The 124,883-nt window shown below is 43.3% G+C and overlaps 12 protein-coding genes, 1 long non-coding RNA gene, 1 other non-coding gene and 1 pseudogene across 21 annotated transcripts; 4 read left to right on the forward strand and 11 right to left on the reverse strand.

The window, feature by feature from the left end:
- Positions 1 to 13,997: 13,997 nt before the first annotated feature.
- Positions 13,998 to 15,466, reverse strand: LOC120020396 (hyaluronidase-1-like). The gene is made up of 2 exons (XM_038964021.1): positions 15,227 to 15,466; positions 13,998 to 14,989 (listed from the first exon to the last, which is right to left on the reverse strand). The coding sequence occupies exons 1-2, from the start codon at positions 15,228 to 15,230 to the stop codon at positions 13,998 to 14,000; spliced, it is 996 nt and encodes a 331-aa protein (XP_038819949.1). The 5' UTR covers positions 15,231 to 15,466.
- Positions 15,467 to 17,137: 1,671 nt separating this feature from the next.
- On the reverse strand, positions 17,138 to 21,339 carry LOC120058998 (hyaluronidase-2-like). 2 transcript variants are annotated; one of them, XM_039007766.1, is made up of 4 exons: positions 21,032 to 21,339; positions 19,514 to 20,496; positions 18,508 to 18,597; positions 17,138 to 18,244 (listed from the first exon to the last, which is right to left on the reverse strand). In XM_039007766.1, the coding sequence occupies exons 2-4, from the start codon at positions 20,450 to 20,452 to the stop codon at positions 17,846 to 17,848; spliced, it is 1,428 nt and encodes a 475-aa protein (XP_038863694.1). In that variant the 5' UTR covers positions 20,453 to 20,496; positions 21,032 to 21,339; the 3' UTR covers positions 17,138 to 17,845. The 2 variants fall into 2 exon arrangements, with proteins under 2 accessions (XP_038863694.1, XP_038863687.1); XM_039007759.1 differs by having other exon boundaries at positions 21,037 to 21,338.
- A 1,886-nt stretch (positions 21,340 to 23,225) lies between these two features.
- On the reverse strand, positions 23,226 to 23,301 carry trnat-ugu. The gene has a single exon. It is a non-coding gene; the product is annotated as a tRNA-Thr (tRNA).
- Positions 23,302 to 25,146: 1,845 nt separating this feature from the next.
- Positions 25,147 to 26,890, reverse strand: LOC120024451 (tumor suppressor candidate 2-like). The gene is made up of 4 exons (XM_038968694.1): positions 26,729 to 26,890; positions 26,062 to 26,302; positions 25,769 to 25,889; positions 25,147 to 25,657 (listed from the first exon to the last, which is right to left on the reverse strand). Exons 2-4 carry the CDS (start codon positions 26,211 to 26,213, stop codon positions 25,592 to 25,594), a joined length of 339 nt encoding a protein of 112 aa, XP_038824622.1. The 5' UTR covers positions 26,214 to 26,302; positions 26,729 to 26,890; the 3' UTR covers positions 25,147 to 25,591.
- Positions 26,891 to 29,865: 2,975 nt separating this feature from the next.
- LOC120059016 (ras association domain-containing protein 1-like) lies at positions 29,866 to 39,102 on the reverse strand. Of its 2 annotated transcripts, XM_039007778.1 has the most exons (7): positions 38,797 to 39,102; positions 37,777 to 38,155; positions 36,275 to 36,387; positions 31,963 to 32,070; positions 31,485 to 31,776; positions 31,232 to 31,347; positions 29,866 to 31,128 (listed from the first exon to the last, which is right to left on the reverse strand). In XM_039007778.1, exons 2-7 carry the CDS (start codon positions 38,096 to 38,098, stop codon positions 30,949 to 30,951), a joined length of 1,131 nt encoding a protein of 376 aa, XP_038863706.1. In that variant the 5' UTR covers positions 38,099 to 38,155; positions 38,797 to 39,102; the 3' UTR covers positions 29,866 to 30,948. The 2 variants fall into 2 exon arrangements, with proteins under 2 accessions (XP_038863706.1, XP_038863715.1); XM_039007787.1 differs by lacking the exons at positions 36,275 to 36,387; positions 37,777 to 38,155; positions 38,797 to 39,102 and adding an exon at positions 34,926 to 35,439 and having other exon boundaries at positions 29,870 to 31,128.
- Positions 39,103 to 52,234: 13,132 nt separating this feature from the next.
- Positions 52,235 to 61,996, reverse strand: nprl2 (NPR2 like, GATOR1 complex subunit). Of its 2 annotated transcripts, XM_039007796.1 has the most exons (11): positions 61,481 to 61,996; positions 57,463 to 57,554; positions 56,985 to 57,153; positions 55,202 to 55,310; positions 54,980 to 55,116; positions 54,115 to 54,212; positions 53,872 to 53,908; positions 53,673 to 53,766; positions 53,466 to 53,583; positions 53,124 to 53,266; positions 52,235 to 52,967 (listed from the first exon to the last, which is right to left on the reverse strand). In XM_039007796.1, exons 1-11 carry the CDS (start codon positions 61,553 to 61,555, stop codon positions 52,900 to 52,902), a joined length of 1,140 nt encoding a protein of 379 aa, XP_038863724.1. In that variant the 5' UTR covers positions 61,556 to 61,996; the 3' UTR covers positions 52,235 to 52,899. The 2 variants fall into 2 exon arrangements, with proteins under 2 accessions (XP_038863724.1, XP_038863731.1); XM_039007803.1 differs by lacking the exons at positions 53,872 to 53,908; positions 54,115 to 54,212.
- A 332-nt stretch (positions 61,997 to 62,328) lies between these two features.
- On the forward strand, positions 62,329 to 66,093 carry hemk1 (HemK methyltransferase family member 1). The gene is made up of 11 exons (XM_039007816.1): positions 62,329 to 62,565; positions 62,739 to 62,912; positions 63,043 to 63,134; positions 63,276 to 63,369; positions 63,597 to 63,734; positions 63,842 to 63,906; positions 64,004 to 64,053; positions 64,174 to 64,279; positions 64,373 to 64,468; positions 64,873 to 64,983; positions 65,099 to 66,093. The coding sequence occupies exons 1-11, from the start codon at positions 62,485 to 62,487 to the stop codon at positions 65,154 to 65,156; spliced, it is 1,065 nt and encodes a 354-aa protein (XP_038863744.1). The 5' UTR covers positions 62,329 to 62,484; the 3' UTR covers positions 65,157 to 66,093.
- LOC120059050 (cytokine-inducible SH2-containing protein-like) lies at positions 65,748 to 68,673 on the reverse strand. The gene is made up of 3 exons (XM_039007830.1): positions 68,181 to 68,673; positions 66,879 to 67,039; positions 65,748 to 66,690 (listed from the first exon to the last, which is right to left on the reverse strand). Exons 1-3 carry the CDS (start codon positions 68,198 to 68,200, stop codon positions 66,194 to 66,196), a joined length of 678 nt encoding a protein of 225 aa, XP_038863758.1. The 5' UTR covers positions 68,201 to 68,673; the 3' UTR covers positions 65,748 to 66,193.
- Positions 68,674 to 68,815: 142 nt separating this feature from the next.
- LOC120059092 lies at positions 68,816 to 84,552 on the forward strand. The gene is made up of 3 exons (XR_005478105.1): positions 68,816 to 69,265; positions 80,862 to 81,026; positions 84,165 to 84,552. It is a non-coding gene; the product is annotated as an uncharacterized LOC120059092 (long non-coding RNA).
- Positions 72,336 to 81,109, reverse strand: LOC120059077 (annotated as a pseudogene).
- LOC120059071 (WD repeat-containing protein 82-like) lies at positions 83,836 to 89,656 on the reverse strand. Its single transcript, XM_039007861.1, has 9 exons — positions 89,277 to 89,656; positions 88,729 to 88,826; positions 88,250 to 88,316; positions 88,002 to 88,101; positions 85,013 to 85,129; positions 84,739 to 84,894; positions 84,505 to 84,574; positions 84,152 to 84,294; positions 83,836 to 84,075 (listed from the first exon to the last, which is right to left on the reverse strand). The coding sequence occupies exons 1-9, from the start codon at positions 89,435 to 89,437 to the stop codon at positions 84,046 to 84,048; spliced, it is 942 nt and encodes a 313-aa protein (XP_038863789.1). The 5' UTR covers positions 89,438 to 89,656; the 3' UTR covers positions 83,836 to 84,045.
- Positions 89,657 to 89,731: 75 nt separating this feature from the next.
- Positions 89,732 to 94,902, forward strand: glyctk (glycerate kinase). Of its 2 annotated transcripts, none has more exons than XM_039007849.1 (5): positions 89,732 to 89,884; positions 91,496 to 91,874; positions 91,965 to 92,116; positions 92,270 to 92,445; positions 92,572 to 94,902. In XM_039007849.1, exons 2-5 carry the CDS (start codon positions 91,519 to 91,521, stop codon positions 93,466 to 93,468), a joined length of 1,581 nt encoding a protein of 526 aa, XP_038863777.1. In that variant the 5' UTR covers positions 89,732 to 89,884; positions 91,496 to 91,518; the 3' UTR covers positions 93,469 to 94,902. The 2 variants fall into 2 exon arrangements, with proteins under 2 accessions (XP_038863777.1, XP_038863769.1); XM_039007841.1 differs by lacking the exon at positions 89,732 to 89,884 and adding an exon at positions 91,108 to 91,244.
- A 3,854-nt stretch (positions 94,903 to 98,756) lies between these two features.
- Positions 98,757 to 100,865, reverse strand: LOC120059084 (T-cell leukemia translocation-altered gene protein homolog). Its single transcript, XM_039007881.1, has 3 exons — positions 100,326 to 100,865; positions 100,126 to 100,180; positions 98,757 to 99,976 (listed from the first exon to the last, which is right to left on the reverse strand). Exons 1-3 carry the CDS (start codon positions 100,534 to 100,536, stop codon positions 99,934 to 99,936), a joined length of 309 nt encoding a protein of 102 aa, XP_038863809.1. The 5' UTR covers positions 100,537 to 100,865; the 3' UTR covers positions 98,757 to 99,933.
- Positions 100,866 to 101,118: 253 nt separating this feature from the next.
- On the forward strand, positions 101,119 to 106,779 carry LOC120059108 (vacuolar fusion protein MON1 homolog B-like). 2 transcript variants are annotated; one of them, XM_039007920.1, is made up of 6 exons: positions 101,119 to 101,223; positions 102,520 to 102,623; positions 102,785 to 103,411; positions 103,551 to 104,343; positions 105,232 to 105,379; positions 105,750 to 106,779. In XM_039007920.1, the coding sequence occupies exons 2-6, from the start codon at positions 102,536 to 102,538 to the stop codon at positions 105,969 to 105,971; spliced, it is 1,878 nt and encodes a 625-aa protein (XP_038863848.1). In that variant the 5' UTR covers positions 101,119 to 101,223; positions 102,520 to 102,535; the 3' UTR covers positions 105,972 to 106,779. The 2 variants fall into 2 exon arrangements, with proteins under 2 accessions (XP_038863848.1, XP_038863851.1); XM_039007923.1 differs by having other exon boundaries at positions 103,551 to 104,260; positions 105,750 to 105,868.
- Positions 106,780 to 107,154: 375 nt separating this feature from the next.
- LOC120059095 (bromodomain and PHD finger-containing protein 3-like) lies at positions 107,155 to 115,240 on the reverse strand. 3 transcript variants are annotated; one of them, XM_039007901.1, is made up of 12 exons: positions 113,917 to 115,240; positions 113,532 to 113,688; positions 113,293 to 113,424; positions 112,971 to 113,099; positions 112,539 to 112,851; positions 112,058 to 112,342; positions 111,338 to 111,898; positions 111,091 to 111,160; positions 110,905 to 110,981; positions 110,600 to 110,697; positions 109,916 to 110,070; positions 107,155 to 109,770 (listed from the first exon to the last, which is right to left on the reverse strand). In XM_039007901.1, exons 1-12 carry the CDS (start codon positions 115,176 to 115,178, stop codon positions 109,575 to 109,577), a joined length of 3,435 nt encoding a protein of 1,144 aa, XP_038863829.1. In that variant the 5' UTR covers positions 115,179 to 115,240; the 3' UTR covers positions 107,155 to 109,574. The 3 variants fall into 3 exon arrangements, 1 of the variants encoding a protein (XP_038863829.1); XR_005478107.1 differs by lacking the exon at positions 111,091 to 111,160 and having other exon boundaries at positions 109,655 to 109,770; XR_005478106.1 differs by lacking the exon at positions 111,091 to 111,160 and having other exon boundaries at positions 109,655 to 109,770; positions 110,600 to 110,730.
- Between the last annotated feature and the right edge of the window lie 9,643 nt (positions 115,241 to 124,883).

Raw genomic sequence — 124,883 nt, forward strand, 5'->3', positions numbered from 1 at the left:
CTTTCTCTGTATCTCTCTCTCAGAGGATAAAAGATAGAATAACATTGGAAATGAATGGTGATAGAACCGTGTGAGTCCGGAGAGCAGAGGGTTGAAAGGAGGTGAACAACTAATAATGAGGAGAGCAGAGCAAAAGAAAGTGGAGCATCAAGGCGATAGAGAAGGGGAGGATAAAAAAGTGGAGCATCGAGGCGAGAGAGAAGGGGAGGATAAAAAAGTGGAGCATCGAGGCGAGAGAGAGGGGGAGGATAAAAAAGTGGAGCATCGAGGCGAGAGAGAAGGGGAGGATAAAAAAAAGTGGAGCATCGAGGCGAGAGAGAAGGGGAGGATAAAAAAGTGGAGCATCGAGGCGAGAGAGAAGGGGAGGATAAAAAAAAGTGGAGCATCGAGGCGAGAGAGAAGGGGAGGATAAAGAAAGTGGAGCATCGAGGTGAGAGAGAAGGGGAGGATAAAGAAAGTGGAGCATCGAGGCGAGAGAGAAGGGGAGGATAAAGAAAGTGGAGCATCGAGGCGAGAGAGAAGGGGAGGATAAAGAGATGTTGAGAGAGATTTTGCGGGGTGATAGAGTTAGGGAGTTTCAAAATGAGAGGGGAAAAAGGAGAAGGGAGGTGCAGAAAAAGAGGGGAAAGAGCGGGTTGAAGGGTTAGGTGCGAAGTTGGGAGTATATGTGACAGTATTAAAGCCACAGGAGCAGCAGAGGAAAGCTGTTAGCGGGAGCGCACCGTCTCTTAATCGATTGTGAACAGTGCTACAGAGCAGAACCAATCGCAAGGGCTCCCAGAGACTTCTCTGGGTTAGAGTACTTACACGCTGTCTGCTGCCCGATCAGAGAAAGTAGAGAAGGAGAAGAGAGTGAAAGAAACAGAGGCAGAAAAAACTAAGAGATGAAGAGAAAGTGAGAGAGGAAGAGAGAGGGAGAGGAGAGAAAGAGGGAGTTGGAGAAGATTCAGGTTCAGCTATTCTATTTGAGTGACCTTGACTTGAGATAGCTGGTTTGGCTTCTTAGCTCAGACTGTGTGTGTGTGTGTGTGTGTGCGTGCATTCAGTCTGTTTGTGTTTTGTTTTTGTTTAGTCGGCATTAGATTAGTCCAACTCAGAGATGATGACCTCTAAGAAAGATCACGTCACACTGTCTAAAACAGAAATGGTCTACGTCCTTAAGAAAGTTCATGAGACTGAGTTTTAAACAAAAAAATAATAAGTTAAAGGAACGATCTAAAACCTATTGAGGCTATAATTGGTTTGACAACCAATATGCTACTCATGACAAGCGGCCTGGCTAGCAGCCAGACAGACAGCTATCCAACACACAGCTGCAGAGCAGCGCCATCAAAACAAAAGCCCAATCTCATCCTGACACATATCATTTGCATTCCTCCGTCTGTCTCTTCTCTCTTTCATGCTCCTTTCTGCACTGAATAAAAATATAAATGCAACATGTAACGTGTTGGTTTCATGAGCTGAAATAAAAGATCGCCGAAATTGTCCATACGCACAAAAAACGTATTTCTCTCAAATTTTGTGCACAAATTTGTTTAGTGAGCGCTTCCCAGTAACGCAGTAAGATCTTTGAAATTGTTGCATGATACATTTATATTTTTGTTCAGTGTAGTTGAACCCAATATGGAGGTGGTTGTTCCTGACCGTGTAAAGTTGTGCTGCCTGCGACACTGGGGGGAGAAATCCCATTAGTCTTGCTTGACTGGGTTCACCTGTTAGAACCGTCGCAGAGTAATTAAGAGCGGGAAAGAAATTATGGAGTGCCAGATTAAGACATCAGGCTCTTGGTTGATATAAGGAGAGAAAGCAAAGATTGAGAGAGAGAGAGAGAGATCTCCACAGGGGGATAGAAGAGGGGCTGAATATACCCCACTGGCAATGTGATATTGTCATCATTTTAGACAGGGTGTAGATTTCATCAAGTAATACCATGTATTGGTATACTGTCACACACACTTAAATGAACATGATAGTGAATGTAGAAAGCAATAGATCCACAGTAAGCCTACTGTACCATAATAAACTGACTCAGACAATGAGATGACACAGGATAAACCCTGCCTCTTTGTTTTAGTGTGCAGGGTGTTTTGCATGGAATGCCACGCTATGCTGATCCTTCCACAAGGATCTGAAGTGCCATAAAAAAGGGTCTAATCACAGCTTCAAGTGTGAGTGCGGTTCTGGTCAAGGGCATGCGGTCAATAAGCAGAACTGCCCCTTTAAACAGCAGTCGGTTGTCTAGGAAACAGGTGCAGAAATCAGGGATTTGGAAGATGGCTGAGTAGAGCAGCCTGGGAGGCAGCATTAAGCAGGGTTAGTGCTATCCGGGGTGCTCGGGACATCCCTACCCGAAACTCTAGCCTTAACCTCTACCTTAATCATCTTACATGTCAACTTTAATGGGTGACGTTAGAGTTCCCGGATAGCAAGGACCCATTTAACAGCAGCCTCTTGGAACAACAGCAAGGAGACATAATGTCACAGTCACACACAGGAGCCACAACATAACACTCTCTAGCAGAAACACTGCAGCAGTCATAACCAAATTAGACCGTTTTAGAGATGTTTATGGTCCACATGAGGATACTTCAGTGAATCAACTGAGTACCTGAATTTCAAATGTTCAGTGGTATCTTTTGTTTTCAAGTTGTTGTGTAATATTGCATACTAGTGTGTTTAAAAATGTTTGATCTTTAAACATACATTGAAAGTCAAATCTCCACTGGAATTATGAGGATAACAGCTAAAACATATTTCTAGCACTTGATCAGGTACACTACCATTCAGAAGTTTGGGGTCACTTAGAAATGTCCTTGTTTTTGAAAGAAAAGCAAATGTTTTGTCCATTAAAATAACATGAAATTGATCAGAAATACAGTGTAGACACTGTTACTGTTGTAAATGACTATTGTAGCTGGAAACGGCTGATTTTTAATGGAATATCTACATAGATATACAGAGGCCCAATCACTCCCGTGTTCCAATGGCATGTTGTGTTAGCTAATCCAAGTTTATCATTTGAAAAGGCTAATTGATCATTAGAAAACCCTTTTGCAATTATGTTAGCACAGCTGAAAACTGTTGTGCTAATTAAAGAAGCAATAAAACTGGCCTTCTTTAGACTAGTTGAGTATCTGGAGTATCAGCATTTGTGGGTTCGATTACAGGCTCAATTTGGCCAGAAACAAAGGACTTTCTTCTGAAACTCGTCAGTCTATTCTTGTTCTGAGAAATTAAAGCTATTCCATGTGAGAAATTGCCAAGAAACTGAAGTTCACGTACAGCGCTGTGTTCTACTCCCTTCACAGAACAGCGCAAACTGGCCTTAACCAGAATAGAAAGAGGAGTGGGAGGCCCCGGTGCACAACTGAGCAAGAAGACAAGTACATTAGGACAAGTACAAGTCCTCAACTGGCAGCTTCATTAAATAGTACCCACAAAACACCAGTCTCAACATCAACAGTGAAGAGGCGACTCCAGGATTCTGGCCTTCGAGGCAGAGTTGCAAAGAAAAAGACATCTCAGACTGGCCAATAAAAAGAAAAGATTAAGATGGGCAAAAGAACACAGACACTGGACAGAAGAACTCTGCCAGCATCCCGGAATTGCCTCTTCACTGTTGATGTTGAGACTGGTGTTTTGCAGGTACTATTTAATGAAGCTGCCAGTTGAGGACTTGTGAGGTGTCTGTTTCTCAAACTAGACACTATAATGTACTTGTCCTCTTGCTCAGTTGTGCACCGGGGCCTCCCACTCCTCTTTTCATTCTGGTTAAGGCCAGTTTGCGCTGTTCTGTGAAGGGAGTAGTACACAGCGTTGTACGAGATCTTCAGTTTCTTGGCAATTTCTCTCATGGAATAGCCTTAATTTCTCAGAACAAGAATAGACTGACGAGTTTCAGAAGAAAGTCCTTTGTTTCTGGCTATTTTGAGCCTGTAATCAAACCCACAAATGTTGACGCTCCAGGTACTCAACTAGTCTAAAGAAGCCCAGGTTTATTGCTTCGTTAATAAGCACAATAGTTTTCAGCTGTGCTAACATAATTGCAAAAGGTTTTTTTAATAATCAGTTAGCCTTTTAAAATGATAAACTTGGATTAGGTAACACAACGTGCCATTGGCACACAGGAGTGATGGTTGCTGTTATTGGGCCTCTGTATGCCTATGTAGATAGTCATTTACAACATAACAATGTCTACCCTGTATTTCTGATCAACTTGATGTTATTTATGTTGTTTCTAAAACAAGGACATTTCTAAGTGACCACAAACTTTTGAACGGTAGTGTATGTACTTCACAACATATAGTAATGGTAACATATGGGTGATGCTTATTTATTGTTTGCGTCTTATGGGAAAACGTCAGTTTTTGCAGTGTGTTTTGCAGTGTGGGGGGGGGGGGGTCGATGCCAGCTGCCCAGCATAGGGCAACCAGTCATCAGCCTCTATATTCTGTCTCTGTTCTCATTCAGTTAAGCATGTACTCGATTAAACTAACGCTTAGAAGAAGAGGAAGAATAGCCGACTGCGACCTGAAACCCCATAGGACAGCGCTGTCCGGAGTAGGGTAGTGTTTGGCCAGGGGGCTTTCCTTGGCTCATTGAGCTCTAGCGACTCCTTGTGGCAGGGCACGGCGAAGAGCCAACGTTGTAATTCAGTGAGATAATGGGTCAATTGGGTGAGAACATACATGATCTTGGTAGCTAAGCAGGGTCAGGGCTGGTTGGTACTTTGATGGGAGACTTCCTGGAATACCAGGTGCTGTAATCTGTAAAAAAGAGGAAGATTACTTAATTGTTCATTTTCTTAGAAGTGCATAGAGGTTTTTGGAAGTGCTTTCATCGGTCTATGGTTGCAAATTTCTGTTAACTTTCCTAAAATTCCCAGATTTTCCAGAAATCCTGGTTAAAAGATTCCGGATTCAAGAGGTAAAAAGCAGGAAGACCTGATTCCTACCAGGATTTCTGGAAAACCAGGGTTTTTGGGAAAGTTACCGACATTTTGCCACCCTGGATCGGTCACACAGGAATCCTTTCCTGGAGGCCTTTTATTTTGGCTGGCATCCATTCTGACCTTTCAACATGCTAACAAAGACAACATTTCAAAGTATTTGCTGCATTATCCACAATAAAAAAGAGACTCAATAACTATATATGAGCTCTAAATGTCTGAACTCTTAATATAAAAATTTTAGCAGGCGCTTTTATCCAGAGAGACAGAGTAGTTTGTGGATATATTTTCCATAATTTATTTCCATACTGGTCCCCCATGGGAACTGACCCCACAAAGCTTACATTGCAAATGCCATACCCTACCAACTGAGCCACACAAATGTGTAAGATCTCCATACGATAACATGTTGAAGTATTGTAGGGTTTATTGATATATGAAAGATGAAGCGGTGAATACATCACACAGCCATGACAAGCAAACAAAATGGCTGAGAAAATGCAAGTAGGGACCTCGCTCAGGCAGCACGACTGAGAGAGACTATCCACATGCAGTAAAATATCAGCGCCCAGTTTCACCTGTTGAGTTACATTAACTACTACTGCCCCCTAGTGTGTAAATGGGAGTGGACTGAGATGTATACCTGCATGGATGGTGTACCTCAAGGAAGAATATGGACAGAGAATCCCCCATCCTCCACTTCCCTCCTCTATCCTCTCCCTCCTCCCCATCCTCCTCTAACCCTCCTCTATTCTCTCCACCCTCCATCCCTACTCCCCATCCTCCTCTAACCCTCTATTCTCTCCATCCTCCATCCTCCTCCATTCTCTCCATCCTCCATCCCTACTCCATCCTCCATCCCTCTTCCCCATCCTCCTCTAACCCTCCTCTATTCTCTCCACCCTCCATCCCTACTCCCCATCCTCCTCTAACCCTCTATTCTCTCCATCCTCCATCCCTACTCCCCATCCTCCTCCAACCCTCCTCTATTCTCTCCATCCTCCATCCTCCCCATCCTCCATCCCTACTTTGTCCTCCTCCAACCCTCTATTCTCTCCATCCTCTCCCAACCCTCCTCTATTCTCTCCATCCTCCATCCCTCCCCATCCTCCTCTATTCTCTCCATCCTCCATCCCTACTCCCCATCCTCCCCCAACCCTCCCCTATTCTCTCCATCCTCCATCCCTACTCCCCACCCTCCTCTATTCTCTCCATCCTCCCCATCCTCCATCCCTACTTCGTCCTCCTCCAACCCTCTATTCTCTCCATCCTCCTCCAACCCTCCTCTATTCTCTCCATCCTCCATCCCTCCCCATCCTCCTCTATTCTCTCCATTCTCCATCCCTCCTCCTCTATACCCTCCATCTTCCCCCAGCCTGATGCTGTGTGTGGAGAGACGCAGATACACTGGGACAGATTAGATCCTTGTAACTTTACTGTGTGGTGTGGACGGCCTGCCGTAGCGCTGGTGTTGCTGAACTGTGAAGGGGAGATAGCCCGCGGGCATGACTCCGACGGGGACCTTTCAAATCCAATCGCATCGCCGTGGTCCCCGTCCCAGCTCTGCCTCGCTATCAGAGCAGATAACGTTCTCTAGTAAAGGTTACAAAATGTAACCGTGACATTTCTGTTGAGGCCGAACAACAGGCATTCCTGGGATTCCTGTACAAAGGCTGAATTTATATAAGGATGTGTATTCATGTCTATAGTGTGTGTGTGGGAGGGGAGAGGTGGTGTGTGTGTTTAATTAAAGTGAATTTAATGGTACATTTTATACGATGCAAAATGTATGTGTCAATGGTTAATGTACTCCATTACAGTCATAATTGCTATACAAGGCGTGTGGGGAATAGTCCATGAAACGTCTTAAGAGCTGTCCTCTGCTATTACTGAGAAAAGTTTATTCTATGTTCTAAAAATGAATTTCTCTCTAAGAGTCATGTTTAGTGGGGCTTTAAGTTAATTAAAAGCACAAGGCAAGCTACATCTCCAAGAATGAAATAAAAAATATGATAAGAAGATACACAATGACTGAATTGTGGCTTTTTAAAAATATGGGTATAGAAATATGCAAATGACATTCTAATCTCTCTCTCTCTTCCTCTTGTTGTCTCTCTGTCACTGGTAGGAGCTGGATCAGCTTGTGGATTGAGATCAATGAGTTCTTTAAAAGACATAGCATACGTATTATAGGAGAGAGTATGGATGTTACAGAACTGTTTGTTTGCTGTCTGTTGTAAACTTTGGTCCAATTTTTCTTAGACTAGGTTCTCAGGTCCCCACGGCCCAGGAAAGGCCACTAAGTGTCAGGATGTAGTTCATTGGAAATCAGCTCCAAGCACGGTATGTGCTAAGGCCCTCCAACACACGGGATCGCTATTGCTCTATCTGCTGCTAATGCAACATTTGTCAGGTTGATATTAATGTTCAGAGACTGTTTGAAAAAGGAACACAAAACACTTGGCAATGGCAGCCATCGTGGTTGGAAAGCGAGGTAGCTGCAGTGATCCCTTCCCTTTGGCAATGGCAGCCATCTTACAGTCGTTTACTTATGATTGTGTGCATACAATTGTATGAGATGAGTGGTATTTTAAGGTGTCACTAGAGACTGATGATAAGATATTTTCTTCCTATTTTGTAGCAAATTACAAGTCGTTATTCTTATTCTCCACTGGTTCCCATCTACAATCCAATCAGCATTTCCCCACGGTGAGGTGACCAGCATGTCAGTCTTCTCCTTCATTGTGCCACTACCAAGAGCCTCCTCTCATAACAAAAGCATCTCTCTTCGGAGATCCACTTCATTACCCAGACTAATATGGAGAAAACATTTTATTCAAATGAGCATAGATCAAAATTCAGCAAAATGAAAATGCTGAAATGGATTATCTGCTTACAAAAATAAATCACATTTAAATTAATTACATAATAAATGACTTATCTGAAAAGTGCAAGTTTCCCTCATTGGCTGAAGGTCCATGGGGTTAACCTTGGTGTGTGTTTGTGTGTGGTGGTATTCACTGAGCTCTAATCGGGTCTGGCGGGGTGGAGGGGTTGAGAACAGAGCTGCTCATCGGTGGAGAAGTCACATGTGACAGTCTGTCAGGTCACCTCTCATCAGGACACATACTGCAGAGACAGCAAATCTTCAACTCACACGCACCCACATACACAGGTAGGCGCACAAACCCATGTGCACACACCTGCACGCGCAGAGATACACACTCCTCTCATGTCATACCCCTGAGAGAGAGTTTATACAAGGTTATTCATTTATCTTCCATGAATAAAGAAAGTGAATATCTTGAAACAGTCTGCATTCAGGCATTGCGTTGATATGACATGCACAACAGCCAGATAGAGTATGTCTGCCACTCAGAGGGAGAAATGGCCATTCAGTGAAGTGAGTGCAATCAGAGCCCCATCTCAGAGAAATAGGACATTGTGACCTCTATCACCACGCCTCCCCTCCCCCCCCCTATGTCCTGATGTCATTTTCTTACATTTGATGGATATATTATTATTGAAGTGTCAGAGAACATTTTGTGTGACAGTCTCCACAAACACCTCAGCCTCCATCAAGCATCTATTGTGTCCGTGTACTTAGGAACAGGAGAGCTCATGAGTTTTATTTTGTGAAACGGTCACAAATAGTGCATTGGCCTACTGTGCTACTGTGTAAATATACAGTACCAGTCAAAAGTTTGGACACATCTACTCATTCAAGGGTTTTGCTTTATTTTTACTCTTTTCTACATTGTATAATAATAGTGAAGACATAAAAACTATGAAATAACACATGGAATCATGTAGTAACCAAAAAAGTATTATTACATGTAGGTGTAATGGTGTGGGGGTACTTTGCTGGTGACACTGTCAGTGATTTATTTAGAATTCAAGGCACACTTTACCAGCATGGCTACTACAGCATTCTGCAGCGATATGCCATCCCATCTGGTTTGTGCTTAGTGGGACTATCATTTGTTTTTCAACACGACAATGACCCAACACACCTCCAGGCTGTGTAAGGGCTATTTGACCAATAAGGAGAGTGATGGAGTGCTGCATCAGATGACCTGGCCTCTACAATCACCCATCCTCAACCCAACTGAGATAGTTTGGGATGAGTTGGACCGCAGAGTGAAGGAAAAGCAGCCAACAAGTGCTCAGCATAGGTGGGAACTCCTTCAAGACTGTTGGGAAAGCAGTCCAGGTGAAGCTGGTTGAGAGAATGCCAAGGCAAATGTTATCAAGGCAAAGGGTGGCTACTTTGAATAATCTCAAATATAAAATATATTTTGATTTTTAATTCTTATGGCTGCAATCCCGGTAACGGGATGATATGACAACAGCCAGTGAAAGTGCAGGGCGCCAAATTCAAAACAGAAATCTCATAATTAAAATTATGTATAAGACATACATGTGTCTTATACCATTTTAAAGGTAATCTTGTTAATCCCACAAGTGTCCGAATTCAAATATGCTTTTCAGCGAAAGCACTACAAACGATTATGTTAGGTCACACCAAACCACAATAAACACAGCCATTTTTAAGATAGCAGTCACAAAAAGCAGAAATATAGCTAAAATTAATCACTAACCTTTGATCTTCATCAGATGACACTCATAGGACTTCATGTTACACAATACATGCATGTTTTGTTTGATAAAGTTCATATTTATATAAAGAAATCTGAGTTTACATTGGCGCGTTACATTCACTAGTTCCAAAAACATCCAGTGATAGTGCATAGCCACATCGTTTCAACAGAAATACTCATCATAAATGTAGATGATAATACAAGTTATACACATGGAATTATAGATATACCTCTCCTTAATGCAACCGCTGTCAGATTTCAAAAAAACTTTACGGAAAAAGCAAACCATGCAATAATCTGAGACGGAGCTCAGAACAAGAGTCAAATTAGCCGCCATGTTGGAGTCAACAGAAACCAGAAATGACATGATAAAAGTTTCCTTACCTTTGATGATCTTCATTAGAAATGCATTCCCAGGATTCCCAGGTCCACAATAAATGCTTGATTTGTTCGATAATGTCCGTTATTTATGTCCAATTAGCTACTTTGGTTAGCGCGTTTGGTAAACAATTCCAAAGTCACAAAGCGCGTTCACTAAAACGTGACGAAATGTCCAAAAGTTCCGTAACAGTCAGTAGAAACATGGCAAACGGTGTATTGAATCAATCTTTAGAATGTTGTTAACATACATCTTGAATAACGTTCCAACCGGAGAATTACATTGACTTCAAATGAGCGATGGAACGGGGCTGCCTCTCACGTGAACGAGCGTGGTGAATGCATGGTCACCTCATGGCAGTGGTTACTCATTCCTGTCTCCTTCGGCCCCCCTTCACAGTAGAGTCATCAGACAAAGTTCTATTGACTGTTGACGTCTAGTGGAAGCCGTAGGAAGTGAAAACTCATCCATATCTCGCTGTAATTTCAATGGGAGCTTGGTTGAAAATCTACCAGCCTCAGAAAAAATCCAAACAGGAAGTGGAACTTCTCAGGTTTTTGCCTGCCATATGAGTTCTGTTATACTTACAGACATAATTCAAACAGTTTTAGAAACTTCAGAGTGTTTTCTATCCAATACTAATAATAATATGCATATATTAGCAACTATGACTGAGGAGCAGGCCGTTTACTCTGGGCACCTCTGTGCACCTTTCATCCAAGCTACTCAATACAACCCCTGCAGCCATAAGAAGTTAACACTTTTTTGGTTACTACATGATTCCATATGTGTTATTTCCTAGTTTTGATGTCTTCACTATTATTCTACAATGTAGAAAAAAATCTAGAAAAACCCTGAAATGAGTAGGTGTCAACTTTTGACTGGTACTGTAATTTTGGACATTAGTCAAAGATATTCGGAGCCAGTGTGGTCACAGTTGGTATATAACAACATCAAACAGGTTCTGATTTCATTGTACTGTGTACCATGTGTATCCTGTGCATATGACAAATAAACTTGACTTGATTCCCAGTCCCCTCCCACAGTGAAAAATCAATGAACAAAAACAGACTTGCTCACACAAGGGACAACACATCTTTACAGAGATACAGAAGAACATCAGACCTCTATGAAGCCTGATCAGTCTTGACTCTTTTGAAGGACACGGACAGAGAGTGTGACGAACCACTTATTATACCAAGAGCCACCGAGACAATCTCTAGACCGAGCGGCAGGGGAGGGGAGGGGGAGGCGTGACCAGAGGGGTGACAGAGCGAGACACCAAAATGAACAAATGTGGAGATTAGAGGATAGAGAGATGGAGAGCGAGGGCCCGGCTCACTGGAACTGACAGACGGGGGTTAGTTAGTGGGAGAGAGGGCCAATTGTTTGGAGAGTTGTGTTTCTAGCAGGAGCCAGATAACGCTCAGTGGCCTCTCATTATAGCTGATCTACCTGAAGGCTACAGGTCAGCTCTATTCAGTATTGGAGTATGGGATAAGGAGAAAATATAACAGCTACAAGTTGCATTCAAATTGTTATTATGACTGTTGTAACATTACGTTGTTCTCATCTTTTTCCTTATCATTGCGTAATTACACAATGTAATGTGTAATTAAAGTCAGTGCAGGCCAAAACCACAGTTTTAATGATTCTAAAAGGTTCCTATATATTCCTAGTTTCCATATATGGGAATAATAGTGTGTGGAAACAGCAGCCTTTGGATATCTTTCTCATTTCCCCCCAATCCAGTCTGCTGTGATAAAGAGGGAAGTGGGAAAGAGCAAGCCCATCCTCCAGGGAGAAAGCCAAATTACAGCCAACCACACCATATTGAAACAGCAGCTATCAGAAGAGACGGGGTCTTACATGCTGCGTGAAAATCAATCAAGGGCATCAGGGTCGCCACATGTTCCTAAGAAGACACTGAGACTGTCTGTCAGTGTCTGTTAGTTCAATACAGTGGATAAGCACTCATATTTAGAGCTCTTCGAAACTGAGGCATGAAATTATCCATACATTTTTGTGGGCCAATTATCTTTTGCAAAGAGCCACTTAATCCACTCTGAGCTGTGGTGACCAGTAGTAGCTACATATAAAGCCTTGGGTAAGCTCTTGTTTCAGTTTAATTATTACATACCACCACCTGGTGGTCACAGACCTGCAGTAGGAAACCCAGAGAATCCTGTCAGAGCTCAGCATGCTACTCCTCTGCTAACAGCTCACACACGAGTATACAAATAACAATGTTCTTTCTAAATGAGAGTGTGGGTACAAGGCATCCATAATAGGTCCACTGTGGTGTGAGGTTGGGATATCACATGCAGCTGTGCTGAAATGGTTTAAGCCCACTTCCTATTGTGATTTTAGTACAGATATGCCAGTGAAATCATTTATTGAATGTAAAATTCAAAAACATTTCAGTTGAAGTATCTGGTAGACAATATATTCACCCATACAGTATCAATCATGAGTACATTGCATCACATTTCTAATGAGTCACGTATACGCCCACAGGGTTCTGGTAAATTGCTGAGTACATTTGTGGTGCTCAAGAATCACTTTGCCATTAGCTAACAGCTGAAACTGTCAAGCACCACTCCAGTTGGTGTGGATCTCCTTAGCTCTAATAGCTTTAAAAACTTAAAGTCCCGAAATGAAGCATTATTTTAAAGCTAGAATCCTTAGTTGCTACATCCATTTTTGGACTTATGAATGATATATACCCATTGATTCTTGAAGAATATAACTTGTAAATGCATCATGAGCTTAGCTCAACTCGCATACCCCATCAGAACCCAAAATATAATCTTGTCTTACTCTAATGTTGGTAAACAATGTAAACACTGTATAGCATCAAAACATGGTTAAAACTATCATTTTGATTTTATGGATGGTCAGTCCTTGCATCCATAGCTCTGTCTATAAATTTGAGAGTGATTACACTTCTAGAAGGCCCATCCCTCAGCTTTTTACCGAAACAGAGGCGGAATGACCCCTTTGTTATTGTTTCAACAACGGATTCAAGCTTAACCACTGATTTTCTGTGACGTGTTTGAAACCAATAGCAATAATCCCAGGTCATAAACTGTAATTTAACGAGATTACATTTCTACTTTTGTAAAATGTCTGGAAACTATTTTCTAAACAGACATGTGCTTAAATGTCAATGTCAACTATGGTTTATTCCTGGCTTTCTCAATGATCTACAAATAAACTGTTCATAATATCATATCACTTCATCCCTCACTAGTAAACTCATCCAACTGGTAACATGTAACCCACCTATCTGGAGTGGTCAGAGGCAGATTGGTGTTGAGCAGGGGGAGTCTGAATGAGGGTCACGAATGCAACAACGCTGGTTATAATTGTTATACTGCTATACCTTATTGGCTCAGGACTGGGTATAATGTGTCGCATAAGAGTGAGTACAGTAACCAGAGTGGGCTAACGTAATGTAATGTAGCGTAATGTAACCGATGCTCCTTTAAACACAAGGGGATTGTCTCGATCAGAACTACAGGGGCTTGGAGCAGCGTTTACCTCCCCAGCCAGGATAGCATTGGCACTGGAAGTGGGTCTGTATGTACACAGCCTCACGTGGCTTCAGTTGGCCCAGCACCCTGTAGCGTTGCCCCCCCTCTGGCCTCTTCTCAGGCACCACAGTCCAGGCGCTGGGGTCCAGGTGGAGGTAGGCACGGGAGCCTTTGTCTCTCCTCTGGCATCGGCCCCGAGAGGAGCACACCATCCTGCTACACAGAGTAGCTGCTGTGGTCACATTCACCAAGTAACGGCCCAGGGTTTCATCCAGGTAGTCTTTGATTGCCTCACAATTCGCCTGGAAAACAGGAAATCACAAATAATCATTATTTGTGTATGTTTGCATATGCAGGGAATGGACCAAATTCTAAGTTGTAATGTACCTTAGATTTGGAGTAGGCATTGTCTCCCCACAGTACGATCCCTGCAGATCCTAAAGCAGCACTCTCTCCAATTGTGTGGACCAGGACCTCCTAACAAAGTAGCAATCAGGGGTCAGTATGTATCACGTACCATAACAGTCTTAGACTCATACTATTGCACTGATAGACAATAGGGATTGGTAGTACAGCACAGCATACTGAACCAGGGGGGCACCTGCCTGAGAGAGGAACTCCAGAGAGTAAGTGTAGACAATGCGGGCGTACGGAAACACAGGGGGGGCCATGGGGGTCACCTGCGCGCCCACCCTCATGGCTTCCATGACACGGTGGTGTGTGTAGAGGAGGATGTCGTTGCCAAGACCACGCATCCCAAGATCCAGGTAGATATCTGGGTAGAGGGCAGAGGAGACGTTCCACAGCCAGAACAGATCATCATTCCTCTTCAACTCTATCTGAGGACACTCCCCTGTGTAGTTATATGTTGTGTTTTTGTAGTAGTTATAGCAGGAGGGGAAGCCATAAAAGCCCCACATCCCCTTGGGCCTCTCCTGCTCCCCCAACCTTAGGGTGCCCTCCATGAACGCCCGTGCTGCATCCTCAAACTCCTTGCGGGCCACCACCTCCACCTGAGCAGGGCTCCAGTCTGGGTGCTTGGCCCTCACTAGGGCCCTGGACCCCTCCCAATAAACCTTCATGCCTTCCCAGTTGCGCTCCCACAGTGGCCTCCAGCTCTCCCAGTCCACCACAGCCAGCCCTTGGAAGTCTCTGTCAGGCATGTAGGTCCGGAGGTCCTCAGAGGTAGCCCTCAGGTGCTCCAGCAGGCTGGCATTCTGTGGCACCCCGCCGTTAACTGCCTCTCCTTGGTTGTATCTTGGGTACAGACCCAGTTTAGTATTGTAGAAGATGGTGATGTTGTCACCCATGAAGCTCTGGTTCTGATTGCTCACTATGTTGAACACTCCCAGGTCCAGATCCACCCCATAGCGGCTCTTACACTGGGCTGTAGGGGCATTCCACACAGTGAGGAAGGGCAGCTGGGACAGTGTGGGGAGTGCTCCTGCTTCATGCTCACTGCTAAGAACAATACTGGCCACATTCACACAAAGAATCAGCGCCCCAGGGAAAATGCACTTTATACCTGCAGAGATAAAACACAACTTTTATACCATATTTTGCCAAATTGAAATAAAAGCAGTGTGCATGAGTGACACTGTCAGTACATACTGATTCAAGTTCTCCAGTCTACTTTTTTATTGTGAGGAAGTAAGTCACATGACTTTGAGTGTGCTAAGGGAATCTAATGAATTTGCACTGCATAAACATTACTTAGCTAAGTCAAAATCACACAATAACAGCTCCTTATTAGTCTACTTACCCATATCATCGGTTTCGTGGGGAAATAGTTGGTTTACAAGTCAACTGACTATAGAGAAAAGTGATCGCTATCGCATGATCTGCTGATAACCAACTTCTCTTTTCAAGTAAGAAAGAGGAAGGAAAACGGTCTGGAGAAAAAAGTAGGTGCGCTGGATTAGATCGTCCACTATGCCTGGGGTTCGGACATTGTTCTTTTTATTGCACAAAGTGCAAATTCAGATCACCATTTGCGCCACGCGAACTAAATGCAGTGCATCTTGAAAAACCAGAGGAGATTTTCCAAGCACCAATCAAAAGAGGACGAGGCAGAACGTTTTCTCATACAGTCGACATTCGTTAAAGATACATGAACAAATGTATTTCGCTCTGAATCACCTTTGTGAATCGAACTGCGAGTTTGAAATATCAAGCCAATGTATGCTTAGTTTACTGTAGCCCAGTGGTTTTCAACATGTGGTCCGCGCGGGTGCTGCAGGTGGTTTGCGAAATTCTTTATTCATTTTTTTTATATATTTTTTCTTCCAGAAATAATAACAGTTGGGAGTATTAATGGTATAAGCAATTTTACATTACTTTTCACGATGCAAATGGTTTATAATTATTATTATTATAAACAATTATAATTATTATAGGCCTTTATATGCTACATTTACTGCTAAAATTGACAACATTTGACCGCCAAAATATTTTATGTTTAGAAATTTCTGCGACTCCACCAATGGTGGTCCTCAAGAGCTTTTTACAATGATTTGGTGGTCCCCGGAACAGGACAAGTTGGGAACCACTATAGCCCATTCATCTCGTGAAAATAGTGGATTATATAAATGATTAGAAAGTATTGCTCTCAGAATGTACCTACAGAATGCACTGTCTTTAATAATTTTGTATTTTTATTTAACCTTTATTTAACTAGGCAAGTCAGTTAAGAACAAATTCTTATTTACAATGATGGCCTACCCTGGCCAAACCCAGACAACACTGGGCCAATTGTGCACCGCCCTATGTGACTCCAAATCACAGCCGGATGTGATGCAGCCTGGATTCGAACCAGTACCTTAGACCGCTGCACCACTCGGGATAATTAATTAATTCATTAGATAATTAAAATAAACAGGCTCTGTGCATTAACATTTTAACAGGCCTGGCTATCTGCAATGTGTCTAAACACACAGGCCTATAAAACTTTAGGATCTCTTGCTAAAGACTTCAAAGGAACCAAAATAATTTTGGCTTGAGGAAACCTATAATTATGGTAGAGGGCTGTTAAATCAAATATGGTGTTGTGGCCTAGGCTACAGTAAGGCAATGCTTCAGACAAAGTTTTATTTGACCCCAAAATCGGGAGGGTAGCCTATTACCCACCAATTTTGATGTAAAAACCCCAAAACTGTTTTTTAAAAGATATATAGATCTGTGGAGAATTGCCCTCAGAATTCTATGAACATGCAGTGTCTTTCCATATTGTTAGGTCATGTGTCAGCTTCCTGGAAACATGTATTGCTTAAAAGAGCATTTGGCTGGCAGCACCAAACAATTATAGGGGGGAAGGGGTTGTGCTTTAAATAACATGTTGTGCCAGACAAATCCAATCTCAAAAGTAGCCTGTATTTAAGGTCTAGGCCAGGGGTATCCAACTCTTACTCTACAAGGTCCGGAGCCTGCTGGTTTTCTGTTCTGCATGATAATTAATTGCACACACCTGGTGTCCCAGGTCTAAATCAGTCCCTGATTAGAGAGTAACAATGAAAAAAATGCAGTGGAACTGGCATCGAGGTCCAGAGTTGAGTTTGAAGGGTCTAGGCCTATAGCCCATATGTGTACATTGTGATTTTTGGATCCACCAGAAACAAAGCAGAGAGGCACTGATAGACCAGTGACCAGCAAGAGTGATGCATCTGCAAGATTTGTATTGGATGTTACAGCTTTGATTTATTTTGAGAGATTGAAACACAGTACACAGTAAAATAGATGCACAATTCTGGAGAGAAAATAGTAGTCTTGTTTTTGTCATAAAATTTGTCATAAAATAACAAAAACTTTTTCTTGTGTGAAAATACATTCATATAAATATGAACTTTTACCTAAAGATAACAATGTAAAAGGTCAGGCACTAAGTACTATTTTGTGCTATTAAAAAAATCAAGTGCATCTGTCCCATTTTGGCACACACACAACACAAACCTGTACATACATCATAAGCTGAAAACTACCACACAAAAACAAAACTGGGATCATGAGAAAATTACAACTTAAAAGGGGAGGGGTTGTAGAAAGGAAAGGGGGTTGTGGGAAGAAGAGGCATGAGAGAGATATATATTGTTGGGGGGGAAACTGAGAAAGAGCGAGAGCAATGTAAACAAAGTTATTTCCAGCGAGCCCTCCAATGTATCAAGAAAATCAAAACACACAAACAACCATAACTCTACGTACGTGTTCCACAGTGTTCCACCATCTAATCATAGATTCACCAACCTTACAGCAACCTGGGCCACAGTGAATACATTTGTATTTGTCCCAGTGTATGTATGTGGAAGTGTGTAGATAATGTCATGTGTATACCAATACACATTAAATCATTTTAAATGTAGCTGTATGAACTATGTATGTATGCAATCAGTCAGAGCAGGAGTGTGAGGAGTAGCAGGAGCAGACAGTGAACCCATGTCCCCATGACTAAAGGTGCGATACCTCTTTGTTGTAGGGGGTCTCTCTGGCCACAACCCTCTCCCTGGTAGCCACTATAGCACTGGCACTGAAACTCTCTCTGAAAGCCCATTATCTCCTCTTCCCCAAGCTGACCTAGAGTTTGAACCTTGAATTTGCCATTTTCCAGGCTGACTATGCTGTGGGTGAGGGGGCTGAGGTGCAGGTAGGCGTCAGTGTCAGGGTGTCTGCGCAGGCAGCGTCCTTGGGAACCGCACAGCCTCTGGCTGCACAGCTCTGCTGCCGTGGAGACATTGAGCAGGTACCGGCCCAGCGGACCCTGTAGGTACTCATTCAGACTGAAGCAACTGGTCTGGAGAGAGAAAGACACACAGAGTTGAAAGATTGATGTTGTTCCTGCGTCTCCACAATTTAAATGAAGCTTTCAGTCCACTACAACCATTTCACATCATAATAACAAAAGGGATAGGAAGAGGGGCTGCTACAAAAACAAAACTCATAATCAGCTGATCATCAAGTGTGTGACATGATTGACTATGATATTGTGACAAGCAGTGAGGTCCTGTGATTTGGTCATTCAGTGATTCATAGCGATGTCATTGTGTGGACACTTGCCTTGCTGCCTGCATAAACATGGTCTCCCCAGAGGATGATGCCTGCGGCCCCAAGAGCCACACTCTCCCCGATGGTGGAGACCAGGTCCGTCTGCAGAGAGATGAAATCATTACAAATCTTGACAATAGGAGTACAGATTTATCACAAAAGCACACCGTGCAGTCAGCCCAAATCAGCCAGTGGAAATTGAACCACAATTAACCACATGCACTTAGTATTGTTGAGCGTGAGAGGGGGCGAGAGGCCACTGGACCCTATAGACTTTGTGTATGACCACCTCTTATCTGCTCATGCCCCCTAAGGAAATGCACTATGGAGTGTTAGCGAGTAACGTGTCCAACACCCATCCTGCTCGCACACATACAAAAGAGTGGTAGTATTGGAGTGTCTGCTGATAGCGCAGGAAAGGGTTGCAGCCACAGATAAGGACAGAGAAATCTGTCTGTGAATCAGGGTCAATCAAACCAGCACACACAGACACACCACACAAAAGAGCAGAAATCACACCCATTGATGAAATAGATTTTAAAGAGGGAGTATTCAGGGGAAAAAAGTACGGTTTCAAACTAAAACTCATTGAATCCTCAAAACATGAACTGAATCGGAATCATCATTCAAGTCCCGATGAAGATTCTATTAGGGTAGGTTTATAGGCTGTAGATATTGGTTAACAGAAATTATTCTTCCAACTCCTTGACTACTTTCTCACTGAATTGAGCTGGAATACGATATGCAGGATGGATTTCCTGTCCAATGGTAAACAGTCTGATCAAAAGGTCTAGGTAGGTGGCCTGGGGTGGCCTATCTGTCTAAGCCACTGCCTCTGGAGGACATGTATGATGTTCTGCAGCCAGCATGGATTTGAATCTGTTCCAGTGCTCTTTCAGCAACCTCTCTCTCATACCTTTCACCTCCATCTGTCTCAATCCAATAAACATACAAAGGTCTAGGTAGGATAAGTGCTCCTGGTTAGTACTATGTGACTGTCAGTGAAACGGCCCCTCACCTCTGTCAGCAGGTCCAATACGTTGGCGTAGGTGGGCCGGGCATACACAAAGACAGGACGTGCCAGCCCGTCTCCTCCTGATGCCAGACGCATCCCCTCCTTCACACGGTTCCGGACAAACTGGCGCCCAGAGGGCGAAGAGCGTAGCACTGTGCTCATGTAGACGGAAGGGAAGAGGGCTGTACTCTCAGTCCACAGCCATTTGAGCATTTCATTCCGGGCCACCTCCACGTCAGGACAGCGGCCTGTGTAGTTCTCCAGAGTGTTCCTGTAGTCGTGGTTGTAGCAGTCTGGGAACAGGTAGAACCCCCACAGCTGGTTGGGCCGCAGGCTCTTGGCCAGCCTCAGGGTCTCCAGCATGAACTTCCGGGTCGACATCTCAAACTCCTGCTGGGCCACCTTAGCCACACGCTCTGCGGGCCAAGCTAGGTTCTTCTCGGCCACCAGCTGGCGTGACCGTCTGCGGTACACATCCTTGAAGTCCCAGTTGCGGATCCACAGTGGTCTCCATTCCTCCCAGTCAATAACTGCCAGTCCCTTAGCCCCTGGTTCACGTATGTAATACTGAATGCCCTCCGGCATCTTCTCCAGATGCTGAGTGAGACTGGCAACCTGCGGGAGCCCACCGTTCATGGCTGTACCATCAGGCTCATCATAGTAGGGGTACAACCCTAAGCGGTCCTTGTAAAATATGGTGAGGTTCTGGCGGACAAAGCCCTCGTTGGGCGACGCCACAATCTGGAACTGCTCCAGCTGAAAATGGATACTGTGCCGCGGGCCGCAGTCCTCCGTCGGGGCATTCCAGGCCAGGACCAGAGGCTTTTGGGGATACAGTGGCCATCTTGTGGGCTTCAGTTCCTCAGCACAGAAGCAGCAGTCCCATAGAAGAGTCACCAAAAACAATACTTTCCAATCAGGCAGTACAGTCCAGTACAACATGACTTTTGTGGGGAATGAATATCTTTTCACTCTGCTCTCCTGTCCTGTAAAGATAAATTACATTAGCTTATTTTAAATGTAAATTGAAGTGAACATCACAAATTATATTTGGATTTCTAATCAATAGATTCATATTTGCTACCAACTGTAATTACTTGGGTACCTCCATGACCATAAAAGTTTAAATAGAGGGCTCACTTTATCCACAGGTTCAAGACATACACTAGGTTTATGAATAGAGGATAATATGGCGTGAACAGTTCAGCTGGTTTAATTCATTGTATTCAGCGTGAAAGCCTCTATGAATAATGCATTAAGATCAAGCAGCCTACTGTAAATGACAAGCCTAGAAACAATACCACTTTTCATGAAGATGATGAATTTAATATTTAGTGAAAGTTATAGGTTGCTGAAAGTAATCCGTTTGGTGGGAAACAGTATTTAGCAGCAGTGGACTTGAAAAAGCAGTAGACGCTGGTCTCGGGAAACACACCCTTACATTTTTGCTGTGGGTGTACAACACCCACCTTTACCCATGAGGAAGTTTTAATTAGTGGAAAAGAAAATAGAAAAACATACTTTACCGAACGAGGAAGCATTCCCAAATGTTGGAGTCCTGCTATACTCCAAGCCACGTTTGTCTTTCCTCAAGATAAGTTGGAGAAAAGTGAATGAAACAAACTTTAAGTGATCCCTGCAATAATAGGTAAAAGCACTGGAACTTCATTTATGTCACTGGCGTGAATTTTTACTGTACAACTTGAACCGACAGTGAGTGTACCTTAACTTCTTCTGTTGTCAGTTCAGTTGCACGAAACGCCTACCCTAGACTAGCCGGAGACTGGACCACTTCAGGATGTTCCATTCAGCATGAAAAGGGGGGAGTGGCGAACTAAACCGTACAATTATGATATTTGTATTGCAGGCGTGTCAAGTGGTTCTTAATATATTGTATGACCCCAAAATAATTGGGCTAACCTAGGTTTAATATCTTATATTTATATTTCTTTCCAGTTTTTAATTGAAAATAGTTCCTTTAATTTGTCAGTTGAACACTTCAGAATGAGTCAGTCCAAAACGTTTCCAATTTGGTCATTGAAAACAGATGCAATACATAACCAAAAGTATGTGGACACCTGCTTGTCGAACATCTCATTCCAAAATCATGTGCATTAATATGGAGTTGGTCCCCCCTTTGCTTCTATAACAGCCTCCACTCTTCTGGGAAGGGTTTCCACTAGATGTTGGAACAATGCTGCGGGGACTTGCTTCCATTCAGCCACAAGAGCATTAGAGAGGTCTGGCTCGCAGTCTGCGTTACAGTTCATCCCAAAGGTGTTTGATGGGGTTGATGTCAGGGCTTTGTGCAGGCCAGTCAAGTTGTTCCACACCGATCTTGACAAACTATTTCTGTATGGACTTCGTTTGTTTTATGTGCACGGGGCATCATCATGCTGAAACAGGAAAGGGCCTTCCTCAAACAGTTGCCACAAAGTTGGAAGCACAGAATCGTCTAGAATGTCATTTTATGCTGTAGCATTAAGATTTTCCTTCACTGGAACTTAAAGAGCCTGAACCATGAAAAACACACCCAGACCATTATTCCTCCTCCACCAAACTTTACAGTTGGCACTATGCATTGGGGCAGGTAGCATTGTCCTGGCATCCACCAAACCCAGATTCGTCCTTCAGACTGCCGGATTTGTGAAGCGTGATTTATCACTCCAGAGAATGTGTTTCCACTGCTCCAGCGTCCAATGGCGGCGAGCTTTACACCACTCCAGCCGACACTTGGCATTGCGCATGGTGATCCTAGGCTTGTGTGCGGCTGCTCGGCCATGGAAACCCATTTCATGAAGCTCCCAACTAACAGTTCGTGTGCAAACGTTGCTTCGAGGCAATTTGGAACTCAGTGGTGAGTGTTACAACCAAAGACAGACGATTTTTACGCGTTACGCACTTCAGCATCCCCGTTCTGTGGGCTATGACTTCGCAACTGAGCTGTTGTTGCTTCTACCCGTTTCCACGTCACAATAACAGCACTTACAGTTGACCCGGGCAGCTCAAGCAGGGCAGAAATTTGATGAACTGACCTGTTGGAAGGGTGTCATCCTATGACAGTGCCACGTTGAAAGTCACTGAGCCATTTTACTGCCAATATTTACCTATGAAGATTGCATGGCTGTGTGCTCGATTTTACACACCTGTCAGCAACGGGTGTTGCTGAAATAGCCAAATCAACTAATTTGAAGGGATGTCCACATCATTTTGTATATATAGTGTATATTGTTGCATTATCTAGATTTAATAGCTGTTGACAGCATAGAACAGGGGTCCCAATTACATTCAGCCATGGGCCGGTTTTCCCTTGAAAGGATTGTCGGGGGGGTTGAACATAGTTATAAATAACTTGTACTGCAAATGAACCACAAGAATCCCAAACAGATTATTTGACAAAACAGAATAACTTCAAACCTTGTTTACATTGGGATACGATCACATATGCCTCTCTTTTTATGCGTGGGAATACTTGGTAACAGATGTCCTAAATTAAAACCACTTTGAGCTGATTTCCTCGTGATTTTACAGTATTTTATATCCAACAACAAAAATCACCTGCGGCCCGCCTATTGAGGAAGCCTGGCATAGACCCTCCCAACATACTGAGAATGCCATGCCTATAGTTTGAGTTCTCAGTTTAATACATTTTAGTCATTTAACAGACTCTCTTATCCAGAGCGACTTACAGTAGTGAGTGCATTCATTTTTGTACTGGTCCCCCGTGGGAATCGAACCCACAACCCTGGCATTACAAAAGCCACACTCTACCAACTGAGCCACACAGGACCATTTGAGTTCATAAACATAGTTTTTGCCAAACAGTTAAATGACAAGCATACAATTGCAACCAATGTGTTATACATGTTCATTACATATTCATAAACTATCTATACACTTATAATTGACAGTTTAAACCCCTTAATAAATAATTGTAAGTAGGCTACACCATAATATAAAGTGTTACAGAATAACCTATAGTTAATGTAAGCAAGCATGGTATATCTCTAGGACTAGTAGCATTTAAACTCTGTCTGGACACAGACATCTGGCATGCAGATGTTCCGCTTGAGGCAGATGCGATGGCCATTGGCAGTGGCTCAAATGAACCAACCAAGTACCACATGCTGTCATGTTGCCAAGATCATGGAAAGATTTAGAGCAGGCTGGGGTTGAAAGCTTTTAAATGAATAGTTAGAAGCAAAGTCCAACAAAACATATGCCTAAAGGGTGCATGTGACGTGGAGGATCTGAGAGCACATGATAGACAAAACCCCCTGGAAGTGAGGTGAAGCCTCATCCTGTGAGGGTCACTCAGTTGATGCTGTTCCGCTGTTTGTTCTCCAAGCTCTGCTGACTCACCTGCTAGTATGCGTGTGAATGAGACAAAGAGAGAGTGAGGGAAGAGAAGGGATGGGCAGTTTCCCTCCATCCTGCGCGCTTCCCTTTGACCCTTGACTCCTGGACATTACATCATCAGCCTTCAGGCACCTCCAGGAAGTGATAACAATGTGGGGAACTGGAAACACACTGTCACCTTCATCATACACAAGCACTTTAAAAATCAGAGGGACCATTGGACTGTATAATAGCCTGGAACTCACACAGGTTACATTTGAAACTTTGTAGATCATGTGAGAAATTGCTTTATAAAATTATTTTTTATCTCAGATGTATGAAAATCAATTTTTACACCAACAACCCATGAATTCACATACTTTACATAAACTGCCTACGGCATTTGAAAGTATGCCAGGTTGAGGTCTCCCTTGGGAAAGTGGTCTTCTGAACTCCATGGGACTTTCTAATTAAATAAAATGTAATTATGTAACTGAAATGTACATATTTACACCCTCACACACCTTTTTCCATCAAGCCATGTAAATTGCTTACAGTATGCTATTTGGATGTATTACTCATCTTGCTAAATCCATCAGTATGGCTAAAACACGCTTTAGGAATTTCTGATCATAACTAAGCCTCACCCATTCAAGAGTAACCCATCTCAGAGGAAGTTGCTCTGCAGAACATCAAAGGAAGGAATGAAGGAGGAATTACATCAGAGTCTGACCCCTGGCCCTGAAACACACCCAACCACATTCCATACAATTACAGGGGCCAGAGATGGCCGTTATGCCCATAGCAAGCCGTATGCTACAAGAGAGCAAACAACACTGAAACTGACAATATATCATGATCATGAACCATTAGATACTGTACAAATTGATTATCATTAGAATATTTTCCCCCAAACCTTCAATATGTCTATAAAGTACTTGACCTTATCATAAACAACTAGACATATGTCATAATCATCTTAAATTATCCAAAGTCAATTGGCATAAAAGATGACTTACCCAAAAATGTTACAGAATCAAACCTATGATGAGACCCACCTGTACAAGAGTACTGCCACCTGGTGCCTAAACTGAAATACAGCAGAGAGAGAAATAAAAAATTCACCAACGACAGCTTCCCAGGATTCTGATAACTAGAAAGAGAAGGACTAGTAAATTGAGACAATCAGTCTTTAAATCACAGAATACAAAACCATCGATATTGTGACCACATTGTTATGGAACAAAACTCAGAATGTGAACCATATGTGGACTTGATAAAAACAGGGGTTGCCTCAGTCTTTTAGCCTGGTAAACCATTTATTCAAGTATTTCCAACTCAGACAGATTTTTTTTTAAATTTACATTAAAAGTTCACAAGTGCAGGTCTTGGCTCCAATCACAGGGGCAGACATAGATATGATAATATTGAAAATGGTCAACATGTACTGTGGGAATTCATAAACCTTCCCTTATCTTGAGCTATCTTTCTCTCCCACACACACATACTTCTCTACATGTCACAAAAGGCAGTACTTTTACTCTATCCTCTATCTTTCACCAAAACATCTATCCACCTCCCCTTTCTCTCCGCAACATAGCTTCGGTGGTCTGTCAACAGCTGTAGTCAGACATCTCATCCATCTTCTCAGAGGAACACCAGCGTTCAAGATGGAGCAGTTGTAGTGTGGGGCAGCCTTTGACTGACAGGTATCTTTTCCACATTAGACCAGCCCAATGTGATTCACACCTCACAGAGGATGACAGGAAAATCTACATGGATCCGGGGGTGGTTCAACTTCACAATTCCCTGCAAACAGAAAACAATACCCACAATAGTAATTATAAACAAGAACAATGGGTAACTGGAAAACTTTCCAAAATACAGTCTGGGACTCAAGTGTTCATCCAATCAGCGTACCTGAGGTATGAGGTTCTTCTGAATCCTCTTCAGCTTGGACCTCTTCCGGCCATTTTTTGTCACCACAGTCTCTTCATAGAACTCATGAGCCAGGTCCCCATCCTCATCATAGTAAAGAGAGCTATCAACACACACACACACACACACACACACACACACACACACACACACACACACACACACACACACACACACACACACACACACACACACACACACACATAGGTATTGGAAAGCATTTCACTAAGGATCACATATCATATAGGCTACATATTGCATTTAGCAGACATTACCTCCTCCTTGTGAAAATAAATGGGGTTGCTTTTCTGGTCCCTTTGAGGCGGGTCAAAGACTGGTCTTCTTGCCCCTCACTGCCTGAATCACCTCCAGCTCCTGAACCAACAAATGGCCAAGCACCTTTCACCTTGGATCCACTGCCTCCCATCTTCAGTGATGGGACATTATGCCCTGTGAAACCCCCTAGGCAACGAGTATATGAGCTGTTCAGACAGTCAGTTGTCTCCTGGTTTGGATCTGAAAACAAGAACAGTTATGCCATAGGCACTGCTGTTAAAACACACAAGCTGTTGCGTTAGCTAGCCTGATGTTACCACATAGGCCAACCAATAGTTAGCTAGCAAGTTAAATAGCTAGGTTAGCTTGCTAACTAGTTGGCATTCAGTCAACTTAACATTAGCTAGTTAAAGTAGTTAGCGAACGACGTTGGCCAGCTTGGGCAAGATGGCTAGCTAACGTAACACTGTTCAAATTACAGCTGATAGCAAACTAAGTTATCTTAATATAGTAAATGAATTAAGATTTTAAATTGCATCAACCAAAGCTAGATAACTATCTCAACAGTTCCCTGGCTGTTTGCTACGCTAGCCTAGTAACTTAACAATTAGCAAGGTAAGCTGACGTTAGCTCTAGCTAACGGTGTACTATGGCGACAGCACTTACAGTAACATATTCATTATTTTAGCTGTGACTTCTATTCGTCCTTGGAGTAGGGTAGTGTTGATCAAATACACTTGTTGTTAAATAGCTAAAATGGCTGGCTGGCTAGCTAGTACAGATCTCAAAACAATCACACTGACGTGACGTATGGTCTAAACGAACGAAAGAACCGCACAGTTGGTCAGCTGAGCTTGCGCATGAGTGACATAAACAATGTACCTCTAGCCAGTACAGAGAGGATGTAGATAGATGTTTGCACAGCATCCTTTACTAAATCTGTACACCATCACAAGGAAATAATAGTAACATTCTCTGTGTCAAAGTTTGCAGTCCAAACACTTAAGACACACCCTATTCCCTCAGCTTTCAAATAAAGTGGACACGTTTGATGACGTTTCATGGCGTATGACGAGTATACACTTGCAGGGCAAGGGAGGCAGGAATGGTGTTGCATCTTTTTTGGCATTGTATTCATGTAAGAAAACTGTGGCAAGACATCAGTAGATTTATAATTGAACACATTTATGAAGATCTTACAATATTGTGTAGAGATGTACTGCTTGGATTCTTTACCTACGATAGAAATAAGCTGAAACATTTTTATGTAATTAATTTCATTATTCTTTTGGCCAAATTTTGACAAATGTAAATTTACAAACAAAAAAAACACATATTCTAACCTTACAAAAATAAATTGAACTGTATTTTAAGACAATTAAATACTCTACTAACAATAAAGCTGTTAGAATAATGAGTGTATGTATGCCCCTTAAGGTCCTTGTATAATGTGATATTGTACCCCCTAGCCCTATTGTCCATTGTATATTATTTATATATACTTGTGTTCCCACATGTACTTCCTGTATTGATTTGTTGTTAATAAAATAAAAAAATTAAAAGGTGGCAGGAATGATTTTTTTAATGGCTTATTTTTTAATCAATTATGATTGCATGTCTACTTATATTAAATATATAATTATTAATATACGCCTACTGTATGATAGCTAACTAACTAACGTTAACCTGCCTAGCTGGAACTTCTGACGAAGGAAAATGTTTTTTTCTACAATTTTCAAAATATAACCAAAGAAAAACATATTTACTTTTAACGAGAAGTGTTTGTGCCGTCTTGTGCATTAGTAGCACAATTTCAAACTTATTTGCATTCGTTTTTACTTACACTTGTATGTTGACTTCTACATTGATGTTGTTTATACACTGCTCAAAAAAATAAAGGGAACACTAAAATAACACATCCTAGATCTGAATGAATGAACTATTCTTATTAAATACTTTTTTCTTTACATAGTTGAATGTGCTGACAACAAAATCACACAAAAATTATCAATGGAAATCAAATGTATCAACCCATGGAGGTCTGGATTTGGAGTCACACTCAAAATTAAAGTGGAAAACCACACTACAGGCTGATCCAACTTTGATGTAATGTCCTTAAAACAAGTCAAAATGAGGCTCAGTAGTGTGTGTGACCTCCACGTGCCTGTATGATCTCCCTACAACGCCTGGGCATGCTCCTGATGAGGTGGCGGATGGTCTCCTGAGGGATCTCCTCCCAGACCTGGACTAAAGCATCCGCCAACTCCTGGACAGTCTGTGGTGCAACGTGGCGTTGGTGGATGGAGCGAGACATGATGTCCCAGATGTGCTCAATTGGATTCAGGTCTGGGGAACCGGCGGGCCAGTCCATAGCATCAATGCCTTCCTCTTGCAGGAACTGCTGACACACTCCAGCCACATGAGGTCTAGCATTGTCTTGCATTAGGAGGAACCCAGGGCCAACCGCACCAGCATATGGTCTCACAAGGGGTCTGAGGATCTCATCTCGGTACCTAATGGCAGTCAGGCTACCTCTGGCGAGCCCATGGAGGGCTGTGCGGCCCCCCAAAGAAATGCCACCCCACACCATGACTGACCCACCGCCAAACCGGTCATGCTGGAGGATGTTGCAGGCAGCAGAACGTTCTCCACGGCGTCTCCAGACTCTGTCACGTCTGTCACATGTGCTCAGTGTGAACCTGCTTTCATCTGTGAAGAGCACAGGGCGCCAGTGGCGAATTTGCCAATCTTGGTGTTCTCTGGCAAATGCCAAACGTCCTGCACGGTGTTGGGCTGTAAGCACAACCCCCACCTGTGGACGTTGGGCCCTCATACCACCCTCATGGAGTCTGTTTCTGACCGTTTGAGCAGACACATGAACATTTGTGGCCTGCTGGAGGTCATTTTGCAGGGCTCTGGCAGTGCTCCTCCTTGCACAAAGGCGGAGGTAGCGGTCCTGCTGCTGGGTTGTTGCCCTCCTACGGCCTCCTCCACGTCTCCTGATGTACTGGCCTGTCTCCTGGTAGCGCCTCCATGCTCTGGACACTACGCTGACAGACACAGCAAACCTTCTTGCCACAGCTCGCATTGATGTGCCATCCTGGATGAGCTGCACTACCTGAGCCACTTGTGTGGGTTGTAGACTCCGTCTCATGCTACCATTAGAGTGAAAGCACCGCCAGCATTCAAAAGTGACCAAAACATCAGCCAGGAAGCATAGGAACTGAGAAGTGGTCTGTGGTCACCACCTGCAGAACCACTCCTTTATTGGGGGTGTCTTGCTAATTGCCTATAATTTCCACCTGTTGTCTATTCCATTTGCACAACAGCATGTGAAATTTATTGTCAATCAGTGTTGCTTCCTAAGTGGACAGTTTGATTTCACAGAAGTGTGATTGACTTGGAGTTACATTGTGTTTAAGTGTTCCCTTTATTTTTTTGAGCAGTGTAAGTTTTCGCTGACTTTTTTTTAGCGGATGTACAATCGTCGCAAATTGAATTATGGGGAGTTTCAGGCCCCGGAGTGAACATAATTATACACTCGCAAAACCGACTGAAAACGAGGCCTGAGGGCCTTACGTTGCAAACTTCCCTTGCTTGGCTAATCATTTGGACCACCCCCCAAGATGGCGACGGGGTATCCCCCAAGGGCATAAGGTGAGGGTAAGTGGACGAGAGTGTGTCTTAAGTATTTGGACCGCATTCCAAGTACTCGCAACTAGCCATAACTGCCAAGTGAGGATAGCATTATTTAGCTAACGAATATCATCCCAATGGCATACCCCCATCACCAAGAGACACCACACCTTTGTGAAGGATATCTTATTTAATGTGAACAGTGCTAATTTATTATTGTTTTGTAAAAAATATATTGACACTGGACATGTAAAAAAAAAAAAAAAAAAGTGAATAATTGACAGTCAAGGTATTATTTCAAGCGATATAGACATGTACTGATAATATGAATCCAATTCTCAACTCTATTATTCTGTTGTTTTAGCAGAGGTTTAAAATCTCATAAAGAACATGAAAAGATATACAAACAAACATTCCATAAAAAGCATCAACTTCCAGTTCAAGGTGTTTCAAGGATGAGATAACCCCTATCAATTAAATCAACCTGGGGATTGTCCTCTCAATTGACATTCACAGTGCACCCAACACATGGGGCACTCCCACTCAGTTTCATAAAGGGACAGCAAAAAGAGTAACATCCATCACAGTACGGATGTGCAAGAGGTATGTGGCAGACATTGGGGTCAAATGGAAACCTGGGGTACCTACCTGGCCCATAATGTCCATTGCTTGTTATTCTCACTAACATTTGGGTCTGGAGATACTGAGGCAGACAGTACCTGAATATGTTCGACATTTGTCTTAGCTAGTAGGTTGGCTACCCTCTTATTGCTTGGCATTAAAGGAGATAAACAGAGCTTTTTGATATGGCTTACCCCACTCAGGTGTCTCAAAATTATCTTTGATCGTTACCCAAAAGCTATAAATGATATAATCTATGGACCCTACTGCCAGCAAGAATAACGTGATAAACGCTACGAAGCAGGTAGCTCACCCAGGATAGTGAAATGGCGCCCCCATAATGAGAGGCAGTACTGGACAAAGCCAGTCTCATCAGCCACAGTTTCATATACTGTTTCTCAACTCTCATTATCAACAGACTCTCTCCAGGTGTACGGCACTTCTGATATCTCTCACACTCACACGCTCTTGCTCTCATGCGCCCTCTCGCTCTCATTCGCTCTTTCACTCTCCTCCTTTGAGGGAGGTGTTCACTTGTGTTCTCTGGGATCTTTGGATGCAGTGATGACTGGTCATCTTGTGATGGTTGTCAGTCAGAGGTGCAGGTTGTCCCGTAGGCGACATGTTTCTCAGCCAGGGGTGGAACCACTAGCGGAGGAACCACCAGGGATGGAAGCAGCAGCTTGGGCCTCCTGCATTCTGGTGCGGGCCAGAGCGTAGCGCTGCAAAATCTGCTTGACATGCTCCTCCTCCTCACGCTGTAACATGCGGACAAAGTTCTTGAGCTCTGGCATAGAGAAGGCATCCCACTGGACAGAGAGAGGAGGGAGACAGAGCATTAGTGTATGCTGCACAATGTGAAATGGCCATGTTGGTTTGAGAATGAATACCCAATGCATGCTCAATACTCACATTGACCTCTCCAGTCTCATTCTCTTTCAATACCAAACTGAGGGCTTTCTCATTGGGTCCAGCACACAGACGCAGTTCGAGTGGACGCTCGTCATCAGACAGCTTACGCAGGAACACTGAGAGAAATACAGGAGGACAATAGAATTAATCAACTGTATGGCACCTCGTAGTATTTATCTACTGTATGTGATGTCAATGCAGAACAAAGAACAGTCATGTGCTGCCACAAAACCGGTCACAGAGGTAGGCTTACCTTGGTCATGACGCTCGGTGCGCTCAAACAGGGCAAACTTTCCAGGGTTGTCCACCACAGTGAACTTCTTTAGCAAGGCTTCGATGACCTCACGAGCGCATGTCCGGGAGCTGATGTGTAGGTGTTTGGATGTATCCTTGGGCAGGTAGAAAGAGGTGCAACGTTTTACTCCCCCATTCTTCTTGCCCGCACCATCCTGTGTTGCAGTACCTTTTCTTGGTGGGGGAACTGACACAGGTCGTACCAGCTTGAACTGGACCTTTATGAAGCCAGTGAAGGAGCCATCTTTGTTCTGTTGAAGAGAATGAAGAAATGTTGGCATAAAATGTAACATTAACACACATTATCAACATGTTATTGCATAGTAGACATTACATTGTTGGGGTAATTCTGCAGTATTGTAACTGAGCAATTCCTGAATTACTAGATTTATTACAATGTTACTACAATGGTATAAGAGCAACTTGTTAGTACTCACCAGGTTCATAAAGAGGTTGCTGTTGATTTGAGCGTTGTACTCCTTCACTTTCTGCTGGATCTCTGTGCCTGACAGCTCCTGCTGCTTCCCACATTTGACCTGCTCATCCTGACCAGAGATAGAAAAGGGAGTCAATATTTCAATAAGCTATTTATTGGCTACACTTTAATTGTCAAAGCAGCCGTAAAAGACCTCTTTCCATTTTGCTTACTCTCTCATCTTCCTAAAGACGAAAGACAAAAAAGGGTTATCTTGGGAGTCTTTTGTGTTCTACCACTATGTGTCAGCAGGGAGCCAAGTTTAAATGTGTTGCATGTAAAATTATGCCTGTAAGAGATGTGTTATGTGGGCCTAATGGGGGAAAACTAACACCCCACAACATTTCATATTGAAAAAAAACAAAAATAGATTAGAGGGACAGTTAAGGAGGTACGACATATCGACCAATTCAACTAAACATTTAGTTAAGAAAGCTAATTGAGCTAATGAAAATCAGTCTAATGAAAATTCCTAGAGGTAGACTAGCTGGGTTTTTTCCCGCAGTTGCTGAGAGGAAGGAAGCACTAGACTGGTGTAAGTCAAAATGGTATTGAATGAGAAACAGCATTACTGCTTTTTCAGGACTTGTTGCTGCTGTATAATGAAGAGTTGGTAAATGTGCTAAATAGCAACCTATGCTTCACAGTGCTAACTTCATGTAAGCTCCACTCCTTCCTTCACAAATGACCACCGGTTGCATCAGATTCCAAACTTCCTGTCAAGTGTCAACGTAGCCATAGCTTACAATAAGGAAGTAGTGGAGCACAATGATGTCAGTGCTGACCAATCCTAGTTCCTGAACTCCTATCTCTGAAGAGGGAGGCGCCATGGGGGAACGTGCAGCTGTTTGTAATGTCTGCAACGGCTTTGAGCTGCATTCTTTAATGCTGTGTTCATGTAAAAAATATCCCCCGCCCGCCCGCTTGAGATGTCTGGTATGGACACACAGTATCCACCACATCTATGCACTTCCGGTGTCTAATGGTCTGTTCTTGCTTCCTGTGTGAGAATGTTATTCAGGACATATGATGCACAAAACTTAGGCGCATCAATTAGTGCAGTATTTCCCAACCCTAGTCCTCAGGTACCCCCAACAGTACACATTTTTATTGTAACTCTGGACAAGCACACCTGATTCAACTTGTCAACTAATCATCAAGCCCTCAATGAGCTGAGTGAGGTGTGTTTGTCAAGGGCTACAACAAAACTCTGTATTGTTGGAGGCACTTGGGGACCAGGGTTGGGAAACACTGAATTAGCGGACCAACAGTAACTGTTTTTCGTGGAGGGGGGAGGGATAATCCATAGATCAATAGCCATTAATCCCCATGGCTCGTGCTACCATCAGCACCCAACATGAGTTCTCCTCTGGGGCAAAATCACAAGAAAAATAACTAATTCAGTAGGAAAATCCCAGTGACAAATAACTCTTTAGGAAAGGTGCCATTCAAAACTAGACTGCTCTTATATTGTTTATCCCACTAATAATGTTCCTAATTAGGAGAGTTAGCTGATGTTTACACATTGGAGAAATGAATGGCCACAGCTGCCCAGAATTCATGGAGCACAAAACTACATAAAGCAATGTCAAGCTGTGAAAAACAGATCAATAAAACAGATCAATAACCTACATCCTAATGCAGATTGAAAGGCTGCTGAGTTAATGTCCTGCAGTTAATTATTAAATAGGCAATCACAAAATGAGAGCCAGCCCATTCTACTAAGGAGTCACTAATGTTCACGGTGACGTTATCACTTTGTACTGTACTCTGTATAATAACATTCAAGATGATGTGGAAATATTAGTTAATCAAACATGATCTTATTTTGCCATTACTCATTCAAACCCTGCGGAAATATGTGTGCAGGCTTGTATGCAGACTTGTGTGCAAGCTTTGTAAGTGTAATGTTTGTTCAGATGTGAGAGTAGAACACTGAACAGTAGGCTACATGACTAGTGTGTCTGTGTTCCGAAACTTAACTAAAGGTACAGTATCATGTGTGCGTCACTAAACATGAATTTGTGAGTGGTTCTCAGCATCAGGGTGTAAGAGTCATCATTGTAATATATATGTTATTTTGTATTGTCACATACGGATATGTGCAGTGAAATTATTTTACTTTTTCTCCCAAATTTCGTGATATCCAAATTGGTACGTCGAGAGCTATGTGTCCTCCGAAACATGACCCCGCCAAGCCAAACTGCTTGCTTAACCCGGAAGCCAGCAGCACCAATGTGTCGGAGGAAACACCGTACAGCTGGCGACCGAAGTCAGCGCCCGGCCCGCCACAAGGAGTTGCTAGAGCGCGATGGTACAAGGACATCCCGGCCGGCCAAACCCTCCCCTGACCCGGACGACGCTGGGCCAATTGTCCGCCGGCTCATGGGTCTCCTGGTCGCGGCCGGCTGTGACACAGCCTGGGATTGAACACGGGTCTGTAGTGAAATGTTTTACACGTGTTTTATATGAGAGATACAGCAGATCCCAATGAATATTTTTTTTTTTAAAGGAGCCATGGTAGAGTTACTCGGGCTACTACAGCAATCACTTCATAACGCTATTAGTGAATAAGCATAAACTATAATGCAAATATAAAGAAAGTTACAGTTACAGAGTGGGCTCCTGAGTGGGGCAGCGGTCTAAGGCACTGCATCTCAGTGCTAGAGGCGTCACTACAGACCATGGTTCAATTCCAGGCTCTCACAACCGGCCGTGATTGGGAGTCCCATAGGGCGGCACACAATTGGCCCAGTGTCGTCCAGGTTTAGGTTTGGCCGGGGTAGCCCGTCATTGTAAAAAATAACTTTCCTAGTTAAATAAAGGTGAAATAAAAAATCAAATTAAACTGAACATTTCTGAAAAGAAACAGCTTGGTAGGCAATTAACATAGTCCTGTCTGCTTGATAAAGTTATCATTCTTACCTTCTCTTTCTTGGATTTGCAAATGAATGATGTGCGAGCAGTAAAGTACTGCTCGAACTCAGAATCCGAGTCCCCACTGCAGTATCCGCTACTGGTGGAGCTGCCCCACGTCTTCCCGAAGGATGGGCTCTTATCCGAACCACTGACCGCGTCTTTCATTATCAAAATGTTGCAATGTAACGTTAGACTCTGGAACGATATTGCGATTAGAATTCGCTACAATTTCTCAAGTTGTATCTAATTCGGCTTTGATTGGAGCGCTAATAGGCGTAGTTTCCCGTTTAATAAGACAATTTATATCTTAAAATGTATCCCGCTGTAATAAACATGTAGTAACTACAGAAACTTTAATTAGCAGATAGGGTGTAGCGTAATCAGACTGCTAGTATAGTTAGTATCTCCCTGAAAACTTCAACAACGTTCAAAAGCACGTTTTTGTCGGTTTCCTGTTCAATCTGGCCACGTTTCGGTTTCTCAAGACTAGCTGAGAACAGGATGCGGGACCGGTCCCCGCCTTTCCATCTCTCTCCCCCGGACCGCGGAGGCCCCACCCAGGCAGTTGAGATTAGAAAATACACAAAACCAGCGCAAAAGGCCATGATTGGGCGCTGAGGGAAAATTAGAACTCCCATGACATCATACCCCTCCCTTTTCCTGTCTGCCAATAATAAATGCGACGTGAGAAGATAACTCATGTGAGAGGATTCAGATGATAGCAGAGCATAGGGGATTCACATAACATGACAAATGCATGACATATGTAGGCATAGGGTTCTACAGAGAACAGCACCACTTTAGAGAAAAATAAATAGATAAGACTAGCTCCCGAGTGGCGCAGCGATCTAAGGCACTGCATCTCAGTGCTAGAGGCATCACTACAGACCCTGGTTCGATTCCAGGCTGTATCACAACCGGCCGTGATTGGGAGTCCCATAGGGCTGCGCAAAATTGGCCCAGTGTCGTCCGGGTTTGGCCGGGGTAGGCCGTCATTGTAAATAATAATTTGTTCTTAACTGACTTGCCTAGTTAAATAAAAAATACAAATAAAATACATATAAATGATTGATGCCCATAGATAGGGTACTGTAGCCAAAGGGAATTGTGAGAGAGAGGACCTGAACTGAAAGGACCTGACACAGGGGGATCATGGAATAGAAAGAAAAATGAATAGAAAGAAAAGACTAGGGTGATTGATTACAGAGAGGGTGCAGACAACATGTCAGCACAAAGAGTATGGCCTGAATAGTGGATAGGTGGTGGTCATGACACACGACATGGCCGGTGAATGAGAGGTTGAGTAGAGAAAACAAATGAAATGACACGCATGCATCAGATCATGAGGTTCTTACCACATTTGTATCAGTCTCTACAGCACATGTTTGTTCAACTGTGGAGCCACGATCCAAACTGCAATCTAATTGGATGAGAGGTCGACATCGATAGTGACATGTGAATCCGCAATCTGTGAGAAAAGATAAGTGATTAATTAAAAACAGGATTTGATCAGATCATGGGTTGTTATCAAAGTTGTGCCTTCTCCACAGATGTAAGGAAATGTCAGCTCTGAAAATAAGTGGTGAGCACTGGCACAAATTTCCATTTGCTCAATTTAGGACATCCATTCCCTCCAGTTTTGGGACATTTTGAGATTCTAATTTATCTGCTGTCCTCCACTGGCCACATGCAGTCATTACACGTTTGACAGAACTAGTCATAGACTAAAAAATATTACTTCAATTTGGTCACTAACTAATCCCCATACACTTCAGACACAGGCTATACTTCTCAATTCTCTCTCCCCACATGTAATGGCCACACATAACAATACAAATGCCGGTTTCAGCCATAGGAAAGGAAGTTCATAGTGTAAACTTTGAAGATTATACATGTACCTACACAGACACACAAAAAACACTAGATCCATCTTAACGCCAACAGCTGACTGAATTTGGGAGTTTTCCAAGTACTCCAGAGCTAAAACAGGGTCTGGGATTTCCAGGCGAGCGGTTTGGTTCTCAGCTGGTTCGTTGCTGCTGGGAACGGTAATGTCCCTCTTTGCAGAAACTCCTCATTAAAGCCTATTCCCTCTTCACTTGTGTGTATAAGGTAGTAGTTGTGGAATTGTTAGGTTAGATTACTTGTTGGTTATTACTGCATTGTCGGAACTAGAAGCACAAGCATTTCGCTACACTCGCATTAACATCTGCTAACCATGTGTATGTGACAAATAAAATTTGATTTGATTTGATTTATTCAGGCCTAATGAATACTGAGTCCTGTGAATAGAGCCCATCTTACAAAAAGCCCATTTAGTCCATCTGAGAAACAATGACTTAAAGCTATATGGCCTGGCATATACATAAACAAACACACATACAGTATATCCTATGCACACACAAACAGGCTATATCATACTGTAGGACCCTAGTTTACACGGGCGGAAATCAACTCTGCCTCTTGACCATGCTTTCTATGTCTACGGGCTAGAAGGTCGAGGGTTCGCGCCACACTCCTTGCCCGTTTCATTATATTGGTGTCAGAAGTGGGATTACCTTGAAACACATTCTCATAGGCTAGCCATAGTTAAACCCTATAACACTCACGCTGAGGGGAGGACCGCTCATAATAATGTCTGGAATGGAGTTAATTAAATGGTATCAACCACCATTTCATTCACTCCATGGAAACCATGTTTGATACCATTCCATTAATTCCGTTCCAGCCATTACTATGAGCACGTCCTCCCCAATTAAGGTGCCACCGGTTGCCTGTGACATACATGTATGCAGACATACAATCCTAATCATTATCATGCAAGTCAATCCTGTGCAGCAGCAGAAGGCAGACTCACTGGCACAGCGCAGGCTCTGTTTGTACAGTCCCCAGATGAAGTCTCCACACAGGTCACACCAGGTGGGCTGGGCATGGCTGCAGGGCTGGAAGTCATGTCCCTCTCCCCTCTCATCTGTGAGCCGTGGGTCCAGGCTATCCCCCAGCAGTCGGATGATGCCCACCCGGCTAAGCAGCTCAGGGACCTTCCCTGGGCTGATCCGCAGGGCATTGGCCCGCTCCAGGCGAGGTGGTGAGCGAGGTACCTCGCAGCTGGTCAGCTCTATCCGGTCATTGTCATGCAGCCTCAACTCACGGAGCTCAATGAACTCACCCCAAGACATTCTGTTAGTCACAGCTTCAGTTCCTTCTTCACTCAGAGGCAATCATCACACCTGTGACTAAAAACAATAATACACAATCCAGCATCACCAATCATGAAGCACCAACTCAAGGACAGGACATTGGCCTACAGTAGTACATTGTTGCTAGCCTTCAATTGTGGGGAGAACTTCCCATACAGCTATGCATCCCTTACTATAGAAACCATGGCTTGAACTAAATAAAATAGCCTATTCTATAGCCTACTGAGTATGAATGAAGTCATTGTTTCTCGACGTAAAATGATCTGTGTTTGTACTTTAATATAATTTGCTATTTGCTGCATCAATAAAGTGGACTAATCGTCAATTTAAAAAAAATAGCGTTTAAGGCTATTTTATAATTGTCCTGTTTTTTATTGTTTTAATAACGGAGCACGTTGCCGTCTATTGTTAAATACCAAGATAACTAGTTAAATGAATTTGCATACCATCAAATGTCAGATTATATAATCAAATAAATCGCCAACATTCTGCTTCAGACATGTCGTGAATAATAATTGTAAATTAGGCCTACATGCAGCCGTTTAGCATCACAGATGAAGATGTATGAGGGAGGAGGGGGTAGCCTAGAAACACGAGAAGCAAGGAACCGACTCGAGCCCATTTCACATAATTCATAAAACGTGCTATAGACATGTTTTGAAAGTTTAACAATTTACCAAATCCGGGATCCACCCCGCAGCGGCCGATGCCTCGTCCCTGACGTTCTTCTATCGTACAAAGTTTCCATATAAGTTATTACGAATAACGGAGCAGAGGTGGGCAGTTTCGCGTCTGGTCTGGAAACAATGTATTATCGGCTACTTAACGGAAATACCCCAATTCCCAAAAAATCGAGATTATCAGCAGCGCGTTTACTTTATAACGACCCCATCACCCTATTCCGACACCCCAACATGTAACGCAATAACAAGACAAGAAAATGAGAGAAAGACGAGAAAGTGAAGAGCAGACTACTGTTCTTGACATCCGGAATGTTTTCACATAGGGGGTGCTTCTGAGTCTTGAACAGTAGAGCGGGCGCGGAAGATGTGTGTGTGTAAATCCCCCAGCCCTCCATCGCCATTGAACACTGTGTATCTGTATGCTATTTCGTTTAACAGTGACATTCAAATAAAAACTACTATAATAATAATTTACTAATCATCCATTGACAGTATATGTTATACTGTCAGTTAACTTGTGAACTTCACAGGCACACCCTTTTTACAGTTCAAGGCGTGCAGAGTCTAAACAATGAAGTGGGTAAAGTTACTTTGAAATACTACCCTGTGAAATGGATACCGTGCAGTTACCTGAACAATAGGCAGATTCTGATCCCAGGATGACTGACCATGATGATGAGTCAAAACATGAGGCCACAAACTTTGGAGTTTCTTGTAAAACATTTTTCTATTTCACATCTATAACAGAAGCATGGGCTTATTTAATTGTTAGAGTTGTCAAAAAATGTGCTAAACAACTTGTAAGATGACAAGCTAATGAGGAGCCCATTATTACAATTTAATTAGCAAGTCTTGAGTTCTGCTCCTTCCCAGGTTCAACCTGTGAGTTCCACTCAGTGTCAGGTCTGAGATCAGAGATATCAACTCTGCTTGATAATTTATTTTAAAAAATAATTGTGTGCCGCCCTATGGGACTCCCAATCACGGCCGGTTGTGAAACAGCCTCGATTCGAACCAGGGTGTCTGTAGTGACTCCGCAAGCACTGAGATGCAGTGCATTAGATCGTTGTGCCACTTGGGAGCCGTCAACGTTTGCATTAATACAATCTAGAAGTTGGAATTGAATTGAGAGACAAACCTCAAAAGGTTAACATTAACAGTCCAAAACCATAACAATTGCATTCAAATCCCATCCCAAATTGCATATAGGTGAATATCTTTCCATTGACTTGTCACCACGTAAGACCTCTCTTCTCTCTCCCATCATTCAGTCCAATATGTTGCTGATGTCCACCTTTCTCTCTCCAGGAGTTATGGTCAAGTCCTTCTGGAGCTTCTCTGTGGCATTAGTCATCAGTTGGCAGGCCGCCTTGTTTGGCCTAGTGCTTCACCTGGCATTCCCTACAAACACAGAGCAGCAACACTTAGAACACGGGTGTCAAACTTATGGCCCGCAATCTGGCCCGCAGGTGGTCTGAGTAAAACAAAAAACAACTCAATATACTTTTAAATGACTAAAACCAAATCAAAACTGTGTAGAAATGTAATGGACTTACATTTCTACAGTCTTGAACGTTGTCCAGCTCGTTAACAATAACCTAAATTAAAGCTAGACAGTCGGAGTATAAAAAAAAACGCTGGATAGAGGGTCTATCTTTTGCTAATTTTGACGGCAAGGAAATACAACCAATTTTCAGTGTGGCCCTCCAGACCTTGTTGAAGATGAGTTTGACACCCCTGACATATAATCTCATTCAGCTGCTGTGGGCTACACAGTAGAACCTCTTGAACACATGGGATGTAATGTTTTTTTCATGGTCTTTTGAGTACAATCTCTTGTAATACATCAACACATTCTTTGCAAGTCTAGTAACAGATTTAGAGAAAAGTAGCAGCACCATTCGTTTGATATTTATTTAAGTAGAAACATTTCCCTGTAGTGCTACAGTGTGAACAGTCTTACCTCTGGCAGTACCATTCTCCCTGGCAACGGAGCATCTATTGGAAGCCTCCTCCCCACACGCTCCACACATAGGCTTCTCAGGGATCAAACTTTCCATCACATCCAGGTTATAGGTCTGGGCCAACCTAGCAGAGATGATTCATATGCAAGCAGAGAATAGATTGTAACAGATATGCACAATGGCAGGTCTTGAATCCCCTCCAAGGTTTCATTCTCCCTTATGGATTTTGGTCTCATTCCATCCCTTTATTAATGTTACCAGACTCAGTATTACCTGAGTGCTTGTTGTCTCAGGTCCTTCTCAGAGGAGTTGAATGTCTCCTTCACTTCATAATGGCCTTCCACTTTGCAATGGCCTTCCACCCATATTGTCCCGCATAATTTTGTTCCATATCTCTAGGATCAACAAGTAAGAGTAAGATATTTAATTGTAAGACAAATAAAGTAAAATAACATTTTATTGGTCACATACACATGGTTAGCAGATGTTATTGCGAGTGTAGCGAAATTCTTCTAGATCAGACGGTGCAGCAGTATCTAACAATTTCACAACAAAACCTAATACACACAATCTAGTAAAGGAATGGGATGAGAATATTTCTTGTTAACAAACTATAGTTTTGGCAAGTCGGTTTGGACATCTACTTTGTGCATGACACAAGTAATTTTTCCAACAATTGTTTACAGAAAGATTATTTCACTTATAATTCACTGTATCACAATTCCAGTGGGTCAGAAGTTTACATACACTAAGTTGACTGTGCCTTTAAACAGCTTAGAAAATTATGCCATGGCTTTAGAAGCTTCTGATAGGCTAATTGACATCATTGGAGTCAATTGGAGGTGTTCCTGTGGATGTATTTCAAGGCCTAACATCAAACTCAGTGTATCTTTGCTTGACATCATGGGAAAACAAAGGAAATCAGCCAAGACCTCAGAAAAGAAATTGTAGACCTCCATTTACCCATCATCCATATGCATTAGGGTGTCCACCCGTCAGTAAACAAGGGATATTGGTAAAATGAGATATTGGTAAAATTTTACTTTCCTAAAACAATAATTGCCCACCTCATAGTGCTGAGCGATTCATCGAAATGTCAGTCATTTTTAGTTTTTTTAACTAAACAGACAATCTGTTAAATTATTTGAATTCCATTTAGTTGCTTTTTCTTTCTGTGAGCTCAATGTGCACATTGCACAGTTTCTCTTGAGATAAATCAGATCCAAGCCTGAACTGTGTGATGATGTAGGGAGTTGTAGTTTCCAACAGGCCAATAGTCTACATAGTTTACAGCATAAAATGTGGTAATTAACTACAATGACCATAATCCAATGTGCATCTATTTGTCCGGTCTCTGTTTCTTTTAGGCCTGCTACAGAAGAGACAGAAGAATGTGTGATCATGAGTTGATATGGAGAGAAGCTGTTGCTTCGCAAGGTATCTGTCACGTTCACTGTCTTCAAACTCCCTATCATAGATGAGCCAAGGCACAGCATGCATGTAATTCCACATTTATTTTAATCGTAGTGAAACCTGAAAAGAGTTGTTGCCAGAGATTTGAATGTTCATTTCTCTACCATAAGCCCCCTCCAACGTCATTTTAGAGAATACACTGCTGCTACTCGCTGTTTATTATCTATGCATAATCACTTCACCCCAACCTACATGTGCAAATTACCTCGACTAACTTGTATCCCGCACATTGACTCGGTACCGGTACCCCCTGTATATAGCCTCGTTATTGTTATTTTATTGTGTTACTTTTTATTATTTTTTACTTTAGTTTATTTGGTAAATATTTTCTTAACTCTTTCTTCAACTGCGCTGTTGGTTAAGGGCTTGTAAGTAAGCATTTCACGGTAAGATCTACACCTGTTGCATGTGACAAATAAAGTTTGATTGGATTCTCATCGTATTTGCAGGTCCGATAAAAAATATCCTCTTATAAACATTTAATGCAATTCTATGTCATTTTACATATTAGCTGAATATTTTTCATACCACACTAATTACAGAAATTACAGGACAGAGAGATCTTGGTGTGTCTTGGTTTTAACGAATCTGTCCCTGTTTGCAAATAATAAAATCTGAGACGTCATTAGGAATCTGAGCACGGTACTTACAAAAGTTAGCCCTACCTTTCTACCCCAGACATAGTAGGCCTACTAAGCTTTAACTGCTGGCTACTCTTCTTCCGTGGCTTAACCCAACGAGAGGTGTTTCCCTAAAAGATGTATGGGTGTAAACATATTTTATTGTACATAAGTGAATAGCTTAATCAATTGATAGTGACAGAATTAGATTACTTCCCAAGCGAAGTACATTTTTTGTCTCCTCGGCTATAGGAAGGTTGTAGCTCAACCTTTGAATGTCAAAGAAACGAAACAATGATATCCCCATATGCATCAGAGTCATGTCTTTCCCGGGTATTTTACAGCTTGTTTCTAGCATAAAGCATTGGGGACCAAAGCTTTGTTATAGATCACTTTATATAATCGGATCCGTTTTATTTTCCTCAATCTTAAGCTAACAAGGGGTAGGCCTGTGCTTTTTTCCATTGTCTTTAATAAAGGTAGGCCTATAGTATACCCTCTCGTACCCCTTCAATTCGAGTCTTGGTTTTAACTTAACAGCCCTTCACTGACATGAGGTAGGCTATTTAAAGTGCATAGTGGGTGGAGGAATTGACTGACATATCTATGGATATAGCAGCCTATAACCTAATTTCATCTGTCAAACAGGTAGGTCTACCTTTTAAAATGAAGACGGTTTAAATTAATTATGACTAATCAAATTTGCCCACTTTCAGCACCATGAGCTGAATTTAACTACATTTTGCAGTAGCTTGATCGTAGTTGAACTAAATTCAAATGTAGGTAGCGTTTTCTGAACTTCAGAACTTTTTTTGCTATGAAGCGGTATAGCTAACAATTGGAACTACACACTACTTTTCCTTTCTTTTTAGCATCACCCCTTTCTAATTCTAACTTGAAACAGTTTTTGTGTTTAATATGCTAACTTACACATTCTGTTAAAATCTTTAAAAAGAGTGATTAGTCCTTGCAATTTGTAGTGTATTACATTTCAGATTTAGATATGATGATTTATCACAAAGTAGTTTGAATGTAGTGAACTACTTTAGTGTAACTTAACTTCTTCCAGTCTGAAGTAATTGGTAGCTTGGTAAACTATATGTTCAGAGTAGCTTTCCCAACACTGGAACTATCAGGTTTCAGGTATGAACCAGATGCAGACAGTGTCGAAGAAACAAAAGTTTATTTCTAGAACAGGGGCAGGCAAACGGAAACAGGAGACAAAGGGCTGTGAGACATGGGTTTAACTCTAGACACATGAAAGGTGGGATGTATACAGAGGGTACGGGGCAACAGAAGACAAACAGCAGAGGGGCTAATGACCTTGGAGATGGGAAATGGGCCGATTAACCGGGGAAAGATTTTGCAGGATTCCACCCGGAGGGACAGATCCCAGGTGGACAGCCATACCTTCTGCCCGAGACGATACTGGGGAGCCGGAGTCCGGTGGCGATCCGCTTGTCGTCAATACCTGGAGGTGGTCTCGAGGAGGGCCGACTGGACTCTCCTTCAAGTACGACGACAGCGGTGGAGAAACATCTGGCCCGAAGGTATGCTGACTTCTTCTTCTTGCTTAGGGAAAAGCGGGGGCTGATACCCCAGGGAACACTCAAAGTGTGATAGGCCTGTGGCAGAGCAGGGAAGGGTGTTGTGGGCATATTCAACCCACACAAGCTGCTGGCTCCAGGTGGTGGGGTTGGCGGAGACCAGGCAGCGCAGAGTAGTTTCTAGGTCCTGGTTGGCTCGCTCCAACTAGCCGTTGGACTAGGGGTGGAACCCGGAGGACAGACTGGCCGACGACCCAATGAGGGTGGAGAACGCCTTCCAGAACTGGGATGAGAACTGAAGACCCCGGTCAGAGACCATGTCTACTGGCAGTCCATGGATCCGGAAGACGTGCTGCACCATGAGCTGGGCCGTCTCTTTGGCAGAGGGTAGCTTGAGAAGAGAAATGAAGTGGGGGCTTTGGAAAACCGATCCACGACGGTCAGGATTGCGGTGTTGCCATCAGACGGGGGAGACCCGTGACGAAGTCCAGGGAGATGTGAAACCAGGGACAATGAGGGACAGGCAGAGGTTGGAGGAGACCAGATGGAGCTTGCCGAGGAGTCTTGTTCTGTGCACAGACCGTGCAAGCGGCGACGAATGCGGAGACGTCAGGAACCATGGTAGGCCACCAAAAGCGGTGTCGCACAAAAGCCAGGGTCCGGCGGGAACCCTGGTGGCAGAAAAGCCTGGAGGAGTGGGCCCACTCCAGGACCAAGGAGTGGACCACGTAAGGAACGAACATCCAAACATCCGGTTACCTGGGTTTCCCCTGGGGTTCGGCTGGGAATGCTGTGCCTCACGAACATGCTTCCCTAGATTTTGACTGGTTGCCCCACAGCAACATGGCATGAAAAGGTCTTTTAGTGGACAGGTGGAGACGAAATGACTAGTAGTCCCGCAATACAGGCAGCTCTTAGTGTGAAGCCTGTATAACCGTTCAGCTGGAGACAGCCTAGCTCTGCCTAGTTGCATGGGCTCGGGAAGAGGTGAACCGGCAGTCTTCGGATGCTCTCAGGGGAACTCGGGTAGCCTCGGGTTCTCTCGGCAACGGAGCCATCGGGGAACTTCCGGGATACCTCGGGGGCAAGGGGGAATTCTTGGACGGGCGAGTAAAATCGAATCTCCACTCCTTCATTTGTGCCGTAGTCGTTCATTGATCCAAATGGTCAAGGGGATGAGCTAGTCGAGATCCGATGATAGTTCCCGGGCTACAAGCTCGTCCTTTACTTCCTCCGATACTCCATGTAGGAACATGACGAACAGCGCTTCTGGGTTCCAAGCACTGTCAGCTGCCAATGTGCGGAAATCCACCGCGTAGTCTGCCACACTACGGGAGTCTTGACGTAGCCCGGAGCAGCTTGCGAGCAGCCTCTCTCCCGGACAACGGAGAATCAAACACCTTCCGAACCTCCTCCACGAACTCCTCCATACTGAGGCAGACGGCGGATTTTTGCTACCACACTGCAGTGGCCCAGGCGAGTGCCCTCCCAGACATCAGCGTTATGATGGACTGGTCTGGTCTGAGTCTGTTGGGTCAGTCATGGCCAGTTCGTACTATCAGGTTTCAGGTATGACCCAGATGCAGACAGTGTCGAAGAAACAAAAGTGTATTTCTAGTACAGGGGCAGGCAAACGACAGGTCAAAGGCAGGCAGAGGTCAGTAACCCAGAGAGGGTGCAAAAGGTCCAGAAAGGCAGGCAGTTTCAGGGCAGGCAGGAGTCAATAATCCAGTGAGGTGGGGCAAGGTATAGAACGGCAAGCAGGCTCAGGGTCGGCAGAACGGTCAAAACCGAGAAGGACTAGAAAACAGGAGCAAGGACATACAGGAGCAGGGGAACAAACGCTGGTAGGTTTCTTGAAACAAAACAAACTGGCAACAGACAAACAGAGAACACAGGTATAAATACACAGGGGAATATGGGTGACACCTGGAGGGGGGTGGAGACAAGCACAAAAACAGTTGCTGTCACACCCTGATCTGTTTCACCTATCTATCTACTAACCCCAACCTTAACCCGTATCCTAACCCTACACTTAACCTTTACCCTAACCCTAAACTTAAGCTTTACCCTAGCCCTGACCTTAACCCTTACTCTAACCCTAACCTTAGCAAGCAGTTGCTTATCAACAGATAGTTTGTTTAAAGTATGACCATCTGTCATATGACCGACCATATGGACTTTCCGGACTATCAAATAAAGTCTGACCAATAATGCTTATTTAAGCAATAAGGCATGAGGGGGTGTGGTATATGGCCAATATACCCGTGCTAAGGGATGTTCTTATGCACGACGCAACATGGAGTGCCTGGATACAGCCCTTAGTCATGGTATATTGGACATATACCACAAACCCCCGAGGTGCCATTTTGCTATTATAAACTGGTTAACAAATGTAATTAGAGCAGTAAAAATGAATGTTTTGTCATACTCATGGTATACCACGGCTGTCAGCCAATCAGCATTCAAATTATATTTTAATGGTGTCACCATTCATTTTATTTCCATTAATTTTGGAGTATTCAGTACGAAAAAAACATAATGCAATGTTAAATTAAACCTAAACGGTGCTGTTCTGAACGACCAGTTTAAAAACGGGGAGGGGCCACACCTACCACATGGAGTAAACGTAGGCTATCTCAAAGTCTGTTCAAGAACGTTGAAGAAAGTGTTTGGGGAAACGTGTCGTTCAGTACAAGCCGTTATGCAACGTAGCAAACGTTCAATCAAACTGAACGCACCCCAGAACTGACTTTCTCACAGTCGTTCTACAAACAAATTGCCAGATGTGGTTACTTTCTGAGCTGTTAAAGTAGACCAACAGTTTAAAGTAATACAGAAATTATTGGTATTTCAGTTGTGGTTGGGATATATTGACCAAATTATCAGTAAAGTTTAGGATTTCACAGCTATTTCTTTAACAAAAAATATCTCATGGGGGGCATTCCTCCAGACCCCCCCCCCCCCCCCCTAGAAGGGTGATGACCCCGGAAACCCTTTGACCCTGACCCCCCCAATATGTAACACAAAGTTACGCCCTTGAGCTTTTGGTCCCGTGGATACCACGCTGTGAACAGTTTGAAGCAAACCTGTGCACATGCGAAGATACAGTGTGTGACTGTGTGAGTCTCCCTTTAATTTGGCCAAAGAAAATGGCTCAACAGAATGAAACAAAACACTTGCGAGCTGGTTTAAACCTTCACAAATGTTTTCAACAGGATATATTGCAGCAATTACCAAGAAAGGCTAGTACCTACCATACCCAACAAATTACAGCAATAGGCTAATTATATTTATTTTACAACAAGCCTACTAATAACCTATCTTAAACTAAATACGGAGCACACAATTAAAAAGACAGATCAAACTTAATTTAGCAAACAGAAATGTCTCAACAGAATAAAACAAAACATGTTATGCATATTTAAAACTTGTTTAGATTAATAAATAGGCCTACAATAATAACAATGATATACAGCAGTGGTCACCAACCGGTCAATCGCCAAGGCATTCCTAGTTGATTACCAAACATTTCTGTAAAAAAAACAATGACAAGGCTTTCGTTCGTATTTTTTATTTTTTTTGTCTCACGCTGTTTGTGTTAGGTGCACCCGACGTGTTCCCATTGTGAACCATTTCATATCTCTGAAGGTACAAACTCTGCCTTCCCGGGGGGGAGCAGATCAAGTGCGCTATAGGCCTACTACTGGCCAATCGGATGGTTCAGATGAACATGTCTGCAGTAGCGTAGCAGGCGTAAAAGAAAGCTATAGCAAAGTTGATACTGAGATTTCTAAACGTTTAAAACCATGACTAGAGAGAGACTGTCAACGAATTGAGCAAAGAGCTGCTGTTTATATGACTGAGTTCATGTTTAAGTTTTTACTCAGCACTGTCAACACTTTGTATTCAACACTTTTATAAGCCATAAAATGCACATTCTCCCTACTTCCACTCGCACTACAACCAGCACTGCAGCTGCAATGAATGAGTCGAAAAGTGTATCGATAGGCTTGCGTTGTTATTATTAGTAGCTTGGGTCTTTTTTAATATCGAGGAATGTTTAACTTTCTCTGGTCATAGGAGTAACAACATGAATTTGTGCATGAGGCAGAAATAATGTGGTGCGATTTGAGTTTTGCCATTAGCTGGAAGACTGTGTTTTTGGTCCGTGTCAGCAGAGGAAAGGGAGAGTGGCGGGACGTTGACTGACCATCAGATGCAGGCTCCATCAGCACAGTAATATAAAAAAAAGTGATTATTATTATTATGCTCACTCAGCTGTGCCTCACAAGTAATATAACAACTGATCTATTACCAGTGTGATCATATAGCCTACTTCAAATGTTGAAATATCATTTTAATAAAATGGTTAGAGAAGTACAAAAATGCATTGGCAGGGCAATTCAAGCAAAGCCAATATGCGGTGATAATGTTTTGGGCCTATAGCCTACTGCATAGGTTAATGTTGCATAGGCTTACGTTTTTTAAGTAATGTTGAAAAAAAATCTGAACTGTAGATCTCGGCTTGCAATTTGACTCAGAAAGTGATGTTGACTCAAAAAAGGTTGGTGACCACTGATATACGGTAATAATAATGATTAATACAAATTATTATAAATACAAATGTTTTTATTTTCAAAATTGCATCCTACCTGAATACCGAGTTGCACAGTAGCCTGCATTTGGTCGTACCAACTTTCTTCTCATCTTTGTTCACTACAATATTAAAAGTTGTCCATACAGAGGACATTCCCCTGGTAGGCTTTTCACTGTAGGCATACTCTCTAACTTTCCTTTAACTTTCTCTCCTCTCTCGCGCTCTCTCTCCTCAACAGCAGACGCATGCTGATACTAAATATTAGATACTACTGCACTGTTGGAGCTAAGAACACAAGCATTTAGCAACATCCTCAATAACATCTGCTAAATATGTGTATGTGACCAATAAAATGTGATTTGATGCACATAAGGCAGCGCGCAAGGAGTGAGAGAATGGTGCAGAAGTGTGAAATCGGGATGTATAATATGCAGCCCCCCCAGCTACAACTTCACTTCATCGACTTTACATTTATTTTATAGGCAAAAGCCGGCTAACGGAAACCTGTGTGTGTGTGTGTGTGTGTGTGTGTGTGTGTGTGTGTGTGTGTGTGTGTGTGTGTGTGTGTGTGTGTGTGTGTGTGTGTGTGTGTGTGTGTGTGTGTGTGTGTGTGTGTGTGTGTGTGTGTGTGTGTGTGTGTGTTTTCCTCACCTGTTCCGAGATTAGGTCTTTCTTTGGAGGGGCAGGGTCTGTGACAGTGAGGTGACTGAGGAAGCGCTGGAGCTCCACCAGGTTGGGCAGCTGGTCTATTAACACCTCTGTCAGGAGACCACAGCTACACACAAAATAAGTTTCAGTTTGAGTTAGACTTTTATTGTCTGCATTGTGGTCTGTCTGATAGACCACCTATGCTATCCTGCACAGTTCTCAGAGCTCATAATTCTATCCTCACGTATGTTCGGGAAGGAGAGACAATCATGGAAATAATAGTAAGAGAAAACACCAGTCAAAACAAAGCCTGGATACCTCATCTGTCTTCTAATCGGAGGGGAGATAAGAACAGATTTTGAAGGACAATGATCTGAACAGACATTCTTCCTGAGCTATAGATTTGAAAGTTAGGGTTCAGAGGCCACTCTTGTCAGAAGCGCCAGTACTGGCTGAGGCTACTGTACCTTTAAGCCCTAGTTCTTGTTGAAGTCATATTTCCTTTGGCAGTCTTCCTTCAGCACCAGGTTGTACAGAGCAATCCAGACCTGGCCGTCCAATTTAGTCACCTTCAGACAGAACCTTCTGCCATTTTCCATTAATGTACTTCTCTATCTCTCCTGTAGAAGGAGACAAAGGACAGGTAGTGATATGTGGGTCTACCACACTGTAACAACTAGGCCAAGGTTCCCCAACTGGTGGCCCGCAGGCAAAATAGTTTTATATCCCCCCCACACACCTCAAGTAAAAAAACGTATTTCTTTAGATTTTTCATTGTTGGACATAAAAGACTGTAAAAAAAACAGGAAATCAGCTCCAAGTCATTTTAATTTTGGAAATCTGTTCCCAAGTATTCCCACGCATGTTTTGTCAAATATGATATCTGTTTGGGCTTCTTGTGGTCAATTTGCAGTCTACAAATTATTTGTAATCATGTTCTGGCCCCCTGACCATGCGCTAGTTGATGATCCCATTACAATATTCACGCACCTTGACTTCTTTGCACATTTTGTTGTGTTACAGCCTGAATTTGAAATGGATTATATTGAGGGGGGTTTTGTCACTGGCCTACACACAACACCCCATTATGTCAAAGTGGAAATATGTTTTTAAACATTTTTACAAATTAATACAAAATTAAAAGCTGAAATGTCTTGAGTCAACAAGTATTCAACCCCTTTGTTATGGCTAGCCTAAATAAGTTCAGGAGTAAACATTTGCTTAAGTCACATGTACTGAATAATAGTGTTTAACATGATTTTTGAATGACTACCTCATCTCTGTACCCCACACATACAATTATCTGTAAGGTCCCTCAGTCGAGCAGTGAACAGATTCAACCACAAAGACCAGGGAGGTTTTCCAATGCCTCGCAAAAAAGGGCACCTATTGATAGACGGGTCAAATGAAAAAAGCAGACGTTGAATATTCCTTTGAGCATGGTGAAGTTATTAATTACACTTTGGATGGTGTATCAATGAACGCAGTCACTACAAAGATACAGGCGTCCTTCCTAACTCCGGAGAAGAGGGAAACCACTCAGGGATTTCACCATTAGGCCAATGGTGACTTTGAAACAGTTACAAAGTTTAATGGCTGTGATAGGAGAAAACTGAGGATGCATCAACAACATTGTAGTTACTCAACAATAGTAAACTAATTGACAGAGGGAAAAGAGGGAAGCCTGTACAGAATAAACATATTCCAAAACATGCATCCTGTTTGCAACAAGGCACTAAAGTAAAACTGCAAAAAATGTGCCAAAGAAATTAACTTTATGTCTTGAATACAAAGTGTTATGTTTGGGGCAAATCCATCACAACACATTACTGAGTATCCACTTCATATTTTCAAGCATGGTGGTGGCTGCATCATGTTATGAGTATACTCTTTTTTTAGGATAAAAAGAAACAGAATAGAGCTAAGCACAGGCAAAATCTTAGAGGAATACCTGGTTCAGTCTGCTTTCCAACAGACACTGGGAGACAAATTCACCTTTCCGCAGAAAAATAACACAAGGCCAAATATACACTGGAGTTGCTTACCAAGACGACATTGAATGTTCCTGAGTGGCTTAGTTACAGTTTTGACTTAAATTGGCTTGAAAACCTATGGCAAGACTTGAAAATGGCTGTCTAGCAATGATCAACAACCAACTTGACAGAGCTTGAAGAATTTTTTTAAGCATGTGCAAATATTCTACAATCCAGGTGTGCAAAGCTCATAGAGACTTACCCAGAAAGACACAGCTGTAATCACTGCCAAAGGTGATTCTAACATTATTGAGATCAGGGGTGTGAATACTTCTGTAAATGAGACAGTATTTCTGCATTTAATTTTCAATAAGTTAGCTAACATTTCCAAAAACATTATGGGGTTGAGCATCATAATGTGAGTGAAAACATGTTTTTGGAAATGTTAGCAAATTTATTGAAAAAACTGTGTAGATGGGTGAGAAACAAAATCAATTCAATCCATTTTGAATTCAGGCTGTAATACAAGGTGGAATAAGTCAAGGGGTATAAATACTTTCTGAAGGCACTGTAGGTGAAGTGAGTGAGATAAACAGTTAGACAATGGGTCATTCAAATCAACAAAGCATCTTTATTATTGCAAGGAGTTGGTATTAATATCATTTTTTGGTACATTAATAAGCACATTTTACATTTGAGTCATTTAGCAGACACTCTTATCCAGAGCGACTTACAGGAGCAATTAGGGTTAAGTGCCTTGCTCAAGGGAACATCAACAGATTTTTAACCTAGTCGGCACAAGAGTTTGAACTACCGAATGTTCTCTGAACTGGCACAACGCTCTAAACCGCTAGGCTACCTGCCACATTCCTAATTTTTGTGTTCTTTTTAAATTATTCCATTCATTGTTCTGAATGAAACTATTCCACAATGATTGATTCAAAGTCTGGATGGAAAAACCTGAGGATGATAACAGGTGACATACTAGTAGTATAAAAATTCCTACATGTCTCAGCCTTTGAATGCACAGATCATTTCCAGAACATTTCGGATGAAGTCCACAGACAACAACAATGATAGAAAAGTCAGTTTAAGGCATCTTTGGCCGAGGTTGATCCACATTGTGTCTCCTGGACAGCAGGCAGTTGTGTGGGTCAGATGAGAGACGAGCAGGAGGCCTCTGTTTCAGTACAATCGGACCTCGTGTCTGTCTTTGTTAGAGAGATGGCTTTCTCTATCAAAGTGAGTGTGGTTGCTGATTAAGCCAGGGTATCACTTCCAGCACACAATTATGTTGGGGTCATTCTCCAAGCGCTCGTCCAGCTCTTTGTAGCTCATTCCTGCAAATACAGGGAAAGGCACTGCCATGAGAGATTACAGAGTATAGAATGATTTCTCAAAATACTTATCCAGCCCTCTGTAATTATTAATCTTCCTAAACACATTTGTCATCACTATAAAACCAGTAATGTGTCATCATAAACGCCTTAACCTACCCGTCTTGCAGCAGATTTCGTCGTAACTATGGCAACCAGTGTAAAGGCGTGGTGGGCGGCTCCTCTCGTCTCGTGTCACCTTAACAGGATACTTCTGCAGACGGCGAATGAGAGCCTTCATCAGTCCATACTGGATCAGCCTCCTGTTGAGCATCACATGATATCAACAACACTATTCTCTACACTTCTCCGAGTAGATGAAGATTAGCTATCTAGCTAAATCTGGTGCAATGGCATGTTGTACATGGTCCCTGACAAATAAACAAATAAATAGATATGGACATTGAGGTCTATGTCAACCACATAAACATCATGAGTCAACATGGATGATTGGTAACTCACCTCTCATCTACCCTCTGCAGCTGCTGTGAGTAGCGGGAGCAAAGATCGCGAACTGTGGTGCCTGGAGTCAGACCGCAGTACAGCTGGAACACATCCCTTAAACAGGCTCTCTTCTGTCCTGAAGCACACAGACAGCAGAACTTATCATACACTGACTGTAACAAATTCTAACTCGTTCTGACTACAACTTTCCAAACTGGCTGTTACCTTTCTTGGTGACATAGTTGAGACACTCCTCCTGAATGGACCTGTCATCTATCAGGCTCTGGACTGTAGGGGTTGTGCAGTACACATTGGAGTACTGGAGAGACAACATACAGTGTGTAAGCAGGACTGTACACACACACAGCACATTTCAGATGAAGACATTATGTAAAGAAGGTATTGTTACTGAGGGTTTCATTACCTGAAATATTGAAACCAAGGTTACAACACCATAATACCTGTGAAAAAGAATGTTCTCTTAGAATCTATTCCATGGTTTCATAGGGAAATGTTGCATGTTTCTGTTGCATCATAAAGAATGTTCTCTTAGTATCTATTCCATGGTTTCAAAGGGAAATGTTTCATCATAAAGGAAGTTCTCTTAGAATCTATTCCAATGGGTTTATTATCTGTTGCATCATATTACCAGTTTTAAAGCACTCACAGTAAATTCTGTACGGCGATCCGGACTAGATTAAGTTCAACATCCGCTTCTGCAGATATCTTCTGGATATGCCTGAACCCATCAATGTAGGCCAGGATCTACAACAGAATTCAACACATTTCTAACATAATTTTCATCAGGGCTTTAATCTGAGACAGGTGCATGATGACATTGCACAGTACTCTAGGTCTTCCTTTCCTGTGGCGGTCCTCATGAGAGCCAGTTTCATCCTAGAGCTTGATGGTTTTTGGGACTGCACTTAAAGAAACTTGACTGACATTCATGTCTTACAGTAATGATGGACTGTAGTATCTCTTTGCTTATGTGAGCTGTTCTTGCCATAATATGGACCCCTTTTATCTGTATACCACCCCTACCTTGTCACAACACAACTGATTGGCTCAAATGCATTAAAAAGGAAAGAAATTCCACAAATTAACTTTTTAACAAGGCACACCTGTTAATTAAAATGCAATCCAGGTGACTACCTCATGAAGCTGGTTGAGAGAATGCCAAGAGTGTGCAAAGCTGTCATCAAGGCAAAGGGTGGCTACTTTGAAGAATCTCAAATATAAAATCAATTTTGATTTGTTTAACACTTTTTTGGTTACTACATGATTCCATATGTGTTATTTCATAGTGCTGATGTCTTCACTATTATTCTACAATGTAGAAAATAGTACAAATGAAGAAAAACCCTTGAATGAGTAGGTGTGTCCAAACTTTTGACTGGTACTGTATAGACAAATCATTGTTTCTCTGAAACCCTTGATGGGATGTCAGCCACACTGTAGGTACGCTTCCGGTATGGATGAGGCGTTGGTCTATCTGTGTGAGCCACTGTCGGGGTGGCGGAAAGACCTACCTGTTGAGTAGTGAGATCCCACTGGGATTTGATGAAGTGGTCTTTGCACTGAGTGAAGACAGGCACGTCGTATTCCTGCACGATCAGAGGGTCCCTGCGCTGCTCAATCAACTTCAGGTTGATTGTATTGGACTCATCTAAATAAGAGGGAGGGAACGAATGGTGTGTGAGAGAAAGATAAAAGACTGTCTGACACATTGCTGAGTACAAATGCACACATACCGATGGGTAAGGTACAGGCTCCGGTAGCATTTAGCTCCTCTAACAACGTGGACATAATAGGTAGCAGTTTCTGTTTGCTCTCCTCTTTCGATATGAACCCACTCTCCAGCTGCAAAATAAAGAGAAATATTAACACTTTGACCTACAGTGGGGAGAACAAGTATTTGAGACACTGCCGATTTTGCAGGTTTTCCTACTTACAAAGCATGTAGAGGTCTGTATTTTTTTTAATCATAGGTACACTTCAACTGTGAGAGACGGAATCTAAAACAAAAATCCAGAAAATCACATTGTATGATTTTTAAGTAATTAATTTGCATTTTATTGCATGACATAAGTATTTGATCACCTACCAACCAGTAAGAATTCCGGCTCTCACAGACCTGTTCGTTTTTCTTTAAGAAGCCCTCCTGTTCTCCACTCATTACCTGTATTAACTGCACCTGTTTGAACTCGTTACCTGTATAAAAGACACCTGTCCACACACTCAATCAAACAGACTCCAACCTCTCCACAATGGCCAAGACCAGAGAGCTGTGTAAGGACATCAGGGATAAAATTGTAGACCTGCACAAGGCTGGGATGGGCTACAGGACAATAGGCAAGCAGCTTGGTGAGAAGGCAACAACTGTTGGCGCAATTATTAGAAAATGGAAGAAGTTCAAGATGACGGTCAATCACCCTCGGTCTGGGGCTCCATGCAAGATCTCACCTCGTGGGGCATCAATGATCATGAGGAAGGTGAGGGATCAGCCCAGAACTACAGGGCAGGACCTGGTCAATGACCTGAAGAGAGCTGGGACCACAGTCTCAAAGAAAACCATTAGTAACACACTACGCCGTCATGGATTAAAATCCTGCAGCGCACGCAAGGTCCCCCTGCTCAAGCCAGCGCATGTCCAGGCCCGTCTGAAGTTTGCCAATGACCATCTGGATGATCCAGAGGAGGAATGGGAGAAGGTCATGTGGTCTGATGAGACAAAAATAGAGCTTTTTGGTCTAAACTCCACTCACTGTGTTTGGAGGAAGAAGAAGGATGAGTACAACCCCAAGAACACCATCCCAACCGTGAAGCATGGAGGTGGAAACATCATTCTTTGGGGATGCTTTTCTGAAAAGGGGACAGGACGACTGCACCGTATTGAGGGGAGGATGGATGGGGCCATGTATCGAGAGATCTTGGCTGGGTCTTCCAGCATGACAACGACATGAAACACACAGCCAGGGCAACTAAGGAGTGGCTCCGTAAGAAGCATCTCAAGGTCCTGGAGTGGCCTAGCCAGTCTCCAGACCTGAACCCAATAGAAAATCTTTGGAGGGAGCTGAAAGTCCGTATTGCCCAGCGACAGCCCCGAAACCTGAAGGATCTGGAGAAGGTCTGTATGGAGGAGTGGGCCAAAATCCCTGCTGCAGTGTGTGCAAACCTGGTCAAGAACTAGAGGAAATGTATGATCTCTGTAATTGCAAACAAAGGTTTCTGTACCAAATATTAAGTTCTGCTTTTCTGATGTATCAAATACTTATGTCATGCAATAAAATGCAAATTACTTAAAAATCATACAATGTGATTTTCTGGATTTTTGTTTTAGATTCCGTCTCTCACAGTTGAAGTGTACCTATGATTAAAAAAAAATACAGACCTCTACATGCTTTGTAAGTAGGAAAACCTGCAAAATCGGCAGTGTATCAAATACTTGTTCTCCCCACTGTATATATCCCATAAGACATTCAGATCTTGTGATGTTTTGAAAAAGAGCACTAGCCTCCAGGGAGATCCTTTTACCTCCAGCGTTGTGAGGTACCCTGACAGCTTCTTGACAATCGGCTCAAGGGCACAGGTCTTGGTCCTTGCATCGCATACAAGGCCCAGGTTAAAGAGCAGAGCATTACGGCTGTACTTCTTGTGCTCGATGCACACCGGACAACCAATTAACTTCTTCCCCATGGCCGTTCTACATCAATCAAAGACAAGTCTAAATTATGGCAAGACCCGCTCAAATAAGCGAAGAGAAACGACAGTCCATCATTACTTTAAGACATGAAGGTCAGTCTATTCGGAAAATGTGCAGTTACAAAAACCATCAAGCGCCATGATGAAACTGGCTCTTGTGAGGACCGCCACAGGAAAGGAAGAAATTGCAGCCCAAATAAATTCTTCACATAGTTCAAGTAACAGACACAAGAGGAGAGAAAAATAAGACCTGTTGTTAAATTGGACCATGAATAAGAATATCCTAATGTAAATTCCCAAGTGTACGTACACAGTTATGAGTTTGTTCTGCAGTTCTGGTTTGGTAATGATGTACACCTGTACTGTGTCAAAGAGCTCCCGGGATATGTACTCCTCTGGAACCTGGAAAGGATAGAACACAATACAAAGATGGGAAAAGATAGAACACAGCCCCAACAGATCCACAGATGACACAATCTTTATTGCCCTCTCCCACCTGGACAAAAGGAACACCTACAGTATGTGAGAATGCTGTTCATTGACTACAGCTCAGCATTCAACACCATTATGCCCTCGAAGCTTATCACTAAGCTAAGGACTCTGGGACTGAACACCTCCCTCTGAAACTGGATCCTGGACTTCCTGACAGCCCGCCCCCAGGTGGTGAGGATAGGCAATAACACAGCCATGCTGACCCTCAACACGGGGGCCCCTCAGAGGTGCGTGCTTAGTCCCCTCCTGTACTCCGTGTTCACCCACGACTGCGTGGCCACGGACAACTACAACATCATCACTAAGTTTGCCGACAACATCACTAAGTTTGCCGACAACACGACGGTGGTAGTCCTGATTACCGACAACAATGAGACAGCTTATAGGGAGGAAGTCAGAGACCTGGCAGTGTGGTTCCAGGAGAACAACCTCTCCCTTAATGTCAGCAAGACAAAGGAGCTGATCGTGGACTACAGGAAACGGACGGGACGAGCACGCTCCCATCCACATCGACAGGGCTGTAGTGGAGCGGGTCGAGAGCTTCAAGTTCCTCGGTGTCCACATCACTAAGGATCTATCATGGTCCAAATACACCAACACAGTCGTGAAAAGAGCACAACAATGCCACTTCCCCCTCAGGAGACTGAAATTATTTGGCATGGGCCCTCAGATCCTCAAAACGTTCTACAGCTGCACCATCGAGAGCATCTTGACTGACTGCATCACCAGTATGGCAACTGCTTGGCATCCGACCGCAAGGCACTACAGAGTAGTGCGTACGGCCCAGTACATTACTGGGGCTGAGCTTCGTACCATCCAGGACCTCTATACCAGATAATGTCAGAGGAAGGCCCAAAAAAGTGTCAAAGCCTCCAGCCTCCCAAGCCACAGACTGTTCTTGCTGCTACAGCACAGCAAGCAGTACCAATCCACCAAGTCTGGAACCAACTGGACCCTGAACAGCTTCTACCCCCAAGCCATAAGACTTCTAAACAGCTAATCAAAGGGCTACCCGTGTAACAGTATAACTTTAGTCCGTCCCCTCGCCGCTCCACAAAAGCCGCGGCCCTTGCAGAGCAAGGTGAACCACTACTTCAAGGTCTCAAAGCGAGTGACGTCACCGATTGAAACGCTATTAGCGCGCACCACCGCTAACTAGCTAGCCATTTCACATCGGTTACACTCACCCCCCTTTCGACCTCCTTCTTTTCCGCAGCAACCAGTGATCCGGGTCAACAGCATCAATGTAACAGTTTAACTTTAGTCCGTCCCCTCGCCCCGACCCGGGCGCGAACCAGGGACCCTCTGCACACATCAACAACAGTCACCCACGAAGCATCGTTACCCATCGCTCCACAAAAGCCGCGGCCCTTGCAGAGCAAGGGGAACCACTACTTCAAGGTCTCAAAGCAATGTCACCGATTGAAACGCTATTAGCGCGCACCACCGCTAACTAGCTAGCCATTTCACATCGGTTACACCCGGACTACTTGCATTTACCTTTTTTGGCACTAACTCTTTAGCAGTGACTCTATGCACACACTGGACTCTACCCACACACACTTACTGATACCCCCAACACACACACTCAAACTGATGCAACGCACACACTCTCATACTCACCACATAAGCTGCTGATAGTCACTTTACCCCTACCTATACAGTGCATTCGGAAAGTATTCAGACCCCTTGACTTTTTCCACATTTGTTACGTTATAGCCTTATTCTAAAATGGATTCAATAAAAAAAACTCATCAATCTACACACAATACCCCATAACGACAAAGCGAAAACAGGTTTTTCTAAACGTTTTCAAATGTATTGAAAATAAAAAATTATTTACATAAGTATTGAGACCCTTTGGTATGAGACTCGAAATTGAGCTCAGGTGCATCCTGTTTCCATTGATCCTTAAGACGATTATACAACGTGACTGGAGTCCACCTGTGGTAAATATCGGAGTAAAACCCAAGCCATGAGATCGAAGGAATTGTACATAGCGCTACGACCATGAGATCGAAGGAATTGTACATAGCGCTACGACCATGAGGTCGAAGGAATTGTACATAGCACTACGACCATGAGATCGAAGGAATTGTACATAGCACTACGACCATGAGGTCGAAGGAATTGTACATAGCACTACGACCATGAGGTCGAAGGAATTGTACATAGCGCTACGACCATGAGGTCGAAGGAATTGTACATAGCACTACGACCATGAGGTCGAAGGAATTGTACATAGCACTACGACCATGAGGTCGAAGGAATTGTACATAGCACTACGACCATGAGGTCGAAGGAATTGTACATAGCGCTACGACCATGAGATCGAAGGAATTGTACATAGCACTACGACCATGAGGTCGAAGGAATTGTACATAGCACTACGACCATGAGATCGAAGGAATTGTACATAGCACTACGACCATGAGGTCGAAGGAATTGTACATAGCACTACGACCATGAGGTCGAAGGAATTGTACATAGCACTACGACCATGAGGTCGAAGGAATTGTACATAGCGCTACGACCATGAGGTCGAAGGAATTGTACATAGCGCTACGAGACAGGGTCATGTTGAGGTACAGATCTGGGGAAGGGTACCAAAACATTTCTGCAGAATTGAAGGTTCCCAAGAACACAGTGGCCTCCATCATTCTTAAATGGAAGAAGTTTGGAACCACCAAGACTCTTCCTAGAGCTGGCCGCCTGGCAAACTGAGAAATCGGGGTAGAATATATATTTTTTAATCCCTGTCCCCGCAAGAGGCCTTTTGCTTTTGGTAGGCCGTCATTGTAAATAAGAATTTGTTCTTAACTGACTTGCCTAGATAGATTAGAGCAGTAAAAATAAATGTTGTGTCACACCCGTGGTATACGGTCTGATATACCCACAGCTGTCAGCTAATCAGCATTCAGAGCTGGAACCACCCAGTTAATAATCCATTTTAGAATAAGGCTGTAACATAACAAAATGTGTTAAAAGTCAAGTGTTCTGAATACTTTACGAATGTATTGTATGTACAGTACAGTACATAGGTACCTCAATTACTTTGTGCCTCTGCACATTGACTTAGTACTTATACTCCCTGTATACCCATGTTATTTTCTAAACCCTATTTATAGCCAGTTGTGGAAAAAGTACCCAATTGTAATACTTGAGTAAAAGTAAAGATACCTTAATAGAAAATTACTCAAGTAAAAATGAAAGTTACCCGGTAAAATACTACTTGAGTAAAAGTCTAAAAGAATTTGGTTTTAAATATACTTAAGTATTAAAAGTACAAGCATAAATAATTACTCATTCCTTATATTAAGCAAACCAGAGGGCACCGTTGTAGTTTTTTACTTATTTATCGATAGCCAGGGGACCCTCCAAGACTCAGACATAATTTACAAACCAAGCATTTGTGTTTAGTGAGTCTTGCTAAGCATTCAAAATGTAACGAGTACTTTTGGGTGTCAGGTAAAATGTATGGAGTAAAAAGAACACTATTTTGTCAAGGAACGTAGCAAAGTAAAAGTTGTCAAAAATATAAATAGTAAAGTACAGATACCACAAAGAAAACTACTTAAGTAGTACATTAAAGTATTTTTACACCACTGTGTAACCATGTTATATTTACTCGTTATTCACTGCGTCACTATTTCTATTTTTGATCTTATCTTTAACTCTGAATTGTTGGAAAAGGACCCGTAAGTAAGCAGTTCACTGTAAGTCTACCCGCCAGGTTGTCTACGAAGCATGTGACAAATAAATTGCGATTTGATTAAAAAGTTAGCTTGACACTCGTTGCAAAAACTGTCAAAACATATACTCTACTGTACACCTACCTGGTAAGTAATCTTTGGTCCCAGTGTGGGGTGAAACTCACTAAAAAATATACACTCTATTCGACTCATCCCCATGAAGACGTTGTAAAGAGGACTTTAAACTTCAGGTATTATAATAAAGAAAGAAAGCAACTCCAACTGCGTCAATCTCTTACTCAGTTCTCAGACAATGTGAATGCTCAATTGAAGATAAGTATTTTTGAAGACCTACAGTAGCTGTGTATCTAACACTCTCTTGTTACTGTAGCTAGCTAGTAGCTATGATGACTCCTAATTCCTGACAGAGCAGGGAAGGGTTGTTGTTGACAGTCTACCCTAGCTAGCTAGTCCAGCTATCTCTAGCTAACTTAACTCTCTGGCTAATGTGTAAACATACAACTGGATCCTCTTGTATTTCCTTGCAATTGACGACCAATTTGTTTAAATGTCATGCAAAAAATATACCACAGCGTAAATACAATCGAACAAGTGGTATGCTAGCTGGCTATATGGTTAACAACAACCTTGCGCTATCGATGAAACATGGTGGAGTTCCCGAACATAATAATTACCCGTACTGCGCATTACTGATGGGTACGTTCCAGGACACGCCAAACAAGTTGATGGATGTCAGATTTGGGAAATTAAATCTTTATAGTAAATGTTAAATAAATGTGGATCCAGTATGAACTAATTTGATGCATGTACTGCAATTTGCTTCTTAAAAATATAACTGAATTTAACTTCATCCTAATTGTATGGATCGACATAATACAGTTAACTTTTATTCTGGAAAGATTTATGAATTAATCTGATGCACTATTATTCTGAAAAAATGAATGATGCCCGGAAGTGAATACACCTAATGAATGATTGAAATGGTTGGTTCTTTTGTATTTAATAGTTAGTACAGTCAACTTACTTAGACCACATTCAGCTGGTTTTACACAATATTCATTAATATAGTCAAACGCTTATTAGCTACATTCACATGTTGGTCTTGTGTCAAGAGAAAGTGGAATACCATGTGGATACGATTACGAAGACCATTGAACGAGGTTTATAACGGCTTTAAACCACTTAAAGACGGATTTATTGGACACAAGGTAAATAAAGATGACCTTTCCTATAAAGTGTTGCACGTGGATTGCCAGGAAAGTGCGTTGTTTACAGTATTACCATAACTGGAATTAATTATTGAATGAAGCCTCGTAATATCCTCGTAATATATCCTCATAATATTCTCTCTATTGCTGTCTCGCTCCCTCCCTTCCTCCAGTGGCTGTGCACGTCTCCGTGTGTGGCTGAATGCGTCCCAGCCTTACCTACAGCTAGCAGGCTCACGGTGGAGCAAGCTGTCAAGTTATGGACAGGCCATTTCCAGCAAAGAGGTGTCTCAGAGCCACATCTCTCCAGCCAGTACATCATTGCACATTTGCTTGGTGCTAAAACAGTGAGTTTCTGAACCCAAAATATGATCCTTGCAAATCATTTGGATGTTCACCTTTCCACTTTTTATCCTTCTCAGTCTATCGGTTTCCCACTGAAGGAATCATCTAACCCTCAACCTCTTCCCCTCGCAGTTAGAGGGCATTGGACAGGACAGGCTGGCTGAATTCCTGACACAAGAACAGACAGAGCAGACATGGGAGCTCTGTATCAGACGTCTCACCAGGTACATACAAGCTTAGTCTTAACGTGCTACAGTCAGTGACGGTGCACTTGACCTATTCTTCTGTCTCTGTGAAAGGCTAAGAATTTCATTGGAAAGTGTAGCCTACGTTGTGTGAACATGTGAAATGTGCTGTGTGTTCAGAATGCCACTGCAGTATGTGATTGAAGAGTGGGACTTCAGAGATCTGACACTGAAGATGAGACCTCCCGTGTTCATCCCCCGGCCTGAAACTGAGGTGCGGGAGAGTACACACACACGTACACTTTTTTATTTAACCTTTATTTAACTAGGCAAGACACTTGTACACATACTATAAAACAAGTTATTTGAAACACAAGGGACCATAATCTCTTGTGATAAGAGTGCATTTACATATTTCATTCTGTGACTGTCGTCAGAATGTCCATTGCAGTGACATGACCTTCTGTCAAGCTATGGTTGCACATCTGTCTGTCTGTGCAGGAGCTGGTTGGCCTAGTGCTTACAGATCTCCAGATGAAGCAGGGGACTGGATTAAGTGAGGAGACCAGCTTCAAGTGCCTGGAAGTGGGTTGTGGCTCTGGTGCTATCTCCCTCAGTTTACTTAAAAGCCTCCCACAGGTGTGCTCTCCCGCTCTTTTACTTTCTCCCTTTCTTTCATATCATGTTCCTTGATCTCTGAGCCCCTTCACTCAAACAACACTGATATGTTAGTTTCTCTCTCTCAGCTCAGAGCGATTGCTTTAGATAAAAACCAGGATGCTGTGGATCTGACAAGAGAGAACTCACACAGGTAATCATGAAAACACAGGATATCAATTTTACTTTGATTAGCGACATTAATTCATGTTTTGTGAATATGTGCAAACCTGATTGTATGTATGTTACAGTTTGGGGTTCCAGGACCGACTTGAGGTTCACCATATGGATGTGATGAGAGGTAAGGTCAATAGGAATGATGGGGGAGGGATATTATAAAATCGGTAAAGGAAGATAAACCATACAGATGTTACATTCATATTTGCCAATTTCAAGGGTGTGATTTTATGTTATGTTCTAGATGCAGACATAATTGTGAGCATGTGCAGTCCAGTCTCCACTTTGGTCAGCAACCCTCCGTACCTGTTCTCAGAGGATATGACATCACTTGAACCTGAAATCCTCAGGTGAGACGAGCAGTCGCATGCACACACAAACGCACGCACACTTCGAGTTCAAATGGAGGTATATGAACTAGTGTTCTGTGCTGACATCCTCAGGTTTGAGGACCATGCTGCTCTGGATGGGGGGAAAGATGGCATGCAGGTGATAAGACACATTCTGACTCTGGCTCCAAAGCTCTTATCAAACCATGGGTAAGGCACTGGGTGTATTTTCTGCATCTAGAACACAACATAAAATCACACCCTTGAAATTGGTCAATATGAATGTATCATTGCTATCTGTATAATATCCCTTCCCCCATTGTTCCTAGTGACCTTACCTCTCATCATATCCATATGGTGAAACTCAAGTCAGTTCTGGAGCTCCAAACTGTATTGGAAGTGTTTATGCAGGCCACAGTGTTTGTTTTTAAGGGAATAGTCACAGTAGGCCAGTATTATTTTAGATGTACCGTTTTGTGGCGCACACTAAGAAGCTTTCTGTCTAGTCACTCTGTTGGATCTATTGTAAAGCAGGTCTCACCACTTCAATCCCTGTTTTTCAATGGTTTGAGAAGTTTCACTTCACTGTGTTTTCATTTCTTCCTGTCTTGCAGTCGTGTATACTTGGAAGTAGACCCACGTCATCCACATCTCATCCAGCAGTGGGTAGAGGAAAGTGTTGAAGAGTTACACTACTTGCACACGCATCGTGACATCACTGACAGGTCAGGAGTAAATCAGACTGCTATATCTTTGTTAAATAACTCCATTTACAAAATCTTCGATCAAGAAATGTATTAATATTGAACGCCCGATTCATATTCTCTCTATCCCTTATAGGCCTCGTTTCTGCATCCTTCAAAAAAAGGAGTGCAACACAGATCAGGACCAACGTTGAGAGATTGAGATATGGATCCTGTTTCACTGGCTTCAGACCAGCCTCAACACCCACCATCCATCTGCCACGTACTGTACACACTACTGATCTCAAATCATGTAGAAATTCACAAACACGCACAAATACATATCGTAGATGGGCTACATTTATACCTGAGGACGTTGTAGGTGCTAATGTGTGTTTGTGTGGCAATAAAGGAGGGTGATAGTGACAGAGCGAGTAGTAGGCTGAAGGTAATTACTGAGAGGCTTTTCTTAGAACCCTCCCTCTCAGAATTTCACCCTCCCAGAAGGCATTCAGTAGTTCTACGAATCCAGGGATTCGCCCTCCCCGCTGACTAGGCTGCTGACTCAGATTCACTCTTACACAAAAGCACATTGAATCCAGCCTATACTGCCTCGTCGATTCTGCTGTGTACACACTTATACCTGAGGGGGGTTTAATCTCTGTTATAAAGACAGCTTCAGATAACTGAGATTGGGGACACTGCCCACGCAACCCTTTTTTTTTTGTGTGGATGTAGGCTATAAAGCTCTGTGGCATTTCACCCACCAAAAGACAATGGGACATTGAAGACAGGAGCAGTATAACTCATGTTGAATATTGTTTTAATAAAAAAAGGGATATGTACAGTGTCGGGCGGGTAAAAAAGTAACAATGTTGACTAAACAAAAAATTAAACAATTTACATCTGACTGAAAAGCAATTCACTGCTCAGAAACAGAAAGAACCTGTACCCCTCATAGCACGAGGAGACACTACAGTTAGCACCATGTTGTGTTTTCCAGTGAATCACCTCTGTGAATTGGGGGGGGGGGGGTACACAGGACCCCACTTCCCTCTGAGAAATCCAAAACCAGGCACCATTTTCTGGAAGGTTCTTTCCCAAACATGGTCTCATGACCAACCGTATGTCTGATGTGGCTCCATTAGTTGCCAGTGCAGTGATGTTGTTTCCAGCTGCCAGGGACATCTTACTGACAGTGCTCCTCAAGGTTTAGTTGAACTGTTTCGTTTAATTCAGCACCAGAGGACCCTCATACATGGAAGGGGTAGTCCTGCAGGTAGCGCACTAGTGGGCGTGGCAGTGGCAGCTGGTCCGGACAGCCTGTGCTGCGGTTGATGGTGAGGCGTGTGAGGTGCTGGAGGGAGGGGAAGGCCTGGGGCTTGTGCAGGGCCCGCTTAAGCTTCAGCAATACTGTGCTCTCCTGAACTGTCCTCTGGGCGGGCTGTGCGCCATGAGTCTCCTCCACCTTGCCCTTCTGCACCTTCCTCGTTGGTCCTACATAGTACTGCACCATGCTAGGCACGTCAGGAAAGGACAAAAGGCTGGGTCGGGCTGGCGAGCTGGAGTCTAGCAGAAACCGGGCTCCACTGTACTGGATGCGTATGCTGGTGGGGCCACGGGCAGTCCTAACAGACAGGGTCAGCATGTACAGGGGATGGCTGCTGTCTCGAATCAGAAAGGCCCCCTCTGACGCTGCCTGGAGAGCTGCATGGGCCTGACCTGCTGTGATGGCTCCCCAGTACCAGCCTGCAGAGAGAGAGGTCAAAGTTTATTCACTTATTCAATGGTTTAGATTTTAGTAATCCTGTAGTAAACAGTCGACTGGATGAATTGAAACGCAAGTAGCTCCTGTTACCAAAAACATTACAACCATGACAGGGTTTCAGGGAGCCTGTTGGATGGAGTTTACAGTTTGAATATTCGATTTGCATTACCTGAGGTATCAAGGTAGAAGAAGTTTTTGCCGATGGTGCGCAGGTCATTCGTGGGGTCCCACTGTGGAGGAGTGCTGTGAAGGCAGTGAGGTGAGGAGATGCTCCCTGTCCGCATGCCCACGGGGCCCTCTGTGGGGCTGCCAGACAGCAGTGGTCTGGGGCTGTAAACAAGAGACTACAACAATGAGCACAGGACAAGTGTAGGAGACGGTAGGGAACAACCAGGTGAATCTTTCATTACATTACCCACTATCCTGTTAAAGGATAAGTCCTAATATTGTCATAGGCTAATTAATCAGGGGGTGGACTGGAACCAGAAATCTGCCCTGGCATTGCTAACACACCGTGCAATTTTTTCCCTCGAGGCCCCCTCACGGACCACTTTTTTCCCTCCAGGCCCCCACACCGGACCATTTTTTTCCCCTCCAGGCCCCCACACCGGACCATTTTTTTTACCGAGGCCCCCATTATTAGTCATGTAATTGTCATTTTGCACACAAAAAAAAACAAGTTAGACAGGCCCAATGGGCTGGTCTATTTGGCATTTGTCTGAAAAGCAAGATGGCCAGTCCACCCTTGGCCTTAATGTTTTGTTGGGGGGGGGGGGGGGGGGGGGGGGGGGGGATGTTTTGCTGGAACAAAGCTCATCATTTGGGATTGGTGGCTTTACAAGACCTCAAATATCAACATTAAATCTCGGATGGCTCCCTTCCTTGTAACATTGGCCAGACAAAGAGCCCTGACATCAAGCAGTGTCACTGACTGTGTGAATTGATTCAGATGCTCAGAAACGGGTTAGACTTGTCACAATTGGAAGTATTATAATATATGAATTCACAACAGGGTTGGGGTCGATTCCAATTTAATTTGAAATACCAATAAAATTCTCGAAATCACGCTTGAAGAGGAGAATCTGTTGAATTCGATTCGAATTTAAACAATCTTCATGTTATGGATTTTGAATTGGATTAGAATTTAAACTGTTTGAATTGGAATGAGCCTAGTATCAAATGTATTGCAGGATTTGTTTTAATTTCAACTTGTATATTTCTATTTACAGTATAGCTAGGCTATCTGCTCAGCAGAATTTGTGCAATTGTTAGTGATAATATTTAATTGGGAATTGAGTTCTTGGAATTTAAATATTGGAATTGACAGTAATTGAATTATTTCTGATTTCTAAGAATGACCTGGAATTTTTAGGGAGATAAACACGACTTTTGTCTTTGCCATTTGATTTAGAATATCAACATCAAAGCATGAAATGTTACATCAAACAGGGACAAAAGAATGTGAACTTACCCTTGAACACAAAGAATCATGATGGTGAGTCTTCAATATTCCACAATAGTCTAATTCCACAGCGGTTTTCACGAAAATATAGCTGGTCGATACAAAGGAATGTTCTTATTTTATTCTAATTAATGTCTCACGCAAATGTTAAGTGAATAGAGACGCATCCGAAAATGAATAAACTAATTCAAAAGCACTAAAATAAATATGAAATGTAGAAAAATAGGATACAGAGCAGCAGATGAGTGTTGTCTCTAAAATGGGTTCTTAGCATGTGAGGGAGGGTGTGTGGGTTCGGCTTTTAAAATGAACCAATTCCAAGAATTCTACTCTGATTCTATTCTGAGAACTGTTCAGTACACCGGAGCTTCTGACGTCATGCGCACCGCCACCGAGCCTGTTCGTTTTATTATTTGAAATCTGTTACTGTGAATGCCAGTGTAAAAAAAAAAAAAATGTGCTCGTTCCTGGTGAGTCTAAATTCATCATAGTAATTCAGTCTTTCGGTCTTGCTGCGCTCGCTGCCAGGATCGGACTTTACCACTACCTTCCCCCTAGTCACTTTCCAAGAATCGGTGCGATAATCTCCGCCCACTAGACCTGCAGCCAGCCCTCTACACATTCGGGGAATTGAGTCACTAGAATAATGAGTATGCGGAACGAATAGGGTTTTTCCAAATAATATAGACATTCGTCAGCTGAAAAGACGTATAAACAGAGGGTGAAAGTAGATTTAATTTCTTACGGGTACGGGATATCCAAGTGCGCGCACTCTATAATAAAAAATACAGGGTAGCCTACTCTGCTGACACTGACAAACAGATCAATAAAAACGATGTCTGATCCATATTATAATTAGCCTACGAAAAGGGGAGACAGAAATACAATATGACCTCCATCTAACCTGGAGGAGGAAATTATTGTAAAAAAAAACAACTAAAAACTAAAGCGACACTGACCCATTGACAAAGTTATTAGGCCTACACTTGTAGCTGAATTGATGCATCCACGGATGTCCACGCGCGCCACGTTCTCGGCCACTGGTCTCCGCCTTGTCCGGGCGTTTCGGCCACGCATCTCTGCCTTGTCAACATGTAAGTGTTCTCCTCAAACCACAACTCAATTTGGAGCGTATACCAACCAATTTCCAGTCAGTTCGCTAATGATTCATGCGGCTGATATGCAGTAATGTCAAATAATGGTTTAATAGCCTGTAGTTTTTTGGGCTTGTTTTAATTGTAAAATACTTACTTTTAACCGGTATGGCGTACCACACTTTATTTTGCCTGGACCATACCGCCTTACTTTCACCCCTGCTTATAAACAAATGTCCAAATCAAATGTCATTTGTCACATACACTCAGCATTAACATCTGCTAACCATGTGTATCGAAATGCTTGTGCTTCTAGTTCCGACAATGCAGTAATATCTAACAAGTAAATCTAACAATTTCACAACTACCACCTTATACACACACGTGTAAAGGAATGAATAAGAACATGTACATAAAAATATATGAATGAGTGATGGCCGAACGGCATAGGCAAGATGCAGTAGATGGTATAGAGTACAGTATATACATATGAGATGAGTATTGTAGGGTATGTAAACATTAAATAAAGTGGCATTGTTTAAAGTGGCTAGTGATACATTTATTACATCAGTTTTTCCATTATTAAAGTGGCTAGAGTTGAGTCAGTATGTTGGCAGCAGCCACTCAATGTTAGTGATGGCTGTTTAACAGTCTCTCGGTCCCCGCTTTGATGCACAAAATGTTATGTTAGGTCTGGTGTGGTGGCCTAACACTAATTTGCCACTGAAATGGCTCGTTATTTGTGACAGACTTGTTCAGTAGAGTAAGGCAAGCTTTGAAACAAACTGTTGAAAAGGTTATTGAATTTGTCTTCCAGCTGGGCTGACCTGGCTGGAAACCCACTGTTGTACAGGCTTTTGTCTCTGACCAGCACTAATAAACCTGTTTCAATTAATCAAGGGCTTGTTGATCGAATCAGGCCCGTAGCAGTACTAAACTGGAACTGTGTGTGGGACCAGTATTAAATGACAATACACTGTTGAAGAAATGTTGTGTAATATGTCAATAGATATGGATTTTTGGGGTGCCTTTACCTTATGTTAGTCTAAACGTGTAAAAAGTGTCAGATGTTTTAATTAACCTGCTCTCAAAGGGATGTGGGCTATTAGGCTACTCACTATTTAAATTAAGGAATTCCTTGCGGATCTTAATTAACAGGCTCTAAGCTCTGTGGTATTTATGCATGGCTGCATGTTGACAATCTGTGCTTATGTTAAAAGATGGTCATTTGCTTCCTCAACAGGCCAGTCAGTGGTGCAGCCTGCAGTAGTCTAGTCAGAAGTGTCCTCCCTGTCCTCTCTACGTGTCCTTTAATAGCTGCCACAAGAGGCTCTCTTGTAAATGATGCATCGGTCCCATGCAGTTTGTTTTTTTTACTTATCATTTCAGTGATAAGAAAAAGACACAACATACTGAAAAACATCTACATCTCATTTAGAATTCCTCTCATTATCATCTGTTTTTACAACATACTGAAACACATCTACATTTAGAATTCCTCTCATTATCATCTGTTTTTACAACATACTGAAACACATCTACATTTAGAATTCCTCTCATTATCATCTGTTTTTACAACATACTGAAAAACATCTACATCTCATTTAGAATTCCTCTCATTATCATCTGTTTTTACAACATACTGAAAAACATCTACATTTAGAATTCCTCTCATTATCATCTGTTTTTAAACATGTTTGATGCAAAACATTTAGTGGCAACAGGCAAGGTATGGACAACTAGGGTTGCAAAATTCCAGTAATATTCCACAAATGCCCTGGTTTTCCAGAAAAACTGGTTGGAAGATTCCTGGAGTCACGAGGAAATAAGCAGGAAATCCAGGAATCCTCTAACCAGGATATCCAGAAAAAAACTGGGAATTTGGGGAAAGTTACCTGAATTTTTTAAAGCTATGGACATCACATCAGATAGACAGACTTCTTCTGTAGGTCCATGTGACATTTGCAATAGAGAAATTTGGCTGAGGCATCTGTAAGACCATCCATTGGTCTTTCATGTTTGTCAGTCCATCTGTGTGTGTGTAACGTATGCCTCGGAGGGGGGAACACAACACCCTGCTACATCTCAACTCCCCGCGGAGTGAAAAAAAAAAGTGATCGTAGGTGCGGGGAAAGACAGGCAGAGAAAAATACCATTACAGGGAATTTATTATTCCTTAAAACACGGTAAGGTGGGGTAAAAGGGGCTGGACGGAACCAAAGCAAAGAAAGTAAGTTAAGAGTCCCCTCTCCTACCTTCCCACGACTTACCTGACCTTTAGCACCAACTGGCTCGCTAACCAAAATACAGGGGGTGGTCCACCCACGTCTTACCTAGTGTGCATAGACAGATTAAATACTACGGGTTATGTATGCCCGCAGGCCTCTTGCCTTAACACTCCCAAGGTGCGTACCCCTTCTCCCCCAGAACAAATTAAACAGAATCATTACTAATACCTCGTGAACAATTTCAATAACCAAAAACACTAAGTTCTATTGGCATACACATACATTGGAAGGAGCGGCTACAAAATAATATCCACAAAACTTTTACTGACCGCCACAACAAATCAACACAGGACATAAAAATAAGCAATTTTTCTGACAAAGGAACACTGACTTTTATCAAGCTGGAGTAGGAGTTGGTAATTGAAGAGCCAGCTGTTTCCCCTGATTAGAGGGAGGGGTCAGAGCTCCAATCAGCGATGGGGCCGACCAATCAGCTGCTTGATTAATCCAGGATTCCATTTCCTGAAATACACACATACACATACAAACCCACAACAACACAGAAACTGGGGAACGTAACAGTATGTGTAAGGTTTTTAAGAGTGACACAGAGAGAGAATGAGAAAAACATTGATTTCCTTAGTTGTATCCTATTGTTGATGTTCATGAATAGCATGTACAGTAATGACAAGCAAAGGGAGGTGGATATTAAAATTACAGGAGAAATCTGTCCATGTTCTTCTCATGTTCTTCCTTCCTCGTGGCCAAACAAGCTGCCAGATGGCGTGGCAACAGGAGGATGAGGATTGAGGGCAGGGCTGGGGATGGCTAGGGATGGCTTGGGCTGGGGTGATGACAAAGCTCTTTCCCTCTCTCTAACTCTCCAGCCTGCCCTCCCCATCCAGACCCTTGATGAGGCGCTTACTGCCTCTCTTCCCTGCTGGGCCACAAGGCTTGGCGAAGGCCTGCTGGAAGGCATGCTGCTTAGGATGAACCACATCATACAGGAACTCCTCTGTCAACTCATCCCCATTGTCAATTTCCATCGTCACACAGACACAATAATACAGAGTAAATACACAGAGCTGATACAATAACACAGAGTAAATACAATAACACAGAGTAAATACAATATGCAGATTAATAACATACAGTAAATACAATACACAGAGTAAACACAGTAACACAGAGTAATAACACAGAGTAAATATAATAACACAGAGTAAATGTGCACTTCCACTCAGGCACAGAGCAGTATTGTAAAAACACAAAGACCACATTGTATATGCAATATCTGAATTTCGGCGGATTACCTTCTTGGCAACCTCCAGATGGTAATCTTTCTCCACCTCATCCAGCAGTCGACTCTTACAACTGGAGTACAGCATCCTCTCTTTAATGCTACAGCTATAACCTGGCATGGAGTAGATGAACACTGAGAGGAAGTGAAAGAGGGGGGTTGGACCTGCTACTCTTTGTTCAATATTTATGACATTATAATAGTGCAACATTGTATTTTTATTTAATTGAATGAAGGGAGAGAGAGAGAGTAGAATGATCAGGGCAGAAAATCAATGACTGAGACTGACCCACAGATTCCAAGTAATCCCCTTCATGGGAGTGTTTACAGAGGAAGAAGAGGTGTCTGGGCGTATCCGTGGAACCCTACAAGGCAGCTCATGGGCCTCTGTCGGGTCAGAATGGACCAGCTCTATCATTTATTTTTCTGTGTCCAACTTCTGCAACACACACATATTACACAGCTACCACTGAGATGACTGTGTATGGCTCAGGCAGTGTGCCTTGGGTCAGAATACATGGCTATTATCGCTGAGATTGTGGCCGCCAGAGATATCAATCATTTGTATTTGGTTGGCTAATGGCATTTCTATATGGCTCACCAGCTGTATGTAGTTGATGTGTTTCTGTGCAAGTTGTTGTAGAACCCGTTTGGCATCCTCCTGCAGTGGGAAAGCAAGGCCCTGCAGTGTTTGGCTCTTACTCTCTACACTGGTCTCTGTTTTCACCTGATGGGGGCAGCATATACACAGACACAATACATTATTACTTAAAGGGATACTAAAGGATTTTGGAAATTCAACTACTTCCCCAGAGTCAGATGAACTCGTGGATACCATTTTAATGCCTCTGTGTCCAGTATGAAGGATGTTAGAGGTAGTTTCATTAGCCAATGCTAACTAGCAATTGTGCTAGCTCTAGTTAGCAACTTCCTTCAAACTGCACTCAGAGACATAAAAATGGTTTCCACGAGTTCATCTGACTCTGGGCAAGTAGATAAAGGGCTTCATTGCCAAAAAAACAAGTATCCCTTTACAAGAAAATGCAGAGTAACATTTTTAACTAAATAGTATATATTGTGTTCACACAGGTACATACACCACACACAGGTGTGCAGTCTGCACAGACACATTTATGGACATGTTCTATGCTCTCTCACTTACACTCTCTCTAGTCTAAACAGTGCCAGTGACTGCCGTTCAAAGAGGAGGCTAGTGTTATTCATTCCCCTCGAATAATGATTACCTTGAATTTAGTTTACAAATATTTTCTAAATATTTAAGTGATACATTAGAATTGTTGGGGTCAAACCAGTGTTACTGTTTCCCAGTTGTCAGTCATGCAGGGTTAATGTAGAAAGCATGGTCATTAGTTGAGGTAAATGTGTGACCCTCCTTATCTTAGTTGATGAGGGATTCCACCATTCTGTCCTCAGTATGTAAAAATACACATGTAATAATAATTAACCTAGTCGATGCTTGTCGTCTCACCTCGTTGATTTTAATTCTTTGCAACTCCTGTTCAGCAGCTGTGAGTGGGGCAGGGCCGGAGCTGGTGGACACATGGCGCTGATACCCCTCCAGACAGATGTCCTCCTAGTGAGAGCAAATAAGAGGTCAGCCATTTAGGGAAGGCTGAGAACCAACAGGTCTAACCTCATCATTAGTCAGGTGAGAGAATAACCAGAGTACGTCAGTTTAAAAAAATGGCTTCTATTGTACCTCCGCTGTGCCAAACATCTCATCCTTCACATGACCACCACCAAACTCCTTCTTCACTCTGGCACGGGTGGCAGCATTCGGCATCTTCTGTCTTACCTGTAGTGAACATGAACGGGTGAATGAGACATGGATCTGAGCGAAATGTGTTTGCTGTGAACATGAGAGTATGTGTGTGTTGCACACAAGTTATTATAGTTTTGTGATTTAATATTAGTTTTTATTTCTATTCATTTGAGATTTTATTTGAAATTCTGTTTAGTTTCAGTTCGTTTTCAGACTTGATTTGCTAGTTTTCATTTAATTTCAGTTTGATAAAAACATTTCTGTTTTGTTTTTATATTATTTAGTTTTAGTTTTAGTGTTAGGGACAGGAAGTAGCCTATACGTGGGAGCCTATTATGCATTGTAGGCCTATATAGTTATTTTGGGGGGGCTGTCCCTTCTTGCTACTGGGGGGTAGTAATACATTGGCCAGAACCATAGACTTGGATAGAAATAACACATCTCTATCTGTATCATGATGGCGTCTTTGAAAGCATGGGCAGCTCCATTGAGGCCATCTCTATCTTGAAATGGTCAATTTTCTTCTTCACGAGTAAAATTCATTGTTTGATCCCTCCTGCTGACCCAGCTACACTATCATGACTCCAATCGGGTCATCAGGTCATGCCAACTGGATTATCAGGAGGGATCAGCCAATGAAGGTGGAAGTCGCCCAGTTGACTAAATCAAAATGGCGAATCCTCAATGGAGCTGCCCATGCTAACACAGGCTTTTGGCCACTAGAGGACTTCATTCAACTCCATGGCCAGGACATAGGTTTGGTTAGGTTTAAACTATAAATCAAACCTAATTTGACTTGGATTTAAAGGATAAGCGCCAAGACTGGTGTAAGAAATATGGTGGAAGGAAACGCTCTTGCCCATGTTTATACCAATCCAATGCTTTTTTTCCTTTAGTGAAAGTACCTTTATCTGACAGAAAGAGAGAGGAAAAAACAACAAATGAAGTCATGGCACATTTGACATGTTATGTTTATGTAGCAGGCCCTCATCCACATCGACGGGGCTGTAGCGGAGCGGGTCAGAGTGGGTCGTGTTCACCCACGACTGTGTGGCTGTGCACGACTCCAACACCATCATTAAGTTTGCCGATGACACGACAGCGGTAGACCTGATCACTGACGACAATGAGACAGCCTATATGGAGGAGGAGGTCAGAGACCTGGCAGTGTGGTGCCAGAACAACAACCTCTTCCTCAACGTCAGTAAGACAATGGACCTGATTGTGGACTACAGGAAATGGAGGGCCGAGCATGCCTCCATTCATATCGACAGGGCTGGAGTGGAGCTGGTTGAGAGCTTCAAGTTCCTCGGTGTCCATATCACTAAGGAATTTTCATGGTCCACACACACCAACACAGTCGTGAAGAAGGCACGACAACGCTTCTTCCCCCTCAGGAGGCTGAAAAGATTTGGCATGGGCCCTCAGATCCTCAAAAAGTTCTACAGCTGCACCATTGAGAGCATCTTGACTGGCTGTATCAACTGCTTGGCATCCGACCGCAAGGCACTACAGAGTGTAGTGCGTACAGGACATCACTTGGGCCGAGCTCCCTGCCATCCAGGACCTCTACCAGGTGGTAGAGCATTTTTCAAATACTGCAGCCACCTAAGTCATAGAGTGTTCTCTCTGCCACCGCATGGCAAGCGGTACCGATGCACCAAGTCTAGAACCAACAGGACCCTGAACAGCTTCTACCCCCAAGCCATAAGACTGCTAAATAGTTAACCAATAGAGCCCCACAGTGGAGGTGTCATAATACCAATAAAAACTAGTGGTCAAACAGGGAAATGGTTCCAATCATTTTTCCACCATTCATTTTCATTTTTTTTAGAACACTTAAAATAAGGGCTGTTTAGACTTACCCGCTAGATTCAGAAGCTCGAAAACTACATTTGATTTTTAACCAAAGTTTAGAAGAAACTAAAACTACACATAATTTATGATGGTTTTTATTTGATTTAATTTCGTTTTGCATTCAAAGATAATAGTTTGAGTATAGTCTTAGTTTTTTTTAGTTTTTAGTTTACATTTTTTATTTCAGTTTACTAAATTGTTTTTCAATTATTGTACCTTTTTTAGTTTCAGTTTTCATGTACTATAATAACCTTGGTTGCACGGTTACACATACTGGAGATTGGTCAGGAGACCAGGAGATGAATATCCATTCGTATTCCTGTGCATTCTGGGAGTTGAGGCGGTATAGTATGTAGCAGGGCTCCTTGTCGTCCAGCAGAGGAAGTAGGAAGTGGTCATAGTCATGGTCCCAGCTCTGTCCCGGCTCTCTGAATGTCCCCAGCACCAGCTGCTCTGAAAAACAGAGTACAACTCGTTACACACCTTGACCCATGCTTTAAAAGTTATTACTCAGCTACACATACACGCAGGTGGGGATGTGTGAAACTTACTCCTCAGCCTGAGGTGACACTGAATAGCACTTGTGACACTGAAAAGCTAGCTTTTCGTGTGGCGCTGACTGGTAAGATGCTTTGGGAGGGCGGTCACATGTGCTAGCAAAGCAGAGGTTTTGGGTTCGAGCCTCGGTGTGAGCCTAATCAGGAGGAAGTTGTACTAGCTAAGCAAGCAGCGTGACATCCTTTACAGTGGTGCCTATTGTCTCAGATCTACAGTTGCGCTCAGCACTAAGGTCGTTGTTGAGTAAGTTTGAGGGGTGAACGTAGCACATAGTGATGTGTGAAACTTACTCCTCAGCCTGAAGTGTCCCCACTTGCGCCACTGAATAGCTAACTTTTTGTATGGCACAGACTGATGAGATGCTTAAGGAAGACGGTCATGTGTGCTAGAGAGTCTTGGGTTTGAGTCTTGGTGAGCCGAATCAGAAGGAAGTGGTACTGGCTAAGCAAGTAGCGTGACGTCCTTTACTCACACGCAAAAACACATTCTCTGTCCACCGAAGCCACTGTAGTCCAGCCAATGCTCTTCTTTTTGCAGTGATATCATACTTTATCTCTTTCACTCCATGTACTGAAGCCTCTTCTGTGGCTTATCTTTCCCCTACTCTTGTGCTTGGCTTAAATGAGTCTCAACACATCAATTAACTATTCATCAGGTCTCGGGACCTATTAATCTCACTGGTGTATAGGGACCATTTAATGAGTTGAGTCTGTCAATGATTGACAGTAGCCTTCATGGCAGTCCTCGATTGTGCACTCAGCTAATTCTCTCTCAATAATATTGACAAGATCGGAAAAGAACGTTGTCAAATGATCCAGGGTCACTAACTTTGGCATGCACGACGACAGCGGAGTCGCTGTGTTTAAAATGACACATTGGTGGTATTTTACTAGAAATAGATCACTAATTACCAGTTCTATAAAATGAGGTCACAGATGAGATGCACACACACTCGCATAGAATTACGTAACAACATAAAGTCCAATCACAGACAGACGATCAACACATGAAGACAAGTACACACACACACAGCTCAGAGACAGCGCCAAATAGCTCAATAGCGCAGTGACAGGTCCAAAAAGCAGGAGACCTCAAACATACTTTAAAAAACAGTCCAGAGAAACTTTAGACAGTACCCCTGTACCCCATCTGCATACTTGCCCAACTGTTGGCCTATACACCTCCTGGAGATAGGCCCAGACATCAGACTAGACACAACCCCGTAAACTACCCAGAGACAGTCCAACTCGAGCTAGACTCCACACCCATATCAGTCATAGTCTCAGATATCTACAGTTTGACTGATAGACCAGACAGTGCATCAGTAGGCCCACAAGATGTCCTAAAAAAGATGTAAACATCCCAGACGTACTTCATTAAATATCTGTATAACCTCACAGGCCAACCTGTTGTCTCATGGTATGTTTCACACATGCATAGTCTGGCACATAGAGGAAAATAAATCATCATGTCTAATGAATGTTAGACTTATTTTGTGTGACAGCTCAGCTCACAGATGGACCTATGAACATCACAGTGTGTGGGAGATCTGGCCATTTGAGTGTTATGCCTGACACCTGGATCAACATCTCCACAGTGGTTTCATGCATGTAGCTGGCTGCTTATTGTTGTGGTAATCTAAGTGTTTTTTATACTGAAAAGCTACCCTGAAAGGATTATCAGAAAATAAGAAGCCCCCTTGCACCTAATCATGTTATGTTACCTGACTAAAGTGAGTTTCTGCTACAGGTGCTGTTAGCGACTCATAAGGTGCAATCAACAGTTAGGTTTTGTCATGATGAGTATCATTAGACAGTGAGTCCAGTGAGGGCTCAGATTATATTTTCCACTAACCCTTCTGAATGGGAGTTTAACGTAACTTGATATCTCAACTGGATCATATACAGTGCCTTGCAAAAGTATTCAGACCCCTTGGATTTCTTCACATTTTATTGTGTTACAAAGTGGGATTAAATGGATTGAATTTACTTTTTTTGTCAACAATCTACACAAAATACTCTGTAATGTCAAAGTGAAAGAAAAATCCAAGTTTTATTTTTGATAAAAACTATTCTGAACTAAAAATAAAGTATTTGCGTAAGTATTCAGACCCTTTGTTGACGCAAGCCTAAATTAGATCAGGAGTCAAATTTGGTTTAAAAAATATCACACAAATTACATGGACTCACTCTTTGTGAAATAATAGGGGTTGACATGATTTTTGAATGACTAACCCTTCCTCTGTCCCCCATACATACAACACCTCAGTCAAGTATTGAATTTCGCACACAGATTCAACTACAAAGACCAGGGTGCTTTTTGAAAGCCTCAAAAAGAAGGGCAGTGATTGGTAGATGGGTAACAATAACAAATCAGACATGTAATATCTCTTTAAGCATGGTCAAGTTAATAATTAGGCTGTGGATGATGTATTAAACCACCCAGACACATCAAAGATACAGTCATCCTTCTGAACTACGCTGCAGGACAGGAATGAAACTGCTCAGGGATGTTACCATGCCATTAGTGATTTTAAATCAGCTATAGAGTTCATTGCCTGTGATGGTAGAAAACTGAGGATGGATCAACAACACTGTAGTGACTCACAATAATGACCTAAATGAGAGTGAAAATAATACAAATATACAGAATAACAAATATTACAACAACAAGGCACTAAAGTAATACTGCAAAATAACACACCAAAGGAACAACCTTTTTGGCCTAAATGTGAAGCCTCATGTTTGGGGAAAATCCAACACAACACATCACTGAGTATCTGCCTCCTTATTTTCAAGCATGGTGGTGGCTGCTTCATGTTATGGCTATACTTGACATTGGCAAATACTGGGGAGTTTTTCAGGATAAAAAGCAATGGGATGGAGCTACTGTAAGCTCTGGCAAAATCCTAGAGGAAAACCTGCTTCAGTCTGCTTTACACCAGAGACTGGGAGAGGAATTCACCTATCAGCAGGACAATAACTTACAACACAAGGCCAAATCTACACTGGAGTTGCTTACTAAGAGACAGTGAATGTTCCTGAGTGGCCAAGTTACAGGAATTACTTAAATCTGCTCGAAAATCTATGGCAAGTTTTGAAAATTGCTGTCTAGCCATGATCCCCAACATCTTGACAGAGCTTGAAGAATTTTTAAAAGAATAATGGGCAAATATTCCACAATCCAGGTGTGCAAAGCTCTTGCCCATGAAGACTCACAGCTAAGAAAGCATTTCACTGTAAGGTAGATATGTAAGACATGTTGTATTTGGCGGATGTGACAAATACAATTTGATTTGAATTGTTTCTAACGTATTGACTCAAGGAGCTGAATACTTAAGCACTGACTATATTTTAGTTATTACATTTTAATTAATCTTTTAAAAATATTGCAAGTTTTCTTCCACTTTGACATTACAGAGTATTTTGTGTCGATTTTTGATAAAAAATGACAATTCAATCCATTTTAATCCCACTTTGTAACACAATAAAATGCCTGAATACTTTTGCAAGGCACTGTAAACCTTGACAACTTGCCCACCATCACAAAGTTGAGGAAAGCAGTCAGTCTCTCTTGCAATCCCTTTCAACAGACTGAATGCATCATCTGACCAAACACATTGTGAAATGTTTTTTTTAATTCAACTCAATGACATCTCCACCAGCATCACACACACAATCAAGTGACTGAACAGCAGAACAGCGAACAACATGTATAACTCACACACAGTTTCACAAATACACACATCATACAAAACACCGAGTTAGATCAGTTTAATCACATAACACTGGCAATTCAGGAGAAATAATTCAAGACATCAAATTAATATACATTTTGTTGCGCTGCCTTACCAAAACCCTCCCGTCCTAGATCCCTCCTGCCCCTGCAACCTGACTACACCGCTGTCCCCTGGGTCACTCACCATCCTGGATCCGCGCCCGGATGAGGCGGATAGCTCCACCCCTTGCCCTGGCCAAGAACTCCCCTAGTTCTGGCGTCACGACGAGAACCAGAAACATGGCAGTTCAGCACCAAGTATGTCCCACCCGTCGTGTGCTGTAGGGGGGAGGGGGGTTGAGAGACAGAGACGGTAGAGCCAAGCCAAGTCCCAGAGCAGATGATGGAGATTTAGCCCAGCCAAAAAAGACACACAATGGGGTAACCTGCGGCAATAACTGCACTGATAAAGCCTGTGTGACTAAGCACTGGTCTGAGTGAGTGTGACAGTATGACGAGGACACAGCTAGAGTAACTACGGCAGGATCTTGTGTGTTCAGAGGCAACCTGATCCCTTCTCTCCCAAATTTAGGTGCTACTGACTGTCCAGCCTGTCCATCTTCCTCCCCACCCCCAGCCCACCAGGGTCTGCTTGAGAGACAAACTAGTGACTGGAAAACCTTAAAACCACACTCACCTGAGCCCCTGACCAAGTGGCATTTCTGTTTAACTGTTTTCAACAATATTTGATTGTAATTTGGTGCACTGTTCAGTGGTGGAGATAAGTAAATGGAGGACTGAAGACTATTGACAAAGACTGCAGAGATATGTGTTTAATGGACGTGTACGGCACACAGTCTGTCACAAGGGAACATTTGTGTTAATGCAGTTACCAACAATGAAGAATAACAATGGTCCAAGTATTGAACCTAGCGGCATCAAGTGATTGAACTTAATGGCCTCTTGTGACTCTGATTTCAATTATTACTCAGAAAACCAATTCCAAGGCCTTTGTGCAAACCCAAGCATTTTAGTTTATCTAAGAGAATGAGATGGTGAATTAGACCAAAGGCCTTGGTAAAAAATCTATATGGCCCCTGTGACATAAACAGATTAGCTGAGTTCAGCTGCTGCAGGCCATTCGCTGGTGTGTGTTTGTCTAATACCAAAAATAATTCAGATCATACATCAATCCCCTGCTTCTTGCACAATGAGTATCAACTGCATTCAATCCCAGTTTATGTGCTATTACTGTATGTCCAGGGAACAGTTTTTTAAAAATGTTTTTAATCCAGATCAAAACACTCATGTGTTGAGTGAAATCCTGTTCATCAATTGGATTCTGTTTCCCCATAATTGGTAACTTTTTTTCTAGACATTTTGATTTAACTAGACATCCTCCACTAGTCTAGCAAATTCACACACGCTTGTCTCTTGAAAGAGCCAGGAAGGATTTTGTGTTGGCATATCAAACAGAAGTCAAAACGAAACCAAACTATAAGAATGTAGTTGTAATATAATCCACTGTAGACTATGACAGATTTTGTTGACAGTATATTTTTCTTAGGAACATTGAGAGCATGTACTTCATGGACTACTTTATCTGAATAGAAGTAATTAGTTATAAATTATGAATATAGATTTATCTTTTTGTGAAGATAACTTGGTTGTAGTGAGCTACTGTCACTGTAAGTGGTTGACAACATCTAATTAGGGACACAGTAATAAAAACACTAACATTTTCATCCTAATTCAATGTTCTGAGAAACTGGCCCACGGTTAGAATCTATTTCAAGAACTCTACGTTTGAATTCCCTGAAATGCCTCAGACTACCATTACCCCTAATGCAATTCTAAAATTAGGAACCTCAAGCACCTTTTTGCATTCATTGTAAATTGTAATTTCTCACTTTCCAAGAATAGCATGACTGCTTCAATCACTGACCTCTTCCTAGTTTGTTGCACATAACTATAACTAAATTGTCATCTGTGACTTCAAGCAGCAGGTTTCAGAGTATTGCTGCCAATTGACCTTGTTCAGGGATAGACATTCTCCTTTCCAAGAAGACAGTGGTAATGCAGTCTAAAGTAAATATTGTGGTTTTATCACGAGAGGGTAAATTTAACTGTGGAAACGTGCTTACTTGTTGATTCACTCCTTACGCCTTGACGTATTTCCATCTTCATTAAATGCATGTTAACCTTTATTTAGACAGGGAATCCCATTGAGACCAACGTCTCTTTTGCAAGGGATCCCTGCATGACTTGGTTGGTCAATCATTCCCATGTTCCTGCTTGCCTTGTCATAATTCATCCATAACTTCAGTAATGTGCACTGTTCTTTGAGAGGCTGGGCAAGTATTAAGGGAGGGGGTCGGGAAGAGCTATTGATTGTCAGAGGAAAAGGGTTTACTCCGTCCAAACTCTTCCCACTAAAATAAAACCACTGAGGAATTCTAATTTGTTCAACAACAAATGTAATTGCGCTAGGTAAAGCTTCTTCAATATACGTTTAGAATAATTGTTAGGTTGTTAATAAATAAATAAGTGGATGCACGTTGCATTTCGGCAACGTCTGCCCTTTCATTGGCTAAAATGGTCCCACCTGACCTCGCATCTTCCCGCCTGCCTTACATTTTTGAGGATGTGTATTTCCATTGTTAGAGCGGTCATGCGACAATCTTGTCAATATAACAGATCATCTTTGATAATGTGTGACCCTAAGATTGTGTTAGAGGTTAGACACAGATAACACTTCACCAGCTGAACACACCCTCCTGTTGATATTAAGCTGTCAGTTGAGACAAGTCTACAAACAAACGTCATATTAGGAATGCACTGTGGTAGTACATTATAAATCACCAGGGGTGTATTCACTAGGAACCAAATGGGTAGGGACATATCCACATTTGTCCAATTGAAACTCTTTTTAGTTGCAAAAACAATTTCAGTTTGGAGTAAACAGTCTGTTGCAAAACGTTTTGCAACGGTCTTGGTCTGAACAAATACACCCCAGCTGTCCTAGACTAGGTTAGACTAGCCTGCTAGTGCTAATGATGCCGTGTGGTTCACTGACTGGGTGTAGGTAAACAACCTCTGATTAGGAAGACACACATAGAAGTCCAACACCTGTTAGAAAAATAAAACATTTAATGTTACAAGTATAAAAAGAACACAAAAATCTGACAATTTATATTCCTGAAGTTCTACATATTTACAATCAACTTGAATTGGCAACACACACACACACACACAAAGAGCTGGATGTGCTGACGCCTGCTGGTTTTAAATGGGATCTCACGTTGCCTGTGGCTTCCATAGCATCTCGCTTTCTCAATCAATCATCAATAGTGGGGAGCCAGAATGCCTGCAGAGGACAAAACAGATTTACTGAGCATTCTACTGTATGTGAGATTGTGTGTTTTCAACATAACTAATCTTACCATGTTTGAACAGGCACTAGAAAAAGTCATGAATTTGGGGTTGAACTGAAGGCAGGTGACGGGACCCGTGTGCTTCCCATCCAGAACAGCCACCTTCATCCCACTCTCTGCATTCCACATGTGGATCTTCCCATCCTCAGAGCCTGAGAGACAACCACCATCAGACCACGGAAAATCAAGAGGAAGCTTAACTACTGTTTTAGTGTGTGTAATGTTTCCAGGTTAGGTTAAATTAGCAGTTTCAAATAATTACTACCAAATTGTTCTATGGTAGAATAAGAAGACAATTGGAACTTTCATGTCTTACTTTACAGAACATAGAGCCTGTTACCTCACGTTCCTTGTGGACTTACCGATCATAATAAACTGAGAGTCAGGAGTGAAGGAGGCCTCCAGCGTCACAGCTTTACTATTGTTGTAGCCCTGTAGGATAGAGGAGAGTGTCTATAAGTATAGGCCTATCATTTATTTCTTGAGCAACTTGCTCTTGTTGTGAAATGTATGTCAGTTCAAGAGTCTTTGCATTAAGTATCTAACAGTGTCCGTCTAGGTTTTAAGTGTCCGCATGAATGCGTATTATCTCTCACCCCAAAGGAATGCATCACAGCGCCCTTGAAGGCATCGAGGAGGCGGAGAGCACCCCCATTGGTTGAGACAAGGATGAGCTTCCCATCATTGCTAAACTTGAGTCCTGTCCACTCACAGGTACGGTCGTACTGTAGCTTGAAGGTAGCAAAAGGACCCTATAGAGAAGCCAACAAAAACAGTTACTCTGAAGACAACCATCTACCACTGACCTGCATTCACAGCTCTCAATACACATACAACTATAAAACAGAAAGCCCTGAAAATTACTGTTACCTTGTCAAAGGATCGCAGGTCGTACAATTTGACCATCTCGGAGTTCACACCAGCAGCAAAAATCAGACCCTCAGGATCAAAGGAGCAAACTGGCTTCCCCTGGAGGTGCATCAGGCCCTGGTAGTGACAGAGACAGTCACAGGAAATACATTTAATCCAGTGCAACAGTCCATCTAGAACAGGGATGCAAACTGGCAAGGGTCCAAAAATGACTTATTTTGTGCATATAATTTGAATATTTTCAGGGAATAACAAGTACATATTTGAACAATCTCAATACTCTGGAAACATGTTTATGGTGGGCTGGCATTACTTAAATGATTACAGGGGTCGAATGTAATCCACAGAAGTGTATTGTGCCACATCACATCATGTTGCTGTACTCATGAGCGGCATGATTTTCAAAGTCTGAAGCAGGCCTTTAGGCCCATTTGTGCATGGCTGCAGCTCACTGCGTTTTGGTTATCTGGATCTCCATTTGCCTTTTTTTTAACGTTAACGCAACTACCCTAATTATAGATTGTGTCATTCCTTTATCGATCAAATATTTTGTTTACTAGGCCTCCTTGGTACAGCTGCTTTGTTCTCTTTGCATTCGCAGTTGTCGGAATTCTAAGCCAAACTGCTATATAGTATTTGTTTGTATGCATGAATAACAAGGCTACTACTTGCAGCATTTAGGTTGCATTATTTTGGTAAGACAACGGTGTGTACAGCTGCATTCATATAGGGTAATTCACCTATTACAAACAGCCCATCTATCTTGTAGGGAAAGGGGGGTACCTAGTAGAGGTTGGCCGATTAATTAGGGCCGATTTCAAGTTTTCATAACAAATCGGTAGTCGCCATTTTTGGACGCCGATTACATTGCATTCCACGAGGAAACTGCGTGGCAGGCTGACCACCTGTTATGCGAGTGCAGCAATGAGCCAAGGTAAGTTGCTAGCTAGCATTAAATTTACCTAATAAAAAACTATCAATCTTAACGTAATCACTAGTTAACTACACATGGTTGATGATATTACTATGTTAACTAGCTTGTCATGCGTTGCATATAATCAAAAATCATAATCGGTCAACCTCTAGTACCTAGTCAGTTGTCCAACTGAACGTATTCAACTGAAGTGCGTCTTCCGCATAACCCAACCCCTCTGAATCAGAGAGGTGCGGGGGGCTGCCTTAATCGACATTGGCGCCCGGGGAACAGTGGGTATACTGCCTTGCTCAGGGGCAGAAAGACAGATTTTTACCTTGTCAGCTCAGGGATTCGATCCAGCAACCTTCCGGTCACTGGCCCAACCACTAGGCTACCTGCCGCCCCATTAGCCTATATTATTACCAAAACGGCCTTGTTTTAGTGTGTAGGGTGCTGTCCATTGTGCTGATACAGCGCAGCATAGATAGACTACAGATTTCGCATCGACCTGTCACTTCAAAAGCACTCAATGGTCAGAGTCTCGCCATTTGAACTGTGTTTATTGTAGTATAGTGTGATAGAAGCAGAATTCAATAAAATTCCAACGCAAGAAGCCCCAAAAATGGTGCCCCTCACTCATTTCAACCGCCCCCTTTGTCACTATATCCTTGCGCCAGGGCTGGAGAGAAGCAGCTGAGTAGACTAATGTCTGGTTAGGGGGATGCAGCTGGCTGCTCACAGCTGTCACACGTGATATTACTGGATGCAGCACTCATTCTGACATCACGCTCTGAGATTCTATTTGTAGGATGCGTAAGGATTCATTCTGTGTTCAGTCATTCATTTCGATATGAGAAACATACCCCATTATTATCTGTAAATAGCCCACCCAACTACCTCATCCCCATGTTATTTTTTATTTTTTTTGCTCCTTTGCACCCCATAATCTCTACTTGCACATTCATCTTCTGCACATCTATCACTCCAGTGTTTAATTGCTAAATTGTAATTATTTCACCACTATGGGTTATTTATTGCCTTACCTCCCTAATCTTACTACATTTGCACACACTGTATATAGACTTTTCTATTGTGTTATTGACTGTATGTTTATTTATTCCATGTGTAACTCCGTCGTTTGTGTCGCACTGCTTTGCTCTATCTTGTCCAGTTCTCAATTGTAAATAAGAACTTGTTCTCAACTGGCCTACCTGGTTAAATAATAGTGAAATAATTTTAAAAAATGGCGGGTGGTAATGTTCACTTGCCAGCTTAAATACTAACGTATCTAGCTAACGTTAATAACTGTGTGTGTAATGATTTGCCCTATTGAAACATACATGCAACTATAAACTGCTTCTTATCAACTATAACCTCAGCATCATTTCGAACACAGGTCGCTAAACTCGAGTGGCATTCCAAATTCTCCAGCCGGGAACAAAGTTTGTAGCGTGGAGTGCGTGATGACACAGCCGACAGAGAAGGTAACGTTAATGAATCTCAATTGCATACTCCTCGCGTTCTCTCTTCTCAAAGTCCATTGGATGAGATATCCAGAGGTCCCACCCCTCTAACCTTCTCCAATGGTTTTGAGAAGGAGGCGAGGAGAGGACGTGAGGAGTATGCAACTGAGATTCTCCCAGGGAGAAGATTTGTTTGCGCCTCTTTTATAGCTCAATGGGTGATATATGCACTTTCTTTAACGGATCTACAATATTCCCATGGATGACCTATTGAGATTAAAAAGGTGAATATCACATAAAGTGGCAAGTTTACATCCCTGATCTAGAGTCAATTGATCTGCAATGTCAAGGAGTGGTCAAGGTAGACTCTGCGATATGACGTAGAAAGCAAACATCTTTGAAGCGCAAGGCTCAACTTCTCTGCTGTTTTGGTCCCACGGCTACCACACTGTAAAAGAGTGAAGTGAACTCATGCACATGTGCAGATACTGTGTGTGACTGTGAAAGCAAAGTTGTGCATCTCGTCCATCGCAATATCTGCAGTCCCGCGTAATGGCAACGTCATTTTGCTGTGTCAACCTCTAAGACCTAGTGAGTAAAGGGAACCCACCTGGCAGTTCGGAGACCGCAGGTCCCATAGCCGGATTGTCTTGTCTAAAGATCCTGAGATAAACGTGTCATCCACAGGGGACATGGAGAGAGCCGTCACTCTGAAACATTCATGTTAAAAGGTATAGAAACATCTACCTTGAGAGAAACACCTGATGTCTGTTAAAAAAAACAATACTCAAGTAATAGTACAGTAATGTAGCCTAAACTACCCCTCAGATAATTGGGTTTCTCGGTCTCAATCCTCACCTTTTGTTGTGTCCGGGGAAGTACCGGATGTACTTGTTGTCATGGAGGGAGAGGTACCGAATAGTGTCTGCAATTATCATAAAAGCATGGGGTTATGGGCCGAAGACAGCATAGCATTCCCATTCATCACCACAGACAACTAGAGAGCAAGTAGAGCTTCCGATCCTGGAGGCGATGGGCACTGGGCAGGTCGGATGAGTAGACACCACCCTAGGCAAGGCAGTGGCTTGTACAGTTAGCTCCTTTATCGGGCAGAATCACGGACCCTCAAACTGTACAAACAACTACCTCAGACCAGGGTGAGCATGGCCGCCCCAGGCTGAGATTAACGCGGTCAGGCTCTGTCAGGAAATCCCCATGAACAATCTTCTATATACATACAATATTACACTCCTGAAATGTGCCAGGCAAGAGTTACATGGACAACTGCTTATTGACAGGTATAGGCCTACTGATCACAAATCGCCTCACTAACATACCATCAATTTTGTTGGAGCTGTAGACCACGGTGTTGGCTGCATGTGTGTACCTGATCAGATCCACTCCATACTTCTTACTGTAGAGGGTCCGCTTGGGTCTGGACCAGCACAGGATGGAGAGGAAAACATTTTAAGGAACCGTGTTAGATTGCTGGCACAGAAACTTCTAGCAAAGCCAACTGCCTCTGAAATCCCAATAACAATCATAATAAGGGCGGTTAAAGCAGCCACATATAGTGCTAAACTCGACTAGCACGTACAATTGTTAAATATTGTTATGTATTTTACCTCCACAATATACAAACTACATGCTTGTGGGAAATAAGATTAAATACAATTGATAGTTTTGTTACCAAGCTAACAACCCAGACCTGCATCCGCTCAAACTCTCGATCGTGTCTTAAGTCGAGCCCGAGGATTTTGCATACCGCAGTAGGCCTCACTAGTACTAACGGAGCAGATCCTAGTTACAGCACAGGGGTCGGCCTACCCTAACATGCAGTTCGGAAAAAAACTGTCGATTAATATTAATTCAATGCATGTCTTACTTTCCCTCTTGGCAATCGTATAAAACCAGGGAGTCATCGTCGCTGCTAGAAATAATGGTTTCGCCGTTTGAGCTGAAATCAAAACAGTTGATTTTGTCTGAATTTTCTCGGAAAACCTTTGCAACCCTGAAGCTCCGCAGCACATTGTCCGTAAGCTTCATGATGGGGTCTTTGAGGGGGCGCAGACCCTCGTTTTCTACTTGAATCTATTATCTGATCATCTATTTATGTGGTTTTTAAATAGGAGCTTTACTATTTTGAAGAAAAAAATATATAGAACTGTGTGTTTCAAAAACTGTAAAGAAAGCCCTTCTGGTACACTTGTTACACGAGTCATGTAAAAGCACCGCCTTCCATAAGTCGGCTACCCGCAAGTTCCACAGACACGCGTATTAACTCTCGCGATATACAACAACTATCGCGGTACAGGCAATTCATGTTTTGCACACAACCATAAGAGCACAGACTATAAACAAGGAAGACGCAATCATAACGCTTTTGGATATAGACAAAAATGGAGCAGAGACATTCTCACATTTACAACTTATCAGTCATACAATAATACGTGCTCTGACTGTCAAGACAGAATAACCGAAGTAGCAATGCAGGTGAGTTTGAAGTCATTGGGTTATGTAGATCGACCCCTAGCCCTGGGGTGTATTCATTACGCCGATTGCAAAACGATTTGCAACAGAAACCACTTACACTAAACTAGTTAGGTTTTGTTAAACACAAGTTGTAGTTCAGCAGTCTTCCTCTTAAAACAAATGTGTCTAAAAGAAGTTAAGGAAACCCGGGGACTTCACTCTCCACTTTAGAACAATGGAAGCATTTAAGACAAAACGCTTTGCAACTGAATACACCCATGGGCAAAATCCACATATCCAATCAGAGGGCAGGGTGGGGTATTCCCATAATACCCATCCAATCATTTTCAGATACACTGAAAACGTGTAGCTCCGAGAACATGGTTTAAATGGCTACCTAGAAATGTTTTGTTTTTTAGTGGTGGTAGTTGTCATTCAGAGAGACATTTGCCTCCCCATCACATTACCAGCTTGCAGGTGATAGCCTAGCCAACGACAGGTGATGAGCACATGGAAAACAAATTGTGTACTGTGCTTCCCATCTTGACGTTAGTGACGTACAAGTAATAGCCAAAATAAATGAAACACTTGAGTAAATGAGGGATACAAAGTGTATTGAAAGCAGGTGCTTCCACACAGGTGTGGTTTCCATTAGTTAATTAAGCAATTAACATCCCATGCTTAGGGTCATGTATAAAAAAAATTAAAAGTCCAGTTTCCCATCATGGTGGTCTCAAAATAAACAATCGGGTTTAAAGGATGTATGTGTCTGTCAAGTCACCAGATCTCAACCCAATTGAACAATTATGGGAGATTTTGGAGCGGCGCTAAGACAGCGTTTTCCAACCTCAAAACACCAAATGATGGAATTTCTCATGGAAGAATGATCCCTCCAAAGAGTTCCAGACATTTGTAGAATCTGCCAAGGCGCATTGAAGCTGTTCTGGCGGCTTGTGGTGGCCCAACGCCCTATTAAGAAATGTTATGTTGGTGTTTCCTTTATTTTGGCAGTTCGCAGTATGTGAGTGAGGTTTGAATATTCAGCACTCATCCACCCTGCCACAAGGTGGATCTGTTCTCATTCCAGTCAAGTCATTCCAGTCAGTTTTTAATACCTAGTCGCTCAAATTGAATACTGCTGTGTTTTGACCCTGGGTAGTAGCTGATTGTACATCTAAAAAGACAAACACGCAGACTGCTCACTTTTCCTGCCCTTTGGTCAAGCTTGAGTCAATCATTACACAGAGTGTACACATTCAACTTGAGTTGAGCTCTGTCCAGATTTTGCCACACTGCCTTAGTGCTGATCCCAACTCTGCAATACACAGCTCTCACACGGAGCACAGAGGAAATCCAGAGGTTCACCATACCCGGTGTACAGGTAGGCAACCTCTGTAGGATTCAGTCACAATGACTTGTCAACTAAATGCAGAGACTATGGGGTTATCCGACGTGTTGGGTGGGCATCAAGGCAAGTGACAAAGTTGACCTACTATCTGGATTCTTTTGGGTGTCCTCCTTTTGGTAAATAACCAGTAAAATCAGAACAGCAGAAAGAAACAGCAGTCATAATTTACAGTACATCCTGTGATCCAGAAACATGGTTTTTGCCTTTTCTCTCCTGTCCGCTAGGTGCTCCCTGCAAGGACAGCCTGATGGCTTGTGTTGTGTCCCTGTATCGGCCTTTATCTTTACTGGCCCCTGTGGGGGTGAGGCGAGCCATAGTTTGCAGAATGTCACTGGACATGCGAGCACGGGAGGTGTTTGCTACGGCTATCGAAGCTGTGCAACCAGACATTGTGGTGCGGCGGAGTCTGGAGCGTACAGGAGACACCCTCCTAGTGAATGGACGCAGCTTCACGCTAAAAAACAACCTTCACCTGGTAGGCTTTGGCAAAGCTGTGCTGGGCATGGCTGCCGAGGCAGAGAGGATTGTGGGGGACCACTTGGTGAGAGGAGTGATCAGTGTGCCACACGGCATTCAGGAGACAATACGGCAGCATGGGAAAGAGTAAGCAACTCAAACTAGAACCAGATTGTTTGTGGGTGGGATGAGTTTGGTTGGTAAATTAATTCTTAATCTGTTTTAATTCCACCTCAGCCAGATGTTGTTGAAGGATGGAAGTCACATCACAGTGATGGAGGGAGCTAAACACAACCTGCCAGATGCTGATGCCCAGAGGGCAGCCGAATGTATCAAGGAGCTGGTCAGCACATTAACAGAGAATGACATGTTGCTTGTACTCATCTCAGGTAAACTGATACCAAACTACTAAATCATGTAACTATGTCACACAAACTAGTCATTACTCAATTTGAATCACTGAAGCTACAGGTTGTCCATGTGTGTGTGTGTGTGTGTGTGTGTGTGTGTGTGTGTGTGTGTGTGTGTGTGTGTGTGTGTAGGAGGAGGGTCTGCACTCTTGCCTGCACCAGTCCCACCAATCTCTCTTCAAGAGAAACAGGATGTTACACGCAGACTGGCTGGTGCTGGTGCCACCATTCAGGAGCTTAACTCTGTACGCCGTGCCCTGTCGATTTTGAAAGGAGGAGGACTTGCACACTGCGCTCACCCTGCTCAGGTAAGAGCACAACTGTACTAGCTCATTATAGAGCTTTTACCCAAAGACCTGAACTTCTTGCACATTAGCTTTACATTCTGGTTGTATTTGGTCAAATAAAATGTTCCTGTTAACATTTTATAACAGGTGGTGGCCCTGGTTCTGTCTGATGTAATTGGAGATCCCCTGGACTTGATAGCCAGTGGCCCCACAGTGTGGACTGAGGTGTGGCCTGAGGAGATTTGGTCGGTCCTTGAACGTTACGGGCTGTCCTCCTCTCTCCCTGTCTCAGTGAAAGAGGTGCTTGGACGCTCAGCTCCCCGATGGGAGGAGTCTGGAGAGCAGTCAGACAGGGCGGCACATGTTCTCAATGCTGTGATTGGCTCCAATAGCATTGCTCTGGAATGCGCAGGGAGACGTGCGCGGGAGCTCGGATTCCGTCCAGTTGTGCTGTCGCCAGGGGTGTGCGGGGACGTACAGTCTGTCTCCCGCCTTTATGGTCTACTGGCTCGCTTTGCCTGCTCCCGTGACGAGCCCCCTCCTGAGTTGCCTGCTGAGATTCTGAAGCTGGGGCCCGAGACAGGCGTGGAAAGCTGGGACTTGTGCCGTGCCATGCAGGTGCTTGGTGAGGGGCGTGGGGAGGGCTGGGGAGCCACCTGTCTGCTGGCTGGGGGAGAGCCCACTGTGCAGTTGACAGGCAAGGGGCGTGGTGGGCGGAACCAGGAGCTGGCCCTGAGAGTAGGGCTTGAGCTGGGAGGCATGGAGCTCCCTCCGAAGGGTCCCCTGTTCCTGAGTGGTGGGACCGATGGTCAGGACGGGCCAACTGAGGCAGCAGGGGCAGTCACAGACGCGGGGCTTGGCAAAGAAGCACGAGCACAGGGGCTCGACCCTGAAGGCTTCCTCGTCAACAATGATTCCTTCACCTTCTTTTCACGCCTGTCTGGTGGGCAGCGGCTGCTCCTACCAGGGTTAACGGGTACCAATGTGATGGATGTGCACATGCTGCTCATCCCACCAATCCCCATAGTCGTGTCTGGTCGTTGATGAAGACAAGGGCATGACAGCTGTCAATTACACATTTCAGTATGAATCCACACAGAGCAGACTGAGTATATTCAGAGAGCAGCTTTTCAAAGCTGACCATGCCCATGATATTCTTTCCAGCAAGCACTTTTGGAGATCCATGTTTAATTTAAAAAGCAGCAGTCAGTTATGTCTATGATAAGAATAAATGCAGTAAATAGTTTACTTTTGTGTTATTTGTGAAGAGATTGTTTCTGTACAGAGCAGTTAGTCCAGCGGATAAACAAATATACCCAAGACTGTTCCACTTTATGATACAAGTATCAGACATAGTACACTAATACTAGATACCTTAATAAGGAACATTTTTTGAAGATTGGATGCAGTTTAATAAAATGGCTGCCATTCTGATTTCCTATTAGAAGAAAATAGGGTAAAGTCATTCCAAGTAATATCTAAATTACTTTGTAATGTTATCTACCCACTAAATAAACCCCACAAGCAACATAGACAATAACATACTCTTAAGACCTTCAAGGGGGTCATATTGAGGTCATTTTGACCATAGTCCAATTACCACGGGAAAACATTTTGGACTTGTTGATAGAGCCAAGAAATTCCACAGCTGGGGCATATCTAAATTATTCTTGGCTATAGTGCCATTACAGATTTGGTCCATTACCCCCCTGGCTGCCATTTCCCATATGACCACTAACCAGCTGCATGGGGCCATATTGGACAGGATTCACTTGGACATGTTGCCATAAAAAATGTGGTACTTTACAGCCCAATGATGGTTTAAAATGTTTGAGGGGTCTGGGAAAACACAAAATGGCTCACAAACACCATATATACTTATCCTTTAAACTTGTGGTGAAAACATGTGCCAAATGAATTTTTCCATGACTAGTTCCAATAGTTTTACATGTAAACACTCTAGAAAGTAATTTGGGTGTTCCCTGAAGTCTACTGATTGCAATGATAATGTTTTGTCAATTTTAAAAAGAAAAAAGACAGGAAACCTGCCCTGTACACATCACTTTAGGTAAAACAACATAGGAATGCATTATGTCCAGCAGAGACAGGTAACCCATTATGAGACCTTTCAGTTTTTACACGGTGTAAAAGTCTAAACAAAGATGTCTAGCTATAGTGCCATTGCAGATTTAACCTATTATACTCAGTGGTGAATTTTGTTGACCAAATTCGACACTCATTGATCTCCATACAAAAATGCCTTGCTTGGCGAGAAAAAGAAGAAGAAAAACACCTGCTGGAGAAGACAGATTTTGGGTCCAGTTATCCCTCTCACTTTGGATGTACCTCTCTAATACTACAGAGATGACTTTAATCAACCAAGTTGATTTTCACCTGTTGACTCTCTCAATGCCACACACTTGTCACTAATTATCAGGACTGCCCTGATAGGATTTAAATACAAACTGAAGGTATGAATGAGCTTGTCAAGCCGTTACTCAGTTTCTTTCCAGTTGTGTGTTAAAAGTACATCTCCTATTTCCATGTATCTTTTAGTTATGTAATACTTTTCCTTATTTGATACACTGCTCAAAAAAATAAAGGGAACACTAAAATAACACATCCTAGATCTGAATGAATGAAATATTCTTATTAAATACTTTTTTCTTTACATAGTTGAATGTGCTGACAACAAAATCACACAAAAATTATCAATGGAAATCAAATTTATCAACCCATGGAGGTCTGGATTTGGAGTCACACTCAAAATTAAAGTGGAAAACCACACGACAGGCTGATCCAACTTTGATGTAATGTCCTTAAAACAAGTCAAAATGAGGCTCAGTAGTGTGTGTGGCCTCCACGTGCCTGTATGACCTCCCTACAACGCCTGGGCATGCTCCTGATGAGGTGGCGGATGGTCTCCTGAGGGATCTCCTCCCAGACCTGGACTAAAGCATCCGCCAACTCCTGGACAGTTTGTGGTGCAACGTGGCGTTGGTGGATGGAGCGAGACATGATGTCCCAGATGTGCTCAATTGGATTCAGGTCTGGGGAACGGGCAGGCCAGTCCATAGCATCAATGCCTTCCTCTTGCAGGAACTGCTGACACACTCCAGCCACATGAGGTCTAGCATTGTCTTGCATTAGGAGGAACCCAGGGCAAACCGCACCAGCATATGGTCTCACAAGGGGTCTGAGGATCTCATCTCGGTACCTAATGGCAGTCAGGCTACCTCTGGCGAGCACAGAGGTAGCGGCCCCCCAAAGAAATGCCACCCCAGACAATGACTGACCAACCGCCAAACCGGTCATGCTGGAGGATGTTGCAGGCAGCAGAACGTTCTCCACGGCGTCTCCAGACTCTGTCACGTCTGTCACATGTGCTCAGTGTGAACCTGCTTTCATCTGTGAAGAGCACAGGGCGCCAGTGGCGAATTTGCCAATCTTGGTGTTCTCTGGCAAATGCCAAACGTCCTGCACGGTGTTGGGCTGTAAGCACAACCCCCACCTGTGGACGTCGGGCCCTCATACCACCCTCATGGAGTCTGTTTCTGACCGTTTGAGCAGACACATGCACATTTGTGGCCTGCTGGAGGTCATTTTGCAGAGCTCTGGCAGTGCTCCTCCTGCTCCTCCTTGCACAAAGGTGGAAGTAGCGGTCCTGCTGCTGGGTTGTTGCCCTCCTACGGCCTCCTCCACGTCTCCTGATGTACTGGCCTGTCTCCTGGTAGCGCCTCCATGCTCTGGACACTACGCTGACAGACACAGCAAACCTTCTTGCCACAGCTCGCATTGATGTGCCATCCTGGATGAGCTGCACTACCTGAGCCACTTGTGTGGGTTGTAGACACCGTCTCATGCTACCACTAGAGTGAAAGCACCGCCAGCATTCAAAAGTGACCAAAACATCAGCCAGGAAGCATAGGAACTGAGAAGTGGTCTGTGGTCACCACCTGCAGAACCACTCCTTTATTGGGGGTGTCTTGCTAATTGCCTATAATTTCCACCTGTTGTCTATTCCATTTGCACAACAGCATGTGAAATTTATTGTCAATCAGTGTTGCTTCCTAAGTGGACAGTTTGATTTCACAGAAGTGTGATTGACTTGGAGTTACATTGTGTTGTTTAAGTGTTCCCTTTATTTTTTTGAGCAGTGTATATTGGTTTAATATAATCATCCTTATCACCTTTACCTTTTTACATTATGCAACTTGCTTATGTCTCTCCTTTTTTTCAGAACCACACACAAATCCAACTTTACCATGTCCAACCACAAGTCCATAATAAATGTGAACTTTGGCTCTGTCTCCTTGCTCTCTGACCAGAGCAGAGTAAATCTAGATGGTTGTACAGTCATCTCAAATAAAACTGAAGGACCATGGCGTTACTCTGGACCCTGATATCGCCTTCGATGAACGTGTCAAAAATATTTCAGGAGCAGCCTTTTCTCATCTTCTTAACATTGCAAAAATCAGAAACGTCTTGTCTAAATTTGATGCAGAAAAGCTCATCCATGCATTTGTCACTTCAAGATTAGACTACTGCAATGCTTGACTCTCCGGCTACCCGGATAAGGAACTAAATAAACTTCAGTTAGTGCTAAATACAGCTGCTGTAATCTTGACTACAACCCCAAAATGTGATCAGTGCTAGCCTCCCTGCACTGGCTTCCTGTTAAGGCTAGGGCTGACATCAAGGTTTTACTGCTATCCTACAAAGCATTACATAGACTTGCTTGTTTGTACCTATCTCGCCATTTTGGTTCTCCATTACATACTGTACCTACACGTATGCTACGGTCACAAGACGCAGGCCTCCTTATTGTTCCTAGAATTTCTAAGAAAACAGCTGGAGGCATCACTTTCTCCTATATTGCTTCATTTTTATAGAATGGTCTGCCGATCCATGTGAGAGATGCAGACTCGGTCTCAACCTTTAAGGAGTGACGACTCATCTCTTCAGTAGGTTCTATGATGAAGTGTACTCCGGCCCAGGGGTGCGAAGGCGAACGGCAAGGCACTGGAGTGACAAACCACACTCCGGCTCCCCTATCTCCACTGGGATTCTCTGCCTCTAACCCTATTACGAGGGCTGAGTCACTGGCTTGCTTGCACTCTTCCATTCTTCCTGTCCTTGAGTTTGTGCGGTAGGTTGATCTTCGTGGGCTATACTCAGCCTTGTCTCAGGGTAGTAAGTTAGTGGCCTGTTGATATCCCATTTGTGGGAGATGTGCTTTGCCAAAGTGGGTGGGGTTATGTCCTGCCTGGTTTCCCCTGTCCGGGGGTAACTTTGGACGGGGCACAGTGTCCCCCGACCCCTCTTCAGTCTCCTGTATCCATGCTGCAATAGTTTATATGCTGGGGGGCTAGGGTCAGTCTGCTGTCCTGTGTGATCTTAGATATGCTCCCTCTAATTCTCCCATCCCTCTCTTTCCCCTCCCAGAGGACCTGAGCCCTAGGGACATGCCTCAGGACTACATGGCCTGACTACTCCTGTCTGACCCTGCTAGTCTTCTATCAACGTTTGATCATCTTGAAGAACGATCTGGCCTTAATGGCCATGTACTCTTATAATCTCCACCCGGCACAGCCAGAAGAGGACTGGCCATCCTTCAGAGCCAGGTTCCTCTCTTGGTTTCTTCCTAGATTCCTGCCTTTCTAGGATGTTTTTCTAGCCACTGTGCCTCTACATCTGCATTGCTTGCTCTCTGGGGTTTTAGGCTTGGTTTCTGTATAAGCACTTTACGACAACTGCTGTTGTAAAAAGGGCTGTATAAATACATTTAATTATACCCCTGGTGACATCTATCCAACTAGTTCCCTATCTTGGATTTCTTAGCCTATTTTTCAGCAGCCATATTGGAAATGACGCCAGGGTTGTGTAATTGACCAAATCTGCGATGGCACTACAAACAAAAATACTTATTTAGACATGCCATAGCAATGTGTGAAATTTGGTGGCTCTATAATTTTTTCACATAGCTGCTGGACTATGGTCAAAGTGACCTCAATATGACCCCTATTAAGGTCTTGAGTACTTTATGATCAGATGTATTGTCTATATCTTTGGGGTAATATAGTGGGTAGATAAATTAGTTATTTTGATATTGTTTGGAATGGTTTTACTCTATTTTCTTCTAACAGGTAGAAGGTTGTTTACAGGCTCCCTGGACTGCAAAACACTTTAAAATGTTCCTTAAAGTATCTAGCATTAGTGTACCAAGTTTGATACTTGTATCATAAAATGGAACAATTATGTCACCTATCTGCTGGACTAAGTTGTGTGCTAGACATCATTTTAGACAATGAAGAAAAAAAACCATTAGGAAATTAGAATTTTAAACAAAATTCTTTATGTACCAATCAACTGCACAAGACCATAACATAAAATGTACAATCAATGTGCCTACTCCATTGGACTGCTACAGGTACCAACCTGTACCTGAGACAATAAAAAGCCTTATTGGCCTTCACTGTTTAATATTTTCACAGCAATCAGAAGACAGGGCTGCGTTCAGTACAAAAAAAACATACTCCAACATTCAATCAAATGGAAACGGTGCTGTTCTAAATGGCCAGTTAAAAAACGGGGAGGGGTTGGGTTGTGGAAGGCTGTCAGCATGGCCGCTTACCTTTAAATACGTCACTCACTTTCTTCAAGCATCAACCCGTCACACCCACGAAACAGAGCAAACCTACCGCAACATCTGTTCAAGAACGTTTTGGGGAAACGTGTCATTTAGTACAAACAGATAAACAATGTAGCAAATGTTCAATCAAACTGAACGCACCCCAGTCTTAACTGTTTTATATTTTCATAATCAAAAGACAGTCATTGAGGGCTCAGGCTGTCAAGAATAAGAAATATGAATTTGAGGAAAGCTGCTGTTTGATGTAAGACCTCTATCTCTGACCACTCTCTCTACAGTAGCCTTGCTCCAGCGCAATCTTCATGGATTACTATGTAGCCTTGCTCCAGCAAAAATAAAAACAGAAACCATCTCTCTGAACAGCTCCTTACTCATACAATGTTATGAACATAACTGCAGTCACACCAACCCACAACTCTCACAGCATACAGTTGTTGAGTCTCTCCAGATTCTGTCTACAGATTAGAATAACATTTCATGTAAATCTATATCAATCAGTGGATATGTAGCCAGATGGATATTTGAATGTCTCACCAATAAAAGGAGGTACAATTGTACATGAGCCAGAGGAGCTAAATTTAAAAAGACATGAGATTTAAAAAGATATGGCATATGAGAGAATATCTTAGCATATTACATGGTGTTTGTGTGGAAGCAAACAGCATAACCGTTATATCATCATGACAACCAACAAGGAGAAACTTCTTCAGCTCAAAGGAAGCATCCACAGGCCCACCTCATCAATGAACTCCAGTCCATTTGAAAAGGCACAACATTAGCAAGTCTGTGTCTACTCAGCAACCCTGTCTGATAAGACAGAGAGCAAATTGTATGTAGTCCAACTTATGTCCTGTCTGTCACTCACGATGTGTCTTGAGGTTGTCTCCTGCCGCACTCTCCCTGGCAGATAGAAAACATTATCACAACCATTCACTGATATGAGACAAGGAAAGGTTCACACCTATAAACGAGACTGTATAGTGACTGGGGAGAATAACAGTCAGTATTTGGGGGTACCTGGAGGGAAACATGGATGCTTGGACACCTACCATCCGCTCCTGTGAGGTGCAGTGTCAGGTGTGCCTCCATTCTTTCCACCAGTACCTAAACGTTAGACAGCAATACAAGTTAGCTAGCTAGCACTTCATGGCAGCATGCCTTTCAGACATAGCTAACTAACGTTATAGAACTAAACTTGATGATGGTGGCAATTATTCGAATATGAATAACTAACTAGTTTAGCACTCACCTTGTCGGTAATACATATCGTTCACAGTGTTTCCGTAAAATTTCCAAGCGAAATGGATGGCAATGAGACTGACAACGAGCCAACTAAACAATATCTTGAATATTGACACTCTCATATCATTAGCCAGCCAGTCGTCAACAAATTCGGAAAGAAACGAAACAAACCCGTCCACAATGCGGGATAAAAACTCGAAATCCCAGGGCTCTTCCATTTTATAAAACAACACCCAAAATGTATGCTTTCTCAAAAAACATTTTATCCAAACCAGCTAGCTAACGTTAGTTAATATGACCAAGGCCGAGTAACTGTCTAAACCACTGATGTGTACTATAGCTAGCTATATGAACAGGGGCTAAACGCGTAACAGGTAGCCAACGGGTGATGCGCTGACTGTTTCAAATCACCCCATTCGTCAAACAGATTGAGGAGGAAACTTTCAGTCACAGATGCAATACTATTTGCTTTACTGTTATGAAATACTTTTCATTTCAAATAACCGTACTATTATAATGAGATAACCAGTATCTCATATAGCTAGCTCTTGGTACAGTTAGCTACCTTTTGGGGGAGAATAGAATCCTCCGTGTCAAATCTGAAAGTATATTTTTTGGTCTAGTTTTAGGGAATCGTGTCTGTACATGGCTGCGCATTGACGGCAACCAGCACGAATCGTAAACAAAAAACAAACAAAACAAAAAAGCGCACTGGAACGTACCCTGTCTGTGGGAGAGGGAGTTTCTCCCCTCATTGGTTTATTACTTGCTCCATCTAAATTACCATTGGACAATGAATCCCGTCACCATTGGGATTATGGATGTGCTGTTGTGAGTGGAAAAACAACTTGTTTACCAGTTAGTTATACCTTTCCCCCGATGATTTAACAACGGAATATCCAAACGTAAAATTTGTTTGTTACATTATTTCAAGTTGTGTTAGTATTGTAGCTACATTGATAAAGTTAGGTATTTGCTAAAGCTACTATAGTTAACTAGCTGGCTGCTTTATTGTGTTCGGCAAACTGGGGGGGGGTTGGGAAGTACAGTAATTTACTGGAATGTATTTAGCTGGATGTTACGTAGTGAGGGTAGCTTTAGCCTGCAATAACATCTAAATCATCTAGCTAGTTAGGTACTTAATTTAGTTTTATTTAGCTAGCTAGCTAGATAGGTAACGTTAACTCATTAGCCCAAAATTGTTTTGCCTGCTAATCGTATTAATCCAGTTAGCTAGATAAAGGCATTTTAATTTAGAGCTAATGTTAGCTGTGATGTTTTCTGGTCTGTATAGCGATGCATATTGGCTTCAGATGTTTTAGGAAATTAATTTAGCTAGATAAATTAAGTTGAAGTTCAAAGCGTAGTAAATAAAGCTAATGTTGCCAGTAACAAACAGCTAACGTTACTTACAAATGTTCCTACTACAGGGGCTTTAATCTGATCAAGATCCAGTCAGTGAGTGTTTGTTACCAAAACTAAACACACACTGCGTGTACAACAAATTAGGAACACCTGCACTTACCATGACATAGACTGACCAACGCTGTGTCACCTGTTAAATCCACTTCAAACAGTGTACACGAAGGGAAGGACACGGGTTAAATAAGGATTTTTAAGGCTTGAGGCATGGATTGTGTATATGTGCCATTCAGAGAGTGAATTGGCAAGACAAAATATTTAAGTGCATTTGAACCAGGCATGTTAGTAGGTGCCAGGTGCACTGTTTGAGTGTGTCAAGAACTGCAACGCTGCTGGGTTTTTCACACACACAACAGTTTCCTGTGTGTATCAAGAATGGTCCACCACCCGAAGGACATCCAGCCAACTTTACACAACTGTGGGAAGCATTGGAGTCAACATGTGCCAGCATCCCTGTGGAACGCTTTTGACACCTTGTAGAGTCCATGCCCTGACTAATTTAGGCTGTTCTGAGGGCAAATGGGGTGCGCAACTCAATATTAGGAAGGTATTCCTAATTTTTTGTTCACTCTGTATGTCCTCTGACACTCTCCATAATGACCCATTTTAGGCTTGTCGTCTATCTAGGGCATTAGCTACTTGGATTACCAGTTTGTGGCTAGCTGCGTAGCTCGGTCGCTAGTGGTGTGCTGTTGTATGATGTCTGTTACTGTTAGTTAACTGAATATCAAATGAATGACTAGTATGCCAATGAATGATTCCTTTTCTGTGATTTACAGTGTTTGTGATGTCAACATGGAGAGAGATGACAATCAAGAAAAGGGAGAGATGGAGGAGATAAAGAGTTGTGAGAATCCATCCTCTGACTGCACACTGTCAACTGGTAATGAAATGCCTTTCTAATAGCATGTGATATCTAATCTATAATGAAAGTTAGCTAATCTTTAATGACATCCAGCTGATCTTGACATGTCTCCACTCAGTAAGTAGGGGGATCAGCAGTGTTTGTGATTATTTTACTGAGTTCATTTGTCTGATTTTCAGGTTCTGCTGATCTCACTCCTGCTCTGCCCTCTGAAAATCACACAGTTCCTGAGCCTGCTGGGCCAGTGGGAGGAGACAACGACACCAATGTGACTTTAGAGGAGCCTAAGAATCCACCTCCATCAGATACTATGGGTGAGGAGGGGACCCAGGAACTAGAACCGGCCCCTGACCAGGAACTAGAACCGGCCCCTGACCAGGTAAAAGATGAAGAGACTGATGAGTGCAATAAGACAGAATATCAGAACAGTTCAGGTGGTCAACCAGAGACTGTGCCAGAAGAGGCTTCATCTTCAGCTGAAAATGTGCAGTACGACTCAGGGGAGTTTGTGGTCACTATGTTGGCCAGAGGTAAACTGGAGGAACAAGGTATGGGAGTGAAGGGGATGTCCTCTCCACTGTCAGAGACTGGCGCCCCAGAGGCCCCCCCATCCCACCGTGATGAAGACGTGATGGCTGAGAGCTGGAGGCAGCACAGGAAGCATGTGTTTGTCCTGAGTGAGGCAGGGAAACCAATCTACTCCCGCTACGGCAGTGAAGAGGCCCTGTCGTCCACCATGGGAGTCATGATGGCACTGGTGTCCTTTGTCCAGAGTAGTGACAACATGATCCGCTCTGTCTACTCAGGTGAGACTTTCTAGAATTTCCTTACATTCTTGACTATGACAATAAGGTACTGTAGGTGTTTTTGCATCATACTTTGCTCCTTCTGTACAGCTTTACATCATGCTGTTTCCCTGTGTCTCTACCTCTACTCTTCCCTCAGACGGGCACACGGTGGTGTTCATGCAGAAGGGTCCTCTGGTGCTGGTGTCTGTGTCAAGCAGCCGTCAGTCAGAGCAGCAGCTGCGTGCTGAGCTGCTGTACGTCTACTACCAGATCATCAGCATGCTCACCCAGGCCAGCATCACACGCATCTTCGAACACAAGAAGAACTATGACCTGCGGCGACTGCTGGCCGGCTCCGAGAAGATCCTGGATGGCCTCCTCAACCTGGTGGACTCAGACCCCAGCTTCCTGCTGGCAGCGGTGCACTGCCTGCCCCTGACATCCTCTCTCAGGGACTCCCTCAGCCAGATCCTACAGAAGGCCATCACCCCAAACCTGGTATTCTCCATCCTCATTGCCAAGAACCAGCTGCTCACCATTGTCCAGGAGAAGACGGTGATTGAGGACACCAGGCTGGAGCCTACTGACGTCCACCTGCTGCTCAACCTCATTGGGGCCTCCTCTGCCTTCCAGGCTGGAGAGATCTGGACTCCCATCTGCCTGCCTCTCTTTAACCCTGACTGTTACTTCTATGCCTACATCTCCTACCTGGACCCCCCAGAATGCACTGTGTGTCTGCTGCTGCTCTCCACAGATAAGGAGGCCTTTTATGCGGTGGCAGAGTGTAAAAGGAGGATAGAGTTGGCCATGCTGGCTCAGAGCTCCCTGAGGCTCATTGCCAAGGCCCACTCCTACAGCGTGAGCCAGGTGGGTGTCTCAGACCTCAGGCACTTCATGTACAAGCCCTTTGATGTCCCAGACAACCACAAGCAGCTCACCCAGTTCACCAGGTAGGTGGTATGTTTTGATTGTGCCTGTGTAACCTTCACCCAGTGAATGATTATGAATGATTCACAACTGTCTTTGTCATTTTACTACTTTCTTGCATGTTTTAACTAAATAGTGCTTCTGCATTTCTGTGTTAATGTGCAGAAAGATTAACCTACAAACATAATTACTCAAAAAGTAATGTCAAAGGGGAGATGTGTAGCACAGGAGGCTGCTGAGGGGAGGAGGGCTCATGATAATGGCTGGAACAAAGCGAATGGAATGGCATCTAACCCATGGAAACCATGTTCTAAGTATTTGATGCCATTCCACTGACTACACTCCAGCCATTACCAGGAGCCCGTCCTCCCCAATGAAGGTGCCACCAACCTCCTGTGGTGTGTAGTACATCAAAATATGTGCCTCAGCAGGTCGGATCACATGCAGCCTCCAGTAGGCCTATTGCTTATGACTGCCATATTAACATTACAGAATCATATACATTGAAAGTGTATGATATCCATGATGATACTGATAAGATTGTGTCACTCTCACTGTAAGCGAAGCATGACTTCAATTATTTCCTATTTATCTTGATTGCCATCTTTGGGTTTCTTATTAGACAAGCCGTACCAGTGAGAACCAACTTGCAAAATCTAATAAAACAGGGAAAATAAATACTCACCATGCAATGCTGTGTCTTGCAAACTGAGTTATTGAAAGGCTAACAGTCTGACTTACGTTAGAGCAGCATGATCAAAGTGGGAGAAGCAAACATGTTTTATTTTTCGAAACACACTGTTCTATAGCTATTTCTTTCTGATGTATACAATTGGCCGATATTGCACTGCATAATGTCTAAGGTCTTGCCCTGTCCTTGTTTAAGACTTTTGATGTGCTGTTGATTTCAGCCCAGAGATGGAGGCTCCCTACAGCACGGAGGAGGAGAGGATGCGGCTGCTGGACCTGTACCGTTACATGCACGGTCGCATCCACAGCTCCTCCCGGCCCCTCAAGCTCATCTACCACGTGGCAGAGAGGGAAACCCTGCTGGCCTGGGTATGTCACTCCCACAGGGAATACACGTAGTGTTACTATGGGCAGGTCTATTGACTGAAGCCTGTTTTAGTCTGGAGGCTAGGGTCTCACAAACTTGCATTCTGTTGCAGAGTTTACATTGCAGTATTTGAGCTATGTTGGATTGTTGCTAGCGTTCACGTTGCATACTTTTCGGCTCAATGGAACACAACAGTAATTTCAAGGAATTTGAAACTTATATATTTAAGGTTTAGTTTATTGTCATGATGTAGAACATTGGTAACTAAGAGCTGAATTGCAGTATACAGTCCATACCTAAATGAATAGACAATAATAGTTTAAATGGACCTGCTAAGTAAACTAATTGCATACTCTGTCCATTTCTCTATAGGTCACAAGTAAATTTGAGTTGTACACTTGCTTCAGCCCCTTGGTGACTAAGGCCCGTGCCATTAACGCAATAACCAAGCTTCTACGTTGGATCAAGAAGGAGGAGGACCGTCTCTTTATTCGATACCCACCCAAGTATTCAACCACCCCCAACCCCAGCAAAAGCTCCCGCAAGTCTGACCAGCAGGATTCCACAGATAATGGCTTTGCGTCTCTACTATAGAGCTGGCTAGCCCTGGCTATTCCTCTCTGTCAACATAGTTTATACACTGGTTCTACTAGAAGAGGTGTTTGGCACTGACCACATCTTACATCTTTATGGACTTCATTGAACTTTGACCACTGGACTATTGAAGGATGACTTGCCTTCTTGAAACTGACTCGTATTATTTCTGTACCTTTATAAGAAAGCATGTTCAGTGTTAGTGCTTTTAGGTTACAACTTGGTCAGGAAAACTGTAAGGAGAAAGCAAACATTTTAAAATTGGCTAGTGGTGGAACTTTCAATAATATCGAATTGTTTTTATATTGTTTTATTCTATTGTGACAAAGGTGAGAACTCTTCTCGAAGGCATAATATCTGACTCATTACATACAACTATTGCAATTCAAGCTTTTGTGGTCATTGACACTGTAGCACATTACAAAAATGAAAGGAAGGACTACCTAGAACTACTCCTGAATGTCTTTTCAACTGCCTTGCCATCATACTTATTGCTAGAAACCTTAATGTTGACCGGATGACACATAGGAAATGAATATAAAAAAGTTTGGTTATTGGTGGGATGAACAGAAAATGTAAATGTATCAAAGTCTTATTTTGAAATCGCATCCTCTAGACAACTGGAATTGGAAGGATTACCACTCTTGTATGTGTCTGGATAGTCCATGACATGACCTCTACATGTTCATTGTTCTCAGTTGATACAATTGTTTGACTGGCATGTTGTCTTTGCAATTTAGATTGTAAATAGTGTCGGTGTTCATACTTTAATTATGCTCTGGTAATAAACATTCAGTTACATTTTCTATCCTTAAAAATATTTTTACATCTGTGAGCCACATTTTCCCCCCACACTTTAATATTTGAGGATTACCAGAGTAAAGTACTTGATGACTAAATGCTTTGTCTGGCCCACTGAGATCCTAGATTAGTTCCAATTTGTGGAGTTCTTTATTTAAAGACACTTGCTGCAAATTCTCCCGGCAGATCCCAGGATCAACTATGATGGAATGATGTGTTATTTCATGAGTGGTGGTGGTTCAGTCTTACCTGATTTGACTGTTAGGAATATTCTATCCAGAGTATTATGTTCAGTGAGTTCCTAAATAAATCCCAGGTTGCACAAACCACCATGTCATTTTATAACTGAATGTTAGATTTTAAGACTGAAAACAAACAACTGTTTTAAACAATATTTATTTGAGAAAATATTGTTTGACAGATTTTAGATCTTGAGGTATAATTCAAATGACAAGATCCAGAACTCCTTTGTGCCACCTAATAAACAGTCTAGTAGGCTAGTGCACTTATGCCTAGACAACTACAGGGTTTTGTGCCAACTGACCACTAGGAAACATTGATACAAAGAGCTACAAAGCTTCCTACATATTTTTCAATATTTATTTTTTTAAATAACAGACTCAATTGTCACAATATAAATTAAAATCTAATATTTAGATTTTTTTTGCATTCCTTAAATTACTTTGTGTATTATAAACACAGACATTTACATATATACAAATATGCATTGCTTCTATATATGCACATAACCAAGTTTTTTTCATTTTTTTTCTTCATACCTATGGCTTCAGAGCTCAATCTACAAACCATTTCAAACTAACATTGTGCTTTTCAAGTCATTGGAGGGTTTGCAAATCACATCTTGCCACGGACTGGAATCCCAAGTTATTGACCTTATTGAAATGGTTGCAGTGACCCATTTCCTAAGTCATGACTAGACATTCAAAAGTCCTGTTCCATCAAATAGCTGCAACAAGCACACCACCACCATTTCATATAAAAGAAATAAACCCAGAAATAGCATCAATGTGTAAAAATGTATAAGAAGCATGGCATTTCAATGACAAATCTGAATATGCTTTGAATCAAGCAAATCCCCTTTGAGGATAAAATATATACAATGACTTTCTTTGTCTTGATTGACTTCGGGCTAAAACAAAATGTATATTATTACTAGACTCATTGCAACAGAGTGGTTGTGTAAAGTACTAAAAAGTAATCACAATGAGTAATCAGATTTTATCTTAAAAAATATATATCCTAAAATCCATCTTTTAGGAACTCCTCCTTTCACATTTCCCCCCAATTTCCCAAATTATAACATTCCCCCTAAAAAAAAGGTCAGAGTCAACCAGATCATCACTCATTTAGGTAGTTGCAGCCAAATATATTGGCACCCTTGCACTTTTCTTAAAGAATTCTCAGTCTTCTAAAATAAGTAGAAATTACCAAAGAAAATGTTGGTCTCCAAATGTTATTTGATTGTAAACATTTCAGAACCATACATTTTTTTTGGGAGGGGGGGGCTTCAGTTTACATTTTTTTTTCTGAAAATAAAAGCAAAATACCATGGACAACATTATTGGCATCTACAAGCTAATACTTGGTCGCACAGCCTTTGGCCAAGTTGACTGCAAAATAACACCATAAATGATCTTGCTGCACCTTTCTAGTGGCAATTTGGCCCACTCTTCAGCTGCAGACTGCTCCAATTCTGTAATGTTTGAGTCGTGCCTTCCACCAACTGCTGTTTTCAGATCTCTCCATAGGTTTTTGATGGGATTCAGATCTGGACTCCAGTACATTCCTGTGCTTATTGTTGAACCATTTCTGGCTGCTTTTTGATGTGTGTTTGGGTTTTTGTCCTGCTGGAAGACCCGCACCCTTCAAAAGAGACCCAGTTTTTGGACACCGAGTTGAACACCGTACTCCAAAACACCTTGCAAACATTCAAGGCCCTACGTACCAGAGGCGTCAAAGCAACCCCACAGCATTATCGAACCTTCCCCATGTTTGATTTTAGTGAGGGTGTTCTTTTCTTTGAATGCTTCATTTGGTCATTGGTAAACATAGGAAGACCCCACTCCTGAAAGAGACAAGAAAGCCCTGGGGTTGCTTTGCTGCCTCTGGGGTCCTTGAATGTGTACAAGACATCATCAAATCATGAGATTATCAGGTGTTTGAGTACGATGTTCAACCCAGTGTCCAACAACTGGGTCTCTGTTGAAGGTTGTGGGTCTTCCAGCAGAACAACTGAAATACACATCAAAAAGCAGCCAGGAATGGTTCAAGAATAAAACAGTGAACTGTTCTGGAGTGGCCAGTGATAAGTCCAGAACTGAATCCCATCAAAAACCTATGGAGAGATCGGCACCACTCAAACATTGAAGAATTGGAGCAGTCTGCAGCTGAAGAGTGGGACAAATTGCCAGTAGAACAGTGCAGCAAGCTAATTATTTTTCAGTTAACTTAGCCAAAGGCTGGCCAACAAAGTATTAGCTCCTGCCAATAATGTTGTCCATTCCATTTGCTTTTATTTTCTAAATTAGAATTGTTAACTTAAGTTTCCCCATAGCAAAATGGTGTACAGCAATGTTGACAATCCAATAGGAACATTATTTGAGAAGAAAGTTAATTATTTAAGAAAACTGTATATTGAACCACTCAAATTCCATGTCCACCTACTAGTAAATGAATGAAGAAAATTTTATTTTCTCACTGAAGATTTGTGTTATTGGTGAGGGTTTGAGCAGTCCTAGCCAGACAGTTTGCAGTGGATTTGCAGACTGACACTAAAATCCTTCATATAAAATTGGAGGGGTTGAAAGTGAGGTTCCCCTTGACGTGGTTGATAACGTGGTTCAGGTGTATCATGGCTCGGTCGTATGCCGTGTGTACAGACTTGCGGACGCTGGGCTTCTTGCCCTCCATCAGGCGCAGTTTGTCCACCGTGTCATCCATCCCCATTTGCAGCAACTTGTCCCGTGGCAGCCATTGCCTAAAAGGAAGAAAGAGGGTTCAAAAGAACACAAAAACATACAATAGCAATCAATAGACACACACATCAACTACCCCAAAAAACTGCCTTAGCTAATTAATGTGAGACTAAGCTTTCAGCAGAACACTCGTCTTGAATTTCTTACCAGGTCCTTTTGGTGTCGAAGAACAGCACAAGGTAGTGCCTCTCCCCGGTCTCCTTCTGCCTCCGCTCCCCCAGTTTTAGCACGTCCCCAGGAGGCACGGGGATGGGGATGCCATTGTGAAGAAGCCCTTCCTGAGGCATGTCTGGGTCAACAACCTGGGGAAACACATTGGTAGTTTATGTACCCTGTTAGTCTCTGTGGTACAACAATGGGCGAGTTGCTTTTGCATCGGCCGATGCCACGGTTGGGCAGGGTTTGCACATTTTAGACCATTCCATTGCTCATAAAATGAAAACTACACCCACCTCAGGCAACGAGTCATGCAAAACCAACTCGCTGAATGACTGGTGAGGTCAGCATATACTACATCGGGGCGGCAGGTAGCCCAGTGGTTAGAGCACTGGGCCAGTTGCTGGATTGAATCCCCGAGCTGACAAGGTAAAAATCTGTCATTCTGCCCCTGAACAAGGCAGTTAACCCACTGTTCCTAGGCTATCATTGTAAATAAGAATTTGTTTGTAATGGACTTGCCTAGTTAAATAAAAGGTTTAAAAAAAAAAATGTAAACATCTAAAATGAGGATTGTAACTTATCAACCATTGCTTGTGCCAACCCCCCAAAAATATTGAAAATGAGGCAAACCCTCTTATTGCAATGAATAAGTGACTGAACTCATGTTCTCACCATTGCTGGGTATGATGGATATCCACGACACTTAGCCCAGACCAGGTCGAGGGGTGTGAGCTCGGTGTCACTATCAAAGGGCAAGAGCATACTTCCCCCTGAGCACAAACACAAAGATGTGGGATGTTGAACTGGAAAAATGGAAATGGTTGAGATGGAAAAATTATTTTCTGTAATGATATTTAGAATTTTACAGGATTTACTATAATGTATACATCTATATTTGCCAATACACGATTTACTGGAAGTTGAAATTGGAGCTCTTTTGTCTGACCCTAAGGTCTGTGGTGCCTGAACACACTCACCTGAGCCTCCATTCTGGCTCTCTGGGACTTTAGCCAGAGCTGGTTTACCACGGCTGCGTTTGGGTGGCGGGGGGACACTTTATCCATAGACAGAACAAAGGAAAGAGGTATGTTATTTCTGAACATATTCCATCTTGGAAATCAATCTACATTTCAGAGGTATCATGTGTTTAGTGGGATCCTCACCTATGTTTTTGGTCATTGGATGCTATGTCTGAGGAGTCATCTTTGTGCTTTCCTAGACCATTTGTAAAGCCTAGTAGAATACAAATTCTGTACATCATCATTATGATCTACCCGCTCTTCCCTTATGCAACTCACAAATAAAGGGTAAAGACATGGTTTCCTTAATAACAAGTAATAACTTATTACTCATCGCCTACAGCTTTAATAAAATGACAGAGCAAATGTAAATAATTATTTTTGTATCTACCTTCCACTTTGACAAGGGGGAGGGGCTTGTCTCCCTCGCTGTCAGAGCTGGGCCTTCTGGACCTCAGGCGGTGGGATGACGGTGAGGAGGGAGTGGGGGGAGGGGCAGGGGTGGAAAGGGCAGTCTCACTGGGAGGTTTTGTAATGGTGGGGGAACTGTCCAATCCATTGGTTTTACCCTCAGTGGTCCCTACATACTGTAACTGAGCTGCTCTAATCTTTGCCAGTCTCGCTCCATTTTTAGCTTTCTTGAACAGAACAGATGTCCGCCGGCCAACTCCAATCAAAGGACAGGCGTTAGTGGGGGGACTGGGAGTCTGTGAAGGAGAGAACTTTTGAGAATCGTCCTTCTGTTTGCACGGTGTCGCTGTCTCCTCAACTTCAGCATCATCGTCACTCTGCCCTTTTCCCCCACTCGGCGAGGATCTCTGGCGTTTGTAAGAGCGCCCTGGTGATCTCCGTCCTGCGGTCACAAGGCCCGGTACGGGTGGCTCAGGTGGGGCATCGCCTTGCAGGGGGGACGACGCTGGGCATGAAGGCTCTAGTGTTGGTGGAGAGGCATCTACAAGAAGGAAACATGCATTCACTTTGTTAGAATAATAAAATCAGAAATGCACAACAGCAAAATCATTAGCTAATTAAACTAACACATCCATACCAGAAAGACTAGTAGAGTTGGACAGCAACAAGCCCATGAACAATCAAAGTACATCCCTTTTACCTTTCCCCGGAGTAGAGGCTGATGTTAAAGGACTGTTCTCCACATTGTCCTTCTTTCCCTTTTCTTCCTCCTCTTCCTCTTCCTCTTCTTCTTTCCCGTTGTGCGACTGTGAGCACTGTTGTTTGTGCGTGACCGTGTTGATCTCTCTACGCAGCAGCCGGATGCGTTTGGTTCGTCCTCCACTGGAGCGCATGGATGCCACCATGTCCAGCTTCTCCAGCAGGGCCTTCAGCTGCTCCTCTGTGGACAGGTGGAGCCTGTTGTCTGGATCCAGGAGAGAGTCCACTGTACAGAACACAAAGGCCGTAAAAGAGAGAACAGGTAGATGAGATGAAGGATGAGAAAAATTCATTTCTGCAATGAAAAGCGCGATAGAAATTCAATCAATAATAATTATTTGTTATGTGTTTTACGATTGTGAAAGGCAGATTTTTCACCAGAAGCCATTCCAAGGCCAACCCAGTTGGTGTGCTCTGCTCACCGTCCTCCCAGGTGCATTGGTAGAAGCCGTGCTTGTTGGGAGAGTCTGGGAGGTGCATGCCCGTGCTGGGGTCCAACCCGATGCTCTGCGCCTGTCTGTGGGCGTGGCGGAGGACGGCTCCTCCCACCTCCCGTAGGTGCAGGGCGGCTCGGTGGAACGCGGTCTCCTTGGAGTTGTACCTCAGGCAGTTGGACACCATGAGGTTAAAGTCCCCCTCCAGGTCGGCTGTGGAGCAGTAGGCATGGGCCTCCAGTTTGGCACGCATGCTGGATAAATCCATGGGCTTGGAGATGAACTCCAGATAGTCTGGCACCTTCAATTAAAAACATACAAATTAACAGACTATTCAAGAAAAGGAGGAGACAACTGCAGTACTACTTGCTGAATTTTAAATCAATGCAAAAAGTGACCCATTTATCTAACCCTACTAACCTCTGCTAGATTGACAGGCTGAGAGAAAATCTGTGCTGTGTCCTTCTCCTGAAGCTGGTCCAGGGTGGAACGCAGCAGTATTAACACAGGGGTCAACTTCAGCTCCAGAGCAGCCTGTTGAAGTTTCATCTGAAGGGAGAGAGAGAGAAAGAGGGGGAGAGAAAGAGGGAATATGAAAGGGTGCAGAGTCATTTAAGAAAAGACATAAGAACGATACAGTGATTGTAAAAGTTCATTATTTTCATACGGTATATGCAGATGGTAACTCATGATTATATAATATGTTGACATTTTACACGGTGTCCTCTGACTGAAACAGTACCTGCTCTCTCTTTAGTCTCTCTCTCTTGCGGACGAGTTCCACCAGAAGCCGGGCTCTCTCCAGGTCCTGCCGCAACTTCTGCCAGTACCGTAGCTCCTCCCTCGCCGCACAAAGCTTCTCATCTGGTTCCCTCTGAACACATGCACACACACATTCAGCTTCACAATTTCTATTTCACCATCAACATGAGATCTATAATTGACTTTGGGTCTCTGTCTCCCTCCCTGTATCTTCCTGACCTGCTCAGCAGTCTTGTGAGCCTGCAGATGCGAGTGCAGACGCCGGATGAGAGGCATGCCGTTTCGGGACTGACGTTTCAGCAACCAGTAGTTGTGAAGCCTCTGCATGAACTGGTTCTTCCTCTGGACAGCAACCCCAATGCAAATCTTGTTCAGCCTGTTTACGACATAGCAATAACTGTTAATCATACGTTGGCATCCTTCCACTGTATAGGTGGTGTATTAATAGTTAGTATAAGGCAGCTGTACTGTTACATTAAACATGCTAAATAAACACACAAAAATGTGCTTTCTACACTGAGATTACTACAAGCAAATATAGTTATAAGGAAAACTACTGCTACTGGGAGTGGTGTGTTAGGAGAAGGGGTGTCTGAGGTCAGACCTGTGAGAGGGGATTTGAGGCACCAGCAGCACAGGCACAGCAGAGCGACGGGTCGTCTGACCAGCTAGGCTCTTCTTTCCTTTCTTCTTCTTCTGGCCTTTGGGAGTCTTTTTACTGGGCGGTGCCGGGGGGCTCTGAGTGTATGACCTTTGACCCCTGTTCCCCCTGCCTCCCACCAGCCTTCCCTCCACAGCCTCATCACCTGACCCATCTCGCCGTGACCCGACTGGGGAGTGATTCTCACAGAAGGCAGTCTTCTTCACAGAGAAGGTGGTTCCGTTGACCCCAGTCTCCCGGACCGGGTCAATCTTCATGAAGAGGCCAGCCTTCTGGGCACAGCTGACATGGAAGGCCCGGTAACAGTTGGCCTTGTGGCACTGGATGGACGCGCCCCGGCCTTTCTGCTTGCACAGGTAGCAGGTGAGCTTCCAGCGGGCTGAGGGGATGTTCTTCACCCCCTCCACTGGCTCCAGGAATACCATGTTGGCAAAGCACACCTCTGGGATCCATATGGCACAGACAACATGGGCCCAGCGTCCATCACTAGTCTGTTTGAAGGCACCTCCCCGATTGGGGCAGAGCACACAGTCCACAGGGCGCGAGGGGGACTGCAGACAGCAGCGGCACAGCCACTGGCCCTCAGGGATGTAGGGAACACCGTAACACTCCTGGTGGACGGCCAGGTTGCAGATGTCACAGAATAGGATGACGTTGCTGTTGAGACACTCGTCGTCCAGGCAGACGCAGCAGAAGGCGTCCTCGTCTATGGCACTCTGGGACAGGGCCTGGCTCCGTGACTCCAGGATGGACTCCCTCTCCAGACGGTCGATCAGCAGCTCAAAGGTGTCCGGGGAGACGGACGCGTGGCCATCAGATACTCTCTTCTGGTTGACCATCTCCAGCCAGGCCAGGTCCTCCTCGTCCATGTCGTACTCTGCCTCACAGTCCTGCTCCTCCCCTGACTTCTCTACGAAACGGTAGTAGGCCACAGGTAGGGGAGGTGTGTCTAAAGGACACGGGCAGTCAAGCACGCGGAAGGTTGGCTCGGGGAGAGGGCTTTGGTGAGAAGGGTGTTGGGAGGAATTGGTGTGGCTTTGAGTGTACTGCTGACTGCCAGAACGTCGGCTCTGGTGAGATGAGGTTTTGCTTTCCCTCCTGCGGCCCTTTGGGTTGGGAGGTTTGCGCCCTGGTCTGGCTCTGCTCTGGGTTTGTTCGCTGTTCTCTTTGTTACTGTTGCACTCAACAATGTCCTGAGCCATCATCTCATCCTCTGTGATGACTGGCAGAGGGTCGGTGATGCTGATCCTGTGAAGCCTTCCATCCAGGTCCACCTCCACCATCTTCTGGGCCTGAGCATAGGTCAACGTTTCTCTAGATGGAGATAGCTGCAGTCTATAGGGGGAAGGTGGCCGCAGCTGAACACTGGAGTCCCTGCCCCTCCCCCTCCCTCTACCCCTGCCCATCTCAAGGCCAACTACTCCTGGCCTGCATCCCCTCCTCCGCAGCCTCCTCATGGGGGTTTGCACTAGCTTCCTAGATTGGAGAGGGCGAGGAGGACAGCGAGGAGGACGGAGTTCTGCAAAAGAAGGAAAGAAAAAACCTAATCTGCTAAATTCATAATTTCACAAAAGGTCAATAGAGGAACTAATTAGAAGATATCATTCATAACATTTCAAATGTAGGCTGATTACATATCACATTAGGAGTTGACAGATAAGGAAAACCCACCAGAGTAAATTTGAAACAGTCAAACACCAACTTATCAACATACTATAGCTAATCCACTCTCCAGTGCCAGCCAATGAGATATATTTTTCGAACTATCTTTAGTGCATTCGGAAAGCATTCAGACCCCACGTTACAGCCTTATTCTAAAATGTATTAAGTTAATTGTTGTCCTCATCACATCTACACACAAAAACCGGTTTAGACATTTTTGAAAATCTATTAAAAACAGAACTACCTATTTACACAAGCATTCAGACCCTTTGCTATGAGTCGAAATTGAGCTCAGGTGCATCTTGTTTCCATTGATCATCCTTCAGTCCACCTGTGGTAAATTAAATCGATTAGACATTTGGAAAGGCACACACCTGTGTATATAAAAAGTCCCACAGTTGACAGTGCATGTCAGAGCAAAAACCAAGCCATGAGGTCGAAGGAATTGTCTGTAGAGCTTCAAAACAGGATTGTCGAGGCACAGATCTGGGGAAGGGTACCAAAGCATTTCTGCAGCATTGAAGGTCCCCAAGAACACAGTGGCCTCCATCATTCTTGAAGGTTCCTAGAGCTGGCCGCCTGGCCAAACAATCGGGGGAGAAGGGCCTTGGTCAGGGAGGTCACTCTGACAAAGCTCCTCTGTGGAGATGGGATAACCTTCCAGAAGGACAACCATATCTGCAGCACTCCAGCAATCAGGCCTTGATGGTAGAGTGGCCAGGCAGAAACCACTTCTCAGTAAAAAGCAAGACAGCCCGCTTGGAGTTTGCCAAAAGGCACCTAAAGGACTCTCATAAACAAGACTCTCTGGTCTGATGAAACCAGAATGCCAAGTGCCATGTCTTGAGGAAACCTGCCACCATCCCTACGGTGAAGCATGGTGGTGGCAGCATCATGCTGTGGGGATTTTTTTCAGGGACTGGGAGACTAGTCAAGATCAAGGGAAAGATGAACGGAGTAAAACACAGAGTGATCCTTGATGAAAACCTGCTCCAGAGCGCTCATGACCTCAAACTGGGGTGAAGGTTCACCTTCCAACAGGACAACGACCCTAGGCACACAGCCAAGACAACGCAGGAGTGGCTTCGGGACAAGTCTTGGAATGTCCTTGAGTGGCCCAGTCAGAGCCCGGAACTGAAAATAGCTGTGCAGAAACACTCCCCATCCACCCACAGAGCTTTAGAGGATTGGGTGAAACTCCCCAAATACAGGTGTACCAAGCTTGTAGCATCATACCCAAGCAGACGTGAGGCTGTATTCGCTGCCAAAGGTGCTTCAACAAAGTACTGAGTAAAGGGTCTGAATACTTATGTAAATGTGACAGGTTTTTAGAAATTTGGCAAATATATTAAAAATTAAAAACAGTTTTTGCTTTGTCATTATGGGGTATTGTGTGTAGATTGATGATGGAGAAAAAACAATTTCATCCATTTTAGAATAAGGCTGTAACGTAACAAAATGTGGAAAAAGTCGAGAGTTCTGAATACTTTCCGAATGCACTGTATCAAAACACAAGAGTATGTAGACAACCTTTAAAATTGTGGATTTGGCTATTTTAGCCACACCCATTGCTGACAGGTGTATAAAATTCAAGCACATAGCCATGCAATCTATATAGAAAAACATTGTCAGTAGAATGGCCTTACTGAAGAGCTCAGTGACTTTCAACGTGGCACCCTCATAGAATGCCACCTTTCCAACAAGTCAGTATTTTTTTTTAGCAGAGCTGCCTTGGTCAACTGTGAGTGCTGTTATTGTGAAGTGGAAACTTCTAGGAGCAACAATGGCTCACCAACGAAGTGGTAGGCCACATAAGCTAATTCCATATCTGGCAGTCCGACGGACGAATCTGGGTTTGGCGATGCCAGGAGAACGCTACCTGCCCGAATGCAGTGCCAACTGTAAAGTTTGGTGGAGGAGGAATAATTGTTTGGGGCTGTTTTACATGATTCAGGCAAGGCCCCTTTAGTTAGGGTTAATAGGGTTAACCATTTGGGAAAGGCCCTTTGCTGTTTCAGCATGACAATGCCCCCGTGCACAAAGTGAGGTCATACATAAATGGCTTGTCGAGATCAGTGTGGAAGAACTTGACTGGCCCTGACCTCAACCCCATGGAACACCTTTGGGATGAATTGGAACGCAGACTGCGAGCCAGGCCTAATCGCCCAACATCAGTGCCTGACCTCACTACTGCTCGTGGCTGAATGGAAGCAAGTCCCCGCGGCAATGTTCCTACGTCTAATGGAAAGCCTTCCCAGAAGAGTGGAGGCTGTTTTGGCAGCAAAAGGGGGGACCAACTCCATATTAATGCCCATGATTTTGGAATGAGATGCTTGACGAGTAGGTGTCCACATACTTTTGGTCATGTAGTGTATATATAAAATAGACAGAGAGCTAGCGAGAGCCGACAGTTTATTAGGTACACCCATCTAGTACCAGGTCAGACACCCCTTTCCCTCCAGAACAGCCTAAATTATTTGGGGCATGGAAACGTTGCGCAAATATTATCAAGGGACCTAACGTGTACCAGGAAAACATTCCCCACATCATTACACCACCAGCCTCTACCATTGACACCACGCAGGATGGGGCCATGGACTCATGCCCTTTACACCAAATCCTGACTCTGCCATCAGCATAACGCAACAGGAACCGGGATTTGTCAGATCAGGCGATGTTTTTCCACTCCACAAAATGTCCAGTGTTGGTGATGGCATGCCCACCGGAGCCGCTTCTTCTTTTTTTGCTGAAAGGAGTGCAATAGCCCATCCGTGACAAGTACAGACAACTTGTGTTGTTTTCTGAGATGCCGTTCTGCACTCCACTGTTGTACTGCGCCATTATTTTCCTGTTTGTAGCCCGCCTGTTAGCTTGCAAGATTATTTCCATTCTCCTTTGACCGCGCATCAACGAGCTGTTTTTACGCACAGGACTGCCTCGGACTGGATTTGTATTTTTTGTCACACCATTATCGGTAAACCCTAGACACTGTCGTGCATGAAAAGCCCAGGAGGCCGGCCGTTTCTGAGACACTGGAACCGGCAAGCCTGGCACTGGCGCTCAAAGTCGCTTAGGAGTGGGTCTAGGGTTTCCGGGATGGTGGTATTGATGTGAGCCATGAAGTGCTTTGAAAGGCTGGTCATGGCTAAAACTGAAGAACATACGCACATCCAGCTACTTTCCGCAGGTTCTGGAGTTGTAGGCAAACTCATGGAAAACAGAATGGAAAACGCTGCACACTGCTGCTCACATCAACACCATGATCCCGGACACCCTAGACACACTCCAATTTGCATACAGCTCAAACAGGTGACGCAATCTCAATTACACTCCACACTGCCCTTTCCCACCTGGACAAAAGGAACACCTATGTGAGAATGCTGTTCATTGATTACCGCTCAGCATTCAACACCATAGCACATTCAACGCTCATCACTAAGCTAAGGACCCTGGGACTAAACAGCTCCCTCTGCAACTGGATCCTGGACTTCCTGACAGGCCAACCCCAAGGTGGTAAGGGTAGACAACAACACATCTGCCTCTGTGATCCTCAACATGGGGGCCCCTCAAGGGTGAGTGCAAGGTCCCCTCCTGTATCCCGTTCACCCACGACTGCGTGGTCAAGCACAACTCCAACACCATCATTAAGTTTGCCGACGATCACCGACAACGACGAGACAGCTTATATGGAGGAGGTGAGAGACAACAACCTCTACCGCAACGTGAGCAAGATAAAGGAGCTGATCATAGACTACAGGAGAAGGAGGGCTGAGCACGCACCCATTCACATCGACTGGGCTGTAGTGGATCCTTTGTGTCCACCAACAAACTCTCATGGTCCACCAACAAACTCTCATGGTCCAAACACACCAAGACAGTCGTGAAGAGGGCACAACAACGCCTTTTCTCCCTCAGGAGACTGAAAATATACGGCATGGGTCCTCTGATCCTCAAAAAATTCTACAGCTGCACCACCGAGAGCATCTTGACTGGTTACATCACTGCCTTGTATGGCAACTGCTCGGCATCTGACCGTAAGCTAAAGAGGGTAGTGTGTATGGCCCATCACTGGGGCCAAGTGTCCAGCCATCCAGGACCTTTATACCAGGCAGTGTCAGAGGAAGGCCCTAAAAATTGTCAAAGACTCCAGGCACCCAAGTCAGTCTTCGCTCTGCTACCACACGGCAAGTGGAACCGGAGCGTCAAGTCTACAGTAGGTCCAAAAGGCTCCTTAACAGCTTATACTCCCAAGTCATAAGACTGCTCAACAATGAAATAAATGGCTCCCCAGACAATTTGCATTGCATTCGTTTTACACAGCTGCTACTCGCTGTTTATCATCTATGCATAGTCACTTTACCCCTACTTACATGTACAGTACCAATCAAAAGTTTAGACACACCTACTCATTCAAGGGTTTTTCTTTATTTTTACCATTTTCTACATTGTAGAATAATAGTTAAGAAATCAAAACTATTAAATAACACATATGGAATCATGTAGTAACCAAAAGTATTAAACAAATCAAAATATATTATAGATACTTCAAAGTAGTCACCCTTTGCCTTGATGCCAGCATTACACACTCTTGGCATTCTCTCAACCAGCTGTGAGTATGGTTGAGAGAATCACCTGGAATTCTTTTCCAACAGTCTTGAACGAGTTCCCACATATGCTGAGCACTTGCTGGCTGCATTTCCTTCACTCTGCAGTCAAACTCATCCCAAACCATCTCAATTGGGTTGAGGTCGGGTGATTGTGGAGGCCAGGTTATCTGATGGAGCACTGCATCACTCTCCTTCTTGGTCAAATAGCCCTTACACAGCCTTGAGGCATGTGAGGTCATTGTTCTGTTGAAAAACAAATGATAGTCCCACTAAGCGCAAACCAGATGGGATGGCATATCGCTGCAGAATGCTGTGGTAGCCATGCTGGTTAAGTGTGCCTTGAATTCTAAATAAAATCACTGACAGTGTCACCAGCAAAGTACCACCACACCTCTTCCTCCATGTGTAACAGTATAACTTCAGTCCGTCCCCTCGCCCCGACCCGGGCGCGAACCAGGGACCCTCTGCACACATTAACAACAGTCACCCACGAAGCATCGTTACCCATCGCTCCAAAAAAGCCGCGGCCCTTGCAGAGCAAGGGGAACCACTACTTCAAGGTTTCAGAGCAAGTGACGTCACCGACTGAAAGACTGCTAGCGCGCACCACCGCTACCTAACAAGCCATTTCACATCGGTTACACATGCTTCACGGTGGGAACCACATAGAGATCATCCATTCACTTACTGTGTCTCACAAAGACACGGCAGTTGAACCAAAAATCTCACATTTGGACTCATTAGACCAAAGGACAAATTTGCACCGGTCTAGTGTCCATTGAGCGTGTTTCTTGGCCCAAGCAAGTCTTTTATTGGTGTCCTTTAGTAGATGTTTCTTTGCAGCAATTTGACCATAAAGGCCTGATTCACACAGTCTCCTCTGAACAGTTGATGTTGAGATGTGTCTGTTACTTGAACTCTGTGATGCTTCACAGAGTTATTTGGGCTGCAATTTCTGAGGCTGGTAACTAATGAACGTAACCTCTGCAGCAGAAGTGAATCTGGGCTTTCCTGTCCTGTGACGGTGCTCATGAGAGCCAGTTTCATCATAGCGCTTGATGGTTTTTGGGACTGCACTTGAAGAAACTTTCAAAGTTCTTAATTTTCTGGATTGACTGACCTTCATGTCTTAAAGTAATGATGGACTGTCATTTCTCTTTTCTTATTTGAGCTGTTCTTGCCATAATATGGACTTGGTCTTTTACCAAATCTTCTGCATTTACAAAAAATATATTTCACCTTTATTTAAACAGGTAGGCAAGTTGAGAACAAGTTCTCATTTACAACTGCTACCTGGCCAAGATAAAGCAAAGCAGTGCGACAAAAACACAGAGTTACACATGGGATAAACAAACGTAGTCAATAACACAATAGAAAAATCTGTATACAGTGTGTGCAAATTAAGTAAGGAGGTAAGGCAATAAATAGGCCAATAGTGGTGAAGTAATTAGAATTTAGCAATTTACACTGAAGTGATATACAGTTGAAGTCGGAAGTTTACATACACCTTATCCAAATACATTTAAACTCAGTTTTTCACAATTACTGGCATTTATTCCTAGTAAAAAGTCTGTCTTAGGTCAGTTAGGATCACAACCTCATTTTAAGAATGTGAAATGTCAGAATAATAGTAGAGAGAATTATTTATTTCAGCTTTTATTTCTTTCATTACATTCCCAGTGGGTCAGAAGTTTACATACACTCAATTAGTATTTGGTAGCATTGCCTTTAAATTGTTTAACTTGGGTCAAACGTTTCAGGTAGCCATCCACAAGCTTCCCACAATAAGTTGGGTGAATTTTGGCCCATTCCTCCTGACAGAGCTGGCGTAACTGAGTCAGGTTTGTAGGCCTCCTTACTCGCACACGCTTTTTCAGTTCTGCCCCAAAAATGTATATAGGATTGAGGTCAGGGCTTTGTTGAGGGCCACTCCAAAACAATGGTCATTATGGCCAAACAGTTCTATTTTTGTTTCATCAGACCAGAGCACATTTCTCCAAAAAGTACAATCTTTGTCCCCATGTGCAGTTGCAAACCGTAGTCTGCCTTTTTTATGGCGGTTTTGGAGCAGTGGCTTCTTCCTTGCTGAGCGGCCTTTCAGGTTATGTCGATATATGACTAATTTTACTGTGGATATAGATACTTTTGTACCTGTTTCCTCCAGCATCTTCACAAGGTCCTTTGCTGTTGTTCTGGGATTGATTTGCACTTTTCGCACCAAAGTACAATCATCTCGAGGAGACAAAACGTGTCTCCTTCCTGAGCGGTATGACGGCTGCGTGGTCCCATGGTGTCTATACGTGCGTACTATTCTTTGTACAGATGAACGTGGTATCTTCAGGCGTTTGGAAATTGCTCCCAAGGATGAACCAGACTTGTGGAGGTCTACATTTTTTTTCTGAGGTCTTGGCTGATTTATTTAGATTTTCCCATGGTGTCAAGCACGGAGGCACTGAGTTTGAAGGTAGGCCTTGAAATACATCCACAGGTACACCTCCAATTGACACAAATGATGTCAATTAGCCTATCAGAAGCTTCTAAAGCCATGACATCATTTTCTGGAATTTTCCAAGCTGTTTAAAGGCACAGCAATTTAGTGTATGTAAACTTCTCACCCACTGGAATTGTGATACAGTGAATTATAAGTGGAATTATCTGTCTGTAATCAATAGTTGGAAAAATGACTTGTGTCATGCACAAAGTAGTTGTCCTAACCGACTTGCCAAAACTATAGTTTGTTAACAACAACTTTGTGGAGTGGTTGAAAAACGAGTTTTAATGACTCCAACCTAAGTGTGTGTAAACTTCCGACTTCAACTGTATGTGCAGATGAGGATGTGCAAGTAGAAATACTGGTGTGCATAAGAGCAGAAAAACAAAAACAAATATGGGGATGAGGCAGGTAGTTGGTTGGATGGGCTATTTACAGATGGGCTGTGTACAGTTGCAATGATCGGTAAGCTGCTCTGACTGCTGACGCTTAAAGTTAGTGAGGGAGATATGAGTCTCCAGCTTCAGTGATTTTTGCAATTCGTTCCAGTCATTGGCAGCAGAGAACTGGAAGGAAAGGCAGCCAAAGGAGGTGTTGGGGATGACCAGTGAAATATACCTGCTGGAGCGCGTGCTACGGGTGGGTGTTGCTATGGTGACAAGTGAGCTGAGATAAGGCGGAGCTTTACCTAGCAAAGACTTATGGATGACCTGGAGGCAGTGGGTTTGGCGATGAATATGTAGCGAGGACCAGCCAACGAGAGCATACAGGTCGCGTCGGTGGGTAGTATATGGGGCTTTGGTGACAAAACGGATGGCACTGTGATAGACTACATCCAATTTGCTGAGTAGAGTGTCATGGATAGGTAGGATAGCCAGTTTAAGAGGGAATGTTTGGCAGCATGAGTGAAGGAGGCTTTGTTGCAGAATAGGAAGCCGATTCTAGATTTAACTTTGGATTGGAGATGCTTAATGTGAGTCTGGAAGGAGAGTTTACAGTCTAGCCAGACACCTAGGTATTTATAGTTGTCCACATATTCTAAGTCAGAACCGTCCAGAGTAGTGATGCTAGTCAGGCGGGTGCAGGCAGCGATCGGTTGAAGAGCATGCATTTCGTTTGACTAGCATTCAAGAGCAGTTGGAGGCCACGGAAGGAGTGTTGTATGGCGTTGAAGCTCGTTTGGAGGTTTGTTAACACAGTGTCCCGAGGGGCCAGATGTATACAGAATGGTGTCGTCTGCGTAGAGGTGGATCAAAGAAGCACCCGCAGCAAGAGCGACATCATTGATATATACAGAGAAAAGAGTTGGCCCGAGAATTGAACCCTGTGGCACCCCCATAGAGACTGCCAGAGGTCCGGACAACAGGCCTTCCGATTTGACACACTGACCTCTATCTGAGAAGTAGTTAGTGAACCAGGCGAGGCAGTCATTAGAGAAACCAAGGCTGTTGACTCGGATTTGGGGTTGTACCTGGTAGGTTCCTTGATAATTTGTGTGAGATTGAGGGCATCTAGCTTAGATTGTAGGACGGCCGGGGTGTTAAGCATATCCCAATTTAGGTCACCTAGCAGTACGAACTCTTGACGATAGATGGGGTGCAATCAATTCACATCCCTACCTTGTCACAACACAACTGATTGGCTCAAACACATTAAGTAAAGAAATTCCACAAATGAACTTTTAACAAGGCACACCTGTTAATTGAAATACATTCCAGGTGAGTACCTCATGAAGCTGGTTGAGAGAATGCCAAGAGTGTGCAAAGCTGTCATCAAGGCAAAGGGTGGCTACTTTGAAGAATCTCAAACACTTTTTTGGTTACAACATGATTCCATGTGTAAAAATAATAGTAAAAATAAATAAAAACCCTTGAATGAGTAGGTGTCCAAACTTTTGACTGGTACTGTACATATTACCTCAATTACCTTGACTTTCCTGTACCAGCACATATGACTCGGTACCGGTACCCCCTGTATACAGACTCGTTATTGTTATTTTATTCAGTTACTTCTTTATTTTTTACACTTGTTTATTTTGTAAATATTTTCTTAACAACGGAATTGTTGGTTAAGGGCTTGTCAGTACACCAGTAGGTCTACACGATTTGATTTGGAGGTCACTCATTTTGCCCATTCTAAAGTTCAATTAA

Source organism: Salvelinus namaycush, chromosome 2 (assembly GCF_016432855.1).
Source record: "Salvelinus namaycush isolate Seneca chromosome 2, SaNama_1.0, whole genome shotgun sequence".
Taxonomy (NCBI): domain Eukaryota; kingdom Metazoa; phylum Chordata; class Actinopteri; order Salmoniformes; family Salmonidae; genus Salvelinus; species Salvelinus namaycush.

Bases quoted from the DNA above. Each gene is read 5' to 3' on its own strand.
- LOC120058998 (XM_039007766.1), bottom strand. From the start codon at position 20,452: ATGTTGTACTGGACTGTACTGCCTGATTGGAAAGTATTGTTTTTGGTG. The intron at 18,598-19,513 runs GTGAGGGGCCGT...ATCTCTCTGCAG, and splicing joins TATTGGACCTGCTGACAGAG to ACGGACCTGGTCTCCACCAT. The intron at 18,245-18,507 runs GCAAGTGTCCAC...TTCTCTCTCCAG, and splicing joins ATGTTTATGCAGGCAGCAAG to ACCAGTTGCTTCAGTCTGAA.
- LOC120024451 (XM_038968694.1), bottom strand. From the start codon at position 26,213: ATGGGAGGCAGTGGATCCAAGGTGAAAGGTGCTTGGCCATTTGTTGGT. The intron at 25,890-26,061 runs GTAATGTCTGCT...GTGTGTTGATAG, and splicing joins TTTATTTTCACAAGGAGGAG to CTCTCTTTACTATGATGAGG. The intron at 25,658-25,768 runs GTACGCTGATTG...TTCTGTTTGCAG, and splicing joins AGAAGAACCTCATACCTCAG to GGAATTGTGAAGTTGAACCA.
- LOC120059016 (XM_039007778.1), bottom strand. From the start codon at position 38,098: ATGTCTTGGGGTGAGTTCATTGAGCTCCGTGAGTTGAGGCTGCATGAC. The intron at 32,071-36,274 runs GTAAGAACCTCA...ATCTCTGGTCAG, and splicing joins TAGAGACTGATACAAATGTG to GATGAGCAGGTCAAATGTGG. The intron at 31,777-31,962 runs GTGAGTACTAAC...TCTCTTCAACAG, and splicing joins GCAACCTCTTTATGAACCTG to AACAAAGATGGCTCCTTCAC.
- nprl2 (XM_039007796.1), bottom strand. From the start codon at position 61,555: ATGGGGATGAGTCGAATAGAGTGTATATTTTTTAGTGAGTTTCACCCC. The intron at 53,584-53,672 runs GTAACAGCCAGT...TGTGTGCTTCAG, and splicing joins CAACTATGTCACCAAGAAAG to GACAGAAGAGAGCCTGTTTA. The intron at 53,267-53,465 runs GTGAGTTACCAA...GATGCTCAACAG, and splicing joins CTGCAGAGGGTAGATGAGAG to GAGGCTGATCCAGTATGGAC.
- hemk1 (XM_039007816.1), top strand. From the start codon at position 62,485: ATGTGGATACGATTACGAAGACCATTGAACGAGGTTTATAACGGCTTT. The intron at 63,135-63,275 runs GTACATACAAGC...CTGTGTGTTCAG, and splicing joins TGTATCAGACGTCTCACCAG to AATGCCACTGCAGTATGTGA. The intron at 64,469-64,872 runs GTAAGGCACTGG...CCTGTCTTGCAG, and splicing joins AAGCTCTTATCAAACCATGG to TCGTGTATACTTGGAAGTAG.
- LOC120059050 (XM_039007830.1), bottom strand. From the start codon at position 68,200: ATGATTCTTTGTGTTCAAGG. The intron at 67,040-68,180 runs GTAAGTTCACAT...TCTTGTTTACAG, and splicing joins ATGATTCTTTGTGTTCAAGG to CCCCAGACCACTGCTGTCTG. The intron at 66,691-66,878 runs GTAATGCAAATC...CTCTCTCTGCAG, and splicing joins CTTCTACCTTGATACCTCAG to GCTGGTACTGGGGAGCCATC.
- LOC120059071 (XM_039007861.1), bottom strand. From the start codon at position 89,437: ATGAAGCTTACGGACAATGTGCTGCGGAGCTTCAGGGTTGCAAAGGTT. The intron at 88,827-89,276 runs GTAAGACATGCA...GTGCTGGTCCAG, and splicing joins TACGATTGCCAAGAGGGAAA to ACCCAAGCGGACCCTCTACA. The intron at 88,317-88,728 runs GTATGTTAGTGA...TGATAATTGCAG, and splicing joins CAGCTCCAACAAAATTGATG to ACACTATTCGGTACCTCTCC.
- glyctk (XM_039007849.1), top strand. From the start codon at position 91,519: ATGGCTTGTGTTGTGTCCCTGTATCGGCCTTTATCTTTACTGGCCCCT. The intron at 91,875-91,964 runs GTAAGCAACTCA...ATTCCACCTCAG, and splicing joins ATACGGCAGCATGGGAAAGA to CCAGATGTTGTTGAAGGATG. The intron at 92,446-92,571 runs GTAAGAGCACAA...ATTTTATAACAG, and splicing joins ACTGCGCTCACCCTGCTCAG to GTGGTGGCCCTGGTTCTGTC.
- LOC120059084 (XM_039007881.1), bottom strand. From the start codon at position 100,536: ATGGAAGAGCCCTGGGATTTCGAGTTTTTATCCCGCATTGTGGACGGG. The intron at 100,181-100,325 runs GTGAGTGCTAAA...TCTAACGTTTAG, and splicing joins CGATATGTATTACCGACAAG to GTACTGGTGGAAAGAATGGA. The intron at 99,977-100,125 runs GTAGGTGTCCAA...TCTATCTGCCAG, and splicing joins GCACCTCACAGGAGCGGATG to GGAGAGTGCGGCAGGAGACA.
- LOC120059108 (XM_039007920.1), top strand. From the start codon at position 102,536: ATGGAGAGAGATGACAATCAAGAAAAGGGAGAGATGGAGGAGATAAAG. The intron at 104,344-105,231 runs GTAGGTGGTATG...TGTTGATTTCAG, and splicing joins CAGCTCACCCAGTTCACCAG to CCCAGAGATGGAGGCTCCCT. The intron at 105,380-105,749 runs GTATGTCACTCC...ATTTCTCTATAG, and splicing joins GGGAAACCCTGCTGGCCTGG to GTCACAAGTAAATTTGAGTT.
- LOC120059095 (XM_039007901.1), bottom strand. From the start codon at position 115,178: ATGATGGCTCAGGACATTGTTGAGTGCAACAGTAACAAAGAGAACAGC. The intron at 113,425-113,531 runs GTCAGGAAGATA...GCATGTGTTCAG, and splicing joins CTCACAAGACTGCTGAGCAG to AGGGAACCAGATGAGAAGCT. The intron at 113,100-113,292 runs GTACTGTTTCAG...CTCTCCCTTCAG, and splicing joins AGAGACTAAAGAGAGAGCAG to ATGAAACTTCAACAGGCTGC.